We start from the raw sequence: 108,416 nt of genomic DNA, 5'->3' as shown, positions 1-108,416 counted from the left end.
AGAAGCTTCAAATCCTTTGGCCTGAGACTAGGTCCCCCCCCCCCCCCCTTAAAGTTAAGGAGCAAATGGCAGCCTTTTTGTCTTGATCAAATGGAAAGCAAATGCTCATGTGCCACTGTGGCCATGCTGCTTAGAACAGATGGCATTCTCTGCTGACCCGCTGTTGTGATTTAATAGATAAACCAGCAGAGGAAGGTTTGCTACATGACTGCATACATCTTAACACAGAATGCAACTTGGTAGTGACTTTAATTATGGCTAAGGATCCTTCAGGGGCTGCGTTTTGCAGCCAGTCCTCCACGGTTATGTATGCATGAAGTTGCAACATTTGCACAGGATCTGCTTTTCCCGTAGCACAAGAAAAAAAATCCTACCTCTTTAGTACTACTGAGCACTGGGTTGCTCCTTGAGGAGCCTTTTTTTTTTTTTTTTTTTTTTTTTTTTTTTTTTTTTTTTAACTCTTGGACTGCTAACTCCATCAACCTGTTCATCTCTCCTTTTGGATAAGTAAAGAATCAGCAAACTTGTTTCATCAATACCACTCTAAGAAAAAAGAAAGAATGTCACATAAATGAAGTAATGGCTAAAGCCATTCCAAGGCCCTGTCCTGGCCCGACTTGAGGAAATGCCTGAGATGCAATGTTAAATTGTCGAAGGCTTCAAACTGCATGCCATCATGGCTTCCCCATAATGTTAAAACAGTATGCCAAGTGTCTAATGAACTGTGTTGATAGTACAAGTGGACCACTCCTTTACCCTGGCCTCAAAATAGTATTGAGGGACAGAGTGTTTTTGTCCTATAGGAATGAATATTTTGAATTCTGTTCAACTTTTCTCTGGCTGACACTGGGTCTTGAAGGATGTGTAAAGTGACCCAAGTCCACTTCAGGCATAGATTTTGCTAGCCAGGATGAATCCAGCCAAACAGTGCAGTGCTACCAAAATGCTTCTAACCTGCTTGGTGAAATCAGTGTTTTGAAATGGATTTAAATTGGGCTTGCAGCCCAGTGCAGGCAGATTTTGAGAGTACCCTTTTTTTTTTTTTTTTTTGTTTGCTTTCTAGGCTAACCTAATGGATCCCAGCTCTCTTGCCCATCTAAACATGAGTTGCAAACTATGTTAGCACTTTCCAAAGTAAGTGGTTGGGGGCTGTGTAGAGAGATGCAACGTGGCTCGGCTACGCAGAGTACTAACTTTTGGCTTCTTCCTGGCATTGCCCTACAGTTCTGTTCTATGCAGATCTTTCTGTTTTGGTGTCTGTGTTCTCTGTAGCTTGGGTGCAATAGCAATTTCTTTACTTTGGTGCATTCCATTTTAAAGCTTTATCCAATTCTTTTTCTTGGGGGTGGGGTCTGAGCATGAGAATCATTTCATGTAGAAAATGTGATACCTGAATTTAACTATGGAAAATAAATGTTGAAGAAAAGGAAAGTCTCAGTGTTTCTGTAGCGAGATGCCACTTAGCTTGGGCTTTTCTGAGGAAGGTTTAACTTCATCATAAATTTACCTGGGCTGGATGACTTGAGTCCTGGGTCCACTGAAAACAGTTTTGCACTGTTACTGCAAGCAAGTCTTAAACCCGGCCTACGGTTTGTTACCAGTAGGTCCTTTTAATCATTCTTGCAAGCAGTCTTCATGTGAGACATGGCATGCTGCTTAGCTCCCTAATGCCAGTTGGCATATTATTGCCAGCGCATAAATAAATATTTCTCCCAAAAAAGGTCCCTTTCTAACAATAAAAGATCAGCTCTGACTTACCCTAATCATTTTATTTTTATAGCTTTGGTGTCACCTGAAGGTTCATGTGTCCAAAACACTATACCCTTGTCAGATCTTGACTACAGTGGCTTAATCTGTAAAACCATCAGCGCATCTTCCAGTTCCTAACCTTATGGTGTACACTTCTCACGGCAGCCGCTTTCTAGAACAAAGGTGATGTGTGCAATGGCAGGAGACAAGTGGGTTTTCCTCTCCACCTTTTCTGGAGCATCTTCTGTGACTGCTAATAAAACAATGGGCTGGCTGATGCCTTCTGATCCACAACTGTACTACCCTGCAGGGCTGCGCTGCTGCTTTTAAGGGGCAGAGGGATCTGTGTGTGCTTTTCAGGTTCACTCTAGCTTGCTTTGCTGGCATTCCCATGAGGGTCAGAGCTAATATAACTGGCTATAGGTCACTGTAGAGGTTAATGATGACAGTTGCCCCAGTGGCTTTGACTAACATAGCCCTCCTGCTGTTGCCACAGGCAATGAGAGAACATTAAGTGGAAAGTGTAAGTTCCTGGAGTAGACTTCAGCTGGTGTACAAGCCCAATGATTCGCACATAATCCCGCCCAGGGGAAACTTTCCTGACACTTGCCATAAAATATGGAGAAACCCTTCTCTCATTCAGGTTACGTGAGCAGCCTCTAAACTAGTTAACTGAAGTATTCACAAACCTCTTATTCCCCCCTCTCCCCTATGTTGTTGAACTGATGCTACCAGTTTGGGTACATCTCCTGGAGCTGTGACTGCAGTGCAGAGTTCCTGAAGCCTCTGCTGGTGCCATTGCATAAGTCTAATGCACAATCCTACCTCTACTATGTGAGCATAACCCCTTTTGCATGCATGTCATGATTAACAACTACTACTTACTGCCCTAGTTTCTGTGGTAGTTGACAGGTCCTCGCTACTCAACCTGCTGGCTGAAGTGGAAAGACAAGTCTGTGGAGGATGTGCCATTGGTCTCATCTGAAGTGGGTGGCTGCAGAAAGGGAGTGACTCTCCTCCTACGCTTTATGCCCGGAGCCTACATTGTCCCATCGTTAGCAGTACAGTGGGTGCGTCTACATGAGTTGCCTTAATGTGCAATTGTCCTGCGCGTTAGCGCATCGCAGCAAAAACTCTGCTAATGCACAGTAGCATGAGTCGACTGCATGTTAAGTGTTCCAAAAAAAAAAAGTTTGCCTTTGGTACTGCAGTAGTGCTGCTACTGTGCCTTTATCTAGTAACTCATATTAGAGGTATTAAACAGTGCACTGTAGTAAAGGCACATTAATGAACATGTAGACACATCCAGTAAGCCTTAAATTTAGGATTAACATTTGAGTGAGGTGTAGGGTAGGTGAGGGTGGAGTTGTCACTATCAAAGACAGATTTTGGAAAGCCTGGGATAATTGGTGTTGGTGTCTCTAAGTCGCAGTGGCTAGTTTTTACAGGAAAGCTGAAATAAAATGCCCCAAATTCTCCTTAAACTTTCAGCATAAGTGATAGTCCATGGCCCCAGTCCTGAGCCCACCATCAGACAGACTCTGATGTGTGATCTACACAATGCTTCATTATAAATATGTACTTTGACCGCAGGATAAACCCCCTCATATGAGTGTGATTAGTCAGACTGAGTTTTTTGTCCTGCCTATGTTTATGGTAAGTTGTGTTCATGTAAAAGTTTCCATGCTGGGAAAGGAGAGGTGATCTAAGATACGGAAAAAAACCCAAGTAATGGGACTTTCTATAGTGCTCCTAAGGGAGGAGGCAGTCACATGAATTGGCTGCTGGGGAAACTAGTTTGGAATTGAAAAAAAAAAGGGGGGGGACATTTATATTTTTTGACTAAATGGAAACTCGCAGCACATGAAGAAAACCATTTATTTTGGGAGTTGTTGGGATGTCGGGGAAAAACAACTGGAATTAAAAAATAAAACCTTAGACCACTGATGCAAACAGCAGCTTGAGTTTGCTGAAACTTCTTGTGGGGATTTCTTAATAAGCCCAGGTCTGCACTGGAAGAGGTTTGCTGTTACAGCCCCTAAGCTGCAACTTGCTGTTTTGCAGGGGAGATGCAGCTTGTACTGACCTAAAAGAACAAATCAAAACCAATGCTCACAGGGTAAAACTGACTCTATTGGGGGCACCCAGGCCCTGAGGCTAGGTTTTAGCTTTCCTCCAACCTTGAGGGTAGGTGTAGAGACATTGCTATCCTGTAGCTCAAATGATGAGGATGGAAACACGCAGTGTTTCTCCTATAGAAACGTTTGGTTTTTTAAGGCTTTAAGGCTTCCTTTGTACAACGAGGTGGGGAGAGTGCTTTGATTTTCTTTGCTTTACCAAGCTCTGCAGCATTTGTAGCACTGCCGTGACTCTCTCCCCCATAAACAAAGCTTTCCTGAGAAAATCCAAGACCGTCCTTATCCATTACACGTAATCTTTCTCTTACAAAACCTGACACAGCCATTTGAGGTATGAAAGGACATGAAGAAAGACCTGGAGGTAGATGAACATGTTAGTTAAATGTCCGAGCTGATTCTCAGCGAAGGCATACCTTTTCCCGGAGAGACCGATTGAAGCGGCCAAGTTATTAACTTGAAGAGAATGGAATTTATAATGGAATTGCCACAACTGTGGCTACACTGGACTGTGGGGGAAACAATTTAGAAAGAGTAATATTTATCTGCTGCTTGTTTGGAGAAGGGAGGAGAGGCCGGCGAAGATTGGTGGTTGTTCTTTGCTCAATAACCGTCTCCTTGGGTGACCTTGGTTAACATAATTTGTATGTACCTTGGTTTCCCTCATCTGTAAAATGAAAGCAGTGACAGCCTCTTCTGAACAGTGTTTTAAGCTGGTTGGATAGAAAAAGGAAAGAAAGGCCTCGTGGCTGGGGCATGGCTTTGCCTCTTAAGAAAAGGTCTGGATTCAATCTTCAGTCCTGCCAAGAATTTTTTGCATGCCCAGGTTGGGGCCTGCTATGGTAAGGGCTGTATGCACACAGAAAGAAAGTCTGTTTCTCAGTGAGTCTCAGTAGACAAGGCGGGCAAAGCAGAGGAGAAGAGAAGTATTAGTTTTCGGAGGCCTGGAGGGATTAGCCGTCTGGGCTAATGGCACATAGGGAGCAGTATTACCAGCCCTTTGCTTTCAAAAGTCTTGTCAGGTCTTCCAGAGATTGTTTCAAAATGTTGTTGGCAGAACACATGAATTTTGACCCAGCCCCAGGAACCTGGATGCTGTGCAGGTCTCTTGAACCTCACTTGTGCATCTCGATCACACAGATTTCAACCGTGACGGCATAAGAAACCCTCTGCCACATGGAGAGGACTTAACAGGCCTTCACCCAGTGGATTTTTGTTGGTTTGGAGATTTTACTAACAGAAGGTAAGTGAGGTCAACATAATAGTCCAGGTAACACCCAGGCCGTGAGCTCCTAATCCCTGCAATGCTCCCTTATGGTGCAGCAGAAGTTGAATAAACAGCCACAGAGAGACATGCTTGTCTATGGAGTGAGGCAGCTGCCACTGCAGAGACAGATGCCATTAAATCTTAGCAGCATTGTGAGGTTCATTAAGAAACCAAATACAAGAAATCCTGTGAACACGAGTGTATTAACCGCAATTAAGCTCGACTAATTTGCATCCCATAATTTATTTCATGTAACCGAGGTGCCTGTCAATCAGCTGCTCGCTCACCTGCCAAAGTGTAAGTGGGATCAATTTGCTGACTAACACAATGCGCTACAATGGTTTCTTGTTTGACAAGCCAGCAGCCTCCTGGTGAAAGAAGTTCCCTTTCTTCACCTGGCACCTTCTTTGTGAGGCATGAGGAATGAGCTACAGCAATGCCTTTGGAAAGCTAATAGCTGGCTGGTGAAAGAGGTGCAAACTAATTGGTGAGGTTTCACCAATGACAGTCCTGCTGATCTGGCCAAGATAAGGATAAAGGCTTAATTCAAGTGATCCTGGGGCAGGCAGGTTTTTTTAGCTGCTCATATGAGCAATGGCTGCACTCAGGGCTATGTGGAGAGTGGTAAGAAATGTATTGTGCTGCCAGTCTACTGAAGGTTAGTTTCTTTTTTTTTTTTTCAATGTATGGGGGGGTTTTTTCCCCCCTTTTTTCTTTTTATGGTTGTACCTTTTGTTGGCTGTCGATTGACCTTGTGAGCTAAAGATTTTTGAGACTTTAAAACCTTCAACGGCTTCCTAATCTCTTACCATAAACCTGGTAGATTTTTTTTTTTTTTATTTTTTTTTTTAATATTGTCACATTAACTCTAAGAGTTAGTCAAAGTGTCCAGGTGGAATATTTGACTAATTAGAATTAATTGCGAGGCTAAAAATTTCTGAAAAGCAACTAGTGACTACTGGGTGGGACATGCCTTAAAGTGTAGGTGACTTTTTTTTTTTCCTTTAGGTAGAGACCGTTCTAGTGGTTGTGGGAAAACTAGATCTCTTTAAGGTGTTTTATGTGGGTACTCAGAGTTGCTCAAACTGGACTGGCATCCAGAGTCCTGCTCGTGTCTGTCTGTGCATGTCTCTCTCTCTCTCGACCTTTTTTTTAAGGCTTAAAATAACTTCCTATAGGTCTTGCCACTGTGGCATTACCTTTCTGGCATGCTGTTTCTCACGAAGCTTGTGCAACCAGATTTCTGCAAACTTGGCCTAAGTGCGTGTGAAGTCTGTCTTCCCTTCCACTTAGATGCTGCCGTGGAGCCCCAGAAGAAGGAGCAGCTTCGTCCAACTGTGTCCGACGTTCCTGTCTACTCAGAGCATAGCAGACCCGAGGTATGATTTGAAGGGAAGCTATTGTGACCATCATTTAATGGTTTCTTTCTCTAAAGTTAGAGACTGTTCTGAACTGTTGTTTGGTTTTTTTGTTTTTGTTTTTGTTTTTGTTTTTTTAGGATAGGCATTTAAGGGGGCCACTGAAACAGCTTCTTCTCAAAGTACACTGAAACTCTGAATCTCCTAATGCCTGCCTTGGGGATCAGATAGTGTTAAACAGTCTCTTTCCTCTGTTTAAGGCCCTTGGGGAGGATTCTTTTTGAATAGTTATCAGACCTCGAGCTTTCATCTGATGTGAAACCAAATTTGTAACTTGACCCCAACTAAGTATTGAATTGGGGACGGGGGTGTTAGTTTCTGTACTGATAAGACCGTTCACTTCAAACAGCCAGGCTCTCTAACCTGGTGTTTCTACAGAATCAAACAAGTGATTTTTCCTTGACCCTTGTCTCTCCAAGTGCCTAGTTTATTCTTCACTTGGAAAAGAGATTTTACATGAGAAGAACTTTAATTGGCTGCAGTAAATGAAGATTAGGGTAACTTTGTAATTAAGACCCTGAACTGGACTATGACTTGGATCCAATAAGACTATCGGCATGATGGTCATACAAGTCGTTGCCAAAGAGTAAGTGCTGTCGACCTTTTGAGAGCGCGCATGTATGTGAAGCAGTCCTTCAGTCTCCTGGTCGAGAGAGCCACAGGCTAGTCAGCCAGCTCAGCGTGCGTCTGGAGAGGCCAGTTCTCTTTGCAACTACCCTATTTTACAATGCTCCACGGAGCAAAGCTTAAAACCAAGTGCTAACGCAATGTAGCCACCAAGTGGCAGTATCAATCTGTGGTTTGGTTTGCAGAATTGCTAGGCCAAATTCAACCTTGCAGCTCTTGGGGCCTGTCTAAATGACAAATGTCACAATGCGTCTGGCCTCTTGTACAACTAGAATTAAACTAGTGAAAAAAATTGGTTTTGAGTCATCTTGTTCTGGTGTGTTTTCTCTGATTGTGGCCTTCTTCCTTTGGCAGCGGGCAGTAGAATAAGGTCAGTCCAAGTTCTGGTCTATGAGCTCTCATGCTGAAAGGACTCTCAGTTAAGGGTGACTCTTATTGAAGTAGCTACGCAGGTAGCAGCAATCTTACCATAAAACATTTCCTTTTCCTAATGAGAATTAACTTTACCAACATGAGCACTTTTGTGCAAGTACAACTGTGCGAAGGCTACAAGAGTGTGGTAGTTTTAGGGGTCTTTGATTTTTATCATCTGTGGGGTTTCTTGTGAGCAGGCCACAAGGAATAGGAACTGATCTCCTGGGCACGTCTGCCAACGAGTACAAACAGGATAGGGAGACTAAACTAGCTAAGCAGCAGTGTTTTGTTGCAGTCCTGACATAAGGTGCTTCTCTGAGCTTCCCTCTCCTCTTTGGTGCCAGATGGCCCCTTTTAGTTAATCATCCTCCAGAAAAATACCGCAGTGATGAGCTATAGAAAAAACAAAGATGCGGAGAGAGAGATAAAATGGCCTTGTTTGGTAGGAGTATTACAGGAGTAATCTCTGTCCTTATGGCATTCCTGGAATGCCTCTGGTCAGGCATTTTCTACAGCCCTTCTCCACTTGGATTGATGTGGGGCAGGGTCATGACTAGGGAGTTAATTTCTAGCAGTGCAGTTATCCACACAGTGGATTATGCAGTTTAAGACCTTGAATGGGATCTGGAGTGTAGAGGGTAGTTTTGAGTTACTGTAATATATACTTTTTTTTTTTTCTCTAGGTCCCAGAGCCTCCAATCCAAACCACTACAAGTTTCCAGCTTGACCGTCCCTTTCCTTCAGCCCAGCTGGATCCTGAGACCAGAGATACAGCAAGTCAAGGTATCTCAACACCAGATCCAGGATGTCTTCATGGTAAGCTCCCTTTTTGTCCTGGGGTAGGTGAAAGAGCATAAGTATTTTGGGTGTGCATAGGGATGGTCTCCTACTTCAAATCTATACTTCTCTAAAGTAAATGCCACTATGGAGCTTTGGGACATGCAGCGCTAACCCACTAGCATAGAAAGAAGAGGCTCTAGACACCCTTTGTTGCTACCAAACCTATGGTACCGACTTAGCCCAGCCAGATAACATGGTGCCTTCCTGAGTTTCTTCCTTAAAAATGAGGGGCAGTCTTTATTCCTAACTCACTGCTGCTCCATGGTTTTGAGAGCTGCCAGCTCAAAAGCAGAGCTGGCATCACTTAAGCAAATCCTCCAGTGCATCCTTAGAGGTGGCAAATTTTAGTCTATGGTGATTTCTTGGGGCAGCTAAAAATGACACTGCCTGTGAGTGACGGCAAAGTGGGCAAGAGTCCCTACTGACCTGCCATCTCCTTTCAGATTTGGCAGAGGAACTGAGATGTTCCCAGTCCTGGACCAGAGAGCTTTTGTCTTGTGTGAATGATCTGGAGCAACTCCTGGGGCCAGCGGTAGGTCAGATGCTTGGTGGATGATGGGAGTGCTGGAGAGACCTGGATTCTGGGGGTGCTGACCTATTTTTCTTCCCTCAACCACTCTTGGTGGTACAGGTGGAGCAGCGAAGTTCTGTGCAGCCCAGCCAGAGTGAGGAGCTGCAGATAGACCTAGAGCGGTCACCGGTGCCGGAGCCGGAGCCAGAGCTGGAGTGCAGAGTTGTAAGGGCCAGGCAGATCATCTGTGATATCCAACGTAAAGGTAAAGGACCTGGCATATCGGATTTGTGGCCAAAGGGTATCAGTCTCTGTATCACTCTTGTCTGTCTTTAGGCTCTGAGCAAACTCTTTTGGAAGTGAAAATGTGGCCAGTAACCCAAGCTGCTCCCAAACCTCTTGCTGCCTGTGTTGGGGAAAGGGTGTGATAGCACTGACTGCCCTCTAGTATAGTGCTTGGTTGTGATCTAAATACTCACATATGTGCAGGGAAAATAGGGCATGTAACATGGGCTATTGAAGTGCTCTGAGATGAGGACAAACAGGGAGAACAATGTCTCCCTTGCTCATGGGTGAAAATGAAGGGACATGACTAGGATGTCAGGGCCAGGGCTTATGCCCATGTCTTACCTGCCTCTTCCCTTTTTGGTTTAATGCTTGGATGCCACCTGTCAGGCAGATGCCAGAGTTATTTCTCTAAGCAATTATCTGCCTCTTGCTCCCTCTCTTTGTAGTGGTGATTCTGCATAATCGCCTGCAGGATTTAGCAAGCTCTTTCCCTGCCTCCAGATATGGGGCTGTGCCCGTGCACCTGGCTCTTCCACCCTCATCTGTCTTGTCGCCACCTGTGCCTCCTACACCATTGCTGTCTTCTGCAGTTTGGTAAGCCTTGTAGTGAGCATCATACACTTTCTACAAGGAATTTTAAGCTCTGCACCATAGGTTTTTAGAGCAAGAATAGTGTCAGGAGGAACAGGAAAAATATGAAGATGGTCACTGTGTTGCAACATGCCTCTGGGCTTCAGGCCCTGTGCTGTACCATGGCAGGCAGTTCTGGGACTGGAGCAATTTACTTCCTGACTGCCCTGGCTGTACTAGTGCAGCTGTTCTGTGTCTAGTGTATATGGTGGGGGTTTTTTTGTTTTTGGTTTGTGTTTGTTTGTTTGGTTTTTTTTCTTCAGCAGAAGTGGCAGCCTCTGGTCTCCTGGTAGTATCAGAGGGTGATATTATTATTAGTCCTTACGAAAAAAAAAAAATAATAATGAGTCTCTGCACTGAGCACAGTGCAGAGCTGTGCCATCCCAGGGGGGCCAGACATACTTGTCTTGTCCCCAGCTGTGCATAGTGACAAGGGGCCTCTGCAAAAAAATAAATAAATAAAGTCTCCCAGGCCTTTAAAGCTCATACCTGTCATGCTCTAAACTGCTTCCCTCTCTAGGCACTTGTTCCCTAAGATCCCCAAGAAGTCGGCCATAAAACCAGCTGCAGAGACCTCACCACAGCAAAAGAAGGAGGCTCATGGTATGTGCCAACAGTATACATGTACCTGGCACTGGGTAGTGACCAAGAGCTGGGGAGGCAAGAAAGATCTGGGTAGTAGACACCATAAGTGGGTGGCAGTAAAACTGTCTCTGTGCCACTTGTAATGCTCCCAACTGGAATGCCTGTATGGCCTGGCCCAACCAAATGAATTTCTCCTCTCTGATTTTTTTCCTGAGAGGGTTTGGATGAAATGGCCTCAGCAAAATGTGGTGAGAAGCAGCTCTGGAGTTCATACCTCGCCCAAACCAGAAAGTATTTTTAATCCACGCAGGCTTTGAAAGGCCCATGTCCAACCCCACCTCTCTCTCCTACAGGAGAACCTCTCTCTCCAAGGCAGAACTTAATGAAGGAAATGCTAGAAACCATCCGCCAAGGTGTCTCTCTAAAGCCAGTGTGCTTATCCAGAGAGGTAAGGGCTGGAATTACCCTGGGCCTATCCCCCACAGAGCAGACTTGATGGGCCCTGTTGCTAGATTAGGGCAAAGCCAATACAAATGGAGGGGATGACAAAGGAATTAAAAGGCCTTCGGTCCACCCTGGGCTCTTCACCAAACAAAGGGATGCTGCTAACAGTAGGCAGTGAGGCTGGCATTGGACTCCGCCCTGACATTCTTCTCTCCTTCCAAAGGATGTGACGTCCCAAGTGCAAGATGCATCCTCTTTGGAACATGAGCCGGAGTCTTTGAGCAAGGAAAGGAGCTCTGAAACAGGTATGCATGAAAGGCATGCTGCTAAAACTCACAAGGGTGGCTTGGGCAAGCAATGTTTAAAGTAGAGACTCCATTTGGGAATATTCTGGAAAATGGATCTACTATCACGCTGCCTTACAGGTGCATAAAAGTTTGCACACTGGTACCCAGAAACCCTGCTGTCTTGTTTGCAGCTGCCCCACTGGATTCTTACAGCAGCCCAGCTGGTTCCAGCCAAACTCATCAGCCCCTTGGGTGCTCCATCCTAAGATCTAACAGTGCAGCCTCTACTGGTCTGCCTGCTGCCCTGGCTCACAGTGAAGACGGCTGCCCAGACAGGTAAGGCAAAGCCTTGCAAAATACCTACAATAGATGTTACTGATGCTTGTGGCAAGAACTGAATTGGCTGCACCTTCTTATGGAAAGCTTCCAACTAGCTTCTCAAATGTAGAACAAATGTCTCTTGAAGTGGGCTTTCCAGAGAATGGTCTTGGCTAATGGCTCTACTCTTATGCCAGCTCCTATCCACATGTGTTTGCTTGCCCATTGATTTCTCTTTGGGGGGCGGGAAAGGAGGTAATGAACACAAACACTCTCCTGGATGATTCTTGCTGCAAAATTTTTATAGATTGAGCACTTCTGGGGTAGGGAATAGGCTTACATGTGCACAAGGAAGCAATTTAACTGTCTCCCTGCAGAAAGGTTTAGCTCTTTCCTCCTAGAAACCAAAAGCAACCCAAGTAGCTCCCCTTCCTACTGAGAATCAGCCCATGCCTAACTTCCCCCTTTATGCCTCTGAAATCTTTCTCATTTTATTGAACCTCTTTTATCAAACTGCATGTTTAACTTTAGCAAAGTGGTCTCCAAAGCTGTCTGGGAGTGGTAGACACCCCATCAGATGGGTAGGACTTAAAGCTAGACTGTTGAATCCTCATCAGTGAAAGCCTCCCAAGGCTAGGTCCTTCATGCAGTTTAATATTTGAAGGTGACTCAGCTGAACCACGTTCCATTTTGCCAAAGCTGTATATTTATAAATGTGCTGTGAACCCTCTTGCACTACAGGACATGGGAGAAACCTGGCAGAAGATCTCCAGATGATGATAACAAAGGGACCAGTGCCCTTCTGGAAACCACCCCTCAAAGGGAAGGGGGCCACCTCAAAGAAGAGAACTCTAGCAGCTCCCCAGCCAGCTTGGACACCATTTGTCAAACACTGGAGGATGCTGAAGCAATGGACAGCAGCACCTCTCCAAGCAGCCAGGACCATCAAGCTGTGGAGGAGAAAAGCTGCGAAGATGAACCACATGCACAAGCTGTCATGGCTGGTGAGATGTGTGAGGAGATGCAGAGTGAAGCCCCAGCCAGTGTGATGGCTAAACCTCTTGGTGAAGGCTCTGGGGAGGTGGATCATGGAGCAGGCAGAGGTCCTCCAAAGATTGCTGAGCTTAATGGCTGCAAGGATCTGTCCCTTCACATCAGTTGCTCAAAGGCGGATCTGCTGGAGGATGACAGAGGCCAGGACACACATGTTGCAGTAGTTGTCTCCTGCCTGGATGAAGCTGATGCTCCGAACCGAAGTGCTGAACAAACCCTGCCTGCCCGAGAGTGTCCCAGCCCCCTGGTCTCTACAGGAACCCCAGGAGCACAGCCAGCCTTGAACCCTCTGGTTGCCTGTGATGTAGAACCTAATACCCCTCCAGAGGGTGGAGACCTTGCCAAGGGAGAGCCTGTGCTTCCAGCTGCTTCCCATGCTGCTCTGGAAAGGAGCTCACCAGAGGGAGCAGAAATGGTACTGGAAGGGGGAGCTGGGGTCAGCGCTTCAACAGAACAAAGCAGCTCCCTAAAGGATAGCGCAGCTGCAATGGCTCTCTTGTTACCAGGAGCAAAAGGGCAGCCTCCAGCAGAGATGCAGCTGACTGCTGTGCCAGACCTGCTCCTGGAGGCTGGCCCGGTAGCCTCCTCTGACTCCAAGATGAACCCTGTGGTCTTGGGCTCTCCTTGAGACTATGGGAGAAATGTGTAGTCTAGAACCAGAGCAGCAGCTCTCGGCAGCTCAGCCTGGTTCGGAGACCTACTAGGGCTGTGAGGGGGGGAAGGGGTGGGAGTTGCCAGTTTATGCAAACTCTAAGCTATGCACTGTCCTGAGGTCCACAGAGGCACCACTAACTTAAGACCCTGTTTGCTGTGGAATGACGTGACTTTTCTTGGTAAATCTGAACTTGATCCAGATCCGCATGCCATGGAAAATAGTGATGGGGAAACCTTGGCCTCCTTGCTGGATGCTTAAGAGCATAACATAAACTGGCACAGTGTTTCCAAAGAATTAGTGGGCTGAGGGGGAGGAATCACGGGGGCTGGTCTCAACACTTTTGGCCTTCTAATGGCCCCTGCAGTTGGAAAGGCGTGTGCATTTAACCAATTAATGCAGCTTTTATGCAAGCCCTTCTGGGACTTAATCAAGTTGGGGACCCCCTAGTTTTACTTCTGCAAGATGGCTGGTTGTAGACAATGCCTGTCTTCTCAATGTAGCATTAAGCAATCCTTTACTGGAGTCAAATAAAAGGTCTTTTTACACTTGCGCTTTCTCCCTGTCTCTCAAACCTTCCTGCACTGGTTGGCTTGCTTGCTATCCCAGAGCTTGCCACCGTAGGGTGCTGCCGTCTTTGAATTGGTGAGTGTGTTGCTTCGCTCTAAATCTGTGGTGGTGTTTAATCCTTCCTGGAATTTCTGGGCATATCTGAGCTTGTGGACAGTGAGTGACTGGATGCAAAATGTCACTTCAGTACTGAGACTTCTAGAAACTTGCTCAGGCAGGAGCTGCCCTCATTCACATAGTAAAGCTGTCAGTGCTTATTCAGAACTGAAGAGTTAGGGAGTAGGTTCAGTTTGGCCAGTCTCCTGTGGCGCGCGCACACGCGCGCGCGCGCACACACACACACACACACACACACACACACACACAGTAATTACAGTGCATTTAGTACAGGTAATAAACTTAATCCTCTGTAATCAGCGGTACTGCGCATTACCGCAGACTAATGCTTTTTTTGTGTGATTATGTGATGCCCATTGGACTAATGTACTGCACACCAGCACAGTTTTTGTCAACTACGCTAATGTGCAGTAGAAGTAGTCCAGTGGGAGCTAAGTGTCTCATGCAGATGCACCCATTGTGGTAGAGAGGATGCTAAAGGGCAAGTAAACAGGGTGGAACCAGGGTTTTAGTTTTTGTTCCCCACCATTCCTTGCCCACTTGCAGCCTCCAGCATTTAGGGTCTCAGAAGTTTTGATTTGGTGGCTCCGAACTTGTACACTCAATAGCTACTCATGCACTTTCTCCAAAAATTTGTCCAATCCCACTTTGAAGCTGGCTAAACCGTCACCTTCCGCAGGGAGACTTTCTGCTGCTAATGGAGGACAGGGTAGGACTTTGAGGGAGGGAGCTCTGCCTTGGGTATAACTCTGCTGACATTAAAACAATTGGGGCAGTAACTGTAGCTTGGTATTAAGATGTGGGAGGGATGGTCACTTTGTTTCTGGGCCTCACTGCCCTCACCAGTCTGTTTTTGGGTCCAGTGTTGCCAGTTACTCAAGCTTTCATGTCCTCTCTACCTCCAGGGGGGAAAAAAATCAGGTTAAAAATCAATGTTTATTAAAACTCTTCACTTGCGTCCTATTTTTTTCTGCATCTACAAATGCAAGACTTCCAGTAGTGAATTTTGGGAATGCTACCTGATGTGATTCTGTAAATGCATTGTCTCTATGCTGCGGACAAGTCATTGCAGCTACCTCTTCAGTAGGGTGGTATGCTGACAGCCATTACTTGTCTAGATTAAAAAAATGATATGAAAACAAATGACTTGGTTCTAGGGTCTGGTGTTCACAAAGCCTAGTTCCTTCTAAACTCTTGTGTCCGGGGGAGTGATGCTGATGGAGCAGTAGTGGCAGAGGCACTGTCAGTCTGCTGGACACATCTGATGCCTAACTGCTTCCACTTCAACCATACGCTCACTGGTGTGTGTGAAATCTCTGCCCCAGTAGTTAGCATGTGAGCTAGTAAGTCTGGCTGTGCATGGAAAAGCCATGCTGGCTGCTAGACAGATACTGCAGCTTTGCCATCACTGGAGAGAAGTGCAGGGGGAGCACAAATCTGTGATCAATACCCAAGCAGCTTAAAAAGCCCATGGAGGGCACATGCAATTTGAGGCTTTTTCTCCAGGTGAGAGTCACCTTTCTGCAAGACAGTGAAGAAATATCCTTTCAGCCCCTGTGAGGAAGCCGGGGAAATGCTGTGGGCACCAGTATAAGTGGGTAATGCTGTCCCTTTTTCTTTGCACAGCCCCACAAAGCTGCCTGAGCCTCTTAATATTATTTCTATTGCCTCATTGAACAAGTGCATTACAGGGAGGGTGCTTAGCAGGATGCTAAACAAACAGCCCAATATTTCATTGCGCGGAGACAGCAGGTATCGTGCTAAATGGGACATGCTGATCTTGCAGCTGCTGCCCTCACATATTTACATGCCGGTTTCTTAATTATTTTTTAAAGTAATGATTAATGAAGGCTGCCCGCGGGTCTTATCCCCTCAACCACCTGATTTCAGCCAGTCAGGTCCCTCCATGAACCAGGGAACAGCTGTCGTCTCATTTAGGGAAGGGACAAGAACCAACATTCAGCCTGTTCTTCCCCCCCACCCTCCCCCTAGGGCTTTGGGTTTGTGTTAGCAGATGTAAGGCAGGGGATGTTGGTGGAGGGGGCTGGTGGCTTAGGAGAGTGGCTGCAGGTTATTTGCACATCAAAAGGCTTTGCATCCTGCCCTCTATGCTATCAAGGTGGTTCACTTTAATTGCAGTTTCACTTTCTAAAGTGAGGCTGGCCATCTCCTTACTTGGGATCAGTCCCCATTCAGCCCCTGGTGATGGCCACTGATTGGTGTAGCTGCTGCAATGCAAAATTAAAAATCCCCCTAAGCTGTCACCTGCCTCAGAAGCCAGGGCAGCTCCAGTGGTGCAAATTTATAGCTACCCTTCTCCATGCAGCAAGCACTAGTACAAGTGTAGCAGTGGCTAAATCTGTGTAGGGGAGACCAGGGCGAGAGCTGAACACAGACCTTTCATGAGATTCCTTCTGCAAAATGCGCCAACCCTATTGCAGGTAGTGCCAGCATGCCTTGCATGCCAATTTAAAGTAAGCCTTGCTCTCTGACTAAAGTATGCTTCGCTTGCCAAGAGACTTAAGGACTCTGGAGGTGAACTGATGCACCTGTATCATCCCTAACTGCTGAGCAGACCAGGTGGGAAGTGCCTAGTCACAGTCAGCCCCTCCAGTGCCAAGTCTCTGCAAGCGGTAAGGAATCCACATGCAGGGGGTGAGTCATCTGAGCAAGTTGCTTGCCAAAGAGATGTGTGTGCAACTATGGTGCATGTCAGCATAAAGCAATAAAGCTCCCAGCACTGCTCACCTTGGTCCTCTCCTCTAACCATCCTCCCAGGGGCCTCCTGCAGTTGCCTCCACTGCCACAGAGGTGCCATGCACCTTGGCCTAATTACAAGAGGATTACTGACACCAAGGAGCCAGGGAGCAGCATTGCTTTGTAATGCTGAGAGCTTCTGTGGAGGGGACAGGCTCCAGGAGCGAAGGGTACTGTCAAGTGTGAGCATTTAAATCCTGTTGGGATGGGAATAAAACAGCTAGTCTCACTCTTAGGATCATACATATGTCACTTATGCAAGCTGCTTCCTGTCCCTCCCTTCCCCTGACCTCTTGTGCCTTGTGCTGCTGTTGGGCTGCTCTGTTCTGAAGTGGTGTTAATGATCTCCAGTTAGCTCATTAGATCCAAGTTTCCAAGAGCTCTTGAGTTCTCCTTCAGGGCCACACTCCTGTCTTGTCCCACTCAGCACCACTTCTATTTAATCGCCAGGCAAATGCAATGCTTGCCCTGGTGAAGAGGAAGCAAAAATAGACAAGAAATTTAAAAGGCTCTTCCTATAAAAAAGGAGCTCCTTATTTTTGGTACAGATATAGGCAGCAGAGAAGTTTCCAGGTGTGTGAACCGGCCCAGCATTCACCAGGGGGTCTGAATTTCTGTCTGGTGCAAGATCTTTTCATTACCCCCCCCATTTCACTGACTGGCTGTGGCATAGAAAAGGCACAAGTACATACTAGGCCAGTCCCCTTGATGGTCAGAGACTGACCTATCCAGGTAGGCTCTTCTTGTATGGTGTTCTGCATGGTACGGGCTGCAGTCTCCGCGTGGGTCCATAATTCAAGCGTGCTGATGCACTCAAGCTAAATGAATCAGGATCGAGGTGCCTCTCGGGCACACCTATGATGCCAGGGTGGCGGGTCAGGCTGGAAGCCAGCAGGGCAGCTGAGCGGAAATGTTATTTGAAGGTATTGTAACAGAAGATCCACTTTGGGGAAATGCGTGCGAAATGTCTCCTCCCTTCTTGGCTATTTGCAAAGGCTCTAAAAACAAACTCCCCAGGGCCCCAGGCAGTGCAAACCCAGCCAGGTTTTCCCTGGAAAGCAGCAGCAGCAGGAGGCAAGTATCCAACATGAATACCTGCCTCCTACTCTGCCACCTTCTCAGCAGGGGACGCCTGTAAACAATGCCTCTCAAGGAGGGGACTGGCACTGCCATGCTGAGTCAATCTGGCATCCTAGCAGGGGAAATAGTGCTGAGGCCTCCAAATCCAGCCTGTCCCTCCCCAGAATGAGTTCAGTGGAGCGAGCAAATGAGAAATTGCTCATGATATGTAATTTGCCTCATTTGCATCTCCAGTGCCTCCCCCACCCCCAACTCTTGCCTTTAATAGGAGGCAGTCCGGGAGCTGTCACTCCTAGAGCTGTGGCATACCTGAGTGATGGATCATGGCAGGAAAATTATCCTGTTATTTTTGGTGCTGGGAATATAATTTGCTTCACCTGTCACTTATTATGAAGGCTGCTTAAGTCTCAATTACCCCCGATTGTGGAGGGGAAACTGAAGAGGGGGAGAAGCTCTGCTACATGCGGCTGCTGCTCGTGGACAATTAGGATGCTTTCCAGATCCTATCGGCCATTATATCCTACTCTAGAGCTGTTGTTTTCATTGTTGGTGTCACTGAGCTGCATCTGATACACACACTGTTTAGATCTGTGAAACAGTCAGATCCGTATAGTGCAAATGGGCTTGGAGTAGATCTGATTCAGAGAAAACAGCCTGTTAAACAGTCAAAACATGTCCTCGGCTTTAGTGAAAGCATTTGATTCCCTCCCTCCCTCCCTGTCTCTGTGTATGCATTTTCTTTTCTGTCTCCATCATAGGATAGACTGAGCAGGGGAGCCCAGGAATCAGGGAGAGGCGTGGAGAAGGAGCAAGTGGTCTGACTGTAAACAGGCCGGCACATACCTAGTTGTACTCAGAAAGCCTTATTGAAACAAGTCCCTTGTAACTAGAATTGAATGGGTCCTTCAGACCAACTTGCTTGAAACCAGGGTCCTTCCTGAAATGTCGTGTGCCCCAGTAAAACAATCTGAGTGCCTCTGGCTGTCCAGCAGCTGCGGTTGAAGTGATATTTGCATACGTGTCTAGATCCTGCAAACTTTTTCTATGCCACAGGTAAATTTGTGCATGATCAGGACTAGTGAACTCAGTGGGATGACTAATGTTTAAGGCTCTATCGCTATGAGGATCTTTTTTATAAATACTAGAGCTGTTGGCATATTACCCCAACAAGGTGTTCCCAGTCTGGACTCAGTTATATTGGCAAAGGTGCACTTTTACTGAGATAATTAATCACCTCCGACAAGCCAAGAAAACTATCCAGATAAAAGCACAGTCTTGCTGGCATAACTGTGTCTACATGAGTGGTTTGTGTTTGGCATGGCTGCACTTTGTATACGTGCCCAACAGAGCTGAGCCTGGCAAAGCTCTGCATCGTAAACCAGTGGTCTCCAACCTTTTTAATACCTTTGGCATTTAAGAGCAACCCAAAATCTACCACACTCCCCGACCCAATCTGTAAGGAGGGAAGTGGGGTAGCAGACCGAGGAAAAAATTATTCGGGGGCATGCCTACTCCGCAGGTAAGTCCCACCGGGCTGAGGCCCCACTCAAACTTACCCTTGCTCCTGCCTCTGTGGCACTGTCCCTCATTGCAGGGGCCTCAATCTAGCCCCTGCTCCTTCCCTCCCCCATGGACTGGCCTGCTGGGCTGGGGTGCATGCATGCACGCACGCAGGCATTCAGCCCCCTACCCTAGGCTTGGATCTACCGCAAGAGGCTCCAAGATCTACTGATGGATCAAGACCCACTGGTTGGTAAGAGTGTTTGCCTAGTCTGAAATGCGAATGAGAAGTGTTGTGTGCCTGCGGAGATGTAGAGGTAGCATGCCGAAACCTTCTGGCCTCACTTCTCCATTGCCCTGCCCCTTTATGCACAGCAGCGCAGCCAATACAGTCGGGAGTTAGCAGCATTCGGCCTGCCTTCGCGCCAGAGTAAAGGACTGCGGAGGGTGCAGGGCAGCAGAAAACCAGCCCCTTTTGTGTGTCTCTTGCTCAGTTTTGCAGGTAGCAGATGGGAAAATGGATGCTTCCAATAACTGAGTCACAGCCCTAGCGGGCGGCTTCCGCCCAGGCAGAAGGGATGTGGATAAAGAGGTGTGTGCGCGAGAGGAACGGCATCTGTCATTAACAAAGATCCCAGTCTGGAATCTTTGTTAATCTGAAAGAGAATCAATAAGTCGGGTGTCCCTTGGGTTTAGCACTTCCACTTTCATTACAAACCAGAATTGCAGCCTTATAGTCTCATAAGCCAAAGCCAGGGGAGTTCCTGCAGTGTTCACCTCGTGTATTCATCCTTCCAAGGGAGGTGATGCCAGCATATTAGCTCCCCTCCCCAGGAGCTGCTGCTGTCTCCTCTAAGCAGCACAGTGCTGTCCTGCACAGAAGGAGAAAACAGAGGCAGCTGGTTGAACAGCATCCTGCTTCCAGAGCCCCTGCAAATGAGGGGGCTGTGGCCTGCGACTGAGGAGAGAAGAGGGAAGGCAGTCAGCTTATTTGGCACAAAGGGCTTTCAGAGTGGGGAGGGCCCATAAATGAGGACACAGGTGAAGGGCACATTGGGTTATTTGGGGGTGCAGAGCAGGCAGGAATATTTGACCTGCCAATTTCCCTCCTCCTGCACCTCTTTGGAAAAAGTCCAAGGACTTTACATGCTTATTTTTGGAGATGTGCAAACCTCCGCTCTTCCCTCCCCATCCTGAAATAAAGCTAGGGACAGCAGCAGCAATTGTGTGCATGCCCAGGGCCCAGGAATAACCCTGCCATAACATCCTTGGGGGCAGAGGAGTGGAGGGAGGAGGGAAGTGGCATGGAGGCCGAATTCCCCCCTCTCTCTGAGCCAATGCCACTTCAGGCATGGAGGCATCCATCTGACTCTCGGGGCTCGGGCAGCTTGTCCATACAGGACAGGCCCTGGACTATGTCATGGCTTTGTGGTAGTTAAAAATGAGCCACTGCAGGTGACAGAGGATGCAGGGCTGGTTGCAGGCAAGGGAAGCAGATTAGTATTCAGGAGGATGCTTGGTTGATTAATTGATTGGCTCTACCAATGTCCCTTAAAATGTCACTGCACATGGTTTTTAAGCCTCACTATGCATCCATCACTGCATGTGCTTCTTTTAGCTTTTTCCTCTAGCGACTTTGCCTGTAATGCAAGCTGGACTCACACCACGTGAGGCTACTGAAATAGCACTCGTTGGAAGTTGAGAGCAAGGATGGCTACAGTACTCACCTGGGACTCAGAAGACAAGGTTGCAAGTCCCAGCTTTGCCACGGACTCCCTATGTGACCCTGGACAAGTCATGTTTGTACCAGTATATAACATGGATGCCAATTAAACCAGGATGCAGAGCAGGTAGCCATGCAGCTCTCTGGGATAGCTGTATGCAGTAGGTGTTTTTCTAGTGGCTCACCATGGCAAGGTAATACTTCATTTGCCTTGAGCAAGTGGCTACAGTAGCATAAGCCTGTGCCAGGTGTAACTCATTTCAGTACAGTCCTACTCCTGCTTTTCCGGGGAATTCAGACTAGGTGACGGCAGTGATCCTTCTAGCCTTCAGGTCTGTAAAACAGAGGAGAAGCAAGATCGATTTTAAAAAATTTATTTATAAATAAAAACATAAAATGACCAGTAGTTTTATATCAGTCACCGGGAAGAACATCCAAAAACCTGCAAAAAAGGGAAGATATGTACAGGCTGAACTCTGGCCTTTCCCTGTGGCTGGGACAGGACAGCAGTTACTCACACGCCTAGGACTGACACATCGGCAGTGCACACGGTCGAAATCAAACACGGCATTGTGCAAAGGCAGCAAGTCAACGTCTCCAGTCAATCACATTGTACAGCGCTTGTGGAAGAGAGAGGGCTGGTGACAGGAGGAAGTCCAGAGGGGTGGCAGGAATTTGCCCCCAGCCTTCAGTGAGGGCAGGACCAGAGCCTGAATGGCATATGGGCTGATGCCTGGTAGAAAACGGTTAAAGGGACCCGGACAGGAACAATTTGGCTCCCTGTGGATCCTACATTTTCTGTCTCTCATTTTTCTTGCCTCTTAACTCTTCCCCAGTGGACTCCAATAAATTTACTTTAGCTTAGCTGCAAGACCTGAGCTAGCTGCAGGATCCTGGGATGAACATCCATGGCTTCTATCATGCAGGAACTCAAGATTAGTAGATGTGTTCCTCCATTGTATTTTTTTCCTTGACCGTCCAAATCACAACCCAGTCTGTCTTTTCAGTAGATACAGGCCCAGACCCGAGCCCTAGGGTTGAAATCCAGAACCCAGACCTAGATCCATCTTCATAATGCTCCAGAAACCATAGGGGCTCGAAAGCCAGACACAAACGTTGCACTGCAAGCCTGTTGCACCGTCCACTCCAAGTCATTTATTCCAGGATTCTGCATTTGCACCCATGTGTGTAGCTCCAACTTTAGTGGGTCCCCAAATAGCTGCAGGGCACCAAGCACACAGAGCCTCAGTATTTTATGCTGCAATACCTCTGGGGCAAAAGTTGTCTGTCCTGTGGAGCCTTCTCGGTACCTGCCATCGTGATGCTCGCCCATGTAACCACCCTGGTTGTGCATTGGCTCATCCCATATAACATGGTTGCCATTCCTGGGTGCTCAGCATCTCATGGAAGTGGCCCAAGCATCTGTTTTCAAAGAGGAAGCTGAACACACAGGTGTTTTGCTGTTGCTTTCTTAAACTTTGTTCCTTTTAGCAGCCAGGGAGAAAGAGGAATATTGGAAATGTGGAACTGTTCCTAGTCGAGTTGTTTTCCAGGAGGACCCAGTGGCTTTTTAAGGCAAACAAACACAACCATCCCTCTTTCCATCTGAGGCTGTCCAAGGCATCTCCCCTGCTGTGGATGCAAGGGCTCCATTTCTTTGGTTCCAAGCTATGGTCTTGTTCATTGCTAGTTTCTAGGCCCCTCCCTGCCTCGGTGTGCAGAACAGCCCTACAGAGAGGGGGTGAACGTGTGACATGCACAGGGAGGAAAAAGCAAATATGTTCACTCCACCGAGGGAGGGAAAACTATATTACATGGAAATGTCTGCAACCATGCAGCCCGCTCCTGACAGAAAAACTTTCAGGGGAAGGGGGAACTGGAGGCAATTGTGCTCTGTCTGAAGGATCGGATGGCTTTCATCGCCAGAAATGGAGAGGGACTCATTCGGATGGATGGATGGATGGATGGAGTGCCAATGATGCTCCCTGTCCAGGGAACAACAGCAGCTTCCAAGCTCTGAGAAACAGTCAAGTTGTCCTTGTGTCAAGAAGGGCCCAAGACACCAAGCAGGGATCAGAGTGGGATCTGATCCCTCCCAGAGCCTGTGCTTGCATTGATACTCGGAGAGCCGGTTCTCTGATCTTCGTGCCTCATCTTTGCTCACAGCAGCACAAAGGCTGGGCTACATCGGGATGAGCTCGGTTGTAAGTAAAATGAAAAAGCATCCTCCTTTGCATGGGCTGGAAGCATAAGCTGGGATCTACGTGTGGGCAGAGCAGCTGCTCTCCTCTCATTCAAGGTAGGAGGCTAAGCCGTCCCCTTGAAGACACTGACCTGCCTTCTGGAGCCAATGCAGAGGAGAACCAGGAGTGACACTTGGACTTACAGACTACCTGGTTCTTGCCCTGTGCAGGGAGCAGTCAAGCTAAATATTGCCCCTCACTTGGGCTGGCACAACCCATCCCAGTGGCCCTGCACTGGCATTCACGACTCCCTAAAATGCAAAGCAATGGGGCATTAGTCCCATGGGCCAGGACTGGGCCTTTCCCTGTCCTGTTGGTTTCTGCTTTTTGCAACAGATGGCAGGATGATGACAGTGATGGCTGAAGCCTCCTCTCAGAAAATGAGAGGAGACTCACTTGTGCTGCGCGCCCATTGTGTTTGAGCCCAATGCAGGTCGGTGGTAGAGGGGCACCTGGTATGTGGAGAAATGCACAAGGCACAATTTGGCTTCAAAGCATGGTGTTTGGCAGGCTGGCTGGTGTGGGGGTTGGTGACGGGAAGGTCACTTCTCTTCCCCTCCAGTTGTTCAGCCACTGGCTCAAAACTAGGGAAGCAAGTGGCTTAGGGGTGACTAGCTCCTCCCTTTGCTTGTGCTAGCCAGCAACCTCCCCTATCCCATCACTATTAGCCAGGCATGAATGCAAAGGGAGTTTGGTGCATTTGGGTCCTGGTTGCCAGTGGATAGATACCATGGTATCTAAAAAACGTGGTTTTACTTACTTGGCAAGGGAGATCCCCTTCTTGGCCTTGAATGACTCAATGTAGTTGAGGGTGATGGCCCGTCCCTTGCGCTGCGGGCGGACCGACCCCTGCAAGAGTCTACAAATGCCTCCAGATGCCAGGATCTCAGCTAAACAATTAATGGTGCTGGGGGCTTGTTCTCCGGCTCTCCTTCCAGCTTGCTCCCTCAGCCTTTTGGCTCGGGGCAATCAAGACTAGGGGGCATCTGAACTCCAAGGCCTCTGGGCTTGGAGCTTGCACGTGCATTTGGCAGTATCTGCAGCCCCAGGCTGAAGAGCCTGGGAGGGAGGAGACTTGCCACCACAACCAAGCTCCGCTTAGTCGATAGGATTAGTAGATAGAACTGATTTGGCTGATTTGCCCTGAGACGCGAAGTTTCAAAAAAAGAAAAAAGCCCTGTAAAACAAAAAAACCCCACTGTGATTGGGGCAGATTAGTCCCCTGGTCGGCATGTTCAGGTGTAGGGAAAAAAAGGGCGGTGGAGATGGAATTTTCTTCTTTTTCCTTAGGTTCGTTTCAGGCCAAAGGGGAGGAGGCCCCTGAGCATGACAAAGGCTTGTGGATGAGACCCCCACTTCTCACCTCCTGGCCCACTGGAGGCTGACCCTGTTCACACCTCTCTGGGGGTAAAACTGGACAGTGCAGCCCCGTGGGCTTGGAGCAGCATTTAGCAGGTGCCGAGCTCCACGGAGCTCATTTCTATGCTGGAGTTTTCCCATTACAGGCAGAAGGAAGATTTAAGGCGGTGGCTAGAAAACAAAATGAGATCATTTTCTTTTACCAGCTCCTGTCAACTGCTGTGCCTGGAACCCACTGCCTTAATGGCACAGTGGAGAATAATAAGGCAGCCGGCATTTGATAGGCGAGAAGTGTGGGGGATTCAGTCACAAAGAGAAGAGAGAAATTGCCTCCGAGCTGGGTATGATGCACGTTGGGCCGAATCCTTCCTTGGAGTAACTAGCACCAGTGGCTTCTGCAATGTTTCTCCAGGGAGGAGTGTGGTTTGGAAATTCAGATAAATGCTTGTTCTTTTTGTGATAGAGATGCCCCTACACTCAGCTACCTGGCTGGCAGGTACAGCAGGGAGGATGATAGTGCAATAGCCTTCCCCGTTGTAAATCTGGGGCCTGATTCAGCATCACAGCCATCTGCAGTGATTTATGTCAGGATAAAGTGGGTGTAAAATGCTACCATTCCAATCTGACAGCATCTCACACCCACTTGGCACTTCATATAAATGGCTGCACAGAAAGCAAGAATCAAGTCCCTGAGCTTCAAATCTTCATCGGATCACAAGGGCAGCGAGTTTCCCAGGGCTCTGTCAAATCATTTGCTGCCACCAATTCACAGGTTTGGTGCAGTTTACTCTTCCCAAGGACCAGGGCTAGAGAAGAAAAGGGCGGCATGGCTCAAAACTGAGCTAGGTAGGAAGCTCAGGGCTGGCACGGCAGAGGATGGGCTTTGTCCAGAGCTGACGATGGGGGGGATTGTCAGGAATTGAGAGTTTTCTAGGTTTCCTCATGATGGGAACAGTGTAAGGAGTTGCAGGTCAGAAGGGGAAGATTAATGATGGGACATGGGGGTAAAGCAAACCGCGAGTCTTGGATAAGATAATCAGTTGTCTGAACAGAGGAGTGATGTCGACCTAATACCTGTGGCATTCAGCATTTAATAAGGCTCTGTGTGGGAAACCATTAGCTAATCTGGAGAAAAGATGGATTTTGGTAGAAAGAATGGATGCCGGGTTAGGAACTGGCTAAAGCAGGGGTGGGCAAATTGCAGCCTGGGGGCCAGATGCGGCCTGCTAGGCCAGTCTGTCTGGCCCACGGGGCCCTTAAACCATTTAGAAAATTAGTATTTATCTGCCCTGGGCTGCCTGTCATGGCTTGCCAAAACTCAGAAAGCCGCCCTCTGCCCTAAATAATTGCCCGCCCCTGGCCTAAAGGGAAGGTGCCAGTGGGTCGTGTTGGAAGAGGAAGTCGGTTTATTCTCTTGTTCAGCCTCCTGCCTTCGAAGTTATTCTGCTCTCTAATTGTGAGCTGCCCTGAGCCTTTGCTGGGAAGGGCAGCATCCATTTCAATGAGATAAAGATGATCGCAGTTACCACAAAGACTGAGATGGCCCTACATTTTTAGGGAGTGATGGTGAGCACTTGTGTTGCTGGCGCTCAGCAAGGAGGCCCTTTCTGAAACAACAAGATGTGTTAAATCAGGCACCTGAAATCACACTCCCCTTCAGAAGATCTTGGCTTGAAATGCCACCCATTGGGGAAAGGGCTGACATCCACCGTCAGAGAAGCGCTGGCTGCCACCCTGCAGCAAGCACGTGGCTGCGAAGAGCTGCACCGCTACAGCTGGTGAAGGGACCTGTATGCCGCCTCCTGACCGCGGGCATGAAGGGGAAGGCGGATAAGTTTTCGTTTCTAATATCATTCCTCCCCACCCTCCAGAAGAAACTGTGAGGAGCAGAGCTGAGCTGGTAGGAATTTTTTAAACCAATATATTTTAGTTGGAAATAAATGGCTTAACCCCTTGCCCCAGCGTGGGTTTGTGTATAAAAGGTTTCACTGGGCCAAAAAAAAAAAAAAAATCTGTTTCTTTTTATGAAACCCGAACACAAAAGCCACTTTTGGCTTTCAATTTGTCAAGTCGAGTTATTTCCTTTTCTTCTGCCCCCTGCCCCTCTTTCAATGACAAAAGGCAGAAAAATGGGGGGGGACAAGGCCTCAAAAGCCAAAACCTGACAATTGTTATCAGCTTAGCTTTTTGGACACCAAACAGTTTTCAGGAAAAGTGTTTGCAAAGCACTGCTCATGCGCACGTTAGGGTTTCCTTTTCCAAATTCCTTTGAATTTTTCAACCTTTTTTTGTGCAGCTCCTATCCTTTATCCTGACTGGCTCCAGGAGCCTGGATTTCATTGCTCTGAAGTGGCCTGGGCAAGGGGAGCTCGTGAGCGCAGATGTGCCTTTCAGGGCAGTTGACTTCTCCTGGTGGCCTTTGGGACTTGTTTTCTGTTGCGCCTGGTATCAATCCTCAGCCGTTTGCCTCCCAGAAACCAGATGGGATCCTCTAATCCCTCTTCCCTCACCTGCACATGCCAACCGTTATCACACCAGCCCAGCGGATGGATGGGCTCACGTCAAGCCTGCTTATCCCGGGGCCTGAACTAGCTGAAAGCTGGCCATTCTTGAGGCACTCTGTGTTAATCGAATGAAAAAGAAAGCTGGGCGAGATTCGAATCCAAATCGCCAGCATGGCAAAGACCCGCTCAGCCCTTAGCAACTGGAGCCTGGAAGGCTTCCACAGGTCTCTGGTGGGATAAAAGCTTGCAGATGTGAGAAACCAGGATCAGTTGGAGGAAGATGAATGTTTTAGAGCAGCTTTGCATGTTCCCCAGGCCTTGGGCCAGGGTTCAATGGCTAAAGTGGGGCATTAATCGTTTCCTGTAGTGCACAGGAGGAAGAGTGGCGGTGTCCCTAGTCTCCCTGTTCCAGGGGCTGGACCAGTGTGCGTATTATTTGCTGAAAGGAGGCTGGTTTCCTTCAAGTCACTGACCCAGTGGTCCCTCCGGACTCCTGGGAATTTTTGGCCAGCATCATATAATTCCCTGATAGAAGAGTTGTTTGCTAAAGTCCTGTTCCCCTCCCCACCCCCAACCCCTTTCCCGCTTCTCAGTCCTACGAGCAAGGGCAGCGAGCACCTTGCGAAGGATGCATCAGACACGAGGAGCAGATGATGGGCACGTCACCATTGGCACACACGGCTTTTTCACCTCTGCAACACGACAGGCAGCTGGGGCACCGTCCTGGTGCAACACTGGGGGCTCATGAGCTGGCTGGGCAGTCGGCTCGGCGAGGACACACACAGCTCATCTGAACTTTACATGGGCCGCCTGGCACGGATTGAGCTGCCAGGATGTCCTCCTCTGTCCTCGCCTGAGAGAGGCCTCCCTCCCCACTGCCCAGACGTGGAGGGAGAGGGAGCAGGCCTGCTCAGATCTCGGTGGCAATGATGTCTTCATAGGGGACGTCAGTGCCATGGATGTCCAGGTCGATGGGCTCTTTGCCATCCTCCCCTGTGGCCAGCTGCTGGAGCATCTTCTCCAGGTTCTGGTTCCTCTTGTACATGTGCAGGTAGCTCTGTTGCAGCTGCTTCTGGTACTGGATCACCTTCTCCTTCTCCTCCTTCCAGACCTGCCGCTCATGCTGGAAACTTGAGTTCATCTGCTCGTTGTTGTCTCGCTCCGCCTTGAGCTCTGCCTTCAGCCTTTCCAAGTCCCCCTGAAGGGCTTGGACGTCCTCCATTTTCCCGCTGGCCGGGTTGACAGGGGCTGCCCCATCCCTCCCTTCGTTCCACTGCTCCTTGAGGATGGTCAGCTCCGTCCGGAGGTCCACAGTCTCCTGCTCCAGTAGGTTCACCTTTTCCCGTAGCAGCTCTGACTCGTTCTTCTTGCGCTGGAGCTCGTTCTCGCACACCTCCAGCTCCATGGTCTTCGTGTGCAAAGAATCCTCCATGCTCTGGGTTTTCATCTCCACCCCATCCATTTTCCCTCTCACATCCTTCAGCTGGGCTTTCAGACTCAGGATCTCACTGGTCTTGGCATTGAGCTCTGTCTGAGACTCTTTCAACTGCTGCTTCAGGAGGGAGATTTCACCAGACTTCTGGCAGACCTGAGGGGGGGCGGAAAACAGCACCTACAATTAAGGCTACTGCTTAGAAACCATGAACCCTGGATAGAAGAGACCAAAACTATGTGTCATTTCGTTTCCTCCTTACCAGTACAGCCAGTGGCAGAACTGGGGAGTGGTCCCGGCTGAGAAATCTGCTTTGGCCCTGGTGCCAAAATAAGTTTCACACTCGGGTGCCACCCCTGAATGTTACAAATAATTCAGTTGCAAACAACTACGTATAGAAAGGGCAAGATTTCTACCCATTAACACAGACCGGTGAGTGGAGCCTATCTGGTAGTTATTCCAGGTCTTGACATGAATGAGTCTCGCCCACCGCCCAAAGCACGGCTGTAGGAATTGGGCAGCTGAATCCCAGCGACACTCAGTGCGACTTGAACTCCCAAATCCCTCAACAGTTTTTGAAAATCTCTTCCCTCGAGGATGCATTTTCAAGGGCTCTGTACCTGCAGTGCATCAAGGACCCCATTTCCAGCAGCTCCTGCTGTTAACGCTCGCAGCCAAAATGTCCAGATCCAAATACCCCCAAGCCATCTCAAGCACTAAGCTCTTCCCTCTGGACACCGGGCCCTTCAGGAACGTGGTGCTGCCATTATCAGTTTAGGCACAAATCTATAGAAGTACTTAAAATGAAAACTCACATATGACAAAGAGTTAAAATCAATTTATGGTAGGTGCTGCTGCCTCGTGAACAGATTAGACCCCAAATAGCAATGCTTCTGTCTGTGTGGCAGGGATGAATATCTGTTGCTATTTTTTTATTCAGACTGTGAGGAAGAGAATGTTGCCCTTGAGTTTTCAGCAGTATAAGTGTCTAGTTTTAACAGTGCCCAATCAATAAGAAAATTACATAAAACTTCAGCCGGGATTGGGAAGGTTTTAATCCTCTTTGATGAATGACCAAGATAACCCTAGGTAGTTGTTATTTATGTAAGTGGAGCAGCTTTACTGTTCCTGCGGGGGCAGTCCGCAGTATGAAGATTTGTGTGATTGGATATTTGAACAACTGAGTTATTTTACTGACCCATTTTTTTCAAACAGTATTTTTCTGTGCAGTACTGAGCGGATTGGGAGGGGGGCAGGCAGTGGGACACACAAATCAGCAAGTCAGAGAACTACCATCTGACAGGCAAATGGTTTCTCTGGCTTAAGCAGACATATTCTCTGCAATCTGTGCTTACAAGCACCCACATGCAAGCATGCATGAGCTAACTGCAGTCAAAGATGGCTGAAACTCTTCACTGGTCAGCATAGTGTATTTGTACAGGAAAAGCAGAGACCAGGAGATGGAAAAGGGCGAAGCACACTGCATTAATGGTTCTGATCTCAAGCCTCTTGAAGACGATAGCAATTTCTCCACCAACTTCAGTGGGCATTGATAGGGTCTCAGTTGCCTGCCTGCTAGAGCTCTGGATGCCTTATAAATGCAACAGAGAAGTGAAATAAAGGAGATTAGACATAGTGCATCTGTAGATGCAAAAGGGGTACCTGTGCAGGCAAGAAGGTATTTGCACAAACTCTTCTTCACATATCTAGGTACCAGCTTTGTATGCACACCTGTCCATTTTCGGGATGCAGTCATTAACTTCCATGGGCACACTCACTTTTCTGCAGTCACAGCAACTGGGACACCCTCCCCCCCACGACTACTCTGGTTCTGGTGTTCCAGACAGGGCAGTGCCTTACCTCCCACTGGGTTTCCTCCAGTGCCGGGGCAAAGTTAGTCTTCTCCTTCTCATAGGATCTCAGCTTGGTCTCCAGCAAGTTTTGCTCCTTCATGAGCTTTTCCAGCTCATCACGGAGCTGCTGCTTCTCCTGCTGCAGCTGGAACACTTGGAGGTGCAGGACCTGCTGCGTCCTCTGCGTCTTCTGGTTGGTCTGCTTGAGCTTGCTGTTGCACTTCTGCTTCAGCCCGTCCATCTCCTCCTTGCAGCGCCTCTGCTTCTCTTCGTAGACCTGGCAGGAGGTGACTTCTTTCTCTTCAAAGCTGGACTGGAGCTCCTGAAGCTCCCCTTCCCTCTCCAGCAGCTTCTGCTCCAGCTCTTGGATGGTGGACTCATCAGTGGAGATAGGGGACCGGATGCAGGAGGCTTTCTCTGAGGTGTGGTGAGCAGCTTTCCCGGGGTTGATGATCTTGTTGCCACTGTCTGAGAAGGACATGGCCTTGAGGCTCATCATGTTGCTATCTTGGATGATGGAGCACTGGGTGATGTTGTGGGCTGAGCCTCCAAAGCGGCTGATGGGCCCCACGGGGGTGACCAGGGGATCGAGCTGGTAACTGCTGCTGGTACTATGGGTCGGGAGGCTGGACATAGAGTTTCTTCCAGAGTCGGACAAAGCTCCAGAGCACAACACAGGCTTGAGTTCGTGGTCCTTGGCTTTTTCTGGAGGATGCAGCTGTTGGGGGAGGTGACTGCCATTTTCTGGAGAGGAATGGTGGATGGCACCTGACCGGGGGATCACTGGCTTGAAGGCGGTGGGCCTGGAAGCACTCTTCTCTGCACCCTGGAGAGAAGCAAAGATCTTGTTAGTACATTATTAAGGCCGTAGATCACTCTACTCCTTCTCCTTAGAAGCCTTCGGGCTTTCTAATGGCAGCCACGGGGTCCTTAGCACCTGGGGGGTCTATGATTCAGAGCATTGCTGCACCCTGTTACTTGACAGATTGTGCGGCCGTCTCTTCAGGGAGAAAGGGGGAAGGCTAAAGGGCGAAAGGGATATCCATACACATCGTAGTCAGCTGTCCAGAATCCCGAAGCTGGGGAAAGTGCAGAGTGAGCTTCAGCTCCCCTCCCTTGCTGCCTCCTGAAATAGCAATGAGGCCTGGCAGCTCAGCCATGCTATCTACTTTGCTTTCCTAGCTCTTCTCCCGCCATTCGCAGCCGTGGCCTGAGCTCTGGAAACGTGCAGGGTGAGCACGCTCCAAATCCAGTAACTGCAAACCATGATTTAGCCAGCTCATTAACGGTAATTGAAACCCAGGGGAGTGATCTCAACAGTACTCTCCACGGGAGAGCAGAGGGTGGGTGGTTCCAGTTCTTTGATAGGGTGAAACCAGAGCACCAAGAGGGTAAGAAACTCATCTGACAGCACAGAATGAGTTAGTGGCAGGGCAGAGAAGTCCCAGACAGTGGGAGTCCTGGCTCTGACATTTCTACCACTCCACGATGCTTCCCTCCCAAATGCAGGAAAGGACTTTGGAGGCCTGATTCCCTACTGCCCTACACCTTATGCAGCTATGAACGTCAGGGGAGGTGGGTGTCTGCATCTTGTACGTACTTTGTGTTGGTGCAAATAAAAACACGAGAGCAAGGCTGTGACCCCCAGTAGGGTGCCTGCATCTTGTACGTATTTTGTGTTGGTGCAAATAAAAACACGAGAGCAAGGCTGTGACCCCCAGTGCCCTCGTGTCCTCACTAGGTCCCGAAGTCTTAACCTGGGAGATGGGCCTGCCCTGTATGATGAGATAGGAAGGGAATCCCAGAGCTATTTGTCTCTTCCAGCCCAGGGTCTCAGTCTGGAAAGTGTGGAGACACTCTTTTCGACAATACTGTCTGCTTGGATGAGGCGGCAGGTAGCACATGTCCTGCAGGGCTGGGCCTATCCTCTGATTATTTTGATCCCTGAAGCATAATGGGAGCCTGTTCCCAAGCCAAAAGTCTGCTGCTGTTTCATACAGGATATTGTTCCCCCCGGCCTGTGTCCCAGTGGGAATGCTTTAGGTTCTTCCAGCCCTTGAAAGACCCCCACAATGAATATCCCAGAAACTGCACAAGCTGCTAAGTTGGTGGAGTGCACACACACATTCATGGAAGTGTTTCAGGGCAGAGGAACGAAACTGTTTGCAAATCGCAGCCTCATCACAAATAGAAGCGAGGAGTTGCTAGCAATCTGGTTTCTGGCTCTGGCTGTGAGAGCTTTTACAGATGCTCTCAGCTTCCTTACAGAGTCAGAGCCTGCTCCTTGTTTAACCAGTGGCTGCTGCCTTCTGAAAAAGCTTCCCACACCCTCCTGTTTGTTTCTAGCTATACCTTCAGGACTCTTCGTCACCACAACAGCCAACGCCTGAGCACCTCTGACTCTATTTACCCCTATACCCCATTTTCCTGATGCTTATAGCTGGGAACCTGAAGCCCCGCAGCCCACTTGTCCCGCAAGGTGCATTGCTTTAGCTGCTCTCCGGACAGGTCTCACCCCTGGTCACTCCAGACTCAGACAAGGGCTGGTCCATTGGTGGCAGTCTCAGTTGCGTCCTGTCTGTACCAGGAGCCTGCCACAGTAGCTACGATTAGGGGGAGTCCCCAGGACAGAGCAGACGTGAGCCAGGGTGGGAGCGGTCTCAGGGTTACTAACCAGTTCCAGCTGATTGGAAAATGGCATCAGTTTCTGAGGCGTGTGGCTGCCATAGTCCATACCAGTCGCGCCGGCCTGGTCCCCGCTGGACAATGAGGTATAGTCCGTCCGGTGGGTGGTGTGGGCTTTCTGGCTGACCTTGATGTAAAAGAAGTCCTCATTCTTGTTGCCTTTGGAGCTGGACTTGTTGTGGCTGGAGTCCTGGGAGAAACCGAAGCGCAGAAGCCCGTCTGAGTACCTGTTCAGCTTCTTCAGGTGGGAGGACTTGCGGAGCTTGTACTGGGAAGCCCGGCAGTGCTTGCTGTGGAAGCTGTGGCCAGAGATGAGGCTACTGACGCTCCCCATGACGTCCCTGAGCTGAGGGCATGTAGTGCAGAGAGGAGACCCCACGTGTTTCTTCGAGGGAGATGTCCTGGCTATGGGTGGAGAGACATTGTGCTGCAGTCATAGCAAAGACCTCGCTGTCCCTGGAAGCTGTGAACCTGGGGGAGGCAAGAGGGAAAGAGAAGAGGATTGCACAAGGCAGCTGAGGGGTGTTGCGGTTTCATGACTACTACTCGACAGGGATGGCACACTTGAAGGTGGGCTTCCCTGGCCGGTGTTAAGCTCAGCTCAGCTTAGATGATCTAAATCATCCCTCAAAGTCTTAACATCTGTGTATCTAAGTGACTGGATGGGTGTTTGCATGGTGAAAACACTCACCCCTGGCATTAAGCGGCAAGCTCCATGAAGAGGTCCAGGACTGTGTAAACCCATCTGACTCTTCCTCTCCAGGTCAGGGCTGCAAGCGTTTGGCAGGGAGCACACTCATAGTGTCCCAGTCCTTCCCCGCCGTAGAGCTAACAGACTACGTCATGCTCCTACCCACCACGAACAGGGAGAAGCAGCAATACAGGGAAGCCTGCCCCTTCACCCCCATTGCATGGTCCTCTTTTTCTCCCCCACTTCTCTTCTTGTCTCACCTGCAAAGTCTGCTTTGATCGCTGAAGTGTTGCCTTTCACTGACAGCTTCAGGGGAAGGATCGTGGTCAAGCTGACCTGCTTTTGGAAATGGAGCATGTTGGTGGGAACTCGGCACATGCAGCACCTGACCACCGCTGATGGCTACCACCCCCTTGTGTCCGCCACGCTGAGTCCAGCGAGACACATTCAGCTCTTTTAATCTTTCCGCCTAAGCCAGCCTCTTGCTCCCTGATCTCTCTCCAATTTTCCATGCTCCTCTTAACCTGTCTCAAAGGGATGTTGTGAGGCTTAATTACATTTAATGTCTCCGCGGCACTTAAGAAGACGAGAGGCATTATATATGCACTAAGCATTATTATTATGATTCAGAGGTATGCAGAGCTGTATACTAATTCCCTTTGCTAGAAAAGCAGCTCTTCAGAGCCTCCACGGAGCTGGGCTTCCAATGGCGGGGGTATAATGAAGATGTACCTTCCATCTAGATAATTAAAGGGTTGGGTGGGAAGAAGGGGGGTAGGGACAGGTTGCTGGTAGGCAGAAATTAGAGCATAATCAAAATGAACTAAATTCAGCTTCCATGGGAAGAAGAGAATGGAGGAAAATTGCTTGGTGGCTGAGTCATTCCAGCAGGGTGAACAATCGGAAGCAATTCTGCTTCCCACTGCTTGCAAACGAACTCAAAGCTTTTATATTCCCTCTGCCTTGGGTGTTACCACTGCCTGTCTTCCTTCATCTGGCTGCGCATCGGTCCCAGAGCCCTGTCACCTGAATGCGCTTCCTGTAAGCATGCAGGCTTTGCAGGGGATACCTGCAGGGGGGAAACTAAGGTTGGGGGAAGACCATATAACACGGTTGCACAAGGCAGCACAGCGAGAGAGAGTTAAGGATTGCAAGCAATATATATTTTGCCTGGGAAAGTGGGGAAGCACTGATTCTCTGTCTGGAATAGCAAAAGGCAGCTTGTGATAAGGGCTGCCCCTGTAAGGGCTTGGAGAAGTCATGAGAAGTAATGTTAGTCTGAACTCAGGCAGGGAAGATATGCACCTTGTCGACTTAACTAAATCAGGGATTCATAGCCCAAGCTTTTGTAAGCAGTGGGCTTATTTCAGCAGATGCTGTCTGATACTAAATAGCTAATAGCAGTTTAGAGGGCAGGCCCAGCGCAGGTGAGACCCATCTGCTGATTAGGGGTGGATCCCGTGGAAGATATAAAACAGTTCTCAGCAGAGGAGTGAAGAGGAAGATGGGGGGGGGGGGGGGGGGTTGCTTTTCTGCAGGGAGGTGGGACTGGCTCTGTGCTGTTGTTAAAAAAAACAAACAAAAAATGGGACTGGCTCTGGGGTTTGCAGGAAGGAGGGGATTATTGGCTGCTGGCATGGGGCCTTCAGTTACTTTGTCTGGGTGGTTCTTTCATTTTTGGAGACTAAATTTGTTTGGGGAGGCTGGGAGGGAAAAAAGACTCACAACAGAGCTGGTAGGCTTGATCCAATTCACTTTTAACTGTTTTATTAACATGCTAGGATCCCAGGTTAACCCAAGGTAGAGGACCAAGAATTTAGGATATCCACTCTAATCCCTAAATCCAGTCTTGGGGATTAAGGGGGAAGTAAGTAGGAAGCAAGGTGTGAATTTTGGGCTTTTCTTGCCTGGTATGTCGACACGATCAGTGGCTTTGGATGTATTCAGTCCACTAAATAAGAAGGCTAAGGCATGTGGAGGGAGAATAAATGCTGTTCCCCACAACCAAATTAGTGCGGAAACTCACTTATTTAGGTGTGTGCAGTTATCTGGCCTATGCCTGTGTGGACAGATCCCTTTAAAAAACAAAACAAAACCAAAAAAAGCAGCATCACAGAGGAAAAGCTTCCAAATAGCTATTGCCCAAGCGAGGCAAGACTTTCCTGCAGACAGTACAAACAAAGGGAAAGGGAAAAGGAGCTGTTCTAGCTATGTATGCAGGCTGCTGAGATTGTTTTCAAGGCTGCCTAAGACATGTTGCTATCTCAACATTAATAGAAACCGAGTACTCGAACACCACAGGTGCTATTCAACCAGAAGACAGGCCGAAACAAAGAAAACTTTGGCTGAAATAAAAAAGCCTTCCCCTCAGGTGTATCTTCAAATCAAAAAGCGCCTACATACGTTAGCAGAGTCATTGCTAATATTACTATGGTGCCCTTTTGTTTTAAGTTGCCTCCCATGTATCAATAAAAGGATCCTCTTTAATATTGGAGGGGGGGGGATTATTTCCTCTGAAGTCCAGGCAGGTATTTAGTCTGAATTGTTCTACAAATGGCCTCTGATCTGGAAGACCTTCATAACTGGGGTCCCTGTGGGCCTGATTTTGTGAGAGCCTACAGGTCTGAGTAAGCTCCAAGCTCAAAATCAGGCCCAATGCCTCTCAAATTGGGTCTCCTAAATGGCCCCCCCACAAGAAGTAAAGGCCACTTTATCTTAAGCAACTTGTTTCAGGACTTCCCAGTCACTCTGGAAGAGGCATTTCAATGAACCTCTTCCCTCCTACGCATCCCTGAAGGACTTGGGTTTGTTTTTTTTCTTTTCACTTAAAAGCTAGCATTTGAAAAGCATGGAGGAGTTGGTGTTCACTGAGCAGCATTAGCATAAACTGAAGAGCCCGGCAAACTGTCAGTCTGCAGAAAACTTGGAGCAAAGGAAAAAAAAAACCCTTGGTTCCCATCTCCTCTCATTTGGAGGTGTATGGAAAAGGTGCATGTGACTGTACAGGTCTGGGCAGAAGTGTGCAATGATGAGAGAGAGAAAGTGTGTCATGGGAACTGCAGCGTACAGTGAGCATGTGTGGATTTGGTGTGCGTGTGTGAATGCTTGGCACTGGTTGTGTTTGTGTATGAGTAATAAGTTTGTGCTGTCGAATATGGCACTTGTGATTGTATAACACGTATGTTTGGCATGCATGTGTGATGTGTTGCTATCTGCCTGTGCGTACAGTGCCTGAAAGTACTTTGGTGTGTGTGCTTTGTCCTTGGAGGAGTAGGTGATACATCTTTATCTGTGTCAGTCTGACACTGACTGAGCGTGAAGGGTGCTTTATATGAAGATTGCGAATGTCACACGTGGTGCCTAAGTGGCCACGATGGTGAGTGTGCAGCGTGTCTGACCGAGCTCGCCTGTCTGTCTGCAAGGTGTCAAGGTGACTTGTGCAGGGTCAGGGAGTCAGGCGGAGCACTGTGGCCACAGCCTTGCCATTGTGCTAACCCCATTCCCAAGTCATTAACCTCTCAGGGAGCTGCAGATGTCAGTCCTCTCCCCCCCAAACCCCTGGCCTTGTCTGATTTGGGGTGTTAAACATGATTAAATTAAAATGTGATTTGCTCTGTCACTCACCAACTGACAAGGACAAAAATAAAGAAAAGACACAAGCCTTTGCCCCGGCCCTGCCACCTCCCAGCAAATTAGCTCCGTGACTCAAAGCCTGTGCTTGCTCTTTTGTTTCTGCTGGTTGGGCTGTGACAGTCTTTTGGGATGGGGGGGATGGAGGCTGCACAGGCGGCTCCAAGCTGCTCTGATATCAGTCGGACTTCATTACCAATGCATTACATGTCAAAGCTGCGCTGGGGGACACAATGAAGGGCCTGGCCAGAAAGCTGGCGCTTTGTCATGCAAACAGGGCTGGGTGTGCAAGATAGGGTGGAAACTCATGTTAAAGGGCCAAGGGGTCCCCAGGATAACAGCCTGGTACTGTACTAAGCACGGGGGGATTACAGCATTGCCATGGGGCAGAGGGATCGGGAGCGAGGGCCAACTTAGTGCTGGCATAAGGTAATCCTACGGATTTCAATGGAGAAGTCATCTTACACTGGGGATGCTCCTGGCCCCAGGGTATCAGTGTGTGTGTCTGAGCAGCAGAGCAAGCTGGTTATTAAATGGGAGAGAGCTCAAAGGCAGGTAGCTGTGTTTGCATCTGGCTAGACACCCTTAACAGGATTTTGAGGGCCTGTTAACCAAATCAATTGAGGTGGAATGATAATGGCCCATCTGTGGGACTTGTTACAAGGTCCCTGGCAACCTCACTGCTCATTTCCCTGTGTCAGCACAGTGCGGGGAGAGGGGCTGGTATTAATCTGTGCGATGAGAGCCCCAGGGCTCACCATGCAAGGACCTGAACAAGCAGAGTGCCTCCCCTGAAGAAAATAAGTGGAAAAGCCGGACAAAGGGTGATGGAAACAGGGGTTAGCTGTTCCTGTTTCACAAGCCCAAATACCTAGGGGTCCGACTAACTGGGACCGCCAGGCTCAACAATATTGAGGGACCAAATTCCAAGGGGACTTAGACAGCTCAGGGTCCTTTGAGACCCTGACCCTAAGTAACACACCGAGTCCGTCACAGAGCCAGGAACTGAACTCGGATCCCTGCTACCTATCGAGTGCCTGAACTGCAAGCCCTTCTTGTGGCTCCCGGGTACCGAGAGCCCCGGGGGTGACGGGCAGTTTCCGAGGAACGGCTGCGCTTTGGTGCTTTGCTCTGTCAAATGGAGAGACAGGGGGTTTTGTGATACCCAAACAGCCATTTCCCACAGGGCCTGGGAGTCCTACTCCTGTCCTGCTCCTCTCTGGCTGTGTGGCCTTGAGGGTCAACTCTTCTGAACTTCCCTTTCCCACTCTGCGCAACAGGGCTAATGATCACGGGGGAGGGATTTCCAAGACTGCTTTCAAAGTGCTTTCAGATCTCCAGTGCAAGGGATCCCTGGTCCACTTTTATATCTGTGTGAATAACAAATAGCACAAAAGGGCTGGAGGTCTCCACAGGAAGCCTGTCCTAGTACAGGCACGGCGAGCTCGCTGGCCTCCGCGTTCAGTGTGAGCCCACGGGTCAGAGGGAAAGCATGGGGAAGGACAAATCAGTTGGAAAGCATGGGGAAGGACAAATCAGTTCCTGCCTTTGCAGGAAGAAAAGGGAAACTAAAGTGTGCTATCTATGCAGGTGCTTCCCAGAGGGGAGGAAAGTCCTCCCCTGGCTCCATTTCTCCCTTCATGGACTGCAATATTTAGTCTTATTTCCTCGCTGCCCCTCAAAGCATATTTGCTTTGAAGCCATTTGTCTGTTCTCCCTGTCATCTCTCCCTTGCTAATTTTCACATGGGTAGTCTCCCTCCTTCCGCGCCCCCCCCCCGTTTACTTTGGCATCTGAATGATTTTTCTGCAAGCCTTTCTCCAACCTTTGCAGCCCATCTCTCCTCTTTCGCTGCCTCCCACTTTCACCCTTCTACCACTCTCCTCCCTCGGGGTGTGAGTGTTTCCTTCCCTCCCACCACCGATTTATTTTTTTTTCTGTTAATGATACGTTATTATTCATCCTTGCTACTGCCAAACAGCCTCAGTTGCCTAGCAGGAGATCAGGGCAACTAGGTGCTCTTTAGTCAATACAGAGGGGTACTTTTCCTCCAAGGGCTCACAATCTAGGATCTCCATCTCTACTGTCCCTATAATGTAGGGACGCAATGCTATCTCCTTCCATCACCATACTGTACTCCCCACTGCCTGATCCTTAATGTCACCATGGACTTTGAGGACCTGATCCAGAGGGAAATATTCCAACTGGCGGGCCTGTCTCTTTGTCTAACTCAGAAATAAGAGTTGGCAAGCTGGTCAATTGACCAGTCAAATATTGTCAGTTGACTGCATATTTGTGACCCGTCAGAGATTATAGCAATTTTACAAAAAAACCCTACATTTTTTGTCGTTTTCTTGACAAAAATATGATTTTTTTAAAGTTTTTTTTTTTTTGGCACATTTCTTAATGGGGAATTTATGCTTTTTTGTGTGTTGTTTGAACCGATTGGCAATTTTTTTGGCAATTTTTGACTGATCATTTTTGATTTACCCCAGCTCACTTCCTGCCCCTGATGATCTCACGGGGTCCCGTCCAGCCCTAACGTCCATGAATCGATGATATTTGACCAGTCAAGTGACCAAGCTTTATTTGACCAGTTAAATATCCAGTCCTACTCAGAAATGAACTGAAATGAAACCACTCATCTCCAAGCCTTTGTTTTGGGAGTGAAACATGGACTCCAAGCCAGGGTGCACCTGGCCCTGATTTCTGGGGTAGGTTGAATCCAATCTCATATTAGATGCCCCTGAGCCGGGACATCTAAGCATTCAGTGGAGTCAGGCAGATTTAAATCAGCTGAGGATTGAGCCCCCGGTCTCAAGTGTGTGCAAGGGAGGGAGCGTTTGTTTTATTCGGATCCTGTACCTCCACCCTGAGAAGGAACAAGGAGCATGTGGTCCTACCGTGTCTCGTTAGAGCCGGGATCTGAGAAGCCTGCTCATTTCCACCCTCCCCAGAAATGGCAGCAATACCTTTTCGAGTGCCCTGTCAGCGGAGCCGACCCTCGCCCCCACACTGTAATCTTCCCCCTAATCACACTAATGGGAATGAATTCAAACGCCGCCCATGCAGTCGCCATCCTTTCGGCGTTCAATTGTCGCTCTGCACTAGTGAAGGGCCCCATTACAAGGCATTCAGTCACTCTAATTCATTGTCCCCCGTTCATTCATTGAGATTCATTGGGATCATTTTGACGGGAGGCAGCAAGCGGATTGAGTCAGGGATTCACAAAGCTCGCGCATGTGGTCCATCCTGATTTGCCATTAGTTAAGGGGAACACTTCAGATGAAGAATAACCAGCCTCAATTACACGTTACATACACTCTAATAGCCAGGGAGTCCATCACACTTAATGTTATTTCAATGAACAGTAGGAGAATTCACACCCACTCGCTGTTGCTTATTATCAGAGTCGGCAGTGGGTCTGGCACTAATTTGGGTAGGCTTGAAGCCAGTGCAACGTGAATCTGTCGTACCACCTCTTGGCAGTGCCTCTGGGCAGCTGGGCCTGCGCATTTGCACTAAAGAGCCTGCTGTGGGGCCACAGACTAATGGTGCAATGGCTCCAGGAGGGAAAATGTGGCAGAAAGCAAGCAATGAAAGGAAGCATCTTTACCTACCGGGTGGCTCTCTCCACCCAACTATATTGTTCCAGCTGGAGGAATGGCCTTGCCAGCCCAGCCTGAGGACGCTGCTGCTCCCACCAACATAATCAGATTCCAAGGAGTAGAAATAAGTAATAAATTGAGGATCAGATTTTAAATCTCCGGAGCACCTAAATCCTTCAGGCTCAGCTTTCCTCCTGAGGCACTCAGGGTTCAGCATGCTGTTCCTTGCTTGAGACCCAACCACTGAACCGTAGAGAAGTAGAGCTGGAAGGGAACTTGAGAGATCGTCTAGTCCACCCCCCCCGCCTGAGGCAGGATCATCCCTACCCAAACCACCCCATACGTGTCTGCCGTCTAGCCTCTTAGCAAAACTACGCAGTCAACCCTGACATAACAACAGACAAAACATTTTCATCTGTCACAAGTAAAGCAGGGGGACCATAGTGACCAATGTCCTGCTGATGCAAAGGTTGTTAAAATAGGTTCAAGAGATCCAAGGAAAAGGGACACCCTCCCCCCCACAGTCCATACTCATGTGATCATGGGGTGAAATTCTTTCTTGACTCCAATTGATCTGAATCTGAGTGGAGGGCAAGACCCTCTAGTCAGGAGCCTGTGGGTTTGAGTCCCAGCACAGCCCAATCATGATCCCCAGCCTTGGCTACAACCAACACTCCCCGCTTCTGAGGAAGTCTTAATAGAGACACTAACGCACGTAGCAGCAAGAGGGGGAAAAATTCCTTCCGGCCCTATGCAACAACTAGCAAAGTGAAAAAGCAAACACATAGGCATAGCTATACCTATATCATCCCTAACTACTGCCTGTCCAACCTCTTCTTGAACCCCTCTGTAGATGGAAGTCCACAACTTCCCTGGCAATCTATTCTACTGCCTCTCTGTTCAAACACCGACGAACTTTGTTTCCCGATACCCGGTCTAAATTTACTATGCTGCCACGTCAAGCCATTGGCCCATGCCCTACACTCTACAGCAAGAGAGAAAAGGTATTTCCTTTCATCTTTATGGACGCCGTTCAGGTATTTGAAGACTGCTATCATGTCCCCTCTTAAGCACCTTTTCCCATAACCAGATCCATGCAGCTGGCCTCTTGCAACCATTGCGCCACATGAATGTCAAAGCGCACTTGGCTGGGCAAGGACTGAGAGGACTGCCAGCCAGCTAGCCCCACACTGGAGCACCCTCGTGCCCCAGCCAGCCCCTCTGCAGCATGCTGAGCCAGGTCAGAGCAGTTCCGGGCTAGCAGGTTGATCCTCAACATGCTGCAGTCCTGGGCACATGTGTAAACGCGGCACCTGGGAGCAATAAACTCCAGCATGATAAGCGCTGGAGTTTATTGCTGCACATTAATATGCATGTTTAGACGCACCCAGTATGTATTTCTACTCATGAAAGCATTGGGTGGGGAGTAGAAATCACAGCCTATTAAGGCTACATGCTTTGAATGGCTGATTTCAATATGACCGCTCTGATGGCATCCCAAGCATTGTACAACAAGGGAGCTGCATGACAGGGGTTGAGAAAACTGGGGAGTCCAGGACTGAACTAACAGTTAGCAACAAGATGTGTTGGCAGAACGACTCGTAGTGGTAGCTGAGTCGGTGTTTGCCGCTCAGCACGTCATTTAAGCCGTTCCTTTTCTTTACCAGAAAGTGTCGGGATTCCCCCGAGGGAACAGCCCTAAAAAATTCAACAAAGGAGTCTGTCCGGTCTGGAGAATGATTATAGGAAGCTCACTTTCTCTAGAAACTGTCTACGAGCCAGACCCTCAGCTAATATGAATCAGCAAGTCCCCTTGACATCAGTGGACCTACCCTGACTTACATCAAAGGAGGAGGTGGTGCAGCAAGTGCTTGCAGTAATTCTTCCTAGGATGTCCACAGTGCCCTAAGGCCTTAATCGGTGGGAATGCTTATGGGGCTTTCCCCGAAGGGTCACCCATCAGCAACCTGGGCAAATATGTTTGGGTTTTATTTAGTGGGCCCTAGGATTAAACTGAACTAGGAACAGCTAGAGCTTACAGCTAAAATGCCTTAGCTTCAGCTAACGGCCAGTGTTCCCAGAAAAGGCTGATGCTAGCGCACGCAGGCTGCAGAGAGCTCCAAGCAGGTTCCAGCTCGCAGGGAAGTCACAGGATGAACAAAGTGACCTAGTTGGGTAGGGACAGACGGGGTGGGGGGGTGATCTGCAGGGAAGCAGTGCCCGAACAGCACAGGGTGAGATTTATGAGCTCAGCACGGAAAGCCAGCCGGCTCCCTTGCAGCCCCTGGGATATCAGTAGATTTTCTCTGCCCTGGCTGCAGCACCTGACCCTTTGCACCCTTCTCTGGTTCCTAGTCCTTATGTCCACACAGGATAGAGGGTTTGTTTCCTCGAGCGGTGCCTGCCGGTGAGGTGAGGTTGTAGTCCATCCCTTTCCCCACGGTGTCTCGTGGCCACTCAGGTTTATGTGCCTGATTTCAGCCACACGGCTATAAGCCTATTGGCTTTCCTGGAGTCGGTCCTGATTTATCCTGGTGTCTGTTGGTCCTTGACGAGGGAACAGTCCCAAAGCTGCTGTTTCAGACACTGCCCCTTGAATCCCTCCCCGCTGCCCAGCTGCATCTGGCTTGGCGTCTTCCTGCCCATGGGGCTGGCAGAGCCCTGGCTTAGCTGCCATGAGCGGTATCATACAGTGCGGTTCCTCCTGCTGTTTCTGTGGGGGAAGGAAACTCTGCCTGGTGCCAAGTTGGGAAGGGGTTTGCCTGCTGGCAAATTTTGAGTCCAAGGGAGCAAGTGAGCAACCCTTTTCCTAAGAGCTGCTTGTGATCCTCACACCTAGGGCATTACATTACTTCCGAACTGTATAAAGCAAGTCTGAGAAGGACGTGATCGGCCTACAAGAGGTGCCGACCAAGGCAGGGATGAGTGGCAAAACAGCAGCGGCCTGATTTGCTCCAGTCTGCATCCTATCTTCTCTCCATAGCCGGTCATTAGAAAAGGGACAGGGTAATTCGAGTCCGGCCATGTTTTCCCCACGACGGGGAATTACTGAAGGAAGCACTTCCTGCATGCTGCGCCCGCTCTGCCCAGGCTCCCGGCTCTGTTGGGCTGTCGGACAGAAGGCACCACTTTCAAAGCCAACCCATATTTTGAGCAAAAGGGGAAAAAAATAAAAGGAAGAGATGATTTTTAGTACGAAATGCCAAGAGGAGGCTCTTGACTCCGTCTCTCTCTGTCTCCCTGACACAGCTGCAAAAATACTAAATAGTTTTGCAAAGAATCGAAAGGTGGTGGTTGGGAGTGATGCTTGAAAATTCTGGTCTTCTCTCCTGTTGGAAATATACCTTGCCTCGTCCAAGGTGCCCGGGACAAGCACAGCACATTTTGGAAGCGCATCAGCTCATACCGAGTGCTCCAGAGAACGGGCTCAGTAAAAGCTGCAACTGGAGTTAGTAAGGGCAGGTACTGTGAAAGCAACTTGTGTCTCTTAGCACCATCGGCAAGTACAGGCCTGAGCCCAAATGCACCCTAGCATTGTCTTATGGCACTCTCAAGCCCTTCACCAGCTCTGCCAGGGCCTCCCTGTCCTATTCCACTTCATTGCAACCTGCCCAATGGCCGGATGCTGCATGGCTTGGTAGGGAAACCAGATAAGAAAGCTAAGGAAACCCACTGTGCTTGGTGCTGCATGCACTCATGGCGAAAGACTGCTTCTGCCCTAGGAAACATGCTCTTCATCTCATTTTGTCTTATGCAAGAAGCCTCACGTCACATACGTTTTGAACCTCATCAGTGATTCAGCACTAGAGCATGGTGCCCACACATAGCACATCAGTCATGCCCTGGTACAAAGGAAACATTTGTATGAGCCATAGTTAAATACTCTTTGGGGGGTGGGGAAGATCTTTTTTAGTTTATTTAATTCCTAAGAGCATCTGGCTTTTCCTACTAATGAGCAACTAATATTGCAATTGAAGTGTTGCTAATTGGAAACTTATCTTCCGGTCTCCCTTGTCCTCTTATGAGCTGGCTGAATCCTTGGGGATTCAGGGTTGAGTCTTACAAGGCACGGAGTGCCCTCAATCCCCACTGAAGCCCAAAAACATTTGGGGCCCCTTGGTTTGTAATGAATTCATGCTTTGCTAATAACAGACAGCTTACCCAACAAGCTATGTGCAACAGCAGGGAGCTGGGACTGGAGCTTCTCAATCGTCCGGCGCTGAACTCGCTGGCTTCTTTCTAACCTTTGAACTAAAGCTCTGGCTGTAAGATATCACAGCAGACAATCCCTTTCCTCTCCATGACAAAATGCTTGCGTTGGTCCCCTACATCCTGACAGCTGTTCCAGCCACTTGGTGACAGAAAAACTCCTAGCAATGAACATCTCGTGAGGACGTTGCTGGTGGGAGATGGTTCAGGAAGATTTTGCGTGGGATGTGTTGACTGGCAGTTACACCCACCACCTTTCTGGGGAGTGCCCCTTCCTCACTAAGACGCCAAATGACTGACCTTCTTCATGGAATAAGGGTGAAGGGGATCTCACATCCCCAACACCAGTTATTTTGGGGCCTGGGAACTGCATGCATCTGACAGCTGATGCCGAGGTGGGTGACAGCTGAAATGCCGAGCATAGTTTTCACTTCAGATCTGAAAGGCCTTTTTCACTTGTCTATTTATGAATCAATAAAGCAGGATCTGCCAACGTGGAAAAAACACCCCCCCAAAAAGAGAGTTCAAAGGGTCTGGCGGCTTATCCCTGGCTGCCATCAGTACTGCTCCTCCAGGACATCACTGTGGGGTGCTCTGGCTCTGGGCAGTGTTTAGGAAGCAACAGCGTGTTTTGCATTTGTGCAACGCACAGAAGTTGCCGTAATGACCTGTAGCCAGTCATTATAACAAAGGAAAAGTGCAAGTGGTTCAGAGCTGGATTCCCAAGCTGGAAGTCCTTTGAAGAGACAAAGTTCCCTGAAGGGCTTCAAGATTTTTTTTTCTTCTCGGGCTCAGTGGAAATGCCGTAAGAACCATCTTCCTTGTGATACTGTGACCTTTCTAATACAGCTTTTTGGGAGTAGCCAGGCCTTGATGCATCTGATGACAGGTTACATCCAGCCCTCTACTCGACTTGGGAAGCGAAGCCCAAGTGACTTGACTCATCTAGCTAGTATAAAATGGTGCTTTGGGAAGCACTGCAGTATTTCCCAACCCTCATCTCTATGACTAAATCCCTAGTGATGGGGGAAGCCATTTCCCGGTTGTTAATGACCAGCTGATGGTGCGAAGGACCCTCAAGCCAGCCCATCTAATAGTGCCAGGCAACCCCTGCATTGTTAGTGCATTGAATTAACCCTGCGATGCAGCATTGTTAGTGCAGTGAATTAACCCTGCGAAGATACCGAGGAGAAAGCATCTTTGCATGTAAACTGAAAAGTTAAAAGTTAAGCCACAGGTTGCCATAGAGACATGGTTCGGCAATCTCTCTTTTATTTTTGTCCTCCCCTCCCAAGCAATGGGAGAGCATCTGGGAACTGACTGGGAAACCAGGCCACCCAGGTCCTGTTGGGAAGGGAGCCTCTGACACACGCGACCCTGGGTGCCAGGCAGACTTTCGGGGCATCAGACCTGAAGCTGGCGCTCCCTGTGTGCCCTGACTGCCAGTTAATTCTAGGTAGCAAATGTATGTAGATAAGCTGGCACAGCCATGCCTCGCTTGGATGTGCCCCAGAATACATCTGAAGTTGAAAGCAATCCTGGGACCAGATACCATACTGATTGATGCATGATAGAGAGGAAAGGAAAGAGGGGAGGGAGAGGAAGAGAGGAGGAAGGAGACAGAGAGAGAAGTAGGAGGGAAAGAGAGAGAGAGAGAGAGAGAGGAGGAAAGCGGAGAGAGCAGATCAAGCTCATGGCTGAGAAGCCAGCTCCTCCAAAACCCCCGCTTCCTCACCGCAAGGCAGGAGAGAGCCTGGCGCCTGGGCACAGCTCTGGCCTGAGCATCCTGCACAGCTGAAACCCCTGCAGCAGAGGCTGGCATGTAAGATAGGGGCTCACTGTGAGAGACCTCCCCCAGCTGAACCATGCCGTGTCCGTGATTGAGCTCCTTCATCAGCTTTCGGATGAGCAGATATGTACCGTCCCCTTGAAATTTCAGCTCCCTTTGCTGGGCTGCTTTCTTCAGCCGCACCCTCCACTTAGCTCAGCTACTAAAGCACTACTCAGCAGAAGCACTTGCACTCTTTCTACCCCTTCCTCGTGCCACCTTTGCAGGCAGGAGAAGTAGCTGGGTGGATCCCTGAAGCATATCCACTTTTGACCTGCTTTGACCCCCTTCCCTGTTCCTGGCTCTGCTGAGAAACGGTCATCGGCTTCCACTGCACAAACATCCCTGACCCCTGAGACTAGCAAACGCAGTCCTTTGGTGCGTTCCCTACCGGCCATCCCTGCCTCAAGTCTTACAGCTAGGAAGTGACCAAGCCCCAACCCCCCGGGCAGGACCACAAACCTTCACCAACTCTTTCCACTTCAGGCAGGCTTCACTTTTACAATGCAAGGACTCAGGTTTCACTCCCACTAGTCATTCCTTGCTGGAGTTTACCAGCCAAGGTGCGTGCAGGTAATGGTAGCCCACTGATGAGCCTGCATTACAGGTTTCCCTGTGGGCTAAATGTCAAGCTCTAGGGCCTTGGACCCTTATTTCCATGCTGGAGGTCACCCCGTTCATCTCTGCTGTCAGCTGAGAAGGTGTCCGTCATATAACACCCCTCCATCAGTTATCCTTTGGGTTTGAACCCAGGATTGGCACAGACCCTGGCTGCCTGAGCTCAGGGATTAACTCCATTACCAGCCGACAGTTGCAGAAAGTTAAACGCTAGTGGACTCGAGCCACAAAGTGGTGTGTAAGACATACTTTGTGAGTGTGCTACACATAGGCCCTCAAAACCCAAGCTGCCAGCTCACGGCGGCTTGCACTCCCCTGTCCTGACAGGTTTCGATTCATTCACAATTAAGACACTAAGCAAACCTTACCTATCCACAGCCCCCCCATATTCTGTTTCTGGAAGGAGTGACTTGGACGTGGGTATCTACATTTCAACCGATGCCCTGCGTAATTACTGATGTCCTTTCTGAGCTCAAGTTTGACCCCTCTGAAGAATGATTTGTGCCCTCAAATCTCACAGTACGGTCCACCATCCCAAAGTTAGCGTATAAAAAAGCTGCTGCTTCTACCTACGGCTTTTCTAGTAAAAGCATAGTTGCAGCACCTAAACTTCACATGCAGAATTAAGCAAAGCCATATTTCTATGGTCGCTATCCCTTCTGCCCTGCTCTTGTCTGTGCTATCAATTATACCTGCTACAATTAAAGTAATTTTCAAGGCTCTCCTTACACTCGGCCAAACAGGAGTCCACTGTAGCTGAATTAACAGCAAAGGCAACAGCTCTAGCTGGGCTGAAATAAAGGAGCGATCTGCAAAAGGGAGCCAGACTCACTCTTCCACGTGAATGCAAAAGCTTTGCTGTGTTGCTAGTCTCTCTTTCCCCGCCACCCAAATTCCCCTCGTGTTCTCAAGTGTGCACTACATTTGCTCATTCCTGCTCTAGTCAACCAGATGCAGCAGCAGCTATGGAAAAAATAAGACAATACCACAGCAGACACAATTCTCTCTCTTTTTTTATCTCCCCCCTCCCCCCCTTGCTTTTCAAACTCTACCCATTGTGAAATCCACCCCTTTAATTTGTGGCTGCCAAAGAAGGCCATTGTATAACACGAGAAACGTACATCAAACTCGCAAGGAATAGTCAATTAACCTTTAAACGAGATCACTTCTAACTGGTTTGCAGATATATTGTGTAATGGCTTTAAAAAACTGCATAGGCACACTTACACCTCATACAGGCACGTCCACTGGTACAGTAGCTGCCTCTGCTGCGGCAACCGCTGATGTCTTGTTAAATGTCATTTAAAGATCTAAATGTTCCTTGCAATTTTCATGCTGAATTAGAACCTATGACATGCTTTTCTTTGCTTATGCAATGTGGCAGACAGCCAAATGTCTCCCTCTCGCATCTGGGAAACCTCAATAAAGTCCTCTTAGAAAATTCCATTGATGGTGAAAGGCCTGGTATTATTACAGAATGGCACGTTAAAATGAGCTCGTTGGAGGCTTTTGCTCTTACAACAGGAGGCAGACAAGTGTGCAGCTGCAGGCTCCCTCACACCTGGCCAGAGCCAAGGCTGGGAGCTGGCGACGCATTTATTTACCTCCCCAAAGCAAAAGGCTCAGGGCAAGGGCTGTGCGCCATAAACACTGAACAATAACGTTTTTTAAAGAACGGGCCGATGTATATTTGCGCTGCTGCCCTCTATTGGGTGGTTTGAGATTATCATGGGCTACTATCGAGGCTAGCAGAGATGGCACGTGTCCATGACTCTGCGAGAAGCCTCATTGTCCCCAAGAAGTTCCAGGTGGACTTTCACAACAACCCCGAGGACCTTTCCAACAGCGCGCACCCATCCCTGAAGTCCCTAGGTGTTACAATACAACAGCTGCAGCTCAAATGATGCTAGGAGAAGCATCCTGAGACAACACCCCGAACTCGCTAAGATCCCAGCCGCTGTTAATCGAGTCCCAGTGCCACCCCTCTCTGCAGATCCTGTCCACACCCCAGCCCTGGTCGCTTCTTAACAATCTGCATCTCTGGCGAACCTGGACCGCCTAGGCAGCCATTAGCCTACACTTTAAATGCTTTCCTGGGGTCCTGGCTATTGCTGCAGTGTTAATGCCATTCACAGAGGGGCTTTCTTCTTGTCTGGATGTCTCAAAAAGCATTCACTCAAGGAAAACCATAAAGACGAGCTGGAGAACAGCAAAGGCAACACTGGACAGTCAATAAATTAAGTAGCCGGTGACTTTTAAGGCCTCCCAGCCAGTTAGCTGGGGCAAGCACAACAGAGGAGAAAGAAATACTGAGACGTGCAGGAAAGTCAACAAGGTGGGGGGCAGTGGGAAGCACCAACCTGCTTTCCCACCAGTGTCAGCCAGACCGTGGCAGCCCTCGAGGCCTCAGAGACTTGGCCCGGGCCAGCCCCAAGAAGCCAGCACCTCACTCTGTTACCCCAGATTCCCCCCTCCAAGCCCAAGCCCACATTGTCTGTTTATCAGAGTCAAGCTCCCCATCCTTCGTTACCATTTTAGATCACCGCCGTTACCTTCCACCATTTCTACAGTGCCGTGAAAAGGAAACAAGAGGGAAGGGAATACTGGACCAGGGAAACTGCTGGCAACAATATCTGCCGGTCTTGTATACTAAATAACTCCTCCTCATTCCGTCCCGCAGAGCGCCCATTACTGTCTTGAACTTCATATCCTGCAAAATTGCCACGTCCAACCTCTCATTACAAAGTTTAGTACTTATTACTGTAGAATGCTGAGGTCATTTTTCTTTTCCTTCTTTTAGCCCTAAATTTAGTACTGGTCTCTCTCCACAAAGATACGGGGCAGGGATCTGTGCTGTATGGCCAGAGACAGAGCTTGCATGGTTATCGTATCAGGGAAGATTGGGATCTTGACTGTTTTGTAGGTATCACACTGAGCTCCTGCCTGTCTTTGCAAGCAAGTATAATACAAGCCTTCGACTGCTACAGAAATGCCGTCTCTTATCTGTCACAGCACCCAACACAAGGGTCCCCCTTTCTCACCCAGATCCTCAACAATCAGCATGAATAGTAAAATGTTAATAGTAAGAATTGGTATCCTACTGCAGGGGCTGGACAACCTGCAGCTTGCATCTGCCTGTCTGTGGATCCAGAAGAATAATGCTAGGGAAAGCTGGCACACCATCTTGTCACTGGGAGGCAGCAGCAGAAAAGTGGAAAAGTGGAGGGATGAATGACTGGAGATGCACCCCCTGTTTCTAAATAATTGCAAACCCCCCAGGCCAGCTCACTGCCACCAGCCCAGCTCTCAGGTGGGTTTATTTTTCATTACCTGGAGAGCCCTGCTGCATGTAGGTGCAGGGTGATCTCCCGGTGTGGACATCTGTGTAACTGGAGCACAGCCAAGGGTCAGCTTGGCCCACTTGCTTGCTCACAAGAAAAGTAAGGGCCCTCAAAGGGAAGGCGGAAGCTAGCCACTGAGGGTCAATTAGTTTGTAGATGCCTTGGGCCCAGCCCCTCGCACAGTCACTTCTTTCCCACTTTATTGGGGTTACTGACACAGCACGGGGCTCCTTTTAGTGTCTTGCATGGGGCAGAAACAGGATCCTACAGTGTCTAATTGTCAGGGTCCACACAACCCTTGGTTACACGGGTGGTATCCTACAGCTTTCTGCTTTCTGAGAGGAGCAGCCCGGGGCCTCCCCAGTTCTGCCAGTTCTGGCTCTCCTGGTACCCTCCCCACCCACCCACCCACCCATCCATCCATCCATCCATGCCCTTCCCTAGCTGTTTCCCACCATGCTCATGATCATAGTGTCCAAAGACACAGACCTTTCACTCCCTTCTCCCTTGAGATATTCCAGTGGGTCAATGAGCAGGAGATATCTGGCACTGAGCATCCACTGAAGACTGGTCTATAACTATAACTTGCTTTTCTAGGACCGCACTTCTATGCCATGGAGCGACTTTGCTACCTTGCCCGAGCTGTTGCTTATGCCTCCCCTGCATGGGCTGGGGTGCAGCCCAGTGTCACTCAGTCTCGCTTCATCTCCTTCTTCACAATGCTCCTGACTTCTTGACCGTCCACATGACACTGATATCCCCCACCATCTTGACTTTCTTTGAGTCAAAGAGCCACATTTTGCTCCATTTTAAGCTCCACTGTTGCAGGAACTGCACCATATACTACCCATATACTATGTGTCAGTTGTCTAGCTCAAGCCACACGATTCGGATGGATGTGGACTTCTGTTGTCAGAGCTGGTCTGAAAGTCATGGATCCAGCTCATCAGTAATGTTGCAGAGCGAATTTTAGCATAATGGCATACACCGATCAACTAAGATGTGTTCCCTCCTGTTCCCAGCGTCTCTGGCTCCCGCCTTGCTGACCAGCATGCAAATGAAGAAGAAATATCCCTCCCTACCATATCAGGCCCCTTCTCCCTCTCCTTCTTCTGCTTCTAAAGAAACCAAATAAATCTCACCTATGATGCTGAGTGGCTTCTGCTCAAAGTCAAAGAAGCCAGACGGGGGGACTTCTTGTTGGCTGCAACCCCCGAACAGAAAGCCTGGGCTGGAGCACCCCAAACCCACTTGGCTGTGCTTGGCGGGGGACTGGCTTTCTTAATTCCCCTTTTTCCTGCCAAAAGCTGGTGTTTGTTTGCCTCCCACCACTCTCCTGCCAGTGAAGAATGACTAAGGTGGTGGGTGGAAACGTACTGAGTTAAGCCCGATTTAGCGGCGCTGAGTGGAGGGTGTCAAGCAGGGAACTGGGTGTGCTGCAGACACAGCTGGGTCCCTTGAACAGCTAATGAGCTGACAAGGATGTGGAGCGCAGCAGAGTGCATGTGTACAGCTGAGATGTGAGAGGCTGAGGGAACCAGTGGGAAGCTGAGCGTGCATTTGGGAGTGTGGCTGACACTGTGGGTGCGAGACAAAAGGCTGGGTTTTGGGCGCCGGCCCTGTGTGTGTGCGCACACTTTTGCACCTGAAATTTGGCACCCGCATCTGACTGCACCCATGACGGTGCGCTCACGATTCATTCCGCCACGGATCCGGCCTCTGCAATTCACCGCATCGTTGACGAAGGGCATCCAGGAGTAAGCCCACCCCGGTTTGCGGAAGGGCATCTACAAACAGGCAGAACACTTAAAGGCAGGGTCTGCATTAGACATGAGACCCTGAATGTGCACGCGAGGCTTTGTGCAAGGCTGAGCGTGACTGCGCGCACGCAGGTAGGAAGGGACGTGATCGCAAGGATGCACGTGAGGCTGAATCGAAGCTGTGTTAAGATGAGCCTGGCAGGCTCTCTTCCTTTGGCATTTATTCAGAGCATAAGATTGCATCGGTGTCTGGAGTGATGGCATCAGGCATTCAGATAGCGCGGCCTCATTAAAACTTGCATTCCAGGTGGTGCACTCTGCAGATATCACACCTGCTCCTACTTCTACTCGCAACATCACCCAGCAAGAAAAACAACTTCCCTGGCTGTAGCTGAACAATATTGGACTTAACTAAACACACGCTTGCTTATAGAGAGGGAATCAGGCCTTGTTCTCTCACCTAGAGCGAGCTGGGTGCCCGTAGCCTGAGGTCACAGCGGCAGCGAGTTCAGCGAGCTCAGTCTAGTCCTTGGCCACTCGTACCCATGGAAAGGAAAAACACACTGTGTCTCGGTGGGCAGCCTCTGGGTGAGAGGGATCCGGGTCTGAAAGCAGCAGGACCGAGAGACACCGGCGGAGCTGCGAGGGGGCTCAGCACCACAGCAAGTGCTGCATTTAAAGGGCTGCTGGAGGCAAAGGCCAGGGGCTACTGCAGGCTGGGAGCCCGGGGCTGGCATAGCAGGAGGTGCCGTCTGCCAGAGGGAGGCTGGATGAGCTATGCACACAGGAATCTTATACAGAGCTTACCCGCGCTCTGCCGGCCCCACTCCGATGCTGCCATTCACATCAAACATTTACTGAACCTGTCCAAACATTTCCGGCGGAGAGACGCTCTACAGACCGCAAGCTCCGACTGGGCGCAGAAATACCAAGGATGCTGCACATCACAAACCTACTAACCAGCTTCACAAGGGAGAAAACTACCCGTGCGCAGGGGCATCCAATCTGCTAGAGGTCAAAGAGAGCCAGGATCTGGACCCTGTTTTGCAGTGACCAGCTGTCACGGCAGCTGGAGGTGATAGCACCACTCGCTCTCAGCTTGCCTCTGTCGTGATATACTGATTTCAAACCCTTGAAAGAATTTTTATACATGAAATTACAGGAATCGAGGTGAAAAAGTCATCTCACCCCCGTCCTTTCCAGCCTTGCCATGCAAAATCCGCTTAAACCTTACAGATAACAGTCCCCCTAAAACTTACAGATCACAGACACTCCAACATGTCTGTGCACCCACACGCCAATACCAATCGCACACACATGCACACACCAGCACACATAATCGCAGCATGCCAGCAGGGGCAAATGTGCAGACGCACACAAACACTCCCACACATATATGCAGTTTTATAAACACACACATGCATACATGCACACACAAAAAACACTGAAGTAGCAACAATAACACCTGCCTGCACAAACACACAACCCAGGCACAAAGAAATACCAAAATAGTAACAATAACACTTAGTTGCACGCACACACCCGCACAAATAGCAAGATAATAGTAACAAGATAAACACGCACACGCACACACTAACATGATAACAATAATCCCCTCTGGCTCTTACATTTAAAGGCACATGATTATGAATACAAAAGTCTACCTACTTTCTGTCTCTCTTCTAGACCCCCACATAAAGACATCCAAGCATCCATATCCTCACCCGCCTGGCTTCTCACACACCCCTAAGAGACACCATACAAGCAGAGGCGCACACAACAACACACCCAGACCCACGGATACCCTTACCACCACCACTCACACTGACAAACAGAAATCCAAACATCTACAGCAACAAACCCCAGCTCTTCCCCCGTCTCACACTGCCCCAACACACATGGACCCATGCATGAAACAAGCCACAATCCCTCACCTCCTCACACGCTTGCTTCTTCACGCTGTGCACTCGCATACCCGTGCTACCCGCCCACTCGCTGCCTCCAACTCCCAACACATGCGTGCACTCTGCCAGCAAATCACTTCCTATGCAAGAAATGAATCCTTTTCTTGAGTGCAGCGCTGAGCCGGGAAACACAAAATGAGAAGTCTCACTGCATGGCTTGCTCTTAGACGGGGTACGGACACCCATCCAAGGTAAAGCAAAGCGATGTGGAGCTCCCCTTCATGCTACCTGAGCCAAACAAACCTGGAGGTGCTTCAACAGGCAGGATTTTCTCCACGAGGAAGTTCCCAAAACTTAAGAGCAAAGAGAAGGAAGAAGCCGAGCCGGGGATGCTGATCTTCTGGCTGTTTCCAGGGGGCAGATCCCACTGAGGCATCAGCACTAGACGGTGCTCTTCGCTTTCAGACCTCTTCTGGGCAGTGCGCAGCTAATGGTTTCATATTGGGCGAGAGCCACACCTGGCTTTTTTGTAGTCTCTGCCTCTCTTTGTGCCTGAGCCGCGTGTGCTGTGATCTGAAGGCACTGTGTGCTTGGTGCCACACTGACATAATGCTGCACAGGAGACGCTCAGGGACCAAAAGCATGTGGCACGTGTTGTTATACGCCCGGCATGCCACAGGGTGGTCAAGGGGTGTGCAGTGGGTGCGGGGGGGGTACATGTGTGTGCTGCATGTGCTGTGCCCCTGGTGTGTTGCCTGTGTCAGCAGTGTGTGCACAGAAAGAATGTGTGTGCATTGCATGTGCCACATCCATGGTGTGTTGCACCTACAAAGTGTGCACAGGGAGCACATGTATGTGCTGAATATGCCATGCCCATGGTATGTTGTGTGTGCAGGCAATGTGTGCACAGAGAGCACATGTGTGCATGGTGTGTTGCGTGTGCAGGTAGCGTGGGCATGGAGAGCATCTGTGTGCGCTGCATGTGTGATGCCCATGCTCTGTTGCGTGTGCAGCGTGTGCACATGCATTTGCACATGTATGTGCCGCATGTGTTGTGTCTGCAGTGTGTTACATAGGCAGGCACAGTGCGGTGCGTTACATGTGCAGGGTATGCATGGTGGGACCACATGTGCAGGCGGTGTGTGCCATGCCCATGGTGTGCTGCATGTGCAGGCCGTGTGCGTGTGGAGAGCACGTGTGTGCACTGAACGTGCCATGCCCATGATGTACTCCATGTGCAGGCAGTGTGCACAGGAAGCACATGTGCTGTGCCCCTGGAGCACACCGTGTGCCCGGGGACCACCTGCATGCAGCGCATGCCACCTCCAGGGCACGTCTAGCACACGGACACACTGCACACTCCATGTCCCTGGCACGTTGCATGCCCACGGACACCGCACGTGTGCTCGCCGCACATTCCACGGTGTGTTGCGTGTGCACCGGCATCACACGTGCCTGCACTGCATGATCCACACCCGTGGTGTGTTGCGTGTGTACCAGCATCGCGTGCGTATGCACTGCATGTTCCACACCCGCGGTGTGTCGCGTGTGCACCGGCATCACACGCGCGTGCACGGAGACCGCACACCCCTGCTGCTGCTGCTGCTGCAACCCCCCGGCTGGTGGTGCGCCCCCCGCCCGGCCCGCGCCCCCCGCCCGCAGCTACCTGTGGCCCGGCCGCGCGTGGGGGCTCCGCGCCGCGGCTCCGGCCCCGCCCGGGCAGCGCCGCTCCCGCGCGCCCGGGGGGCGGGGCCGGGCCGGGCGGGCCGGGGCCGCCCATTGGCTGCCGCGGCCCCCGCCGCGCGTTGTGCGGGGATGACCGCTGCGAGTGCCCCCCCCCCCCGGGCGCCGGGGGTGCGGGGCACCTCGGGGAGACCCCGGGGAAGCAAAGAAGAGGCGTGGCCCCCTGCGGGCACCCCCAGACCCGCCCCCGCACGCCCTGGCCCCGCGCCGCCCCGCCCGGAGCAAGGGTTTTCGCCTGCCTCACCGCCAGAAAAGCTCCCGCCTCGCGGTCCGGCCGAGCAGGACGGTGGGGTGGCCTGATGGTAGGTTATTTGGGGGCGGGGGCCTGTGCGCAAGGGGTTAAACCCCTCCAAAACCTGCACGGCAAGGCAAAAAAATTGCGCGCCCGTGTCTGATGGCCGGCGCACAAATCAGCCGAGAGGGACGGTCGGGTGACCTGATGGCAGGGCACCTCCTGCCCGTAAATGCGCCGCGAGGTCGTGTGGCAGCAGCATCTGGAAGTCCGCACAAAGAACAAGGCCGCGCCGGGCGCGGGGCGCCGTAGCGTGTGCGGGGAGACACGCGTCGCTGCTCTCCAGTGCTGACGCGCATCAAATACCGTGTTAAGCACCATCGCTCGGGGGGTGCTTGATAACGGGTGCGTGCGCAACGATACCTGTGTTTGCGCTGTAGTCTCGCTAGCGTTAGACTAGCTCGCTCAGGCCGTCCAGCAATAGCAGTGCCAAGCTCGAGGCGTCCTGCCAAACTCGCCCGAAAACAACAGCCGAGTGCTTTTGCACCGAGACCTGCAGGACAGGGGCCCGCGACGGCTACCTCTGTCAGCGAGTTCAAAGCTCTCTGAGGCAGGTCTTAACCCCGCTGCAGCGCCTGCCGTGTATACATACCTGCTGGTGATGTGTGCGCGTGGGCCGTGAGCAACTCTGGAATTTGCTATTCAGCAAGGTGAGTGCCCCAAGCAGTAATTAGCCCCGTCTGCTCTGGAGCTGAAATGCTGCAGCGTAAGGGGTGGGTGTGTTCAGCAGTTCACCTACCCGCTTAGCTAATGCAGCTCTTGTCTCCCTTTGTCTGGGCAAGCTCAGCCTCCTGACCCCTCCTGCCCTTGCTTTTCGATACTGCGTGGCACACTGCTGCAGGGAGGCTCCTCCACCTTTCCACCGGGATTTCAGCCGTCCTGCACGGCAGGTTTCGCCCTCAGCGGAGATGCTGCTGTACCAGCCGGATGGTGGTTTTGCCAGTCTCGCTTACCTGGAGCATGGTGAGGAGGGGACCAGCATGCGGCTTTGCCGGGATAGCTGCTTCCACGCAGGGAGCACTGTGCTGGTCTGGTCTGTCTGTCTCTCCCACGCACAGTAAGAGGAGTTCCCTCCCTTCTTCCCCCTCCTGTGGAGCCGACCTGTTTGTAGTCGATAAGCTGACTTAGCCCCGTGGAATGTGCTGGGTCGCCTGCAGCACATCTGGACTTGCACCGCGCACGGCAAACTGCCCGACTCTCAGCCAGGTATGCAGTGGGAGGGCTCTCTCCCCCCCTCGACTGCACACCTGCAGCCCAGGACGAAGGGTTTTTTTTTGGTTTTGGGGGTTTTTTTAGTAAAAATATATGTTTAGATGATCTAGTCAGGTCCCTTCTGACCCTAGAAACTATGAAACTATATGCCTGTATATATATGAGGTTATATATACCTATGCTCCGAGTATCACCCCAAAAAGAAAACCTTAACCTGGACCCGTTACTATATCCGCGTCGTGCTTGACACACAGGCAGCTTCTGGGCTCTCAGACCAGGCCACCCTTTTCTTTCCTGCCACACCTCGCTCGTGGGGTCACAGCCTCGGTTCACTTGCCGCCCACGTCGCTGTCGCGAGGACCGGCTGCTGTCGCTGTCCTCAGTTGAGCTGGTCTCCTCCTCGTTGTTACTGCCCCCTTCACTGCTGGCGGGGAGCTGGAAGATCCTAGGCCACGTGTCTCTGTGGGTGCCCATACAGTGCCCATTCTCTGGTTAGCCAGTTGTCGCTGGCCACTGCGTCGCAGAGCAGCGTCACCCATTTCCATACCGCTTTGGCGCAGGTGCGGAGGCAGAGCAGGTGCTCGATCGTCTCAGTGGCTCCGTGGCTGTTGAGCCACGGGCAGCTGGGTCTCCCCAGCTGACCCTCTGTATGTCTGCAAGCCCTCGCTGACGGGTCCTCGTGGTCTTTGCGCCGGTGCTTGTGGTCAATGCGCTCCTGGCACATGACGCATGGGAGCAGGTCCACGGGCGACATGCTGTCCCTCAACCTCACCGTCTCCTGGGGTTGCTCATGGTTGCAGGGTCTGCGCTCTGCAGGCCATACAAGCTGTGGCACTGATTTAGGATCTCGTAGACCCACGGTGCACCCATGATCCACAGCTTGTGGTTGGTAGAGGTGAACACCCCTTGGGGTCTCAGGATGTGCCCTGCAAAATAGCTCACCAGGCAAGCGGTTTTGCATTCGCCTGCTTGCAGATCTGACTCGTACACTTGGCCCACAGGAACGGGAGGATGTCCGGCATGCCCCGGCCCTCTTGTCCTTGTGCAAGGTCTTCCTGGTGACCTTTTCCCATCTGGAGCCCCAGAAGAAAATGCGGGGAACAGAGACCCCCCAGGGACTCTCAGGAAATGATTGCTCTGCACTTCACTGCTCACTTCCGTGTAGAGGGTCTTGATCCAGCTGACGAAGGTTGGGGGGACTCCCATCCGCTCCAGCATCTGGAACAGGAACCGGTGGGACCGTCTGTCGTAGGCCTTCTTCAGGTGCAGGTTTAGGACAGCGATGCTCTGCCCTCGATCCAAAGCTGCAACGTGCTAGGAGTTTGTCTCTGATGCTTGGCCCCGGTTAGCCCCAGAGTGCTGTCTTAGGCGCTGCAAATGTGTGCACACGCACATGTGCACGCACGCACGTATGCTAGTGGCAGAACCCGCAGGAGGCCTCAACACAGCAGGGGGGAAAAGGGGAGGTGAGGCTGTGCCACTGCCATGCCTAGGAATGCAGGAAATACACTTCATCGGTGCCAGAGATTAACCAAAGACAAGCCATGCTGCAGGCAGTGCTCACCTCTTTCCAAAAGCCAGGTGTACTGCTTTATCGCTCTTCCCCGCTAAGTTGCTAGCCAGGAGTGTGGAAAAACCTAGTAGGTTCTCTGGAATCTGTTCCAGGCTTGGCCCACCAAGCACCAAGCTATGGCTTTGGGAGTCCTGCACATCTTGCATGACTATAGGGGAAATGAAACCTCGAGGAGCAGAAACCTGATTCTCCCTTGCCTTACGTTAATGCAAAACAGGTGCAAAAAAAAAAGCTACCAAATCAGAACCCCTCCTTTTCCTCCACATCAGGGGCAGCATTTTCCAGCCGCTTTGCCAAGGTGTAAATAGTAATGCAGAAGATGTGGCGAGGAGGAATAAAGGCCATCACTCATGTCCTTTGCTGTCAAGCCTCAATGCTTTGACTCAAAGCGTTCCCACAGGCTGGTACTGCCTTCTGGCAGCTCACTCAGCCTCTCTGCTGATTTGTGCAATATTCCCACAATGCCATGTGTGCTGCCTGCTTGCCTTGAAAACATTGAGCTGGAATGTGCTATTTTAGGACCTAAAACTGAAGGGAAGGGGAAAGTATATCAATGTGAGCACAGAGGAGGGAGGGAGCAGAATAGGGGGGCGGGGGGCGCATTATGATTGATTTCCAGTTGAGTGGAATTTAATATTCCCAGAACAAGCGGAAAACAATACGAGAACCCAAAACCAAGAAACGTCTTGTGCCAGCTGGGTTGGTGGTCAAGTCACTAACTTTTCAAGACTTGGTCCAAGTTGGACAGGGCAAACTGTGCTTGCACCGTTGCATCAGTTGGAGCTTTCCTTTCCTTTTTCACGTCTTTGTGACAAGGTATTTAGCAGAATCGGACACGGCCGTGCCATGAGCACTTCTGCTGCGGCCTTGAACTTGCACCCGCGCCACCCCAGCCCCCAGTTGGACTTGATTAGAAACCAATGGTAGACACAACTCTGAAAGGACAGAGCCCTGCAACCTGGCTCCTGGCATGAGAACTGCTTTAACTCACAGTTGGGCTACCCCAGGCTCTTTCCGGCTGCCACCCAGCAAACCAACAGCAGCTCTTTGCCCACACTGCCTCTCTGACTCCTGAGTGTCTCTGTTCTGTTGCCTGGCTAGGATTACAGGTGTGATGCAAAGCCATTCTGGTGACACACGACAGGATTTCCTGAAGGCAATTCCCCATCCCTTTCCCAGCACTAAGGGAGGGTAAAGTAGCCCCAGAGGCCTTGGCCTGCGGTTTGCATTGTTAGAAAGGCTCAATGGCTGATTCTCTCTTTGACTCTTATCACACTCTTGTCCCTTGAAATGAATCCTGTCTGGAGGTAGAGCTCAAAGCTACCAATTCGTTCATCCCGCTCAAGTCAGAACTTGTCTCCCATCCTTGCCTTCTCAAGCGAGTCAAACTATCTGGTATTACCTCATCTCTCAAAGTCACCTGGAAAGTTTCCCAGGGCAAAAGAGCCCTGGAGAATAACAGCAAGAAGATTCACAAAGGGATTTGCTGTATTAAAGACTTCAGCGTAAACACCCATGACTCTCCTCTCCTCTACACAGAAGTTTTTGGCCGATGCCAGAGGCTCCGTCTCTGGGGAGACTCTTCCAGCTGAGCAGAGCTGAACAGAGCCACGGAGCACCTGGTTTTGCATCTAGGGTTTGTGCACACAAACAAGGGTTTCTGCCTCCGGGTTTTCAGTGATGGTTAAATTCCTACCAGTAGAGGCATGGGTTCTTTTAAAAGTTTTTTTATAAATAACTCCCCTAAAAGCAATCATAGTAAGGGTTTCCCTGACCCTTACCACTGTGCCAGCTTAGGAACAGATCCAGTGCTGTTACAGGGGTAGGGTACTCAGATGCATCTACTGCGGTGAGTGCAAGGGCTGAATGCACTCCTTGTCCTCTCCAGTACAGTCCCCGAGTTGGGTATCTGAGAAAGCATTGTTGGAAGGAGGGGTTACAATGGGCTTTTAATTAAGCTACTCACAGGGTGGGGAGCTCCTGTCTCCTGCGTCCATAGTGAGAGGCTGCTAGAAAGAGCACGACATGGAGTAGGAGTTAAAGCAAGGCTGTAATGCTGACAGGGCAAGGGCACTTCTCGGAGAGGCAGCACGTACCAATTCAGCCTTCTCCCAGAATTTGGGAAAGCAAATGCATTGTAAAAGGACAGAAAGGTGGAAAAGAAAAGAGAGGCAGGAAGGAGCCGGTGATGAGGTGCTGAGGTCTGTCTCCAAAATGGGACTAAATGTTATCATCCCCTGCTTACAGAGGGGTTACTGGGACTCAGAGAGGAAGGCCATTATAGGCTGCAAATTCCCGACAGCACATGCATCAGTCACCCGGGTGGAGACACATTCTCCCTGACCCAGCATACCTCTGCCAGCTCCTAGGGTAGACAAAAGTGCATTGGAAAAGCTGCACTTTTGCCAATACAGCTGGTTTCATTTGTGTGGGATGATGTTAGAAAACTGGCCCACAGCCCAGCTGCTCTGGATTAGCAGTGCCCTTCCCAAAAGTGCAATGCTGTTATTCTGGAAGTGGGATAGTGCTCCTACACCACGCATAGCCTGAGCCGCTGGCCCGAAGTGGCAGATCAGATCTGTGGGAGAAGCAGGAGCAGACCCCCGATCTTCTGAGTCCAGGTCCAGAGCTTTAATGGCGAAAGCATCCTTCTGAGCCCTCTTCTGACACTATTTTATGGCAGTCCCAGCCTGTAAGTGATGGGCCAGGAAGAAAGTTTCGCTCTGGCCACCCATTTCATTGTAGCCCACTATTCTTGGACCTACCTCTGCAGCACCAGAGCTGGCCACTGGGCCTGGCAGAGCTCTGGTCTGAATCAGTCTGGCTCCTTAATTCGCAATGGACATATAACGCCCACCATACAGCCATGGATTTGGGTCCTTACCGATCCAGACTAATGTAAGCTGGGAGACAGGAGGCTCCCTCTTCTGACAAGAGGATTTTATTTAACTGTAGTTTGCTTCTCCTCCTCCCCGCAACCCTAGTATTATTTTGTCTGCTTTGTGCAGCACTCTGGTAAAAGGGGCTCATCAAAGCTCCTAATTACGGCCACCCACACACATCACTGCGCCTGCAAGAGGCCTCTATATAGGGAGCTGGCACTCAGGGTGGCGGCGGTGCAGCTTGGAGTATTTTGCACTTCTAATGAAGATCTCCAGCTCTTGCTGTGGCCCAGACAGCCCGGAGGAGACCCAGCCGTCATGCTTCATGCTGGCAGGGGAGGGACAGATGCTGCCAAAGACAGACTGTGTTCTCCCCTTAGATAATTCCAGGGGTGGGCATTTGTCAGCTCCAGTGGGCAGGAGATCCTTTGCCTGTACATGCTCTGCTTGCTTCAACCCCCCCCCCCCCCCCATCTCGCTAGCTATTTCCCTTCCAAGTCAAGAAGAAGCAACAGGAAAAGCAGGCTGCGATTCAGCTTCCCAGCAGGCATGCTGTGGTGTGGCAAACCTGGCGGTAACGCTTTTTGCCTGGGTGGGGAGGTCTGCAGAGGCAAAAGCAAAGCAGAAAGGGGCAGAGGAAGGCCGAAGGGGCAACCACTCCCAGGGGAGAGAGTGGAAGAGGATAGGTGCAGGTGGAAGCCGTGCAATGGAAAGACATGAGGAGACACAGCCCGGGAAGGAAAGGAGAGGTGACTTGAAAAGGGAGAGGGTTTTTTTCAAAGCAAGTGTTCTTACCCCATCTGTGCACTAGGAGAAAATGAATAGCGTATGCTAGTTAAAAGCTGTCAGTTTTCATCCTGAGGATCCTGCGGGAAAATTGAGCGTGGGCTGTTCAACTCGGCCCAGCACCCCCACGCTCCCAAAATGAGCAGTCAGCTGGAAGGGTCTGGATCACACGCATGGCTTCTCCTCATATACGGGTGATGCGCGCGGGGGCCCAGGACTCTGCAGCCCTACAAGCTGAGAGACACTGTGTGGTTGGGGGGGGTCTTCAAGGGTAAGCCCCAGGAGGAGCTGCCTGCCAAGCGTGGTTCCCACCTGGAATTAGTCGATGAAGAACCCCTGACGTTTGCATTTGGGGGCAGGTACTTCCAGCCACGGGACTCTGGTGGGCCACAGAAAAGTCAGTTTATGAACACCCAGTGCACATTTCTGTCTCACTTATGGAATCGGTGTCTGCAGCCTCATGAGAACTGATGAGACCGGCACATCCATCAGTGACTCTCCATGTTGCCAGCTAGTTGGCAACAGACTTCTTCTTTGTCTGGTGCTGTAGAAGAGGTAGGCCCGAATTACACCCCGAAGTATCAAATATGGCTTGGATCTAAATGCTGTGGGCTTTCTTTCATCCCAGGAGAGCTGCTAAGCAGGGCTGGGTTAATGAATTATTCTCTGTGTGGATTTGTGGTATCAGTCTGAGTCGTCGTTAGCATGACAGGCAGGTTGCTTATGATTTTGATTTTATGATTTAGTTTCTCTGATTTTATTTCAGGCCTTGTGATATCCATTGTGTTTCATTAAGCCCCAGCTCCTGGAGTCATGGGATGGCGGGCAGGATTTGGCTCTCACTCTTTAAAAAGTATGTGTGTAGCCCTCAGGATTACAGAGAAAAGCTTAGCTATGAGGACCCTGAAGGCCCCAAGAATGGGGAAGCCAACCTACAGGATCCCTAATTTATTATCTTTCAAAACCTCACATTTTTAAGGCAGTCTCCTCATTTGTTTGGGGCTGACCCCTGAAGTTTGGGTGACTGAAGCTGGGAAGAGTGAGCAATTAGCTCCTAGGTGTGAGCATGACTTGACATCGGCACTTTGAATCCTGGGGAGTGACGCAGTCAGGCGGCAGCTGCAGGTTTTCACCTCCAAAGTCTGGAAACTGTTCAGATCTGGGGCTTTGGAAGGGGCTTCTCTGGGTAGCAGAGACCAGACGGTTTTCTGCTTTCAGTCTTTCCCTCCCAGCCTCCACCGCCCTCGACTTCTGCATTATTCACTGAGTTATGTAATGCTTGATCTGGGAAGCTCATACACACATGTGAGTAACCAGTTGGGCAGCAAAAATGTACTGCTAGGGAAAGCTTTGGGGGCAGTTTGTCTCACTCTGTCTGTCTGCCTTTCCCCTGCTGCTCACTGGCAATAGCATATAGCTTGCTTTTCCACCACTTAACTGGGGGGGGAAAAAATGCCCTGGTATTCTCTAGGGGCTGTTCAACTTTGTGCACAACTCATTTTGCTTCTGCTTCATTGGTCAACCAATTTGAATCTCTCTGAATAATTCAGCTGAACCACTTCACTATTTGTCTAAATAATTCATCCTGGCTCAGTAGAAGGAGGTGGGAGAAGAGGTAGTTAAATCATGTGTCACAGCTGGGCTTTATTGCCTAGTTGATGGGCTCCAATTTTCATCTGATCAAGCCATGGTAAGGCCCTGGTCCTCACCAGGGATAGGGAGAAGGACATGCTGGGCTGAAAGGAAACCACACAAAGCATCACATCTCTCTGCCTGGCTTCTGTTCCCAGTGCTGTCATTCAGACGTGGAAACCAGTCTGCTTTTAGTAGGAGTGTTGCCTGCATTAGTAGGACCATTGCCAGCAGATCAAGGGAAGTGATTATTCCCCTTTACTTGGCAGTGGTGAGGCTACATCTGGAGTACTGTGTCCAATTTGGGCCCCCCCCCACTACAAAAAGGCTGTAGACAAATTGGAGGAAGTCCAACAGAGGGCAGTGAAAATGGTGAGGGGGCTGGGGTAAGTGATTTGTGATGAGAGGCTGAGGGAACTGGGTTTATTTAATCTGGAGGAGATGAGACTGGGGGGGGGGGGAAGATTTAATATCAGCCTTCAATTCCCTGAAGTGGGGCGGCGAAGAGGATGGGGCTGGACTGTTCCCTGTGGTGGCAGACGACAGAACAAGGAGCAACAGGCTCAACTTGCAGCGAGGGAGGTTTAGGTTAGATGTTAGGAAGAACTTTCTCAAGAAGAGGGTATTAAAGCACTGAAACAGGTTAGCTAGAGACATGGTGAAGTCTCCATCCTTGGAGGTTTTTAAGACCTGGCTAGACAAAGCCTTGGCTGGGATGATCTACTTGGGACTGGTCCTGTTTTGAGCAGCACGTTGGATTAGATGTGACCTCCTGAGGTCCCTTCCAACCCTCATTTTCTGTGGTCCTGTGATGCTGGGAACACTCCTACCAATGCACCCCAGTGTGCCATTAGCCTTCTTCACAACAAGGGCATGCTTGCTGGCTCATATTCACCTGATTGTCTGCTGTAACTCCCAGGTCCTTTTCTGCAGAGCGGCTGCCCAGCCAGTTAGCCCCCAGCCTGTCCCGGTGCATGGGATCCTTCCCTCCTAAGTCCAAGACTTTGCACTTGTCCTGACTGAACCTCATGAGATGCCTTTTAGTCAAATCTCCCAATTTGTCTCAGTCTCTCTGAATCCTAGCCCTGTCCTCTAGAGTATCTACTAATATCCCCCCAGTTTGGTGTCTTCAACAATCTTGCTGAGAGTGCACTCCATCGCATCTTCCAGGTCATGGATGAAGATATTGAACCAAATCAGGCAGAGATAAATAGAGCTGTCATCCCCAGCCCTGCCGAATGATATCAGGGGCAGCAGGCAGAGACCTGGCTGGTGTGACCAAATCAAGCAGAGGCCTTTACAGGGTAATGAAGCAGCATCAGATCAGTTCTTGAGATGAATAAAAAACAACAACAGCCAGGCAATTGGTGACCTTTGCAGGCCAGGGAACCAGCAAGGCTCGTCCTCCGCTGGGAGGTCCCCAGGGATGGAGAGCCTGAATGAGCAGTGTTAAGGATGTGCACAGACTTTCCCTTTGATCAGTGTGCATGGAGGGATCTGCACTGCAGATGCAGTACCCTCTCCTGGAGACAGTGAATAAGGGCGCTGGGAGCAGCTGGGCTGAGTAGTGACTTAGTGTCAGTCTCTTATCCGCAGGAGAGACATGAGGCACAGCCATAGCAGCTGCAAATCTATGATCAACAAAGGGCTGGTCTTTGGGGCCTTGGATTATTAGTAAGAAAAACCCCATCTGCTTTGAGATTATAACCGTTTGTGGGGAAATGGAAGTGAAATGCCAAGCTGAATGGGGAAGCGAAGGAGAAGGCATCTGCACTCTCCTGTATCCTCTTCATTTAAAGATTTGTCATCTTGCCGTTGGGGAAGGTGAAGGAGGGAGGCAGCCAGCTCCTGGGATTGTGCTAGCAGGTGATGCACAAACTTCCCATGCGCAGCTGTGCCGTGTGCACCTGTGTCCTGACAAGCAGCTCCCGTTGCTATTCCTGGCCTGTACTCCCTCCGCGCAGCTCTGCCGCTGCCTCTCACTCCAGACTCCCCACCCTGAGGTCCCTCATCTGAGCAGTGTCACCCAGCCCACTCTACTGGAAACACCTGGCCCCATACAGTCTAGGACCGCATTCGGCTTTTTACCCAGGCAAGGCTGCTCAAAGTAGTGCATGGGGGGCACTCTTACTTCTCCAGGGGGCTACCTCAGGCAAGCTGTGAGTGCAGGCACCCTCACATTTTTGCTAGCATGGCTCAACGTTGTAAATCAGGCCTGAGTTGCATCTCACAAGCGGGACATCTGACTGCAGGTCCGATTCTCGCTCCGTGTTTTCCTTTACTCCCTTGTCTTCCATCAGAGACACGAGATTTGTGAGGTGAGGTGATCTCCTTCGTTGCATCCGACTTGCATCCTTGGGAGAAACGCATACTTCGGGGCTTCGAGCCCCTTCCAGTAGGTCTCCAATGAAGTTATTGGGCAGAGATGACAGGCAATTCATTAAAAAAGCTGTCAAGTTCCTTCCCAGAGGTGACTGTTTTCTAGCCAAAGGTAAATAGGCAGATGAAGTTCTTTGGGTAAATGCGATATCTTTTATCAGACCACCTAAATAGTTGGAAAAATGGTGCTTTGCAAGATTTCAGGTATAAACACCCTTCTTTGACTTCTGTTCCATCCAGGACAATACAAAACCACAGCAGACTCTCCCTATGCCTGAAGAAGGGTATTTGTGCCCAAAACCTTGCAAAGAACAATTTTTCCAACTATTTAGCGGCCTAATAAAATATATCACATTTACTCAAAGAACCGTGTCTGCCTATGTGCTTAGACCAGCACAGCTACAACCAACACCCCCCACCCGCCAAAGGTAAAAGCACTCCAGGATTTTTCTGCAATCAAAGTGTAAGTGGTTTTCATTGTCTAGTTAGGAAGGTAGCGAGGCCGTAAACACACAGCATTTTCTTTTCAAGAACAAGGTTAGAAGAAGTTATCGATGGAGATCATAGGTAAATCCCAGTCCCAAATAGCCTGGTGCCCTTTTCCAGCTGTTAAAGAGTTGCAGGGTTGCTGCCTTGCTCCTTGTGCCCTTTTTATTCTGAACAAAGCCTGTGCTATCTACTCCTGTAAAGGCAGGATATTGAGCTGAGAACAATCACTCCCTGCTGTAATCCAACAGGTCTATTGTTCCTCCTTGGCTGGAGTGTTAAAAACAACATCCACACAACAGGATATTAAAAAGTGGTGGAGGTGGTGGGGAAATGCAAATCTGCTAAGGGAACATGGATAGCTTGGGATCTATCGGGAGACGGGCCGGTTAGATCCTTCTCGCTATACTCATCCTTTGCCTGCGTGTGGCTGATACATCCTGAATTTGAAGGACATCACTGAGATAACTCCAGATACAAACCCCTTCTGGTTTGGACTGTGTTTCTGAGCTCGGCTGGTCGTGTTCAGGGTGCTGGGGGAACGAGGAGGAAAGATGTTGAAACCACATCTGAGCAGGAGGTGATACTTATTCCAGCCTCTGCTGCTCCACTTACCAAAGGCATCGTTTGAAGCTGTTGTGCAATATAAAGTCCTATAGGGCTGTGCTGGAACAAATCCTTTCTGGCGCTGTTTTGTTTATCCAAGTGGGCTGCGGGGAGGGCAAAGGGGGGGTCAGCGGTGATGAGATTGTCGCCAAGACACCGCTGCATGTGAGAAACCCATTTTATTTCTTTAAATCCCTCTGGCCGCAGATGACTCTCCCAAGGGGAATTGTTCAGCAGCTCATGTCAGCAGCCGGCTGCTTTAAAGATTAACAGGCATATGTGCCTTCTTTCCATGGGGCTGGCTAATTAAAAAATTATACTGGATGGAAATGCAGGATTGGGAGAGGACTGGATAGAGGCAAGGGGTACTGCAGAGAGGGGACGCTTTGCTGAGGCTCCTCCTTCCTAGGCTCGGCCACCCCATCTCAGTCCAGGCCTGCACCTCCCCACCAACAACTTCTTTTCTGATCTGCAGTGTCCTGCCCTGGCTATCTGAGTCCCAGGTTTCTAGTTAGCTGAGCCGGGCATCCTCAACTATACCATCCTTGGACTCCCTTGTCCTCATTTCTGCCAATGCAACTCCAAAGCTGAGCAGCTCTGCCCCGGGCCATGCTGGAATTCATCACTGGCAATTTGCTGCTTTTCTAATCGCTAACACCACCCGGAGCTGCAGCCCCACCCCCAGCCCTGCAAATAGTCCTTGACCCTGGCTTGCGGCACTCCTCACTAATCCAGTCCTGATCTGAGGCCCTGACTCTCTGGTGGGCTCATCTCCCCTTGACCTAAATTAAATCGGAGCCTCCAGAGGTGAATTAGTTGATCATTAACCTGCACTGGGGACGGACTGACTGTAAACCTAGCCCCAGGCATAGGGAGCATACCGTACACACGGGCACGTCCCCCGCACGGTCATGGGATGGTTCATCTTCAGAAGCGACTTGCACCGCTTGTGCCTCTCGGCTTGTCTTTTAAATAAGTGGCGTGTGGGCTGTCTACCTGCTCTGCCATCTGGGCAGGATGGATCCTCTCCTAGGACTTCACATACCTAGCCACTGTCAAATGTAAGAGTGTGACCAAGGCCTCTCAAAATTAGAAAGGGTGGGGGGAGCCAAAACTTGACAGATGGCATGAGCTTGGGGTTGCTTTCTGGAACAGAAAAGGGATGTCCCAACCCTGCTCATAAGCAGACAAGGCTCTTTGGGGGAATGCGGTATCTTTTATTAGACCAACTCAAACAGTTGTACAAATTCTCCTTTGCAAGCTTTCCGGTATAGATGCGCTTGGTCAGGCTGAGGAAGCATCTGCAGTTTGTGTGTGCTCTTCCTGGACCCCAACCCTGCTCAGTCATTCAGTTAACACTGAGGGATAGACAGTGCTTTCTAGTTTGCTCAGGGTAGCAAAGCCCTGGCGCATGGCTCCACGGCTTTCTGCATGGTATTTGCAACCTATCCCATTGCGCCTCCTTCTACCCACCTGACACGCACACGCATTGGAGCTAACAGAGTGTCTGATTTAGACTTCAGGCTCGAGGCAGGGACTGCCCCTTGCCGTGTGTATGCAGAGTGCAATGTAGACCAACTATAAGGGTAACATCCAGCAACAAACAGTTTCCTCCGTACTTCCTTCTGGCTTTGCTTCCCGTGCGCAGAAGCTCCCCCAGCCTCCTCCGCCTCTTTCTTTCTCCTTGCTGCACAAACAAGGCTCCAACTGGCAATTCAATTACCACGATGGAGGTGACACACTCACTGCCTGACATGACCAGGATGCTTGTTGCAAAGCCCTTGGCACATTATCTACTGCTGGTGTTGCTATGCCGAGCAATAAGCTGCCACAGTTATTGATGTTAATTACACAGCACTTTACTGGCAAATACAGGGATGAGAGACACAAGCAAGCCGAGGTTGTTAAGAGGAGTTGTGCACAAGCTGAATTTTGTATCAGGCTTCTCCACCACGACAGGGACCTGAGTTCAGATCCCAAGTGCGGCCATCAGCCCCTTCCTTCATCCCCGGGGCTGTCAAGAGCTGGGAGTGCTGCAGGGGGTTCTCACATTGGCAGCGCCGATGTCCTCCAGAGGGACCTGCACCCAGGCCTCTGTGCAGGGGGGGATGGTTCAGTGATGTCTTTGCCAATATGAGAGTGGGAGAGTCAGGAGCACCTGGGAGACCCAGGGACTGCAGCCTGCTCCCCAAGAACTCTTGCTGCTGATAGCTGAGAGGTGAAAAGAGCCAAGGAGCCGCTTTGTACCCATCAAAGACGCACTTAACTGGTGCTTTCCTAACTGGGCCCCCACTCTGAGGGCCTCGATGCTTGCTGTGCAGAGCGGGGCAGGCTCCTCACCCAACGAAACATGATTTGATAGAGGTGAATTGGTTGCAGTGGAAAGGCCACGTTCCAGCAGAGCTTGGGCTCTGTTAACTCTGAAGCCCTGTGTGGTGTGCTTGTTACGTCACCCCATTCAAACGGCAAGGGGGACCGGCTGCCATTCATGGTTTAACTCACCATCCTCCTTACGCATTCAGCCACAGCCTTATCATTTTGCCCAGTGGAATTTGCCAGCAGGCATCTGCAACCTCTTCCCTTGCTCCACTTGCGGGAGAACGGCACAACTGTATGTGAGGCCGGAGACAGGGACAGGAGGCAGAGCTTCAGGCTGGTGCTAAGGGGCAGAGAAGTGGAGAATTTGGACCTGGCACTGCATCGATGCCTCTGGAGGTCTGGCTGAGAGGTGGGAAGTGAAGGGCACGGGCTGGAATAGCAATGAATGCTATCTGGTGCAGGGTAAATACCGTTGGCACAGGAAGATTGCGCAGCCCTCTTGAACCAAGCCACTTCAGTCAGCCCTTCAGTTTGAAGAGCTGCTTCGCTGTTAGGAAACACTGCAGACAATTCAGCGAAAGCTTCGCAGCGAGCTGATGAGAGCAGCCTCTGTGCAGTGGCCAGCCGCTCCTGCAGATCAGTTTGGGAAAGTGGCACCCAGATTAAGCCCCCAAGTCCCTTTTCCCTGAGGTCAGTCCGCTCCACCCCCTGCTCGCCAATCCCCTGTTCTGCAGACTCAGCAGAAAAGGAGCCAAATTCCTGACTGGTCTCCTTTTGTTCTCCCTTGCCTCCTGTGCTGTATCTCTGTGATAACAACCCCTCCCCTTCCCACCACAGCCTTGGGCTGGGGCCTTATCTCCCTGGGGAGTCCTTCGCTTCTTGTGGTGATGGAGGCTTTGGTAATTACTGTCATAAAAGATGAGTTTTGCAGCCACTCCCCTTGTACCAACCCAGCACAGGGCTCCTGAGCTGACACCATATAGTCATCTTATTCCATAACTCATGCCTTACATCCATGATTAGCTGTGACCCACCTGTGGGACTGGGGGAGTATGCCTGTGCCTGCACATCTATGTGCGCGTGAGAGAGGAAGAGAGAGCAGGGGAAAGGAGAACATTTCTAATTAAAAGAGAAAGCTGCTTAGCTTCCCCCTCCCCACCTGTCCCCTTTGTTCTCACAATTAGACCGCAATGAAAAGAACAATATAAACTGAGGGAAGAGGCGAAGGGCAGGAAGACACTGGCTGCCAGGGCCCGTGAAATAAAATTGACACGGAGAGAAAATTAGCAATCGCAGGCGCGTCCATGAGATGGGTGAAATGACCCAGCTGGTTCCAGTCCTGTGCCCAGAAGGCATCGGTCGGAGACGCTGTCAGACCACAGTAGCTGTAGGACTGAAACTGTCCCCCAGGCCTGCAGAGTTGGTGGGCGCACTCAGATAAGCCACGCAGACTATTTGCCTTTTTCCACCATAGGACCAGGATGTTCTCCAAGTGTGAGCTTTGTTCAGGGAAGGTGGAGGGGGATATATGCAATGCACAGGGAGAGGGTTTTTCATAGCTGCCTGTGGTCTCAGCACGTAAGACGTCAGATCCTAGGGCTGTCCAGCTGGGGATTTTTGCCAGCACTAAGTTCACTTAAAATTTGCATAGCTCTAGTGTTGGCCTTGATTCCCAAAGGGATTAGGCATATGCACCTGAGAATTCCTGCTATCTCAAGAAGCTGATTGTTTAAAGCCAAGCATGCTCTTACCCGCTTTGCTGAATCAGGCCGTAATAAGAAGCGTGGAAATTAGAATCTACCTGGGTGGGTAGGTTTGGCTCTATATAAACATGTCCCCAGCAAAGAAATCCAGCAGAATATCCATCACAGCATCTGGACCATTGTTTGGCAATAGGCATTATTATTGTCATAGTTACAGCAGTGCCTGGGAGCAATGATCCTAGATAGGGCTGTGCTGAGAGGTGTAGAATCACACAGCAGTACCAAATATCCATTTCCAGGCAGAATGTGATGGGAGGGCTAGGTGATATCTGCTTACCATGCCCAAGCCAAACTTTATGGCCATGGCAGCAGTAGAAGAGGCCTTTGGCTAAGATCAAATGATCCGGGAGCAGGCCTCCAGGTCTGGGATTTGCACATAGGATGCCTGCCTGGCTATGCGGAGTATCCAAACTCCCAGACTTATGAGGCCGCGATGGAGGATGCTGGCCCAGTTGTAGTTTTATGGTTCATGAATCTTTGCAGTTATGGTTTTTGAGCGTTGCTCAATTGAATTTGGAACTGAATTGACACTTGCATTAAATGAAAAGAAAGAAAAGAAGAGGAAGCATCATTTGCTTTTAGCTGTCTAGTGCCTGTGACACACAGCTAAGCCATTTCGAATCCACCCAGTAGAGAGCAGTAGTCCCACTAGCCATTTCGTTATGCCATGTACTGCTCCGGCAAGAAAAGAGATTGAGAATCTTTGTTATTTCCGGGGAAAGCTTGTGAACAAAGAAGAGGCGATTGCAAAGACAGACCAGAGATGGATGGGGCGTTACGGCAGATTATGGAAGCACTTATGTACCGAACTGGGACTTAATGATTACCTGTGAGAGAAGCCTGCATTTTTAACACATTCCTGATCTAAATAGAGAGGGCCAGGTAATTAGCATAAATATTTATAGTCAGATGTGTCTCCTTAGAAGTATTTAGTCAGACATCATCTTCTAAAGTCAGTGCCTCACCTATTACATATGTAATAAATGTGACAAGTTAAATGCAGTTACAGTCTCCAATATAAGATGTGCATCTGCTCTGTGCTGCTCCAGACACATTTCTTCTGCACAAGTAGCTAACTCTCATTAAATATGGAGCTGGTCTTGATTAGGCAAAGAATAATGATACCACAATATTGAGCTTAAAAGCTTGGGGTCTAATCTGGCTTCCTTTACTCCTGCTGTTCAGTGCCGTGCCATATGAGTAGCCCTATAGTTTTGAATGAGGCTATGCATAGAGTAAGTTATTATTCACCAGGAGTAAGGCTGGCAGTGTCTGGCCCTGAGCTTGGTGCATTTGCTGAAGCTGGATTTCTTGCTCTCAAGGGCAGCATCCCCAGGACTGCTTGAGACAAGCTGGCCCATGGCTGGGGTGAGCAGTTTGTAGCATCAGACCCCAAGCAGATCGATTTACAAACCAGCATCTATCTAGTCATGTTCTGCTTGCCCTTGTACTCTCATCTCGTTATACATGGATGGCCCCATTCAATAGTGTCACTTCCTTTCTAGCACACAATTCCCTCTTGGAAGCAACTAAAAAGATCCTGTTTCTTGGTTTGCCCATCTAATCTGCTTTTCTCCATGCCATTGCTCCTGTGGGATGACTGCTAATATGCAGTAGGTGTGGAGGGACGGGTAAGCGATCCATCCCGATGAGGCAGCCTGCTCCGCAGGCCCTCTCCCAAGCGCACTGCTATCCTGGTTTATGGAGGTCCATAAAAGCCAAATGTGCTTTGCAGTTTAGCTTAATATATTATAAACTATAATCTAAACCCATAAAGGAGCCACTTCTTTGCATAATGACTGCATACGTCTCTTTATGTGCTTTTACAGTACTCTAGGTTTGCGGCTACAGAAACTCTTCACCTCACTGATGTGTTACTTAGAGCAGCAAGGAATGGCTTGATGGTCTTGTGTCTGTGGGATTTGTACTCAGCAGGATATCAGGATATGCCGGCCCTCCAGCCGTAGCTGATCCCATCTGGTCCACAGTCGGGCTGGCGGCCCTCAAAGCGGGGGTGAATGTTTTTTGAAAATCAGGTGCCAACGGTTAGAGCTGATTTCCCCAAATGTGGGTGCTGAGCACTTGGGAAAACCTGTTTCCTGGGTGTCAAAAACCACAGCTGGATTTTCAAAGGCACTTTTGAGTATCTGGCTCTGTTCTGGTGTTGAGCAGTGGGAATAGCTGACTCTGTGCCCTTTTGAAAACCTGCCGAGCTTGTGCTTTAAGTGCAATCTGTAGTTGCTTTCTAGACAAATCGGCCATTAGCAGAGCTCATCTAACATCTACCTCCTGCTAAAAGAAAACTGACAGCTGGGCAAATAGCATTAGAAAGAGAACCTGGACAGCTCCAGTGCCCACCAATGTTTCTGCTCTTCTTTCCTTCTTCTCCCTTATTTATTCATATAGCAGTCAGAAGTGTCCCTTCAAGTGCAAATTAAAAATGCAAGGTGATGAACTTTGCAAGAGCATCCCAGTTCACAGCATTATGATATGCCTGCTTTCAGCTCTAATGATAAGGCCTTGATGTATAGAGAGAGGATTTATAGCTCTCGACGCTCACCGCAGTTCACTGGCATGGAGCGAGGTTGGGTCATTGCTGCCTCGCTGTGCTTTTCCTTCATTAGCAGCATGAGTTTTTAAAATAAATGACTGCTGGGATGTCAGGATCGGAGGGAGTTAGACACTCAAATGCCATCAAAATTCCCTGGATGGCAGGTACGCAACACCCTTAGACCCCCTGGTGCAATACCAGCCTTGGTTTCTACCCTGCCCTCTGGAACTGAGTAGTTGTAGGTCTGATAAACCCAGTCATGGGGGATTTTCCCCCATACACTAGAAGGAGAAAAATTAAATGCACACACACTGTCCATCCTATTTGGGACTGTGTTGAGCTCTGGGTGACCATCTAAGGGCGTATGCTTATTTCATCTTGTTTGATCAAATTTTGAAGGGAGGTTCGGTTGATAGACAAAGGGGTTTTTCAGGAAGGATTTTCAGGGCAAAAAAACTGATGGCCAAGGCCTTGAGTGCATTGCAGAATAGCTTTGATGCAGCAATAAATGCAACTCCTCCATCCCTGACCTCTTAGTACAGACAAGGGCAAACAGGCTAGTGCAAAGGGAGATAAGATGAGGTGTGTGTGTGCGTGGTGGGGGGAAGCTGATTAGCTCACTTCAGGCAGAATCTGGCTCCCCTGTGTCTATGCTCAGGGGACATCGCCAGCATGACCAGACAGGATATAACTCCTTCCCACTGCAGGATAAGCCTAGTCACTCCAGTGTGCTTCACCAGCACTGCTCCTGAAAGGTACTCAAAGCATTTTGCAAGCACCAGTTAATTAATGCCTTCAACCTCCCGAGCTCTTGGTGCAACACGATGAAACAGGCATTGATTGTTCAGACACAATATGTGTAAGAACTGAGGCAAAGATAGGACCACCCACTTCCAGGCTTTGCCTTCCAGGATTGCTCAGCTTAAATACATCATGTTTAAACTGGGTTAAAGGACCCCGGAGGAACGGCCTGGGGGACTCCGTGCAGCTCAGCTCTGTTAAGGAAACAAACATGCAACTGTCCCGTGTTTCACTTCCGGGTGAATTGGGTGCAAATCAGTTCATGAAAGTTAGCTCTGTCTAAGACTAAGAACTGGCCAACACAGAGGTTTTTTTGATACCAGTAAAATTAGATTGATTTAGACAAACCGGCCCAAAGATCGGCGTGGCCATTTCCACTGTTGCTGGTAAAGGGAAAAGCCAGATCAATGGCTGAGTTCTCCCATTGCTTCTCTTACTGGCTAAAACCACTTGCTAATGCTATGGCACCTGCGTAGGGTCAGCCTGACCCTGGCAAGTCCCTTGTTGTTTTATTTTGCAGGGTTTCCAGTCTACCAAGCCTGGGAGGCCCCTTCCCAGATCTGCTCCGCAGATCACCGCACTATGGGTATGGGGTAAAATGCAAAAGGCCCAGACTCCAACTGGCTCCCAGGCCGTCACCGTTTGCAGCCCAGGGGGAACATTCACGGCTCAGTTACACGTGTGCTGCGTCGGCTGATTCTTTAATGTCCTGCCTTACGGGGGAAATTCCTTGTTTGCTACACATCATAAAACCCTCCAAGTGTGTCAGCTCTGATCAGCTGCCTTTGTGGCGAAGAGCCGAGTGATTGGCTGGCTCTGGGGGGCCTCTTTTCAAGCCCCCCTGCAGGGACTATTAGCACAAGAAGTCCAACATAAGGTTAATTCAGTATAGCCATTTATGTCAGCCTAGCAGCAAGTCAGTCTAACCTCGGAGATGATCAAAGCATCACCAGTGACCTTACAACCTCAGGCAGGGGAAAACAGGTCAGGGGACACGCAGAATTTTGCAGAGCTGCCTTTGGGGAGATGCTGACAAGGAACCCGCTGCCAAGAGGACAACACAGACCTTGGGGACTGAGCCATCCAGAATTAACTGGAACTAGAGAGCAATTAGTGAAGTGGTTGCACATGAAGGTGGAAAGAGGAATCCCAGGTGGGAGAAGGGGGTAATGAATAAGGGAAGGGCTCCAAGGTAGCCAGGAAACATCCAGGGGGGAACAGGATGTTTCGGGGTTCCCTTCTGATACGGGGATGCTGGGGAGAGGCAGGGAAAGGGTAGTTTGGGGATGGTCCTGACTCTGTGAGTTGCAGGAGGGTGCTAGCTTTGGCTAGAAGAGGAGGGTGATCACATTGTGGGCCAGTGGAGCAGCATAGCTGTGTGGGAGAAGGGATAGGCAGTAGCTCAGAGACAGGCGGGAAGCCTTGTCCCTGTATTGGCAGAATAGACCGTGACAACCAGAGGACGACAGTTTTCCGTGGCCAGCCCCAGGGTGGTGTTTTGGGTGGTGAGTTGCTCTTCCCTGTTGCTCTTCTTGCTGACGTGCGGTGTGCTCCCCCAGCATCCACTGGGCTGGCGTTTTGGACTAAGTGGACCTGTCTCTGCCTGTAGTTGTAGCTGGCCCTTTGGACTAAGAAGAGCTGTCTCTGCCCGTAGTCACAGCTGCCTTCAAGCTCTCTGTGTTTTCTGGGGCTGAGGCAGAAGCCTGCTTGGGTGGGTGAGTTTCCCTTCCCAGAAGAAAGGTAGTTTCACTTGCATAATAAATCTTTTGTCTCTGACAGTGCAAGATAAAACCAAGCCATTAGGCTGAGAGAAAAAGGTGTGTGTGTGTGCGTGTGCATGTGTGTATGTGTGTGCACGAGGGGATTTCCTTCAGCAAGCTTCCTGGACAAGGAGCAGCTTCTCTGCTCTGATCCCATTTAGAGGCACTTTATCTGTCTCCCTGGCTTCAGCATCCAGCTTGTCCTCTTGCCTTAACCCCCCTCTCTCTCTCCACAGGTCCTGCTCACAGTCTCTAGAAAAGCTGCCCTTGACCCCAGGATTATGCTCTAATGACTTCTGTGCAAGTGAGTTGTTCAAGCAAACACGCAGGGTCCCAGGCCAGCTTGTGCGGCCCGAGGCCCTGCTTCTCTGCTGAGCTAATGTGGGCAGACCTCCACGCGGTTGTCACACCTCCACCGCCAGCCTGTTCATCCCTCCTGGCTCCCAGTTAGGGATAAGCAGCTCAGCTAAGCTATAGAGCTGCAAGCACTTTCCTTGCCTGCTGTCATCAAACAAAGGACAGGGATGCCTGGCCTGCTCCTGGCCACATCTCAAGTGGCCTGGACAGCAGATGAGCTTCTAGTGCATGGCTGTCAGGTCTTTGCCATGTTCAGCCCAGCCTCCCGTGGGCGAGGGCAGAAAGAGCGAGGAGGGCAGCTGCCATGCTGAAGCTGTCAAAGGGCAGAGCAATCCCGCCTCGTAGCAGATGCTGCGCTGACAGCCGCTCCTTCCCGGAGAATCTTGCTTCTCCCCGGAGCCAGAGGCTGTCACTCTGGGGAAGGGTTTTGTGACAGACTGATCGCTGGGGGGCTGTCAATCAATGCCACAGTCACAGCCGAAGGAAGCAGGTGAAAATCCTGGAGCTTTCAGCCAGCATTTCCTGCTTGGGGTTTGCCAGAGGTAATAGCTGTGCTGGGGTGGGGTGAACGCGGGACACCAGAGCAGCATCGGTAGAGCAAGGAGAAAATAGCTGGTGATTTTGTTGATTAGCGTTTGGAGGCCTCTTTGGACAAGAATGAGGTTGCAGCCCTCTCCTGCTGCATCCAGATCCAGCGTATCTTATATCCAATGTTACTGGCCTGCTAATGCCCTGGGAATCAACCGAAAGAATGGGATTAGGAGAGAAACACAAGGAGCATGTGACATCTGGCTAGCAAGAGACCATGCTTAGAGGAATTTCTGACTCCAGAGGAAGGTTGAAGGTGGCTTCAACCTTGTGGGGATGCAGAAAAGCCTCATTGCTAGCGTTCAGCTGGGCAGCAGAGAGCCGGCTCTGGGACTCCCCTATGCAAAGTCTTGCTTGCAGCAATCTGCTGGGTTCGCTGAGCTGCGAGGTGTTTGTCCTTAGCTTGCACTGCTCTCTGCTGGCTGCATCCCCGATAAACAGGAATACACCGTTTACTCGGCTGGTCTAATGAAAGCTATCACGTCATCTACCAAAGCATCTTGCCTCCCTGATAAACAGGAAGACACGGAGGAAACGAGTGTGTTCTTCATACCAGAAGCCTGTGTGAACCCAGGACTCCTGCTCTCTATGTGACCAAGGTGGATCAGAACGGGGTCTCCACAGCTGCCAACCTGTCGCTGGCACAGACCAACCCAGAACCTCCTAGATGCAAACGCCAGGTCCGAATTGGAGCTGGGAAGCTCCTGGGTTTGTCAGGGCTTAGAAGATGGCCCAGGTGGGTTGTTAATAGACAGGTCCTGTTAAGTCATCTGGCCTGAGCAGAACTGTCCTCTGTAGTGGGGAGATCAGGGTGATCTAGTGGAGGGTCCGGACCTGCGTTATGTCAGGTCTCGTGGCTGTTCTGTTGGCCTTAGGCATTACCACTTTGTGTCCCTCATGTAGTCAGACTATACGTTCTCCTGGTGCTGTCTGTCATGTAGCGTTTAGAATAACGGGGTCTTGGTTAAAATGGGGTTCGGAAGTGTTACTGTAATAGTGAAAAGTTTGCATAAAGACATGCAACAACTTCATCAGGTTTAAATGGCCCTGGACCTATGGTATAAGATAAAAAGCAAGACTATGCCATAGTGGCAGAAGCATGGGAAGCAGAGAAGAGAAGAGACAAAATTCATAGATATTAAGATTGGAAGAGACCTCAGTAGGTCATCGAGTCCAACTGGACCCTGGGCAGGACGAGCGCTGGTCCAACTGTCCTAGCTAGGGGCTTGTCCAGTCTCCTCTTGAAGAACCCCAGGGTAGGGGAGCGCACCACCTCCCTTGGGAGCCTGTTCCAGATTCTGGCAATCCTTGCTGTGAAGAAGTTATTTCTAATGTCCAACCTAAATCTGCTCAGTCAATTTGTGGCCATTGTTCCTAGTTATTCCAGGGGCTGCCCTAGTAAAGAGAGCATCTCCTATTCCCTGCTGCCCTCCCCTGGTGAATTTATAGGCAGCCACAAGATCGCACAGCGTGACTTCCAGCTGAATTGTCAACACCAAAACGATCAGGTCAGATGACTAGGATGAGAGCTTGAGGTGGTTTGGTTGACAGCTGCCAGTCACAAAGAGCATGTCTAACACACAGTGTCTGAGTCCAAGTTCCTGCTCATTTTCATTGACCATATGGTAAAAAATGGTCACGCACTTAATCATGATGTGGTAGTTTTAAATCTTAAAGTTTTATTCAGGGATTCGCTTGAGCACAGACATCAGGATCTAGCCAGTGGTGATGATTTTGTTTTATATTAATGTTTCCCTGCTCCTCAGGTCTGCTTCTAACTCTCTTTACTCTGGCAAGTACATAAGAGAGCTTGTACATACAACGATTTCCAGGTTCAGACTTGCACCTGTACCACTCTCCATGCCCACAAGAGGCTGCTGTTGCTATTTAATAGCTGTATCAGATGTTCCACAGTTAAATAAATTGCCCTCTTCAAACTTACGCACGCAAGGGGTTTGAGTCCTTACATAGCTTTTTACCCCTAGGCAAAGTGAGTGCACCCCTGTCCCCTATCAAAATCTTCCATTCACATCACTAGCGTGTTGCACTCACTTTGCACAGACAAGTAGGAGAACACGATGCATCAAGCAGTGGGGAATTGGACTGAATGTTTCATTAAATGCCCAGTGATGGGTGCTGCATACAGAGCCTATAATAAAGCCCGCTTTGATTGTGACAGCCACTGGTGAACGGATGGAAAAAGCGGGCTTTAGCATCCGGATAAATGCCCCTGGATTTTGCTTTTCTTGGTGAATTTGGAGCATACTGTATTGACAGCAACAGAAGCTACAGGGAGCTTGTTTAGCCTAGGGACATGTCATCATCTTCATAAAAAGAAAAAAATTAAAGCCCTGGGCCTCATGTACCAGCCTTACCCGTATGAATGCAACGAGCATCAAAGAAACCAGCTGCAAGAGGCTGGGATCAGACAAGTCAGGCAAACATGGTAGTGGTTGAAGGAGCCTGGGCAAAGTTTGCATTTTAGTCCGGACTCATTTTTCACTCCGTACACAACCCTTACATGCATGTACAGACGGGCAAGCCCCTTGCCTGCTGAGAGGCCCGTGAGATTGCCACTGTTAAGGACAAAGCCAGTGGCTTTGGTCTTGAGAAGTAGGAGGTAGTGCCGTACCCTGTGCTTCTTCCTGCTTGGGGTTTTTAAAGCTCCTGGAAGATGAGGACAGATCCTTAGATCTCACTCTGCCCATGCATTGAGGAAACTGAAGCACAGGGAAGGTTGACTTGCCTGAGATCACAAAGCGAGGTGGTGGAGAAGCAGCGCTGGATTTCCCGACCCCCATGGCTCCACTCTGAACACTGGCACATGCATCTTTCCCTTGAGATCCTTAAATCATACACCCAGCTGCAACCACTAAGCCGCACACCCCTCTTGGCACTGGATCGGAAACCCGAAGAATGGGCTGTCTCTTCCCCCTAGTAACCTCCGCACCACCTTCCTTCCCTGTGGGAAGCCTGCCTCCCTGCCCATCATGCTCCCAAACTACTTCCATGGTCTGACATGTATATGAGACTGTCCATATAGCCAAACCAAAACCATGATTGCATGCAGCACTAGAGGGGCAAAAAAAAAGAGAAAAAAAGCCAAGGTTTCTTTGCACATTCTAGCTTCAAGTAGGTAATTTAATTACTTTAATAAGAACAATCTAGGAAATTAATTGATTTGTAACTAGACTTAAATTTCTTGAACATCAAGTGTCATTTTCATTTTTTTTTAATACTGCTGCATATTAAAGTAATGAGGTTATTAGCAGAAATCTTCCCACTCCTGTTAGCACATGTTTGACTAAGATTAAGCGCCAAGTCCCTGACTTTGGGGGCCGGTTTGGAAGTCGTTACGCTGCTGCTGTGACTGTAGGGCTGGCAGGCTTCATTAAAATAAGAAAGGCCTGCTATGCTAAGAGACACCTTCACCCACCCTGCTTATTCTTGCGAAGGGTGGTCTTCTACAGATGCCACTAAACCAAGCTTTCCTAGACCTGTATTCAAGACCTACCTCTGGCGTGAGCTTCCTATGTGACCTGGAGATCAAAGCACAGGGACCGTCCAGTCTTACAGACCAGTCGGACAACCTGCCTTGCCTGAAGCCTACAGGTGCTGCCATTGTTTTACCTGGCAGGATTCGAACCCAGAGTCTTTCTGTAAGGTAGCAGTTGGCATAAGCAAGGCGTACGCTGTGCAAAGCAGCAAGCAGGATGCTTTGACTGTCTCACCTTGATGGTGGAGTAGAAGCCAGGTGTAGAGTTTAAATGAGCTTTATAAGCCCCAGGAGCTTCCAGCTTGTGGGGTGTTTGGGAATGGGGATGTGGGGGGACTTAAAGCAAGCAGATCCCCTTCCTGAAATCCTTTCCAGCAGTCACAGCTGAAAGCCTCACTAATTTCTCAGCATCTCATCCTGTATTGATAGCCATGCAATGCTGGGTAACCATGGCAACTCATTGATTAGCAACCAGCCCCTGTGAAACGAAGAACATGCAGCCATAAGAATTACAAATGATGCTGTATTGTCTGCTGCCAATAGGCTGATTACTGCCATTTTCTGCCAGGTAGACTGGCCTTTACAGGCAACCCGGTGCTGTGTAATTACCACGCTGTGATTGATGCATTGCTATAGTTACTATCTGCTGTGTTCCCTGACTAATAGTTTTTAAATTCCCTTTTCAGATGGAAATGCATTGCCTGGAAATGCAAGAGGCAGAGGTCTAAAGAGCCTATACATTCATTCTGGGAGAAGCCAGCCTGGTCATGGAAAAGTGCCTAGTAATACACAGTGCGGTGGTCAAGCGTAGGAGTTACTTGGACCCACGCACTGGAGGCTGGGGGAGAAGGGAAATAATTCTGGCTCATACAATTTGCGCAGGAATTATAGTGACACAGCCAGTTGCCTAAGTGCTTCTCCCGGCCTGAACCGTTTGTCACCTGTTCATACCGCGTGACACCCTTGGAAATAACTGGACGTGGCCATGGCGTGTAGGCAAGGGAGACGTGGAAGAATGGCAGACCTCTGCTCATGTGCGTTCATTTCACACACACACACACACACACACACACACACACACACACACACAGAAATCTCATTAACAGAGTCACTGAGATGAGTGCTGCCCCCTGCTCCCCTCTTACGGGCACATTTTTGCCCCAAAGAGCCGCAGTCTAAAAAGGCAGGGCAAACAAGGAGCACCATCCCCCACCCCTTCGTATTTGGTGAATGGGTGCACCAGCAGTGCAACGTCTTTGTTAATGTTGTGGAAGGGGACTTTTTTAGCGCTTGGAGCTAAACCTCCATCTCCTGAGCTCAGGCAAGCTGTCTATTTATCATTTCTAGCACAGTTCAGTAGAAATACACATAGGAACTGCTGAATGTACCGAAGCAGATTTATAATTCAGGCAGTACAGCAGTGTAGATGCTTTAGAGCAGCAGTTCCCAAACTGGGGATTGTGAGTCCTCTGGAAATACAGCTAGCGCCAGATGTGAGCTTGCAAACCCTGGAAGACTGGAAATCACTGCTTCCGAGAGTAGCACAAACCACTCAGAGAAATGTAGGATGCAAGGGACCTCAAGAGACCAGTTGTTCAAACCATGCTGCTCTGAGGCAGGATTAAATATACCCAAACTATGCCTGACAGATGTCTGTTTAACCTCATCTTAAAAACCCTCCGCGGAAGGAGATTCTACGCCCTCCCTAGGTGGCTTATTTCAGTGCTTCGCTACCCTAGAGTTAGAAAGCTTTTCCCGCTATATAATCTAAATATTCTTTGTTGCAAATTAAGCTAACTGCTTCTTGTCCTACGCCCAGTGGACACAGAGAACAATTGAACATTGCTGCCTTGATAACAACTTTTTACAATCTATTGCAGTAACCTCATCGTCTTCCTTTTTTTTTGGACTAAGCAAACACAATTATTTCAGCCTTTCTCTGTAGCTTGTGTTTGCTAAAGCTTTTATCACTCTTCTGCCCTCCCCAATTTGTATGCACCTTCTTGAAAAGGGTGGGGCCTTTTGCATTGTGCATTTTTCCCAATCGGGGAAGAGTCCTTCCTGATCCAAGTAGGTGATCAATTCATGCCCTGGAGCATGAGGATCAATAATTCCTGAATACCTATGCTCGACTATATTACTGCAGATGTAATGCCTGCTCTGTCAAATTGCTAATCTAGAGCCAGAACTCATGAAATTCAGATGCACACAGAGTCTGAACACCATGAAGTTCAAGGACTTTGTGTTACCTGGCTTAGGTTTCATCTGTAGGGCCCATTTGTAAAATGCAAGCCTGAAGGCAGGCTAGGAGAGAGGTTTGGACCTGGAGCTTTGGTCAAGACCTTTGCAATCTCATTGGGCACGTCTACATGAAACACATTAATGCTCAATAGCCTAAATGAATGCACATTATAGGCATGCATCTACATGTGCGTGCCCTTAATGCACGTTAATTTAGGGTAATTGTACCTAAATTTGATACCTGCAAATACAGGTATAAAATTTAAGCGTGATTAGTTAGAGCACACTAATGCACGTGTAGATGTGACCTAGCACTAAGTTTAGTACTGGGTCTGCCAAGCCACTAAGGGGCCAGCCCGAGGCCAGCCCCAGGGCTCCTGGTTGGTCACCTCTCCCAGCTTCAATTTGGGACTAGTTAGTCCCAAGTGCTGGCAGCCATGTGGCCAGAGGCTGGGGCTCCCTCAGGTGGCCACAGGGGCACATGGTAGGACTGGAGGGACTTGGGACTAACTTTAGTCCCAAGTCTCTGCATGTGTAGACACCTGTCAAAAATCACTTAAGGCACATTAAATTTAGTCACACTTATTTGCACGTGTAGACGCGCCCATTGTGAACTTTGCTCAGCAACCTAGGAGCAAACCTTAGTAGAACTACACCACGTTACACCAGCTGAAAATGAGGCTTTTATCTCCCAAAGGGTATTCTGGGGTAGCTAGTTCCACAGCTCATTTTTATGGTGCCAAATGTAGAAGATACTAAGAAAAAGTTTGCAGGAGAATGCTTACAGCCAAGGGGCTTGCAGCCCATGGAAATGAGCATTTGAAAGCAAGACTCAACACCCTTTTCCTCTGTGCAACTGTAAATTGGGCATAAGCCCATGCTGAGCAAAAGTATCTGGTTGAAGGGGCCTCAGCAGCTGCAGGATCCTGTGCTTCCATCCCTTTTCCCACTCCTCAGTTAACCCTGTGCAGACAACAGCAGGTCTCAGGAGTCCATGCTGGTCCTTGGCTTAGCAACCTGGTTCTTATTTGACTCCTCTGACTAGCATTGAAAAGGCAGATAAGAGCCCCAAGAACAGAAGACTATGTGCCTGCTGGCATTCTGGGAGAGGTCAGAAACTGAGAGCCCTGCTTCTCAGAGAGGAATATCTATGGGAACAAATGGCATGAGAAAGGGAAATGCTTTCTTACTGGAGAGGGAAATTAAGACCTGACCAAGAGGAGCATTTGAAACCATTAAAGAGCCACAAGATATGGCTGGTTATGGGTGGAAAAGGGCTTGTTGCTTAGAGACATGGGATTACTTTGTAGACACAGACTCAAGCAAGCTGGCTTCAATTCCTGGCTCTGCCCCAGACTTCCTATGTGGCCCTAGGTAAATCATTTAATCTCTCTGATATGCAGCTGGGATATGAGGTTTATTATTCATGGGGTCTTGCCCAGTTGGAAATGGAAACTGTCTGGAATATGAGTTATTTTTTGCTCTGTGTGTATGTCCAGAGCTTAACCCAGAGGGGCCCTCATCTCGTCTGGGGATTCTAGGTGGTGATACCACTCACAATAGACTCCAGTCCTGGTTTCAGGTAGGAGAGTTGAATTAGGAGGGCAGAATCAGCTTCAGATTAGAGCTGGCCTCTGAGATGAACTTCCCAGAAAGTTTAGACCTTGAAACTGCAGGTGGAGACTCTACTGCATTTGCTCCAGGATATTTTTGCAACAGAAAGGATGCTTAACAGAGAGATGAATGGTGAACGGGTGGGTATATGAGTGACAGTCGTAAAAACAGGCTGTGAAATATGGCCGGCTGGAGACAGGCTCTCTCTGTCCATGCCCCCTGAGACAGCTACTGTGATCACGGATGGTGAACCTAGTCACCACCAAAGATGAAGTTTGCAACTGTTGGAAGTGTAACATCAGCAGGAGAGTGGGAACTCCTCCCTCTTGCTGTCCAAAACAAGCCCTGGACTATGTGACCAGCTGCTGTGTCATATTCTCAAAATGACTGTGCTGACCAATGCCCCAACACTCCCCAAGGTGGAAGACAGGAAGGAGGCAGAAAATAGAGAAAGCAGTGACTAAATCAAGGGCAGAATTATATTGTGTTTGACAACTCTAGTTGTTTTTTTTTTTTGCTAGATCACAGAGTAATCTGTAAGAAGATAAGTAGATGACTAGCTGGATAGATAGAGAAACAGGTAGATCATTGTGTATAGGATAGATGGATGGGTGAGAGTAGAGCGGGGTAGGGAGCCAGAGGGTGGAGGTTACGTGGACAAGTAACTCTACCCCTTGTTTCTGTTGTGCTAACAGATAATACATGCGAAGCCATTCCAGATGCCTTGAGCAAGGTCTGCCGGCTGTGCTGGCACCTGATTAGTCAGTGACTAATGCTCAGACCTCAGTGGTCCAAATGTGCCCTGGCTCAGATCTGGAAGGATCACAGATGGGCTTTGCCTTTTGCTCTGGAGAATGCCAAATACTCCTCCAGCCCTTCCTGTCCCCGGCCCTCCCCTGTGCATTACCTCTGATATTTATACATTCACATAACCTACACAAAGTTAAAAGTGGTTTGTTTCTTTTCAGGCTGTTGAGTGCAGCCAGGGTAATTTAGTAGAAAAATGTCATGCTAATGCAATTCAAAGTTCAAATGATCTTTCATTTCGAGGGAAAGAAGAATGTGTGTGCAGTTGGAATGTTAAAACCCACTACTTGCCCTGCAATTCAAATAGAAATATGAGCTTCGGGGGATACATAAGTCACATGAAGTACTGTGAGTGAAATGCACAAAATGAATAAAAATGATCCGGAAACCATTATTAGCATTGCTGGGGGGCAGATCCAGCACAGAACAAGTGTACAGGCAGTCAGGAGCGGTGTCGGAAAGGAGAAGTTTGCATGAAATTACAATAACACAGAAATAATGAGAAAAAGTTATCGGTTAGACCTTTTCATATTAATATCTAAATGTTGCAATCCAGGGACTCTTAGCTCTCTCCATTTCAATCTACCTCATCCAGTCCAGCTCGTGGACATGGTATATAGTTAAACAGGAGAGTGTTATGGTCTCTGACAGTATTCACCCCATGGAACTTCATAATGAGAGCAGCAGTAGAATTCAGATTTCTCCTTCTTCCAAAGCACAGGGCCCAGCCACCTGAGCAAAAGGAGGGTTTCTATTAGCAGTACAGGGTCCATGACATGCATATGAACAGTACAAAGCTGGTCCAATACAGGGCATTTGTGCAGTCTGTTGCAACGATGGTATTTGAAAGAAACTTGACTTGGAGTTCCAACCTCACTCCTAGTCTAGACGGGAAGCTGAACAGTACGGTCCCTGCTCTTCTTGATGCACAACCATGGGGACTGTGTTGGTGCAGTTCATAGCATGATCCGTTTCTAATCCATGATATCCATTATCATCCTGATGATGATGATGACAATAATAACAATCCTGTTAGTTCCTGAATTGTGACTAAGTTCCATCTGGAGTGATCATCTTGCCTCCCTTAGTTCACTGGAACACACGATTTGTCTGACCTAGACAAAATCAGCCACTCTGTTTATTCTGGAAACCCCAGCTAGGTAACAGTGTAACGCCAGGAACTTCCCAGAACAATGACAACCAGATCACTCTGCAGCGCCAGATCATCAGCATAGCTCCACTCACTTGAATTCCTGACACTAGTTTACACTAGGCGTGTCTACATGTGCATATTAATGCAGAGTAATAAACTCCAGTACTTACTGAGCTGGAGTTTATTGCTCCTGAGCACTGCCTTTACATGTGTGCCAGGTCGGAGCAGCCCCAGCTGGCAGAAGGCTCAGGGGCTTGGCCTGCCAGCCCGGGGCTGCTTTGCCTCAGCTAAATGTGCTGCAGGGGGGCTGGCTGGGGCACAAGGGTGCTTCAGCGCATGGCTAGCTGGCAGGCAGCCCCTGCACAAAAGCACCTTCATGCCCTAGCCAGTCAGGTCAGCATCTACACATGTGTTGCTGCACACGAAAAAACACAAGATAGTACTTGAAATTCCAGTTCGTAGAGTGTGCTGGTTACTAAAAAGCCGGTTAACACAGCTTTTACTGTACTAATGTGCTGCAGAGTTTATTAGTTTCCTGCAGCCTAATAGGGCCGCATGTGTAGACGCTGAGATATTTACTGTGGAGCTAATTAGTCTACTCCGCAGTAAATTTCTTTCACTGGCTGAGAATTTGGTCCCCCGGTGTTAGTGATCTATGACAGTCTTTCCTACTCCCCCTGCAGGCAACCAGCTTACTCTGTAATGCATGTGGGGGGGGTTTCCTTGTAATACCAGCTTAGGCTGCTTAACTTCAAATGTGATTAATGGTACAAATATTATCCAGTCCTTTAAACATGCCTGTTGTACTACTTATCTTTGCAGCCTCCCTGTGGCAGTGAATCCCACAGGTTGGTGAAAAGCTGAATGTGGGAGTGTTCCCTTCTGCAGGTCTAAAGCAACAAGGAAAAACCAGAGAAGTTCTCCAGATGTGACATGCCCGACTCAAATGAACCCAGATCTCAGCTCTGTGTCATCTAAATTTTGCAACGTCAAGACCTTCATCATTTCATAGTTGTTAGGGTCATAGTTTCATAGTTGGTTGGATCAGAAGGGACCTGAGCAGATCATCAAGTCCAACCCCCTGCCATGGCAGGAAAAAGTACTGGGGTCAAACAACCCCAGCAAGGTGTTCATCCAGCCTCCTCTTAAAGACCCCCAGGGTAGGAGCCAGCACCACCTCGCTTAGAAGTTGGTCCCAGATCCTAGCCACCCTGACTGTGAAGTCGTGCCTCCTGATGTCTAGTCTGAATTTACCCTCTGCCAGCTTGTGACCGTTGTTCCTGGTCACTCCTGGCGGTGCTCGGGGGAACAGGGACTCCCCCAATGCCTGCTGGTCCCCTCTGACTAGTTTGTAACAGGCCACTAGATCCCCCACAGCCTTCTCTTGTGGAGGCTGAACAGGCTCAGGTCCTGTCGCCTCTCCTTGTAGGGCCTGCCCTGCTGCCCCCTCTCAATGCTGTCGACATCCCTCCTGAAGTGCGGCACCAGACCTGGACGCAGTACTCCAGCTGCGGCCTGACCAGTGCCGCATAGAGGGGGAGGATCACCTCCTTGGACCTGCTTGAGATGCATCTGTGGATGCATGCCAAGGTGCGGTTGGCCTTCCTGACTGCGTCCCCACACTGCCGGCCCACGTTCATCTTGGCATCAGTGATGACTCCAAGATCCTTTTCTGCCTCTGCCCTGCCGAGAAGGGAGTTCCCCAGCCTGTAGGTATGGTGCCGGTTGTTCCTCCCCAGGTGCAGCACCTTGCACTTGTCAGTGTTGAATCCCATCCTATTCTCATCCGCCCACCCTTGTAACCTGTCTAGGTCTGATTGCGGCCTATTCCTCCCCTCCAGCGTGCCCACATCCCCCCACATCCTAGTGTCATCAGCAAATTTGAACAGGTGCTTTTTACCCCCTTGTCCAAGTCACTGATGAAGATGTTGAACAGTGCGGGCCCGAGGACCGAGCCCTGGGGGACCCCGCTGCCCACATCCCTCCAGGTCGAACATGACCCATCCACCACCGCTCTCTGGGTGCGGCCCTCCAGCCAGTTGGCAACACATCTGACTGTGTAGGTGTCGACACTGCAGCCCCCAGTTTCTTAATGAGAACAGGGTGAGAAACAGTGTCGAACGCCTTCCGAAAGTCCAGAAAGACTATGTCCCAGAAGGGACCTGAGCAGATCATCAAGTCCAACCCCCAGATTTGACTTTCTGCCAGCTCGCTTTGCCTGTTGCTAATGACCTTGAGGCTAAATCAGTGGTTCAACTCACACTGACTTCAGTAGGGCCAAGGTTTCATGTGCTACCTTTTGGGGTCATTGAATGATCCCTAGCACACTCAATGGACTTGAAAGGTGGGATGTACTGCTGACCAAGCTGGCTGTTCATGTTGTGGTATTGCAAAAACCTAGACCGGAGACTGTTGGGGTCTGGATTCTGTTTCATCTTAGTATGTGGGATCCTAATGAACATTTTGGGGTTAAGTATATTGCAGTGATAAATAGTGAGGACTGGCTGAGCAGACACCAAGGGGCTAGCCCTTACATCTGTTGCCACCATACCGTATAACCTTTGACAAGTCACTTCACCTCTGCTTTTGTTCCCCACTCCCCTTGCTTATTTAGACCTGTGTGTGTACAGCCCCTTCCACAACAGAGCCCTAACATCTCATAGGTTTAACCTGCAGCAGTGCTAGGGTGGGCAGTACTTCCATGCTCAATTTTTAGAGGCTCCGAGCTGGCCCCTCCGCACAGGAGCGGCTTTCAGCCAACGTTTAGACCGCACTTTGAAATCTCCAGATGGAAGTTGCCATAGCAGTTCAAGAGCATTATCGTTCTAAGAAAGAGACAAGCCTGGTTGGAAACAAACGTCAATACCTGCCAGAATTCATGAAGCATAATTGAAACCCAGACAGAACTATTTGTTGTAGCACAGAGAAAGGGCGGCAGCATCCAGTGGGGAACGAGCAGTAGGGCAGGCAGACTCTGAAAGAAGAGAAATATCCTGTCTCGGTGCAAATTAGCACTCCTTTTCTCTTTCAGAGGAAGAGAAATAGCAAAGACATGTGATCCAGAAGGCAGAAGTGTGACTGTTTCTAAACAGAATTGTTCAAAGTTCTCCAGGAGGCAACAGTGGCTCTTTAATACAGAAGAACCCAACTGAGCTCCTACTTTTGACTATGAATTTGCCAAAGGAAGTGCCCCCCAGGCAAGGAGTTCTGCTTCCCTTCTTTTTAGACGGCGGCGGCCAAGTTCTCTGCTGGTAAAAATGTTTCAAAGTTTTCATTGTCTTTATCTTCCCTTCAGTGCCTTGTCCTTTGTTCCTTCCTTGCCCCCCTTCCCTCTTTCTTCTCTGCCTTTCCATAGCAACCCCTAAGGGCAGTTCTCACTGACTTGATGGCTTCAGCGGAAAGTAAAGAGGCTTGACAATCAGCATAAAATGTCTGCATCCAACAATTATTCCTTGTGCTTAACTGCCAAACATGGAAATGCCTTCACTACTCCCCAGCTTTGGCACTGCTCTTTACCAATGTGGCTGCCCCGCCATCGTGTGAGCATCCACATCATTGCTAATAGGTCTTTTGGGGGAGATGGGCTGTGGCATAAATAGATAATTGGACCGATCCCAGTTTGATACACAACAACATAACTCCACTGAATCGGCTAGGGACGATGCATGAAGCGATGGCACTATGTTGATTTTGTACCAGCTAATGATCCAACCTAATGTCTCCAATAGAAATATTCAAATCTGATGTGACTGAACATCACGCCAGTGTTACGTGTAAGGTGGGTCTATTTGGGGAAAGACTTTATACTCAGAAAAGATGTTGCCTTTAGACTGCCTGAGTTGTGTTACCTGTGTATGTCTGTGGCGTCTAATGCAGGTTTATGACATTTTAAGGCATATAAGACTGCTAAATGTACCTGTGAAGAAAAAAGATATTACAGAGATAATTCAGCTCCAAAGCTGTCCACACGCACAACACGAGGTTGTTTTTTTTCTGATAACTTTGTAATCTAGAGAAGAAAATTTGATTCTTCCAAGTGCTGCCATGCATATCCCTACAGTCACAGTTTACTCTGTATATGTGATGGGTAACACAATATTTTCATAAGATTTTTTTCCCCTTGTTTTTTAATTACAATCCTGTATCAAATGCAGTTCTGCTTGTGAGCCCTTGGGAAGGAGAGCTATATATATATATATATATATAAACCTGATTGTTAGAAGGAAAAGTTAATTGTGAGATATAAAATAGAGATTCAAGAAGGCAATTAAGGAAGTTGGACAGATTTGTGACAGGTTTAACACAGGCAATTGTGTATAGTTGACTCAAATTATTTGCATATTGCTATCCTATAGGCACCGCATTGGAGCAGTGGTTAAACATAACAGAACAATACAATACAATTCAATGGGTAATGAGAGGAAGGGAAAAAAAAATACTTTATCTGGCTGATGGTGAGGGAGAAATTTAAGCTGGCAGAACATAACTGAACCATTTGGGTAGGAAAAGACCCTAACCCCCATCAGTCACAATTCAGGGTATTCTGTTGTCATGTCACTATCGAGGTCCAGGCACTTTCTATATGTAAGGCACTTTAATGTCTCCCGTACCCATAACATCTGGGAACCCCAAAATCTTGAATGCATTAATTCTCTCAACAACCTTCTGAGGGTTTATCCCAGTTTCGCCGGTACACTAAGTGTCTTACTCAAGGTGACCCATTGAATCCAAAGCAGCGTTGGGGAGCTGACCCCAGGTTTCCTGAGTTGCAGACTCTCCTCTTAGCCATTGGAGTCTTCTTCTTTTCTTAGAGGCCAGGGTTGCAGCTTTGTGTCTTGGGAGTGAGATGGGTAAATAACTTTCAAAGAATATATCAATTTGAGGATGAAGTTAATTTACCCCATAGGGGACTTGGGTTTTGCCTGCTATTCTACAGCACACCAATTACAAACGAAATCCTGAGCCACCCCGAACAGAACGCTAGCAAATGTCTTAGTTGTTATTCTGAGAGCAAAGTGAGCTCGTTATGCCTTCTTTTCCGTAGAAGATAAAAAATATCTCCATCAATAATCAGGCTGTTCCTCTCCTAGGGAGACTGACAGACCAAAAAGTAATGGCCCACTCCTCTGAAGGCAGAGAGAGGATGAATGAATCTCAGCTGCTTCATGATCTCCAAGCATGCCTAGGAATTTGCAAATCAACTTAAAGACTTAGGAATCATTGTGCCATGTCAGCACAATAGTCCCTCTAGTCTAGTGTTGTGTCTCCAACAGTGACCAGTGCTGGGGGTATAAGCCCCACCCTAACCCACGCACTATAACACACCTGACAGTAGGACAAAAGCAAGGAGAGAAATTAATTCCCTGCCTAGCAGGTGATAATTTTCTTATAGCCTGAAGCATGAAAATCAATAGCCCTTGTGATTTTTAATGCAGTTTGTTATATATATATATATATTTGAGCTGGAATCTCATTTGGTTTAAATCAGCAGAGCTCTGCTAGAGTCAATACACCTAAACCAGTTTACACCACAGGAGGATCCGTCTCTTAATTTATAGGACAGCAGTCCACAACTCTTGTGTGTCTGCAGCTACTGTTCCTGTTCCTAGCCATTCTCAATACATCTTGGAAGCACACTAAGCTCTGCCTCATCAGAGAGAGGCATTATCTGCCAGGGTACTTACAGCATGTGCATAACCTTGGTATCTAAAAGCTTCGCACTATTTTGAATTTATCCTTATAATAACACACCGAGGCAGGAGCGTTCCATAAACATGAGAGAGAGTCCATGCACTAATGATCTCAGGACCTTATCCACAAAAGTATTTAGGCACTAACGAAAAGCAGTGTGGTTGAGTAATACTCAATCCAGATCTGCTTGCAAGGACCCATTGAGCAATAAATATTGTAGCAACAAAGGAGCAGCAATGGTAGCCTTAAGGGGACCCCCAAGTTTGAGGTTACCCCACAGCAGAGGTGTTACAGATTCAGGGAAAGCATATGCTGTACATGCGGAGCAAGATTGCTCTATCTGTTGGGAGGGCTTCCTTCTTTGCACTATCAGCTAAACAGCCACTTTATTACAGTTAATTAGTAGCATTACAGGAGGAAATAGAGGCTCCAATTGATATCCTGACTCCAGTGTGCTAGGTCCTGCACAAACATATCATAATACAAAATAATCCTTGTCCATAATGTCAGCTGACACCGGACAAGGCAGAGCTGTCTTCCCCGTTATGGGACCAGGAGGCAAAGTGACTTGCTCAAGGCTACAGGGAGAGCCTGTAGCAAAGAAGCCTTGCTCTTAGATTGCCACCAGCTAAGAGCCATGCCTCCAGCTCCCATGGTGCTAGCCACAAAGGGACCGGGAGCATAGAAAAGCTTTAGCTGAAGCTTTCCTTGGACCTGGCGAAAGAAGCTGGAATCCTGCATGTGTGTGCACTTGCCCATGTATGTGCACACGTGCTTGGAGGTCCGGGAGAGATTTACAATCTGTTCCGTGGCATTTATCAAAAGGGACATTTATTGGGCGTGAAATGTGTTCATTTGTTAGATAACACAAGCTGTTTAGTATTAACTGACTTACGCCCAGCAGAGCTGCCTTTGTCATTAGAGACCTCAGAGGATTAATTATGGAGATATATACGCCACCATTCAGACGCCTCAAAGAACTGTAAACTTATAAATCAAGCGTGTTCTGGCCGCAGGGAACTTCCTGCAGCATGCTGAGGCCCTTTGCCAAAGGGAAAGGCATATTCCTTTCCGATCATTTATCAGCCCCCGTTTGTCACCTTGACCTTTCTAAAGCCACAGCCTCCTGAGCTCTTCAGCACTGGGCATAGTCTGCGGAAGAGCAGGTGAAGAAGCACTCAGGTCCCCCATCACACTGTCTTTAATGACTATGCATAAGGATCTCAGTTTTATGAATCATCTGCAAGAAGGTGCACCCCTGTCCGTCTCATGTAGGCATGCACGCCGTTGTTACCATAGTAGCTGATCACCTTTGTCAGCATCACGCTGGAGAACTGGGCCCGGCTTTGACTCACAGGGAAGAAAAACATTTTCTGGCTCATCGGCCTCACTTCCCACAGGTGAACGTGGTCAGCCGAGAGCTCTGATCTGAGCACAGAGACAGCCCTGGTGGCCGGGCTGGTACGAACCGACGAGGAGGTACAGCTCGATGGGGAATTTTTCGGCTGCTTTTGCCAGGTCAGAGCCGGCTACCCATGCTCACTCCCAGCGAGCGAGATCCCACTCCCGTGGAAATCAATCATACTGCTTGCCAAGTAAAGTATTACTCAGTTGGAGTAAGAGTGAGAGATTTTCACCCTATGGTGATAAATAAATGGGGGGGGAATGCAGATCTCTCTTTACTTTGCTGGAGCCTATTGGAAAGGAAAGAAAGGTAATATTTTAAACAAGTCCCATGGCAACAGATCCTTAAAGCTCTTTGCCGTCAATGCTCTTTGTTTAACAACTCTTCTGCCCTGATGACGACAGAAACTCAACCGAACCAGGGGATTTTTTTGACTAGGGTATCTTCTTTTAACTTGAAAAATGCAGGTTTGTCATATTCAAAGCACTTGGTGAAACCAGGCTTTTTGAATGAGATATTTACGTTCTCATGGTTTTGACTAACAATTCAAAGGGAAAGCAATGGTGGGTTGTTCCCCCCCCCCCATTTTCTGTACCCACAAAAGAGAATAAATCTCTTCCAGCTGAAATTTTCTAAGGCAAGAAAATCTGATTTCTTTTTGACCGGGTTCAAACAACAGCCAAGGCTCAATGGACTGGCATCATCAAACACTAGGAACCATACAAACATCAAAAAGAAATCAGAGACATCATAACTTGGCCAGATAACTCCTGAGTGACAGCTGCAGGCATTTTGCCCTGCAAATTCCTGCATGAAATGATTCCTTTTTTTACGCCAGGTCCGTACTGCAAACCTGTATTACCCGGGGGGCTTCTCGTGGGAGTTCTCAGATGCGCCCCACCAGCTCTCCCCACCCAGGACGGAAAACACCTCCTTCGACAGCCTTGGCTATGAAAGAGGAGATCAGAGGAAGAGAAGAGAAGAAACAGTGTATTTGCTGATGCATCTGAGATGCGGCGAGATAGCAGGGGGCCCATTCTGCTCGCACTGAATCTGCCAGTAAAACTCCCATTGACTTCAGAGGGAGCAGGGCAGCATCTTTATGAGACGGGAGATGTGGTTAGAGGGTGTGTTTTTTCCTAAAAGGAGAAATTTAAAGAGGCATCCAGTTGGTGCTCCCTTCTCTGCTGCACTCTCCTTCCTTCCTCCCTCTGCCACGTCTCCTCTCCTCCCTCCCGCTTCTCTTGCTCCTTCTTTGCTTTCCCTCCTTTGGTGTTTCCTGTCCTTCTCCCTCATCCCCATCTCCCTTTTCTCCCATGATTTTTTTAAAGCTGGATGGCTTTGCTGGTGCATGCAAAGGCGCCACCGCTTGAAGAAAGAGCTTGGGCGTGGGGAATGTCTTCACTCCCCTGCAGGGAGAGGGATAGCAGGTGCTCATAAAATCACACCCTCCTCCCCTGCCCTCTGCAGCCCATCCTCCCTTCTCCTTCCATTAGGCTTCACACTGGGATCAGGGCGAGCCTTTGGCTGTACTTAATAACTCTCAGCTCGGGGAGAAGTTCCTGGGCAGAATTCACAATCGGCAGCCTCACAAGCTCCGCCTGTCTGGCGATAACTTTTTTATGAGGTTTTTATTCTTTTACAATATATTAAAACCATATTTTTGCCAAGTTTGCTTCAGCTTTTTCCTTGCCCTTGAATTGCTCCCCTCCCCCTTTTCACCTGAGTGGCATTTTCACGGGCGATGTTTAATACGTCTCTAAACCCCCAATCCCTGGAGGTACAGAAAAGCGGCTTTACGAACCCGTAAATCCAGGAAGATAAAGTGCATTTTTATTGGTTGTGTTGGCATCAAAGAATTTAAAAAAAAAAATGGAATCTAACATGAAATAATCAATAATGAATTTGCCTAAGAGCCCCGTGGATCACAGCAGAGGCACGAGGAGGGAGGCGCTGCCCACACATCAGAAGATGTGGGGCATTGTGTTAAGTGCACTCCCCTTGCCCTGCACCTGTCCTGGGTAGATCGGGGATGGTGATTGCATTGAAGGACACACGTGCTTGTGTCACTGTACAAGGGGCCTGATGGCTTTGTGAGTATACGTGCATAGGAAATGGTGTATATATGGTCTACGAGGTGTATATATTTGTTGGGAGTCAGGCCATCCTAGTTCAAAAGAAACCAGACCTTTCCTGGTGTCCTGCAGGGATTAAAATATAGGGATTTTGTCCCAGGTGAAAATTCTTGTCTGGGAACAACCACTATGGGGCCAGGCAGCCCGTGTCTGCTCCAGGTGCCCTGCCTCCCAAAGGAAGTAGGGCAATGACTTTTGCATGGTATGATACTGGCACCATGCAGGGACAGCCTTGTCCCGTGCAGGCTCCCATCGTTTCAGTAGCTTTAATGGAGGCATCATGCAAGATGCACAGATATTTGGGTGTGCCTATGCGGTGCGTGTGCTCACTTGCACATATGCATGAGAGAGATGTGCACGGGTCTGGGCAAGCCCTTGAGCTGTACAAGTGCATGGGAACCTGCGTGCCTTGTGCAAACGTGTGTCGGATGGTGGTGCAAGCGTATTTGGTCTGTGCAAGCACGGCCACATGACTACATGTGAGCATATGCATGCAGGTGAATGTGTATGAGTGTGAGGCATGTGATGGAGGGCGTGCATGGGAGTGAGAGTGATTTTCAAGCATCACTGCCTCTGGATCTGTGACTGGTATGAGCCCAGCATGGCTAAACCCCTTTCATGTCTTATGTGAAAGCCTCCTGCATACTGATTTCTGCCAACAAGGCCAGAATGTGATATTCTGAGAGGCGCAGAGGAGGGGGAGGATCTCAAGGTGTTGGTATTACGCCGGGTTCGATATAATTTTCTTGCCCAATGTGACATTTAGCTGAGGGAACCTTGCCATGAGACTGTCAGGGACATTTCAGTGCCTTTACTCAGATTTTCAGTTCCAGGTTTCCAGCTGCAATCTGCATGCAGGAGAACTAGGTGGACTTTCCTATCATTTGTGCTTGGCTCAAGCCAGTTTCTTATTCAGCAAAATAAATAGAATTAAACCACCTCCTCCACCCCCCAAAAAATAATCTTGCTAATCCTTTAAATTGGGATCTCTAGAGGGGCCTGAGAGAGAATTGATGCGAGATGGGTGCCTCGCTTCTTATCAGAGCCTTAAAATATATTGCCAGCCTCGGAAGTGGCTAGATAATGAATTCAGCCCCACAACCCTGCCTGTGAAAAAAAGTATTGAGAAACAACAAGAAAAACATGTATCCAAAGACGGAAAAAAAATATCAAGAAGGTTCTGTGACTGGACCCTCCACACAAATTCCTCTCCCTCTGGTTGTCATATTGAACATAATAGTTTGAATGCTTGTAATAAATACCCATTTGCCAGTTTAGAAAAAAAGGCAAGGTTCATCTTTTTATCTAGGGTCATTGCTTGTTTTTGCCTACGTGATGAATGTCTTGATTCTGAATTTCATCTTTAGAGGCCTTGCAGCGAACGTGCTGAATGTCTTGGTTTTTGAATTTTATCTCTAGAGGCCTTTAACAAAGTTAACCTAAAAGCGACCCTCGGGCAAACGCTCCGAGAGATTGAAACCTAGGGGCTTTTGGAAAGGGGTTGGCAAGAGGTCAGAGCGGTGATGTGGAAAATTTCCCAAAGAAGACCCAGGAAAGGAGTCTGTTGGGTAAAAGATCCGAGCCCAAATTTGGGAGTAGTGACAGGTTTGGGTAGGAGGGGCTCAAGACGGCAACTCACCCAATAAAAACTGTAACCTACAGTCCCAATTTGGAGGTAGCCTCACTTGCAGAACACCGAAGGAAGGATCGCAAGCGCAGGCCGGGTCAGACTGATCCCCTGAACCACCCCCTCAGTGAACAAGAGCTCCTGTTCATGCTGAAGCTGCGGCGCGCCCGAGTGGGACTGAAGGAAGGGGGCTTGTTCCTATCACTGCTGAGACCAACCCTAAAACCATCACTGAAGAATGAAAGTATACCTGGAATTTGGTTTCTCAGAGTTGGAGGATTGTAAGCGTAGCATGAGAAATAACTTTACTTGTAATTGTAGTAGTTTTTGTAATACTAATTCTTACAGCATTGTTGGGAAGGATTTCTGAAAGCTAAGCAGTGTTATATGCGTAGCAAGGAATTTTTAAATAAAATTGTGTTGTATGAATTCAGTGTGCAATCCTTGTGAAATCGTGCAATCAACCAAATACTCCCCCAGCCAGGAGCATCAAACAGATCAGTAAATTGTGTGGGATCTTTCTCTATTCCATAACCCACTAGAGACACTGGTTTTGCATTTTGGGGGTGCTGTGCAGGGGCATGGCCAGAGTACCACATGGGCCCGAGGAAGAGGAAAGCAGGCTGCATCCCATTCATCCTGGGCAGGGGCTGGTTTGACTGGCAGCCTCTGCCTTGGGACATGGACACAGCTGCATGGAAAGGCATCTCATGGGTGTCACCTTGCTATAGACAGGTTTTCACAGAGTGATATAATCCCCCCCTTGAATGGCCAAGCATTGCAAGTGGTGGCAGGAGAAAAGCCCTGGTCCGTTTCTCCTATGCTAATCATGCCATCTTTAATCTGACTCATGACCTTTCTTTTTGACTTCTTAGACTCTTATAGGTGTCAAGGGATGCATCAGGGATTATTGGAAAGATCAGCTGTCCCTGGATCTCCAGTGAGGTTGCATGCTTGACCTCTATCCTCTGTGTCACTACAACCTGACCCTTGCCCATTTCTCTGGCCGGCGCCTACTTAAGCTGGTCAGAACTCACTGCTTTCCAGGACTGACCGGGCAGTGGATATGCCATCAAGAAGGCACTAGATGGCAGGATTCAGTCATGCAAAAGCATGCCTCCTGGCTCCCTCTAAAAATATATCTGGAACCAGCGAGATGGATTTCTGCCAGTTCACACAGAGTTTGGTGGGTGGGAGAAGAGAGTAAGTCACAAAATTCAGACCTGTGTCCAGGTTTGGGACTACCCCAAAATTCAGGCATAGCTGGTTCTGCATGGGCCCGCTCCTTATAGAGACAGGCTATATGTACAAAAGGAAGGCAGGTTCATATGTTAAAGTTGGGGGTATTTGGATGTGGGGCTCAGGTCAGGGCAGTTTCTGCATACAGTGTTCACGAGTGCAACACCCTCTGCACTGGTAGGATAACTTGGGGCTGGGCAGTCCTTTCCCAGCATGGTAGCTTTGAAGAAATGGCTATTTAGCAGGCATGCAGTTATAGTCATTTAGGTTTGCACTGCCTCCATTCCCCACCTGTCAAACTGAAGCAATAGCACTTCCTTACATTCCTCAAGGACTGTCAGGACACACGCTTTAAAGACTGTGAGGTGCTCAGATGGTGTGGCTCTGTACAAGTACTTGAGAGACATGGCTCAACAGTAGGTCTACCCAGGAAATGCAAGTGTGACTGTACCATGGGTGTGCAAACCCATGCTAGCTGCAGTGTAGATAGCACTGGTATTGGTAGTAGTATTGGAAGAAACAGTAGTATGGATTTTGGGGCAAGCTGTCTAAGCCTCCTGGGTACCTGGCTATGCACTTGACTTTTAGCCCATTCTGGTGGCCGTGCCTTCACTGCTATTGCAGTCCTTGCTAGCTAGATTGATGATAGCGCAGGTATCACAGCTTCACACACACCTTCCTTGATGCTGCCGATGGACCTTTAGTTGCCATCTAGAGCTGCCCTGTACTGTTAGTCTCACTTAGACAGCCACAACTGCCTGCTTAGCCTTAAGCTTTGCAAGGCAGGGAGAAAGACAATGAAAAAGAGAGGCGTCCAGCCCTGCTTTAAGGATTTCTGTTTCTCTCTTCCAGTGTGTCACTCTGGGAGATTGGGCCAGTAGCCAATAATTGGATATTTGGCTCAGTGAAATGACAGCTGTTTAAGAAAGAGGCTCACCGAAGTGCAATATTGTTCCAAGGCTTGTTATAACTTTTATCTCCTTAAGTTTTGCTTCTGAAGATGCTCTCAACAGCTCATGGAAAGTAGCAGCTGTCACACATCCCACTCACTAATAGTGTTTCCTCTTCAGAATGTGTCAGGGCTGCTGTAACCTCCCCTGCAGTTTGTGCTGTGATGTTATCGGACAAGAAATCTGAGAAAAAGGGGGGGGGCAGCGGGAGAAGAGAGAGCAAGAGTGAGGAAATGCTAAGTCAATATATGGAACACTTGAAAAAGAAATGAGTGACATCAAATGTTAGAGTAGCAGCCAAAGAAGCTGAATTTCTTTCATGAATTCTTTGCCTTGAAAATGCAGCCCTCTGCCTGGGCAGAGCCGGCTGTAGGGGTCTACAAAGAGAATGTGACTTGCACTCCCTATATCCTGAGGTTGTTGGGGGCTGGTTAAAGCAGCCTTCACTTGTGACTCTGATGCCTTGACTCAGGGGGCGCATCCACACATGCAAGCACGTCCGCTTGCAGCAGCTCAAATAGAAGCAGTGCAAATTTGAGCCGGAGCTTTTTGACTCAGCGCATGTACTCGGACATGCACTTCGTTGTGGAGCAAATTGCGCCACTTGGGGCAAAATAACCCTGCCTGGCTCCTCCTGGATCTGCAGCCAGGGGAAGCTAGAGCCTGGGGCCAGCAGCTGTGCTGTCCCCATTAGTATAAAAAGCTGCCCTGTCCTGGCCTCATCCATACGAAAAGCTGTCCTGCCAAGCAGCTCAGGGCTACTCGCTCTCAGGGGCTTCTGGGGCCCGGCCAATTGGTACCTGAGGACACGACCCCTTGTGCCAGCTAGACTGCTGCAGCAGCATCCCAAATCCATTTTTAACAATACACCAAAAACCATGTTCTTCCACAGTTAAAACAAAAAAACCACTCTACACACGCAAACACACACACACACACCCCCCTATAGAGAGAGAAAGGGATCAGTTGGGCAATGTTTTAGTGGTATATTTACAATGTTAAAGCAATGTGGAAGCCTACCAGTGTCTCTATCATAATGAAAAAAAATTCTAAATAGGTATATGTGTTGATGTGTGCTTTTGGTTTTCTTCACACACGATGGGTGTGTGTGGAGGGATGTGGGTTGGTCTGTGGGTAGGTGTGGCATAACTGCTGGGGGGACTTTGGGTATGAGGGACCTTGTGAGGGGGCTGCTCAGGAGGGGTGGATCCCCTGGCCCCCACAGGGTGCAGCCCTACCCCAGCACATGGAATGCCCCACCCGGCCCAGAGCCCCAGCTTGCCCCTGGAGGGCCACACCCCCTGTCCCCCACAGGACCCCAGCCCCTCTGCCCAGGGTCCCAGGCACCCTGGAGCCCCCCCTCCCCCCAGGGTCCCAGCTCCACCATGGAGGACCCCAGCCCCTCTGCCCTGGGCCATAACCTACTTTTCACAACAGCAGCACAGGGACTGTGCACCGAGCCCAGTCGGGTCCTGCCAGCCCTGGGGCTCCTCCTGCCACCCAGCTAGGGTGGTATCATGATGGCAGGACCAGTGCAGCATGTGGGGACTGTGTGCTGGGCCCAGGCATGTCCTGGAGCCTCTCTGCCACCCAGCCAGGCTGGGCCCATGGCACCAAGACCCAGTGTGGCATGCGAGGACTGCATGCCAGGTCCAGCTGAGTTCTGCCACCCTTGGGGCTATTCTGCCACCCGGCTGAGCCCTTCCTATAATAGCAGGATCTGGTCAGGCACATGGGAACCAGGCAGAGCTGAGCTGAGCAGTCATGGTGGGCAGCACGAGGAGCCCCAGGGCCGGCAGGACCCAGGTCGGCTCCATGCAGTCCCGCATGCCTAGCCGAGCCTCAGAAAGTGGTGCAGCATGCGGGGACTGCATGCCGTGCTGGGTCCTGTCATCATGGGCCAGGCTCGGCCAGACTGGGCGGCAGACGGGCCCCAGGGCCGGCTCCTGCCTCTGCCCTGCTGTGCCTGCAGGGGGGTGAGGACCTGGCCCAGCCCCATGTGGATCTCTATTCCGGCTTTGCACCAGAGCAGGTCACACAGCCCTGGAAGGCCTGGATCCTGTGCACGCCTCCTGGAGCCATGTGACCCACTTCAATGCAAAGCTGGACTAGCGAGCCACACCAATCTGGGCCAGGTCCTCACCCCCTGCAGCCCCGGGGACATCCCCGCAGCCACTCTCCAACCCTCCCCCCACATCCCTCTGCCACCCCCCACCCCTGCATTTACCTTGGACAGCACCGGAGGGCAGCAAGAGCACCAAAGAGATGCTCTGGGTGAAACTAAAGCATCTCTTTTGGAGGACTGGCTCCCTGCTGGCTCTGGTCTTGAAACATGCCTTGCTCCACTCTATTGCAGAGTGGTTTTTTTAGACCCCTGGATATCCAAGGGTCTAATTTTCTCCCTGTGCTGCAAGTTTGCAGCACAGGGAACATTTTTTTGTTCCTGCACGTGCCTCTTGCCCTGCCTCAAAAGGGCAAGAGGCACGTGCGCACTCGTGTGGACGTGCCCATAGGGGCCATTGCATCATGGTAGAACAGCCTATCGAGTGCCCTGCCCCAGTGTTTGGAAAGAGGTTATCTCTGCCAGTGTAGCTGGTGCAGAAGGGCCATCGGCTACTGATACGTTCCCTTTATCTTGTCACAATGAGAGATGAATAAAACAGGTCAGGGAAAACAAAGGGTAATCAGAACATGCTCTTGACAGGTAAACCCAGCCGAAAAAATTCCCCATGAAGCCTTGGAACAGTGCAGGTGCTCCACTTTGGCTCAGATATAATCCCAGATTTCCATTTCCAAACTCGCCCTTCTATTTATATTATAACCCCAAATTTGGGCAAGGGATACCCTGGGGAAATAAGACCTCCCCTTCAGATTATTATTACTATTTTTACCATCTCTGTTAGTCAGCAATTCTTGCCCAAGGTAAAACTAAGGAAGAAGAGCAAAGCCAGAATGTGTGGGGTAAGGTGCTCTCAGGTATCTCATATCTTTGACAGTAAGGAGGCAGACTTGTGGATAATATGATGTTAGCCTGAAGGATCAGATAAATCTGATACATATCACATTGCAGAATACAGGCTTATAGCTGCAGTGGATGGGGATATTAATTTTTGCTGAGGTTACAAGTTTCCTCCAAGACGGAAGTAGATCAAACACAATCTTCTCATTCCTTAGCCTGACTTTTCCATGGGGTCAAAAGATTTGTTCATTGTTCTGGCTGAAGCGATGATTTCTATATCTGAGAGACCGTTCTTGTATTAAAAATAACTATTACAAAGGGAGCATCTGGCCCTTACCATTCAAAGACCAGTAGGTTTAAGGGTAAAAGGGACCTTTTACTCCTGTATAACGGTAGTCAAAGAATTTCAGCCAGTGATAATTGCATGCCACGCAATAGTTGGCCAAACACTTCTTCTACGATATGTGTATAACTTGTGTGGCGCAGAACAATTGCACTGAGAAAATAGTGCTCAATGGGTCTGATTCTGCATTGTCTTGCCCTTTGCGTACTCAGGAAGCCAAAGCAAAGTGATTGCAGAGTGCCTACCCTTTCTATGGGCACCTGATGATGTTTTAAGTATCCTCCATAGTTGAGTGTAGGCTTCATCCAGGGTTAAAATCACAGAAAATGCAGGCTGGAAGGGACCTCAGGAGATCACATCTAGCTCAAAGCAGGACCAGCCCCAACTAGATCATCCCAGCCAGGGCTTTGTCTAGTCGGGTCTTAAAAGCCAGGTCCTCTGTTTTGTGCCCCAAATCACGGCAGCATCTTGAGTTCCTCACAATTTTGTAATGCCATTATTTTCAGCTACAGCTGGAGAACTGAGGCATAAGGACACTATGGCTCAAATCTTCAAAGGTGTTTAGGCACTAGAAGGAGCTGAGCCCAGGTGCTTTACCCAAGATTACACAGCTATCCCATTACAAAGCAAAGAACCAGCTGCTGCTCTCTTGAGCCCCGAGCAAAACTAACCTTTGGCCTGCCCTGTCCCTGTTGGCAAGTGCCACTGGCATAGTTCTAGTACATCTTCTCTCTCTGCCTCAATCCTCACCCTTAGTTTGCCTTTCCCCCCAGACAGCTGACATGCAGCCCTTGCTGGCGTCTTCCCTTTTCACCTAATTTAGTAGCCATTGAGGTGTCTGTAGCGAGGCCCTGCCTTCAGTTCAAAATGTTGTTGCCAAAGTTTGAATTCCCTTTTCCATCACACAAAACTTTGTTTGGTGGACCGACCAAGCTGTCAAAAGTTGGGAAGCCTTTCCCTCCCCACCACAACCTTAACTCTAACTAAAGTCCAAGGATGGTTGACCGGGGGGGCGGGGGCTCTTCAACCAGTCTGGAGAGGTGCTGTTCCTAGGATCAGGGAGTGTATTCTACAGGGGATTATTCAAACATTTTTTTCAGATCAAGCCAGATAGAAAAGGTGGTGTGACAGAGCGCCTCTTTTATAGAGATCATGCATTTTCTCCCATCCTTCCTTGGAAGCTGGGTTCAACAGCCTCCTGGCAGTCCTGAAAAGCTTTGACAGTGCTGGAGCTGACCTTTCCTTAAAGAGAAGAATGGAAGGGGAGGGGAAGCAGCTGTCTCCCTCCCTCCATTTCCTGAAGCAGGAGAAGGCAGCCGCCTCCGCAGACTATCTCAGACTGAATGGGAGAACCAAAGCCAGGAGTTAATCACCCAGGCTGGCTTTCATAGTTTCATAGTTTCACAGCTGGTTGGGTTGGAAGGGACCTGAGCAGATCATTGAGTCTGACCCCCTGCCATGGCAGGAAAGAGTACTGGAGTCAAACGACCCCAGCGAGGTGTACATCCAGCCTCCTCTTAAAGCCCCCCAGGGTAGGAGCCAGCACCATTTCGCTTGGAAGTTGGTTCCAGACCCTAGCCGCCCTGACCGTGAAGTTGTGCCTCCTAATATCTAACCTAAATCTCCCCTCTGCCAGCTTGTGACCGTTATTCCTGGTCACTCCTGGCAGTGCTCGGGGGCACAGGGACCCCCCCAATGCCTGCTGGTCCCCGCTGACTAGTTTGTAACAGGCCATAAGATCCCCCTCAGCCTTCTCTTGTGGAGGCTGAACAGGTTCAGGTCCCATCGCCTCTCCTCATAGGGCCTGCCCTGCTGCCCCTGACCATGCGAGTGGCCTCCTCTGGACCCTCTCCATGTTGTCCACATCCGTCTTGAAGTGCGGCGCCAGAACTGGACGCAGTACTCCAGCTGCGGCCTGACCAGTGCCGCATGGATGGGGGAGGATCACCTCCTTGGACCTGCTCTAGATGCATCTGTGGATGCACGACAAGGTGCAGTTGGCCTTCCTGACCGCGTCCCCACACTGCCGGCCCATGTTCATCTTGGCATTGATGACGACTCCAAGATCCTTTTCTGCCTCTGCCCTGATGAGAAGGGAGTTCCCCAGCCTGCGGGTATGGTGCCGGTTGTTCCTCCCCAGATGCAGCACCTTGCACTTGTTGGTGTTGAATCTCATCCTATTCTCATCCACCCACCCCTGTAACCTGTCTAGGTCCAATTGCAGCCTATTCCTCCCTTCTAGCATGCCCACATCCCCCCACATCTTAGTGTCACCAGCAAATTTGAACAGGTGCTTTTTACCCCCTCATCCAAGTCACCAATGAAGATGTTGAACAGTGCGGGCCCAAGGACCAAGCCCTGCGGGACCCCACTGCCCACATCCCTCCAGGTCGAAAATGATCAGACCACCACCGTTCCTGGGTGCGGCCCCCAGCCAGTTGGCGACACATCTGACTATGTGGGTGTCGATACCACAGCCCCCCAGTTTCTTAATGAGAACGGGGTGAGAGACAGTGTCAAAGGCCTTCCGAAAGTCCAGGAAGACGATGTCCACTGCTACCCCTGCGCCTAATGATTTGGTGACCTTGTCATAGAAGGCCACCAGGTTGGTCTGACAGGACCTGCCACTAATGAACCCGTGTTGGTTGCCCCTAAGCATAATCTCCCCTGCTGGCCCCTCGTGGATATGCGCCAGGATAATTCTCTCAAAAAGCTTCCCCAGGATCAAGGTCAGACTAACTGGCCTGTAGTTTCCCGGGTCCTCCTTCCTCCCCTTTTTGAAGATGGGAACCACGTTGGCCCTCTTCCAGTCCTCTGGCACCACACCAGAGCACCACGAGTGCTCATACAGCCGTGCCAGGGGTCCTGCAATGACCTCAGCCAATTCCCTCAGCACTCGGGGGTGGAGATTGTCTGGACCGGCTGATCTCAATACATGCAGTCCCTCCAGAAGTCCCCTGACTAGATCCTCCCTGGCCCTTGGCCTGGGTGCACCTCCCCTGGGGCCTGAGGGGGGCCCAGAGGGGGGTGGCTGTTCCGGTCTCTGCTCTGGAAAATGGAAGCAAAGAAATTGTTAAATATGTTGGCTTTGTCGTCTGGTGTGATGACCAGATTTCCTAGTGTGTCTTGCAGGGCCCCACGTTACCCGGTACCTTCTTTTTGCCCCCTATGTATTTAAAAAAGGACTTCTTGTTGTCCTTGATCCGGGAAGCTAGTCCTAGTCCCATCTCCGCCTTGGCCTTCCTGACCCCCCCTGCAGCCCCGAGCAACTGCAGTATAATCCTCCCTGGTGATGGCCCCTCCCTGCCATTGGGTGTGTGCCTCCCTTTTAGCTAGGAGTCATTCCCGGATGCTTTTGGTGAGCCATGGGGGCTTTTGTGCTCTCTTGTCCCCTTTGATCCATGTTGGGATTACCTCCCTTAGGGCTTGGAGGATCGCCCCTCTAAGGAGAGACCACTCTTCTTGGACACCTGGCTCCACCCCTCCCGGACCTCAGTGCTTCCCCAACTATTCCCCTTTGCTCATTTAAGTCCACCCTCCTGAAATCTAGGGCTGCTGCCTTGCTACAGGCCTTTGCCACCTTGCGCTGGAAGGTGAATCCCAGCAGGCGATGATCACTGTCGCCCAGGTGGTTGAGCACCCACAGCCCCCACACCAGGTCGTCACATGTGGCCAGAACCAGGTCCAACAAGGCGTCTCCCCTGGTGGGGCTGTGCACCTCCTGGGTTAGATGGAGGTCCTGCATTTGGGCTAGGGACCTACATGAGTGGTCAGATCTGGCTGACTGATCTTCCCAGCAGATGTCTGGAAAGTTCAGGTCCATGATGACCATGTCCTGTGACCTAACTACCTCCGTGAGCTGACCCAAGAATTCCTGGTCTAGCTCTTCCCCTTGGTTGGGAGGTCTGTAGTAGACCCCCAACATTAAGTCCCTTTCCCCTCAACTGCCTTGTATCCTAACCAAGAGCACTTCTGTGTGCCCCTCCTCTGACTCTGTGCTACCTGGTGAGGATGCGTATTCCTCCTTGATGTAAAGCACCACACCCCTGCCTTTTCTCCCTGTCCTGTCCCTCCTGTACAGCCTATGGCCCTTGATATTCACCTCCCAATCATGTGTTGGGTCCCACCACTTTTCAGTGAACCCTGCTATGTCTGGGTTGGTGTCAGCTAGCAGGAGGGTAAGTTCCTCCTGCATGTTCCCCATACTATAAGCATTTGTGCAGAGGCATTTGAGGCCTCCTGTGGATGTGTGCACTGGCCCCCTAATCACAGCATTGCCCTGGCCCCTGTTGCTGAGCTGTGTATATGTTTCACTCGTCAATCTAGGCTGGGCTGTACTTGTGGGTGCTGCTTGGTTTAGTGGTCCAAGTCTTCCTCCTCCCTCGTCTTCCCCTTT

At 49.6% G+C, this 108,416-nt stretch overlaps 2 protein-coding genes and 1 long non-coding RNA gene across 10 annotated transcripts; 2 read left to right on the top strand and 1 right to left on the bottom strand.

The window, feature by feature from the left end:
- The first annotated feature begins 5,106 nt into the window (after nt 1–5,106).
- On the top strand, nt 5,107–14,077 carry LOC149862310 (uncharacterized). Its single transcript, XM_090051357.1, has 11 exons — nt 5,107–5,127; nt 6,445–6,530; nt 8,294–8,426; nt 8,894–8,982; nt 9,082–9,226; nt 9,696–9,843; nt 10,400–10,482; nt 10,818–10,912; nt 11,132–11,213; nt 11,387–11,531; nt 12,255–14,077. The coding sequence occupies exons 8-11, from the start codon at nt 10,847–10,849 to the stop codon at nt 13,192–13,194; spliced, it is 1,233 nt and encodes a 410-aa protein (XP_089907483.1). The 5' UTR covers nt 5,107–5,127; nt 6,445–6,530; nt 8,294–8,426; nt 8,894–8,982; nt 9,082–9,226; nt 9,696–9,843; nt 10,400–10,482; nt 10,818–10,846; the 3' UTR covers nt 13,195–14,077.
- Nucleotides 14,078–21,329: 7,252 nt separating this feature from the next.
- On the bottom strand, nt 21,330–57,754 carry LZTS1 (leucine zipper tumor suppressor 1). Of its 6 annotated transcripts, none has more exons than XM_090051684.1 (4): nt 57,619–57,754; nt 33,031–33,512; nt 30,364–31,182; nt 21,330–28,659 (listed from the first exon to the last, which is right to left on the bottom strand). In XM_090051684.1, exons 2-4 carry the CDS (start codon nt 33,373–33,375, stop codon nt 27,982–27,984), a joined length of 1,842 nt encoding a protein of 613 aa, XP_089907810.1. In that variant the 5' UTR covers nt 33,376–33,512; nt 57,619–57,754; the 3' UTR covers nt 21,330–27,981. The 6 variants fall into 6 exon arrangements, with proteins under 6 accessions (XP_089907810.1, XP_089907809.1, XP_089907808.1 ...); XM_090051683.1 differs by lacking the exon at nt 57,619–57,754 and adding an exon at nt 57,405–57,523; XM_090051682.1 differs by lacking the exon at nt 57,619–57,754 and adding an exon at nt 57,258–57,449.
- Nucleotides 56,408–98,182, top strand: LOC149862308 (uncharacterized). 3 transcript variants are annotated; one of them, XR_016442947.1, is made up of 5 exons: nt 56,408–57,315; nt 57,448–57,871; nt 77,652–77,719; nt 90,703–90,922; nt 95,606–98,182. It is a non-coding gene; the product is annotated as an uncharacterized LOC149862308 (long non-coding RNA). The 3 variants fall into 3 exon arrangements; XR_016442948.1 differs by lacking the exons at nt 90,703–90,922; nt 95,606–98,182 and adding an exon at nt 82,543–84,127; XR_016442946.1 differs by lacking the exons at nt 90,703–90,922; nt 95,606–98,182 and adding an exon at nt 78,880–80,479.
- The last annotated feature ends 10,234 nt before the right edge of the window (nt 98,183–108,416 follow it).

The sequence above is a fragment of the Crocodylus siamensis genome, chromosome 6 (assembly GCF_052110815.1).
Source record: "Crocodylus siamensis isolate JL-2025a chromosome 6, ASM5211081v1, whole genome shotgun sequence".
NCBI lineage: Eukaryota > Metazoa > Chordata > Crocodylia > Crocodylidae > Crocodylus > Crocodylus siamensis.
This window is presented reverse-complemented; position numbering and strand designations above follow the sequence as displayed.

What these genes read in the sequence shown, in the direction of transcription:
- LOC149862310 (XM_090051357.1), top strand. Translation starts at nt 10,847, where the DNA reads ATGAAGGAAATGCTAGAAACCATCCGCCAAGGTGTCTCTCTAAAGCCA. An exon ending in GGAAAGGAGCTCTGAAACAG is followed by an intron (nt 11,214 to 11,386) that starts GTATGCATGAAA and finishes TCTTGTTTGCAG; the next exon opens with CTGCCCCACTGGATTCTTAC. An exon ending in GAAGACGGCTGCCCAGACAG is followed by an intron (nt 11,532 to 12,254) that starts GTAAGGCAAAGC and finishes CTTGCACTACAG; the next exon opens with GACATGGGAGAAACCTGGCA.
- LZTS1 (XM_090051684.1), bottom strand. Translation starts at nt 33,375, where the DNA reads ATGGGGAGCGTCAGTAGCCTCATCTCTGGCCACAGCTTCCACAGCAAG. An exon ending in TTTCCAATCAGCTGGAACTG is followed by an intron (nt 31,183 to 33,030) that starts GTTAGTAACCCT and finishes GCTTCTCTCCAG; the next exon opens with GGTGCAGAGAAGAGTGCTTC. An exon ending in TGGAGGAAACCCAGTGGGAG is followed by an intron (nt 28,660 to 30,363) that starts GTAAGGCACTGC and finishes GCCCCCCCTCAG; the next exon opens with GTCTGCCAGAAGTCTGGTGA.